The following is a 144179-nucleotide window of genomic DNA, read 5'->3' as shown; positions in this document are numbered from 1 at the left end:
ATTATAGTGAGGGTGCTGGTTACCTAGTTCATTTTATAAGATGAGTAGAATAACGAATTATTATGCATTCTTGGAGTAAAATCTGTCAGTGCACTTAAAACTATAAAAATGCTCACTCTATTTTAAAATTGAAGATAATTATAGATTATAGATTATATTATCTAATTACAGATTTCACATCAATTGAAAGAAATAATACAGAGCGATTCCACGTACCCTGTTCCTAGTTTTCACCAGTGTAACATCTTGCAAAACTATAGTGTAACATCACAACGTAGACAGTGACACTGATGCAATCCACTGATCTCATTCAGCTGTCCCCAGTCTTACCTGTGTTCATTTGTGTATGTATGTATATTCAGTTCCATACAATTTACTCACATGTATAGGTTCACATATCTACCACCACAGTGGAGATACAGAACAGTTCCATCATAACAAGAATTCCTCATACTGCCCTTTTACAATCACACCGTCTTCCTTCCCTTGTCCCTAACTCCTGCATTTACAACATTGTATCATTTGAAGAACATTACATAAAATATCACATAGGATGTAACATCTGAAGGTTAGATTTTTTTCTAACTCAGAATAATTCCTTAAAGGTCCATCCAAGCTACTGCATGTATCAATGGTTTTCTTATTTTTATTGCTGAATAACAATTTTTTGTGTATATGTACTACAGGTTAACCGTTCACCAGCTGAACACATCTGGGCTACTTCTAGTTTGGGGCTATTATGAATAAGGCCACAATAAACATTCACATGCAGGTGCTTCTGTGAACACAGTTTTAATTTCTCTGGGATAAACACCAGAGAGTACAATTTGGGGTTCGTATGGCAATTTCACATTTAGTTTTATAAGAAACCGCCAAACTGTTTTCAAGAATGGCTATATGATCTTACCTGCCCATCAACAAAGTATTAGTAATCCAGTGTCTCTGCATCCTTGCCAGCATTTGGTAAATTCACTGCTTATATTGTCACTACTCTGTATGTAGTGATACCTCATTATGGTTTTAATTTGCATTTCCCTTATGACTCGTAATGTTAAACATCCTTTCATGTGCTTATTTTCCATCTGCATACCGTCTTCATTGAAAAGTCTATTTGTGTCTTTTGAACATTTTCTAATTTGAGTGTTTGTTTTAACTATTGAGTTTTGAGTGTTCTTTATATATTCTAGATACTAGTCCTCTGCTGGATAAGTGGTTTGCAAATATCTCTACCCAGTTTATTGTTTGTCTTTCATCTTCTTCACCTAGACTTTCACAGAGGAAACATTTTTAACTCTGATGAAGTCCAGTTTATCAATTTTTTCTTTCATAGTTTGTGTTTTTGGTGTCAAGTCTAAGGACTCTTAGCCTAGCTCTAGATGCCGAAGTGGTTTTTTTTTTCTAAAGGTTTTATAGTTTTATGTTTTAATTTGAAGTTCATAATCAAGTTTGAGTTAATTTTTATATAAGGTGTGAGGTTTAGTTTGAGTTTCATTTTCTTGCCTATAGATGTTCCCTCTCTCCAGCTCCATTTGTTGAAAAGGCTACTGTTCCTTCTTTGAATTGCTTTTAATCCTTTGTAAAATATATGGAACAATTCATGAATTTGCATGTGATCCTTACGCAGTGGCCATGTTAATCTTCTCTGTATCATTCCAGACTTTTTTATATGTGCTACCTGAGTGAGTAGCTCATACACTGTAAGAACTGCTACAAGATGGAAACCTCAGCCTGTATGAATAAAGAGCCCCAGAAATGGCAGATATGCAGGTTAAATATAAAATACATTTTTCTCATTTGTTAATTTCTTGAAACAACATTTGGTGATGGGAAGAAAGATCCTAACACTGTACTGTGGAGTTTCAGTCCATGTAGATGTGTAATGCATGTCAACAGTAGCAGGAAGGATGGGGCAGGGTGAATACTGGACATATACTAACTACTAAAACCAACTAAGAGGTTTAGACATAAAAAATAAAGGATGAAAAGTGAAATACTTAAAGTTTTCAGTTAGTCTAAGAGTAGAAAAAAAGGAACAATAAGAAAACAGAAAACCAATATAAGAGTAGACTTGAACCCAACAATATCAATAATAATACCAAATACTATCAACGATAGACTAAAACATTAAGATCAGAGTATATGCTGTCTACAAGAAACACTCTTTAAAAATAAAAATGCAGACATGTTAATGTAAAATGATGAAAGAAAGGTGTATAAACAATAAGAATGAGAAAGGTGATGCAGCTATGTCATAATCATACAAAGATGATTTCAAGGGAGAAATATTCCAAAGATTAAAAAGAAATATCTCCTACTTTCAAAGGGTCAATTCATAAAGAAGATATCCTGAGTGAATGTGCACAAAATACATGAAGCAAAAATAGACACACTGGTGAGAGAAGCAGACAAATTTGGAATTATAACTGAAGACTTCTCTCTCCAGTAGTAGATAGAACAGGTAGACCTAAAACAGGAAAAGGAATTTTTGAAAATTAACAACCAATTTAACCTAACTGAGCTGCATAAAACAGTACTCCAACAATAAAATGCACACGGAAAATGCACCAAAACAGACCACCTGTTTAGAGATTAAAGAAGACAATATCATACATTGAAATGCAGAATATATGTGTATATGTGTAATCTAACTATAATAGAATTAAATTATTAGAATTAAAAAAAATTAACAAAATATTTTTAAGCTACAGTGTTTAGAAATTAAATCAAATCTTCTAAATATGTCATAGATCAAAGAAGAAATCACAATGTAAATTATAAAACATTTTAAGTGAGATAATAATAAAACAATGTTTTTAAAAATGTGTGGGATACAGCTAAAGCAGCACTTGAGGTAATTTTATAGCATTAATTGATTATATTAGAAAGGTGAAAAGGTTTAAAATCAAAGATTTAATTTCCAATTGAAAAGTCTAGAAAAAGAACGAATTAAAGTGAAAGTCAATAGTGGTAAGAAAATAATAACGATATGAAGGGAAATCAGTAAAATAGATCATGTCCTTGAAATGATACATAAAACTCTAAACTCCCAGAAAAAAACTGATCAATGAAAAAATACAAACACAAATTATTAATATCAGAAATAAAAGAGGTGGCAATATCACAGATCCTACAGACATTAAAGGATAATACACAGATATTATGCTAATAAATTTGAAGATTTGGATCAAGTGGAAAAATTATTCGAAATGCACAATTATCCAAGATCATCCAAGAAAAGTAAAAATATAATTAGTTCTATATCTGTTAAAGAAATTATATTCACCATTAAAAACCTTCCCACCCACACACAAAAAAAGATGCAAAATCAGATGGCTTTACTAGTATGTTCTCTCAAATATTTACAGAGTAAGTAATACTGAATTCTCACAAACTCTTTCAAAAGTAGAGGAGGGAAGGAATATTTCTTATATTATAAAATCAACATGATCCTCATATCAAAATCAGAGAAGGACATTGTAAGAAAAGAACAGTATAGACAAATATCCCTCATTAACATAAATGATTAAATCCTATACAAAGTAATTAGGAAATTCAATCCAACAATATGTAAAAATAAAATACACCTCAAACAAGTGAGATTATCCCCAAAATGCAGGGCTGGTTTAACATCTGAAAACCGATTGTAATTCACCACATTAAACAATAAGTAGAACTGTCATATGATCAGCCTAACAGATTCAAAGCAAAAACCTCTGATAAAATTCAACATCACCCCTTTTCAACAAAATAGAAATAGTAGTAAACTTCTTCAGTCTGAAACACAGTTCTAGGTTCTATCAAAAAACATACAGCTAAAAACTTACTTAATGGTGAACAACTCATATATTTCCAAATAAGATTAGGAAGAAGGCAAGGATATCTGCGCTTGTTATGCTAGAAATCCTAGCCGATCCAATAAGGCAAAGGAAAAAGGAAAAGGCATGACCATTGGGAAAGAGGTAGTAACAGTATCCATATTCACAGATGACGTTATGGAGATAATCCTAAGGAAATTACCCCTCAAAATACTACTTGAACTAGTAAGTGAATTTGGTAGTGTCACAATATACAAGGTGAATATACAAAATACAATTGTATTGCTACATATTAGCAATAAAAATGTATTATATAATTTAAAAATTGCACTCAAAAGACATATAATGCTTGAGATAAATTTATCAAAAGATTTGCAAGAAATCTACCCTAAAACTACCTATATATAACCAATGTCAGAAATTTTTTTAAATCTAAAAAAAGCAAGTACTATACCTACTTTTTGACCTGAAGTTCTAAATACTTTCGAGATGTTGATTCTTCCCAAATTGATCTTTACATTCAATTTCATACCAAACAAAACCCAAGAAGCCAAATTAAAGAGCTCATTCTGCAAATTATTTTTAAAAATTCTTCTAATGGAGCCAAAGCAATTTTAAGTAAGAAAAACAAGTCTTTAAAGCCTTGTTATGAGGTAATAATAAAACTGTGTTTTTTTTTTTTTTGTAAGAAAAGGCAAAAGGATCAATGGAACAGAATAAAGAGTCTTGAAATAGATTCACATCTATAATAAATAGATATTTGACAAAGGCAGCAAGGTATTCCAACAGGGTAATAATAGTCTTTTCAACCAAAAGTTTTGAAACATATCAGTATCTGTATGAGAAAAAAGATGACCTTTGACTCCTACTCACACCATTGACAATAATTCAGTGTAAACTGTAGACAAAACCTAAAGCTAAAACTATGAAGTTCCTATTAGAAAAGATAGGAGAATAACTTCATGATCTCAGGGCAGGCAAAGATTTCTTACTGAAAAGCCAAAAGCATCAAATATAAAATAAAAGAAATAAACATAACTCCATTAAAATTGAAAACTTCTGCTCATCAATAGATACTGATAAATTAATGAGTATGCAAGCTAAAGACAAGGAGAAATGTGGCAAATGATTTGTATTTAGAATATACAAAAAAAAAAAAATCCTACAATGCAATAATAAGACCCCAGTACTATTGGGCAAAAGACTTGAACATACATTTCACAAAGAAAGATATATGAATAGCCAGTGTGCACCAAAGGGCTCAACATTATTCATCATCAGGGATGTGCAAACTAAAACCCTAATGAGATACCACTTCAAACTTTTCAGTGGTTGAAATTAAAAAAGAATGACCACATCAAACCTTGCCAAGGATGCGGAGCACCTGAAACTCTTAGACACTGATAATGGTAAAGTGGTAAAGCTACTTTGGAAACTAGTTTGGCAATTTCTTATAAAATTACACATATACCTACCTTATGACCCAAAATTCCACTCCTTGCTATTTATCTAAGAGAAATTAAAATATATATCCACAAAAAGACTTGCATAAGAATGTTAATAGCAGCAAAAAAAGGAGAGAGAGAGAAGAGAAGAGAAAGAAAAGAAGAAAAGAGAGAAAAAGAGAGAGAGAGAAAGAAAAAGAACAAGGGAGGAAGGAAACCAAATGTCCACCAACAATAGAACAGAGAAGTGAATTGTGGTACTGTCATACAGTGGTATACTCTCAGCAATAAAATAAATTATTAACACATGCAACAATATGGAAGAATCTCAAAAAGCATTTTTTTCCCAAGAAAAAGAATCCATCCTGTGTAATTCTACTTATATAAAACAGATCAATGAATCTCTGGTGACAGAAATCAGAACTATAGTTGTCTCTAAAGAGAGGCAGCAAGAATTTACTGGGTAGGGTCCTGAAGGAACTCTCTGGAGTGTGTGAATGCTCTATATTTTCATATGGATGTGGATATGCACATTTTAAAAAACAGATCAAACTTCACATTTAAGATCTAAGCATTTCACTCTATGTGAATAATAAAATTTTAAAAATCTTAACTGATAATCTTCTCTTTTTTGCAAACTCTCGCTCATTAGTGGCAATCCTCAGAATGAAGCCCGCCTCAAGACCCCACAATCTCATTTTGCATCAGCTAACCTGCCGAAAGAATGAAATGGTAAACTCCAGGCTAATACAGCTTCACGTGCATTTTTTTTCCTCCAGCTGTATTCTCCAGCACCTGCAGCAATGCACCATATAAAAAGAACAGATAAGAAAACAAGATGGAATCTCACCCAAATTTATTACTGAAGATAGTTCCCAGGTGAATGGCAGTACCACTTCTCTGTCACAGGCGGGCAGATACAGCAGTTCAAATACCTCTTTCTGAATAGTTTAGAGACTTCTCTGGTTTGAAAGTTTATTAAGTTTTCATCAAATTTTTATTTTGTTCTGTCTGTAAGTGCTAGCTGGTTCATACACTTGAAACGGCAAATGCTAATATTGTTCAATATATTTGGTCAGCAAAAGTTCCTCCTGTCTTTCCCCTAAGCCCAGTCAAAATCCTCTTTGGCGTCTCAAACTCCATGGCCCCCCTGGGCAGAGAAATCTCTAAGCAGAGAGTTATAAATGTCTCAGGAAACTCACTACCCTCAGGTCTGAGGTTACACAGTTCCCTAGACCCCATCCATCTTCCTGACTATGAAAACAAATGAAAAGTTCTTGGACTGAAAGGGAGCTGGAAAGTCATATTTGAGTTTGGATCAGTAACATCAAGTTTCTCTTCGAAACAAGTTCTCCAGTCATGCTAATCGATGATTTTAAAAGACTGGAGAAGTCCATTTCTAAACTGTTAAGCAAGAAAAGTAAAATGCAACCAATGATGCTCTGCTTGTGTTGGAACTTCAGTGAAAATGTCATCCCTTAGTGTCAAAGGACAACATGTAGGTTGCACACAACAATCTATCTCAGACCCAGAAGTGGCACTACTCCCAAAATCTAGAATGAGCTGAATGCAAATTATTGATTTCCTGGTAAAACCAATCTGAACAGATAATGATAAGAAGAAATTATTGTATTCTCTCAAGTAAGTCCTTTGTGTATTTACAGCCGTGATTTGTCTCCTGAGGATCTGTTAGCCTTCATCAATCCTTGCTACTTTGAAGTGAATTAAGGTCCAACACATGGGAGTTTGCTAACGGAGAGAATTCCAGAGATTGACAAACATACTTGTAACTGCCTCCTTCCCAAACTCATCCCAAATCCAGCTGCTTATCGGATTGAGTTGGGGAGATTAGGTCCCTCTAGACAGGTGATGTCATGATGTCACAGGATGCAGAAGATCCAGTTACCTGTCCCAATTCAACCACTGTGCAACCCTGAGTAAGCCCATCACGCTCATTCTCCCTCATTCTCCTTGTCTAACGATCTTTGGTTGGTGAATCTAGGATTATAGAGTCACTTTGGGTGAAGGCTCATAAAACTATAGACCAACCAAGAGAACTCACCTTGACGTTGCCCCATCAAACTCTCAAACACACCTGTAAGTGTTTCCATCTTCTTCCCTTCCCCCCTGTTAGAGTCAATGGCTTTCCTCATACCTAAGATTAATGGCTTCACCTGTGCTTGGGATCCCAGCCCCATCTTCCAGGAACTGGTTCTTAACCATGGCTGCACAAGAAGCACCTGGTGAGCTTTCATTTTTAAAAAATACACCCCAGCCTCACTCCAAAAGGGAGGTTTGGAAGGATCAGGGTAATAGCTGAGGCATGAGCATTTTTTCAAAGCCCTCCAGAATATCAATTTAAAGGCATAACCAGAGTTGAGAAATTCTGACCTAGAGAAGACTGTTACTCATTATTGCCTCTGCAGGTGCTGGTTCCTGCCTATTGAGTGTTTAGACACAATTAAGTCTCCCACTACAGAAGACCCTCCCTCAGCTCCCCCCACCCCCAGCTATCTCCCAACTCTCTCCTCATGATATATTAATGTTTTTCTCATGAATTAGACTTGCTAAAATAAAACTTTAAGAACCTTATATTGGACTGTAACTTTCTTATACTGCCTTTGATTTTTAGTATCCGGGTTATTTTGGTCTTTAGAATGAGATCGGGAGAATTCTCTTCCATTCTCTGCAGGAGTTTGTGTAGACTTGGTATTATTTCTTCCTTAAATGCTTGGCAGAGCTCACAGGTGAAACTGGATGGCTGGGAGTTTTCTTGGTGGGAAGGTTAACTAAAAATTCAGTTTTCTCTAATAGATATAAGGCTATTCAAAGACACCATAAAAGAGTGAGGAGATAAGCCATAGACTGGCAAAGATCTTTGCAGCACATCCAGTCAACAAATAATTATATCCGGGATATGTAATTATTTTTTTAAAAAATCAAAGAGAGGAAATCAAAATTATAAACTAGCCATTCACAAAAATGACCCATAAAATAAGAAAAAGAGGCTCTACCTCTTATTAATCAGGGAAATGCAATTTTAAACTATAATGATCCACCAATTTCCTCCCCATAAACAGGAAGGTATTGGGAAGTCTGACAATGTCAAGTGTTGGCAGGAAATAGAGTGACAGGAATCACCATCTGCTGCTAGAGAGCATATAATTTAATACAACCACTCTGCAAAACAATGAAATTTGAAAACTTGCATACCCCATAACCCAACAATCCTACTCCTAGGTTTTTAGCCAAGCAAAACTTTTAGATACATATAAAATAAAAAGACTATATATAATAATATATATCTGAATCACCTTGTATACTTGAAACTAACACAACATTGTAAATCAACTATACTTCAATAAATATATATATAGAAGTATTGCTTATAATAGCAAAAAAAAAATGCTTATAGGCTCATCAAAGGAGAATGACTGTTCATGGAATACTATGAGGCAGTGAAAATGAATGAATTGTAGAAGCAGACACCACTGTAGAGGAACCTGACAAACATGATGGAGAACAGAAACAAGGTACAGAAAATTTCAGCCAGTGTGATATCAATTTCACACTACTGTACTGACTTAGAGACGCATACATGCGATCATGGTTTCCACAAAAGGAAATGTGAAATAAGAACTTAAGTACAGACAGTTTACTGGGAGCTGATTCTGGCAAACACCAGGAGGAGAGAGGGGAAAGTAAGAAGGAAGGAAAGGCAGCCAATTAGGGGTGCAGTATTAAGCTAGCTACCATCACAGGTAACTGCAGCTTAATCCTGCAGAGAAACTCATGCCCCAGGATGTCTCAGCAAGTGCGGCGGGGGAGTTGGAGTATTTATACACCAACTCCTCTCCTTCTTTGTCTGAGGGCTGCTGGGAAGAGGCATTAATTCCCCAGTAGTTCTGGCCAGCCACAATGGGGACAGAGTAGACTCTGATGGCCAACGTCTGAGGCAAAACATAAAATGCTACTGCTGGAGACTGGGAGTTAATCCCAACTGCACAGAAATGGGAAGGGTAAGGGGATGTGGGCAGAGTGTTGACAACGGCTGCTGTACATAACGGACCAGAGTGTAAACCCAGCAGAGGAATGAGAATGCCACTTCAGCTGTAGAGGTTCCTCTTGAGAGATGAGAAGAGGGTTTTAGGAGGAGAGACACAAATATACCGATTTCTTAAGCCAGTTGGTGGGTACCTTCAGGAGACAGCGGGCACACTGGACTGGGTAAATTGAGGGACCATGCACAAAGGTGTGGTCTGGGTGCTGGGAGACTGTAGGGTCCTCAGGGGTTTTCCCACCAGCTGGGCTAAAGAGACAAGGGCAGGGGAGCAGTTCCAGAAACCTGAACCCAGGAAGAACCTGACTGTCACGCAGAAACCAGAGGCATAAACACACCCTCACTCATTGCTTCCTCCATTCTCTGAACCCAACAGGAAGCCAGAAGGAGGCCCAGAGGAGTGAGTCTCAGGGCACAGGTCAGGTGGAGGAGGGCAGAGAGTTGACCTGCAGGCAGAGAGGTGTTGAGCACGGTTGATGTGGGTTGTATTTTTTTTTTTTTTCGTATTTTTGAGTGCCTTCAATACTGCTGAATGCATCTTGAAAAATACAGCTTTCATGTGTCACCAAAACCTAATATGGCCACCTGGTCTGCATCCTGCTCCAGGTTTACAGTCTCAGCTAGTGCGGGCTCCCTCACTCTCTCTTTTGTCACCACTGGGCTCCTTTGTGGTCTGAGGCATCTTCCGTCCTCTCCTGCCTCAGGGTTTTGATGCATGCTGTTCCTCTGGCATGAAATACTTTCTCGCCCCATCTTTGCTCAGCCCACCCTTAAACCTCAGTCTCCAGTTTCAACGTCTCACTCCAAAGATGCCTTCCCCATTACCCTTGACCCCTGAGGTCCATCTGGTGGATACACCCGTGTGTGTGTTTCCTTCCTAATTATACTTTCATAGTTTATGAAATCACCAAAACTGGCACCAAATACCCAATGGCCAAGATCTGGGGAAATAGAGACAAAATGAGAAACTTGGTTTTGTTCATCACACAGCACCTGCCACCTCAATGGAGACTGACACAATGTTCAAACCTCAGTCAGGGAGAGAAAATGGCAAAGATTTTGGAAACCCTAGTATTAAACTATCTTGTCCTGGTTTCTCACCTCATGACTGCAGCATGTCCCATCTAGAATCCATGCCTAACATCACTGCCTCAAAGGCCAGCTGGAGCTTGGAGGGTCTCACGTTACCAAAGCAAAGCCCAATTCTCAGGGAACCTGGGTGGCCATCCGAGCATGGAGTCGCATGGCTTTGGGAGTCCAGAAGAAACGAGTTGGGGTACAGACAAAAAAGCACAACCGCCAACCCAGAATGTGAACACCTAGTCTTTGGTGGTGTTCTGCCTGGCGGAGGTGATGTGTGAGAATGCAGGAGACAAACACTGGTCATCCTTAACAGCAACTGTGTTTGACTGTTAGGTACCCCTATGGCTAATATTAAGTTTCTGAATATCAAGTCGGTCCTCTGCAATTTTAATGTATGAATATATTTCAGTAACTCAGAGCCGACCGTCCCCTCTGAGGGGGCCAGACCTACCTCCACATACCCAAGTCAGGTGCCTGCCCGCAGCAAGGAGTCTGTGGAATGGACACAGCGTCCAGGCAGAGAAATGAAACCCATCTCAGGTCAGTAAAAAAGAACATTCAAATGAGAGGACTGAGGACATGATATAACAGCTTAAATGGAGAAAACAGAGGCGCAGGGGGTTGAGGGAAGGAGGTGAGAGGGAGCCAGGGGCCCTGTAGGGAACCAGAGCCCAGCACACCCTATCCTGGCATCCTGGGAGCCAAAAGAGCTTTGGGGCTGAGGAGATGGAGGACCCAGGGCTGAGTGATGCTCTGGCAGAATCTCTGGACTCCTCAGGCCACCAGCATCTTCCTCTGCCAGGAACACAACATGATGGGCATTGAGCCTTGGAGTCACAGGGCCAGGGCAGCCACAGGAAGAGACCACTGGCTTATAAAATGGAGATTCTCCTTAAAAGTTACAAATCAATACCTATTCTTTGTATGAAACACCCATTGGTCCACTGAAACTGAGCTACGATGGGCCCTGGAGATGTCCTCCTGGACCCTCCTAAGACTGCCTTGACTGCCACCACCCAGACCCCACAGCAAACATTTTATAATGTTGTCTGGCAGCTTACACGTTACTTTTATTCATAGTCAAGGATTGCCCCAAACAAACCTAGGCAGGGGATATGATGGCTGTGACAACCAGGGGACGTGTGTGTGTCTCAGGAGAGCTAAGGAGGTGGTGACTCCAGAGAACTTCGGGTATCTCGAGAGTTGGGTCAGGTTGGTTCACCTTTGAGTTTCTGATGCTTTGATAACCAGGGAAGGCCACGTGGTGATTAAGGGACAGAGTAGGCTTTACACCCAGGGGCTCTGCTCCCATCCCTCCTACACCTTCTGCTGCAGCAGACCCCCCTGTGTGGGTGTAGCCTCTGGGGGATACCCCGCCCCGACCTTGCCATCCAATTCTGCTACCATGGAGACACCCCCCCCCCCCAACAGCCCCTGCTCCATGCTCCCAGGAGATGTCTTCGCCAGGTGCTCCCCTGGAGAGCCCTGTGCTGGCCACACCTTTCCAGACAGAGAGCAATTCCTCTCTGAGACAGGCAGGGAACGTAATGAATGAACAAGACCTTAAGGAAAAAAGAGAGCAAACCATATTTTTCTTTCTTTCGAGATAAAAATAATATGCCTGCACGTCAGAATCTCCCATGACAGAGCTAATGTCCAGGAGCAAAATGAGAAAATAGCAAACCTCCTCTTGCTAATGTGAACGTACCAACAGGCCCCTGTGACAATCGAGGAGCCATGGAAATCCCTCCCACGTGCAGCCTTCTGAGAGTTCCAGGAAAATGCTTTCTTTTGCTTCATTTTACCCTCTCTTCGTTAAGTACGGCCAGAAAATATCTGTAAAAAATTAACCTAAAGCTTAATGGTTTATGTAAGAATGCCTTAATAAAAATATGTTGGCAAGGTTATTGGACTGTGCAATTAAACCCCTCCCACTCAATACTTTTCAGTCTAATTTCTGGCTAAAGCTTATTCAGCAAACCAAAATGCCAATGCGTTCCTTCCATTTCCACTTCTTTGAACCCGCTCATTTATGAATGAGAAAGGATGTTCTTTGTGTGATTAGCTACACGTAACCCCTTGTTGACAAAGTAGTTTTAAATCCTGAAATCCCGAGACGCCCCAAGATCCACCAAATATCTGAAGAATGACTTTGATTTTTTTTTTCTGCAAGCTGTGTTTGATTTACATCAATTAGGGCCTCCACATAAGGTATCACATAACAGGAAGGCTAATAACCCAGAAATAACCTCATTAAAAGAGACAGCATATCGGTCTAAACAGAATGAACTCTAAGCAGAAAAATTAGTGACCTGGAAAGTAGCAGAAAGAGGTAATAGCAATACCAAGAAAAAATATATTCCCGTTAGCAAGTCAAAGGAGAAAGTGCCAACAGTAAAGTAAAAATACAATAGGAGCAGAAGAAGAACATTTTTTTTAATGTTTTTAATCTGTTCAAATCCTGGAACATGCAATTTATATTCCCCTAGTCAAAAATTGTCTCTGAAATTAGAAATGTACTTCTCATAGCCTCAAACGTGAGACACCATGCTCAGCCTGTGCCTGTGTTAGATGGACTGACTGCACCTCTGAGGCCCGGTGGGTTCTGGGGCTCTGAGTTTTCCCACCACCGTGAACAGTTCTGCAAGTCAGCAAGCCTCTCTTGGACCATTTCCCACCCGATCTCAGTTCACGCGAGGTCTTTTTATCACACCGAGCTCTGTTCTGTGGCACAGACCATCAGGGAAACAAAGCTCCCCCTCTGCCTCTCCAGATTGATTCCAGAGTGCCCTCCCCTGGGTTCCCACACTTATGGGAATTTTATAAATACAAAGTTTGCCAAGGAAATGACTGTTTCCAAGAAGACTCACACATGTGGTTTGGCTAATTTAAAAAAACAAGAAGAAGAAAAGAAAGAAAGTGGTTACATCAGACATAGATCTTTTCCAAGGACAAGAAGACAAACTGAATGGCAGAAAGTATTTGTAAATGATACGACCGATAAAGAATTCATATCCAACATATATGCATGGCTCATACAACTCAACATTAAAAAAAAAAAAAACCTGATTAAAAATTGGGCAGAGGAACTGAACAGACATTTTTCCAAAGAGGAAGTGCAGATGGCCAACAGGCATGAGGAAAGATGCTCAACATCACTAATCATCAAGGAAACACAAATCAAAACCACCATGAGGTACCACCTCACACCTGTCAGAATGGCGACCATCAAAAAGAACACAAACAACAAATGCTGGCTGAGATGTGGAGAAAAGGGAACCCTCGTACACTGTTGGTGGGACTGTAAGATGGTGCCGCCACTGTAGAAAACCGTATGTGGAGGTTTCTCAAAAAACTAAAATAGAACAACCGTATGACCCAGCAATTCCACTCCTGGGTATACATCTGAAAAAAAAAACCCAAAACACTAATTCACAAAGAAGCATGCACCCCTGTGTTCACAGTAGCATTATTTACCAATGCCAAGACATAGAAGCAACCTGAGTGTCTCTCAAGAAATAAATGGAGATATATATATATATATATATATATATATATATATATATATATATATATATACACACACACACACACATATATATATAAAATGAAATACACTGCTCAGCCATAAAAAAGCCAAAATTTTGCCATCTGCAGCAACATAGACAGACTTGGAGGGCATTATGCTCAGTGAAATAAGTCAGGGGAAGACAGATATCGGATGATATCACTTAAATGTGGAATCCAAAAAATTCAACAAACTAATGACCATAACAAAAAAGCAGCAGACTCACAGATACAGAGAACAAACTAATGGTGACCAGTGGTGGTGGGGGGGGGGCAAAATAGGGGTAGAGGATTAAGACATAAAAAACTATTAGGTATAAAATAAGCTATAAGTGTATATTATACAATGCGGGAAAAATAGCCAATATTTTATAACCTTTAAAGTTGTGAATGTCTATATTGCACAGATATAACTTATATAATGTTGTATAGCAAATGTACTCCAATTTAAAAAAAAAAAAAAAGATGAAAGAAGGGAAAAAAAGAAGAAGACATGGAAGAAGGAACATATCCATGCTGTCCTTGAACTCCTGGGGTCTGGAGGGTCTGGCTTTCCACGGGAGATCCCACAAGACCACATTCAGGTGGTGCCCAGTTCTTCAGTTAGTACATTGATGTCTACACAAAGAAACATAACTCAGCTTCTAAACTGATACATGATGATATATGGCAGATTAAGACTGGGGTTGTAATTGAGTCAGTGGGACCAGCCTGATGGTCTCTTACTGGAAGTTTCCATTAGCCATTCCTGGGCAGGTAAAGCCAGCAGACAGGAATCTCTTCTCCTGGAACCCTTGGCTTTGAATCAACAACTCAGCAGCAAGAATCATAGCACCTTAAGTCTTTCCTCAGCCCAAGAAGAGAAAGAGGAAGACGGCCATGAAGAGTGGGAATCAGAGGCCCAGGAGACCCAGGGTTAGAGGGCTGAGGCCTCGTCCCCAAACCACCCCCGCTGGGGCCACCAGGGCTTCAGGGCCTCGGGACCAAGCAAGGGCTTCCCCTGCTCATGTGGTTTGTGTCATTCGTCTCCTGTGCCACCCTGCTCCAGCGCTTCAGTTCATCAGGGTTCAGAGCCCTGGGCTCTCAGTCTCGGGCTGAGGTGTGCAGGACTGATGAGGAAAAGACAAGAGCAGCGGACTCGCTGAGGAGGTCTGGTGGGACGTCTGGTATACACTGCACCCAACCTTCCTGCTCCAATCTGGCCCCCCAACGAAATCACACACACAGATGGGCACGTGACTATGGGACACATGGCCTGGACCACTAGGTCAACACACTGCTCCTCGCTTCCAGCCCAGACTCCCCTTCCTTTCCCAATGAACCCTCCGATCTGGTCTGTCCTCCTCTCCCCACACCACGCAAGCTCATCCCCACCTTCTCGCTTTTGTCCTCAAGTCTGTCCCTTCCTGGCCCCACTACCTCCACCCAGAGCCCTTCTTCCTCCCCTCCTATCCTCCTGGACACAGCCTCAGGGACCAGCTCCCTTCCCTCCCTGGTGGCTCCCTGTCATTTCCAGCATCACCTCCCAGCCTAGCTCCAGAATTTCCTGAGCCCTTCTCCCCTCCCCTCCCTCATTTTTTTCTGGTTTTGTCCCTTAACTACTCTCAAACAGTAACTAAAGCAAATCCTGCTTCTCTAGGACACGGGCTACAGACTTGGGTCCTCGCATGGCCGGTCGGGGAGTTCAGTGCAGGGGGTTGGGTGAGGACACCGGTCAGTGGAGGGACTAAAATGGGCAGCTGTTGCTACACTGTTAGGTGGGACCAGTGCTGCCAAATGTTCCCTTTGATTAAAAAAAAATGAAAGCCAGAAATTAAGATTTTTGTGTGAAATCTCCTGGGGTTGGCAACCTACCCAACACGCAGTTTTAAGCATGAGTTGGCCAACTAGAATCCACTGGTGGCCAAAGCAACCCCTGGCCGATAGGCTGTGTGCTCCCTCCAAGACAATGGAGGGCAGTTCCCTGCGGGCAGCAGGTGCCCACCTCTCCTACAGCGCATATGCTGGGGTAGGAAGATGTCACAGGCTGGGGAGAACCTGGGGCCATCCTCCTCCTCATCTCCCAGGAGGAGACAAGGCTTCCTCCTCACGCTCCCTCTCCCCACCCCTGCCCTGCTGCGGGTGGGGACGTCTTAGCTTTCCTCCCCATCATTAAGGCAAAGAAAACAACCATAAAGTGTTTCATTCGACTCCATGAGGATTGCCAGAAGAGCTAAGAGCTTTTTAAGCAGATTCCTTCCAAGCCATTTGGGCCCCTTCTATAAATAAAGCTCTGGACAATTTCGGAAAAGCATATTTATTTATCTGATAGATCATAACGGCTCCTTCGGTGCCTTTAGCCCTGTGGTGTGATCCTCAAGCACTCAGCTCCCTTCCACTTAGTTAGGCCTCTTTCTGGGCAGCAAAAATGGTGTTAACCCCTTGGACCAGCAGGCGCCTGACGAGATGGGGTCCTCCCCGCGGTGGGCCTCCCTCCCATCTGAGCCATTAACACGAAGGCGGCAGCAGATGCCAAGGGGAAATTATTAATAAGCAATGGCTGGATGACTCCAAGCCAGCAAAAACATTTCTAAAGTGGCCAACAGCTAAAGGAAAGGGGCGGAAAAAGGGAGGAGGAGACTGCTGGGGTTTTCTCAAAAAGGCAGGAAGGAAAAAAAAAAAGGAAAAGGAAAGAAAAACAAGACAGACAGAGACAAGTGATTACAAAGGCAAACAGTTCTTCCCCTCTTGGGTTTCCCTGCCTTGATTTCTGGCCCAGGCATTCCAGCTTTTGTCGGTTCAAACTGTCTGGAGGAAGGCGCTCTCAGCCTTAACACGACTGATATTTGGGGGGCTGGAAAATCTTCATTGTCAGGGGCTGTCCTGTGGGTTGGAGGATGCTCTGCAGCCTCCCTGGCCTCCGCCCAAGAGATGCAGGGAGCAGCCCCCTCTCCTGGTGTGAGAACCAACACGTCTGCAGGCGTTGAGAAACACCCTGCGGGGAACAGAATCGCCCCTGGTTGAGAACCACTGGATTAGACATAGAGACGAACTTGAGACTCAGAGCAGAAGAAAGTGGGAGATCAAGAGCCTTGGAGAGAGCCCACTTGGGTTCAAGTCCCAGCTCCACCACTTCTAGGGTGACCTCGGTCAAATTATTTCCCACCTGGGTCTCAGTTTTCTCCTCTATAAAGTAGGATGAAGCTTACCCTGCCGGCCACATAAGGTTTTGTCAGAGTTAAAATATTATTCATATCACGTCCCTAGGACAAAGTTTGCCACGCAATAAGAAGTCAAATTACTACCTATCATTACTGTAATATTTACTATCAGCAGATGCAAAATGGTCCCGGGCACAACTTAACACGCATTTTCCAATCCCTGTAACCGGCTGTCCTCCACCACCGGAAGCCTTTGCTGTGTGGAGGCTGATTCATAAGAAGAGCCCCCCGCCCAATAAAAAGTTATATTCCCTGAAGTCCTGCCACAGGCCTTTAGACTACCTGTATCGGTTAGGGTTGGCCTGAAGCGACTGGAAGGCACTCTTAAATGGAAGAGGAATGTCCTAGAACGCAGTAGGGCAGCTCCAGGCTCCAGAATCGAAAAGGCAGGCTGGGAAGCCAGGCTCCGCAGAGGGCAGAACTGAGGCAAATCGGAGGGCTTGGAGGGGAGGGTAGAGCTCAGTGGTAGAGCGTATGCGTGCTTAGCATACACGAGTTCCTGGGTTCAATCCCCAGTACTTCTGTTAAAAAAAAAAAAAAATCTGGAGGCTTTGTATCGGGGGTTAATCCATGCTTCTGTCCAAGCATGGCCCCTGGAAATAATCTGTGCCAGTCTTTCTGTCTCTGTTCTTGCCTTACTTGCTCAAGATTCCAAGACCCAAGAGAGAGAACGTGACTGGCTAGGCTGGGGCCACACGCTCACCCCTGGCCCAGGGTAGGATGGCAGGGCACTTTGATTGACAGGCCTACTAAAAGCTGTGCACAATGGGGCAAGGGGAAAGAGTCCTTTTCTAAAAGGAAATTGGAGTATCATGACCCCCCAAAAAGTTACAAGGACACTGGGGGCTGAATGGGCAAAATCAACAAAGGCTCACCGTATGCCGTACCCCAGAATGTACCCATCTGCCCTTTGCTGGGGCCAGAGCCGCATGTTCCTTTAGCACAGAAAGCCGAAATACCCACACCGGCTCAGGACTCACTTTGTACTTCATCACGGCCTCCCAAGTAAGGCCCCGTCCTTTAGACGGGTCTGACAGCCCAACAAAAGGAGAGGGCCACAGTCAGAGAAGGTGCTGGGCGATGAAGCCTTCATTCCCTCCTGGCTGAGAAGGCTGGGGCACGTGGTTCTCTGGACAGCAGCCCTGCCCAGCATCCTTCCATCCTCCATGCTCTGAGGCCTGTGCCCCTGGGATATCTATCCTCTTTGGTCCACACTTCCTCACGTCACCCCAGGAGGACGAAATCCGGCCTCTCCCCTCAGCCTGCCCCAGCCCTACACCATCCTCGCACACGTGTTTGATTCCCACCTGCAAACATAAGGATTCACTTGATACAACTGTACCTGGACGTAAGTCCCTGGAGCTAACTCATCCAAAGTCTCCTTTATCAAATAAGCCCATGGAGAAGCATGGGTGTGAACACAGCCTCCGTGGCGTTGAAGCTGACTGCGGGGCCAAGGGAGAGGGAGGCCTGACAGATTCAGAGCTATCGATTTGTCAAGACCGGAGAGGCATCCTTTCTGCTGAGGTTACCATTTACGCCGGAAGATGCTCCTGGCACTAAAGCATGGCATGAAAGCCTCCCTTAGATGGCAGGATAAGGGAAATGTTAGACGCGCAGACAGAGCAACTTGGCACCCGAGATTTATTAATATTTTAAATGTGGAAGGCAGGCGTGCCAGGGCTGACTCATTGCTCGTGGAGGAAGCATCCAGGTAAACAAATTCCCAACATCATTAAAAACAAAAGCCTCACCTCTGCTTCTTGTTCCTCCATCAGATAACGGTGAGGAGCTAATTACCCAGATAGAAGCAGGATGAAAGGGCTTCACTGAGTATCAGCGGTTTCTCCGTCATAACATCTCCAGGGACAAAATTTAAATCATCATTTTATTAATGACACACAGAGGACGGGATCAATTTTTCCATAGACTCAGAACTTGGCAATGAAGAGATCCGACAGAAAAGTTGAAGGAAGAAAGAAAAAAGAAAAAAAGTAAACCAGGGACATGCTGTTCTCTACACAGAGCTTTTCTACTCAAATGAATCTGAAAGAGAAATAAACATAAAATAAACAAAAAAATCAGAGGTCATTTTGTGGGCAAATTCCAGCTCCAGGATTCCCTGTGATTTGTTCAAAGGAAACCGATCCCTTCCCCAAGCCCCCTGCAGAGCTGGTGTGTCCTGCCTGTACCCAGCGCATCACTCAGTCCGGGTGATGAGAACAAAAGTCACCGAAGGGCTGCTGCTTCCATCCCCTCCAGTCACTTGAGCCTCACGATGAATCCTGAAGAGATCAGTCATGACAACCGAAAGAAGAAAAAAATCCATCAAAACTTCACTAACGTCAACCCAAAAAAGTGAAAATTCAGGCACAAAATCAGTCAGTTTAAGAAACAGTTTGCCTTGCTTTTTTCAAACTGGGTTTTGTTTTTGTTTTTTGTTTTATCTGACTAGCAGAACCATTTAAGATCCTCGAGGGCCTTCGAAGACCATCTCCTGCCAGACTGTCAGCTGAAAAAAGATGCCTTATTAAGGATAATATGTTAAAGAGAACATCTGACACTGTATTTCATAATTAGACTTCCCGTTTCAGACATGCATTCCAATTGCATGTTGTAGGTGTGCCTGGAACGTAGGCTTGAGGTCACTGAACCCCCAAGTGTTTCTCTCCCCAGATCTCTCTCTGAGGACAGTCCTATCTGCTGGGAAGGGGGAAGGCCTCTTCCGGGAAGATCCCCGCCTCCCCCTTCCCCTCTTGTTCCCCCTTTCTACTCTGAGCTCTCCCTGGCACGCCCCGCACTGGGGACAGGCATCTATTATCTCTCTCTTCATCATCCACGCCGGTGGACTCCTGCTCCCCCCGCCAGGCTCAAGCTCTGTGCCCTGGGGCTCTGAGGTCTTCACCCCATCCAACACCTGGCCCAGGACGGCTGCGTTCCGGGGACATGGCAGGTGAATGAATTAAGCTACCGAGTGGGAGCATCTCCCCGGGCAGGGGAGACAAGTCACAGGAAAAGTTATTTCCAGTCATCACAGGCCGGCCAGCGGATGGCGCACTGTGTGACACCTCCAAGCTGGGAGAGCCCCTCTGTCTCAGCATGTGACTGGTCACTGTAAATTCCCCTGGAGACTTTTCCTACTAGCTCAGGTGCTATCATCCCCCAGGGTCCTCCTCATTCGGGCCTGGGTGCGGAGAGGAGCAGAAAACCAGCTCCAACACAGAGGGAGAGAATGGCAATCAGGGAAGGCTTCACGGAGGAGGGGGCAGAGCTTGTCTGCGCTGTGCTCCCAGGGCCTGGGTGCCCACGTCCACAAGATCTGCACACTTTTACAGAGTGTGTGCCCACCTTCCACCACGCAAATGCACCTCCTGGGCCACCTGCGCCTGACAGTCAGCATGCACCCCAGCAACATTATGATAGAGGTGCAAAGAGCAGCTTGAAAAGCAAGTCCACCCTGACTTGGCATTCTCTCCAGAGAGCCAGTCCTTTTGTAGATTGCACTTGCCTGCCTTTGGTGAGGAATCCCCTCCCGAGGTCCCCAGAACCCTTGCCCCACCCTGTAGTCGGACAGCCAGCCCGCTTCATTCACGGATGTGACCTGAGAGGCCCTGGAAGGCACCTGCATTCGCTACCCTTGGAAAACGTGAAGAAAGCCATAGGATACAGAAGTGACAGGTAGGATTCTGATAAGGAGAAAAGACAGAAGCAGTGCAGACGGCAGGAAAGCAAGCATGAAAGGATGAATGTAGGGGTGTTCTCTGGGGTGAGGACTCAGCCGTGGCCAGCAGAAGGGAAAGAACTGTACGAGTGAGAAGGTGAGAGTCTGATTACAAACAGAGGCTGGATGGGATCTGCTCTCTGGGGCCAGGACAGTGGAAATCTCACCTTGGCCCCGAACCATCATTCTCAATCCATCTTGGCAATTTTTGTCATAGCTGCATACCATCTGTTCTAAAATTTACTTTTGAAAAAAAGTTGCCTCACTGAAAAAAAAAATCCACCCTCATTCTAAGCAACAAACCCTATCAAATTCTTGATTTTCATGTGCTAGTTCCAAGTCTTCTGATACGCGTTAAAATAAAAATAATCCCCCCAAAGTCTGTCTGTTACCACCTCAAAGTATTTAGCCCACTGACCTGGGGATCCAGGTTCTACATTGGGCATCACTCCTTACTTGTTCTTTTGTCAAAAAGCAAGACCGGGACAAAGGCTTTCGCTTGAACGAAGCCACATTTGGGGGGATGTAAGTCAGCATCCATGAATCTGGGTGTCTTTTCTCAGCTCTCCAAGTCTGAGACTTAGAATCCTTTTGGACTTTTCGTGACATAGTCCCACTGAGTCCCAAACTGTGTTCATTCTTCTGACCCATTCTCCCATCTCCCCTCAACTTTTTCCAACCCCTCCCTGCTGACCACGATGAGTGGGATGGGCCAGTATCCCCTGCAGCTCAACCTGGCAACAATTGAACCCATTCTGAGAAGACCGTGGAGCCCAGCTGCGGGGCTCAGGAGCTGGCCCCACTGCTTCACTCCTGTGTGACTGCCTGGCTTCTGCACACGCCCTATTTTCATCATCTGCAAAATGGGGGTGATAATACTATCTGCCCGATCAGGCCAAGTAAATGAGTTAATGCATGTAAACACTTAGAATAGTGCCTGGAACATAAAAATCCTCAGTGTGTGTGTGTGCTATCATTATAGTTACTGTTCATCACTGTATCCCACGAAATAGGTCTCTTTCTCAAACATCCCATTCTTCAAAGGTCTCAAACTCAATCCCCGCCCTCCTGGTCTTCTGCCCAGCTCTGCTGTCTCTTCCTCAGAGGCAGCCACTGGACCCACCATCTTTTTTCCATCATGCTGCCACCCCTGGACCAGTCTCTATTCCCTTCATTCCCAGGTCCCAGCGTCAGCCTCCAGCAGACCTCATCTCTTACCTCCATCCATCTAATTGGCCTCGATCCACTTTCTGGTCCTCTGCTCTGGAAAAAGCCAATATCTCCCTATTTTCTGGCCACTCAAGAACAAGCTTTCTGAAAGACTTCCAAGTCCAGCCAGATTCGGCCTCACACAGTCCTGTCACCTATCTCTTAATGTCCTCAAATGCATTATCTTCCTGGGACAGATCTTTCCACCACTCCCCAAACGGGTATGCTCAGACCACCTCTGTACATTTCCCATTGCTCTCCCCCTCCCTGCCCAAAAGCCCCCTCCATAGTTACATGACCAAGTCCCCCTCTTCAAGTAGCACATCTAACTCCCACTGCTGCCCTTATGGCCCAGGGAGTTGGCACTTACTCTCCAAGCCCTGCTGTCTGAGATTACTGGGAAAAGACCCAGCGAAGCGAATCACAGTCTGCGGGAGCTCACAGTGATTGGTCCAAGTGAATCAGGTGAGCCAATCAGAATCTTTCTGGAGGCCACAGTGATTGGTCCAAGTGATCAGCTGAACCAATCAGAATCAACCTTGAGGAGTTTCTAACTGGAGCTGGTGGGGAAAGCTTCTTTCCACTGGGAAGGCAAGCTCAGAACTACCTGGGGAGGGAGGCCGGTGCCAGACTTGAGAGGAGGCTGACACTCAGGAAAATGGGTAGGGGATATTCAGACAGAAAGTCCTGAGAGTTTTGAGCCTCTGGTTCCAGTTGCCCCTACCCTCTCCATAATTCAACATGACAACAACTCCAGAATCCTGCCAATCAATAACCACCCCGACTTTTTTTTTTTTAAGCTATCCAGAGTTGGTTTATATTTTTGGAAAGTAAAGAAAGCTTACAGGCTATGCTCCACAGTCCAGTCTTAACGTGTGTGTAGTTTTTGCTTTTACTTGTGCACATAGAGGAGTCATTTCTCTCCATAAGGGAAAAAAATCATGTCTCTTGCTTCCCTCACCTCTGTCTCAGCACTAAACACAATCTTGAGCACAAAGTGATACTCACTAAACACTCAGGCCCAAAGAATATGTTCCAATGGGCTTGTCGGTCCAGCAGCAAACAAGAAAATTCTAGATCGTCTAGAGCTATTCCTAGTCACAAACGTGCAAGAATTGAGTCACAGAGAATTATGGTTTTCTCAGTAAAGGTTGCTTAAAACAAAAGCCCATTTATCTGCCTCCAGAAGACATTTAATCAATTTACATGAGGGATTTCAAAATTAGTCAGACTGTAATGAACTATGAAATACTGATTAATGCATTTTTGCAATGTTTGATTAGAAACTTAACGTGTATGCTAGCGCATTTTTACCATTACAACATTTATATGTTTAAATTTTGTCTCTCACAATTGCCGGCATAGATATTCTGAAATGCAGAGCCAAAGTGTGTTTCTGGTGAACAATGTGTAAACAATCCTTCTACCAGTAAGTGTTTCTTGATGCTAAAGAAGAATTTCACTTGTGGAGAGTGGAGGGAAGTAGCCCATGGGGTATATTCAGTATGGAACTGGTTACTAACTATTAAATTATTTGGGCATTCTCCAGAAACCACTAGGAAAGGAAGCAGCCCATCTCCCTACCCGGCCCTCTCCTAACAACCAGGCAGTCTCCAAAAGACAAAACAATCGCAATTTTATGAAGGCAGAAGGGGACAGAATTTTCTAGTTCTTTTGGCTGGAATTTGAATTTAGCTCCAGCGGCCAAAATGTTTACGAGGTGCCTCCCCAGGCCAAGGGAATTAGCTGACTGTTCATCGGAAAGTTTCAAAACTCGCCTTAGAACTTATACGGGTCACGGTTTTAACCTTCCAAGGATGCCTCCAAAGACTTTTGTGTCCATATATTTCATCCTGAAGGCAAGTCTCTTTTCTGTTAACTAGAATGTCCTTTCTCCTGGCAGGGTCAACTGACCCAAAAGATGGGGTGAAGCAGGAGTCATGGAAAGGAAACTATGTTGACCTGCAAGAATCCACTCAATGAGAGTATGATCTTTCTCGTTTCAGTTACTTAAAACACATCCCACTTGTACACTGGCAGAAGACATCTAAACAGGTGAACTGATAAACACACACACATTTAAAAAGTGTTAAAAATTAGCTACTGGGTGGGGGCAGAAAGCGTGCTTGGCATGCATGAGGCCCTGGGTTCAATCCCCAGTGTCTCTGTTAAGAAAAAAACAATTTTTTTTTTAATTTAAAAAAAGTTAGCTGCACCAGAAGTTGGAGATGGATTCCCACAGTAGGTTTCTAAGAGTACAAACATGTCAAGTGTGGCTCCAGCCATGAGATGATCTGACAGATACCCTTTGAAAGGTATGCCAGTGGAAGTTTCATCGCCACAGAGCCTGCTGACTCCAGAACAGAAATGTACACACGCATTTACAAGGAGGAGAGGAAGAGGTCACGTGTGTGAGTGCGCACGTGTGTGAGCGCGCACGTGAGTGAGCACAGGGAAAGGACCATGCCTCATGATTATCACAAGTGCAAGCAATTATCTCACGTTTAGATTTTCAGCTTCCCTTAGAATTTTAAAAATCATTATTTTGCAGGCTCGCCATTATTCTGATTCATTAGCAAGGCATACTTATTAGGATCTTAAAATAACCAGGATGCTGGACATGTAAAAACATGTTTCTTGCTGTCATGACAACTAAATAACAACAATAATGCTCACATCCGAGTGACTACAGGGAACCAAGTTATTGTGCCTGAATATAGATAAGTTAATTATGGAATCATCAAAAGAACAACGGCTCTGTCAATGCGAAGATGATTCTAAAATAATCAATACTGACAATCTTGTTTGGTAATTGGCTATTTGTTTCCAATATGGGATCTACGTTTGATCTGCATGGAAATGCAGCAGGCTCTTTCGCCAGTAAAAGAAAGGGGGAAAAAAAAAAAGAAAGAAAAAAGAAAATCTTTCAGTTTAGGGTTGGTGGTTGTCAGTAGCAACAAATAATGGAAAATTGCCATCTGGCTTCTTTTTTTTTAAATGAGATTTGAATAATCAATTTAATAATGGATAGAGCACTTGCTTACAGAAATAATCCATTGTCATCGCTGGGAAAGGAAAAAAAAAAAAACTTCGGCGCAGAAGACAAAGCTCTGCAGTAGGATGATAAGGTAAAGCAAATAAACATCTACGTACATGCCACAATTTTTATTTTCACTGCTGACTTTACATAAACTAGAGGATAACTCTTCTTTCTAGACGCTTAGCTTTTCACATTCAGGGTTTAATCATCAGGACAAAAATCTACAGAGCAATTGGCTTGCCATAGGCATTCAACTCTACCACTGGTTCGCAGAGAAAGACACACACACACACACAAATAGTAGATTTTTTTTAAACACCTTTTTTCCTCCATCATCATGTGACATAGAGTGGGAGAGGCCTGATTTCAGTAGAACAGAGGAAATCAGAATGCATCTGGTGGAGGGGAGGGAATAGCTCAATGGTAAGAGTGTGTGCTTAGCATGCAAAGAGGTCCTGGGGTTCAAGCCCCCCTACCTCCATTTAAGAAGAAAAAAAAAGGAATTTCCAGAATGCATCTGGCTATGTGTATGTGTATGTGTATATGTATGTGTGTGTGTGTGTGTTTCCTCTACTGTACCAGAGGAAAAGGCTATTTAGAAAAAGAGAAGAGGGTGACACCAAGATTCAAGGTGACTCCTTCATTTATATGATAAAAATGAAAGCAGCAGGGAAAGGTCTCCTTACCCATGTGAAGCAGAAATGATGACACTGGAAGATGGGACCTGTGTCATGTCGTTATACGCTTTTTTAAAAAAAAATGAAATCTACACGTACTGAATCCCATTGGCCTCAAATGATCCTTGAATCGTTCACTAGAAAATTCACCACGTGGTTTGAAGGAGAAATAAAGGATGAATTCCAGGCCCTGTCACGTTTTGGAAAGCGGAGTTCAGGCTCCAAACAGCAGCGTCCAGGGTCTACTGAGCACCTGACTAGAAGGCCGGGGCTTCTCATCACCTGCCTTGCTTGAGAACTTGAGGGAAGTGGGATTGCCCTGCTAAGTCCCCACCGTTGGCTGTCCTTTCCATGGAACTCGTGATCTATTCCAGAAAGTTCGCTTTCATCCTGCACTGATTCTTGTCCTTGGACTTTATCATTCTATACTATCTCTCTGCGGTTCAGAAAGTTTGTCTCTTTTCTTACAAAAGTCTCATCACGGTTCACCTCTGCCCCTCCTCCGGATCAATCTACTTCTTATTTACTCCCCTGGGACCCCCGATGACCCAGCCCCTCCCTGCGTCAGGGTCCCACTAACTCCCTTCATTCATCAGGGAAGTTATAACTGGCTTACTCTCATCCGGGAGACCCCCTCCGGGACCCCAGCTTGCACGAAACTTACTGGTGCTTCCTTAACCTGAAGCATCCCCCACCCCATTTCTGCCTCAAGTCCCACCTTGGGCCACAAAGCGTTTTGAAACGTCTCAGATCTGACTCAAGCCCTCTGCATATCTATGCCCTACACCACCATCCAGACCCTCCTTCCAGCTGAGTCATGTCAATCTCCCAGCCAGATCCCCACAGCAACCACACACATTGCCCGTGTGCTTCTCAAGACTCTCATCCTCCTTCCTGGAAAGAGCAAAGACAGCAGGCTTTATGTCTTTCACCTTCCCACAGCGACCTGTCACCTGGCCTCTGTCCAGGTGTTCCATCTCTACCTGGATTTCCACTGTAAAGTGGACGACTTGGGAAAATTCCAAACACATTATGTATGTTCACTTCATCACTGATAGTCAGTCCGAGCAGAAGCTGCCATCCTAAAGGAAGAGGCGTTTTCCACCTTCCTTTTCTAGATCTCTTCCCCTTCTGCTCCATCCCCTTTCTCACTCCTCCTCGTCTCCAAATGTCCCCTCACCCAGCCGCGTCAATCTCCTCCTTCCCACTGGTTCCTTCTCCTGTCTCCTGACATGCTCCGATTAATCCCGTCTTGAAAAGGAGTAAAAATTCCCTCTACTCAGCATCCTAGATGCCCAGTGACCCACTGGGTACTCGGGACAGGGGTCCAAGAGAGATACCGCCAGTTCACATGCCTCGCAGAACCTGAGAGCTCAGAGCGCAGGTGTCCTAGTCCGCTAGCGCTGCTGCAGCAAAACGCACAAATTGAGTAGCATAGACAACAGTTTTTCTCACAGTTCTGGAATCTGCAAGTTCAAGATCAAGGTGTCAGCAGTTGGGGTCTCTCCTGAGGCTTCTCTCCTTGGTTTGCAAATGACCATCTTCTCCCTCTGTCCTCACGTGGTCTTGATTTCCTCCTTTTAAAAGGACACCAATCATATAGGATTAGGGCCCAAGCTAATGGCCTCATTTTAACTTAATTACCTCTTTAAAGCCCTTTCTCCAAATACAGCCCATTCTGAGACACTGGGGAGTTAGGACTTCAACATATGAATTTGGGGAGTCACAGCTCAGCTCATACTCACAGGTGAGATCGTCCAAATGGTGTGAACCCAGGGAGGAAAGGAAAGCAGGTGCTGGGGAGCTCAGGCAGTCTGGGAAGGGACGAGAAGGAAACTGGGTCCCAAAGCCAAGACTGGAGGGGTTCAAGCAGGGGAGGCTGATCCCTAGAGACCAGTGCTGTGGAACAGACAAGATGAGTGCGAGCGGAGAGGAAGTCCTGAGACCCAGCCACCAGCCTGGCCCAGGTGCCCTTGCAAAACGGAGTCAGCAGCACTGGGCACTCAGGCTGCCTGTGGTCGCAGCAGCTAAGAGGAGGTAGGAAAGCAGATGTCAAGGGCACAGAGAAGAGTCCTGAGTGATGGAAAGGAGAGAGGCCAATGGAGAGGGCCAGGCTGAGAGTACTGGGAGTTGGGACAAGGAAGGATCACTGCTCCAGAAGAAACAAAATGAAAAACCAAACTAATGGTATTTATTCAATTCGTATACACTGTGTCTAAAAACCCAAAACATCAGTATAGAGAAAAGCAATTAGAAGTTCAAACCAGGTTGATTATAATGATCACCATGGAAATAATTATGATTTATTTGTTTATCAGAGATTCAATGAACACATTGTAGTTATCATTTCATGAAAGTACCATCTTCACCTGGATTTCTGGGGTGACGTCGAAGACAGGACTACCCCAAACACATTTTTACATCCGCGTCATCACTAATGGATTCGGTTTAAGACACAGCTTCCACTTAACTAAGTGACTGAGGAGGACAATGGAAATATGAGCAGGTGTCTGCACTTGGAAGTGTGCTCCTGGTTCTCCCCAAATTCAAAGCGCTAGCTCTGTGCCACCTTCCCTGCGCCATGAGCATGCGGTGCTTCTGAATCACTGACATTCTTGGTGGGCCCCCCGGGGGACTGTTAATCCTGGTAGCCACATCTGCAAACGGATTCAGGCTTGTAACATGTGAACTGGCTTGCTCAGTATTTGAACTGGGACACAGTTGCTAACAGGTCCAACAAATTAAGTCATCTTTCATAAGATGAGGACTCCCACAAGCATAAAATATTGGCCGTTGCCTACAAAGGCCATGTTCTGATGTTCTGTTCACATCAGGCAAGAAAGCCCTGATTATAGGCGTAGGCTTTCATGAATGTTATACATCCTTTCTATATTTAAGTTGGGATCCTCTCTGCCTCAGAGCCTCCAGCTTATAGAAGCTGCCTGTACCATGGTCGACCCATCAACCCCACCCTAATGAATGGGTTGACAGGGCTTTGCTAGAGGTCAGGTCTGGACACGAATCTTATTTGGTGGTTTTCCATAAGGGCATGGTCGACTTTCAAGCCTTGGCTCCATCTACCTCTTTTGAAAAATCTAAACTCTGCTCTACATGAAGCAGGAAAGGCATTCCCTGAGGATGGAGCGGTGACCAGCACCTCTTCTCAACAAGACCACGTTCGGGATTATGCAGGGAAGGAAGGCACAAGCATGCTGCGATTCGGTAAGGAGAGGGCGACTGACTCAAGATGAGGTGATAAAGATCAATTGCCATGGCTCGGAGTTATGACACCAACAAAGTTACAATGACATTAGCACAAAGAGAGAGACACAAATCCATTACACAGATACAATCAAATATTCAAAAAAGCCTGGCATGCTCATTACTTACTCATGCTAATACAAGTATATTAAGAAATCTAAACAGTGTTAGCGCTCAATCACTCACAAACCAAATGAGGTTTTGCATTTATCAGACCCCAGTCATCAGGGCCCAGTCTAGCTGTACAAAGGTGGTAATGTGACATAACTGGAGATATTTATATCAGCCTACATGGACTGAGAGATACACTAGGATTTATTAAACTGAGTAATGCCGTCACATTCAGCAGAGCAATAAAAGAAATAACTGTGCAGAAGTCATTTCCCCAGACAATAAGATTTACCTTGGCAATCTCTTAAAGATGTTGTATCTGTTTGGAAAGGGTCGCTGGCAGCATTTCCGACCTTAATAAACTATTTACAGATTAATTTTTTTCAACAAAGGATGGGGTGCCCAAAAGTAGGTTCCATCCTTGCGAGCCAGACTCCCTGCCTTTCTTTTCCTGACAACTCTAAGCACAGCCAAGCGGATTATTCCATTTTCTCAGGGACTGCTGTCTTTTACTAGGTGACGTGGCCCCTGTTTCCAACAGAGAGAAATCCCGTTCAGGGCACTGAGGGACAACCCCCGTAGTGCTCAAGCACATGGATTTGGGGGAGCCCGAGAGGACATTTAATAAGATCCTTGAGTTTTACAGGGAGGAGCGCAGCATGAAACACAACAGAATATTCTCGAGTATGGCTCGAGCTTCAAGGTGAGAGTTTTATCACATGTTTTGATCTCCTCCTTCTAGAAGATTTCTGCCATCCTGGCTTCCAAGATCATCCTCTCTCCCTCCATCTTCTCTGCCTCCCTTGGTGGCTCCTGCTTCCCAAGTCCTTAACGTGGGTGTCACCTACATTTCTACTCTTAACTCACACTCCTTCTCTTCACTCTCCTTAGCTGATCTCATCCACGCCCACAGCTTCCAGGGCACCTACACTCTGGTAATTCTCAAAATTACATCTCCGGCCCAAACCTCTCACTGGAATCTCGGAGCCTCTTAGCTGAGTGTTCACCAGAGCTCACCACCAGGCAGCGGGGCAGCCAGCAGCCCACAGAGTTTTCTTTTGATTCTCCTCCACCTAACCGGCAGCGGATCACCTGTGAAATATCTCCATCCCCTCCATCTGTCCTCCAGGGAAATGACCTACAGCAGGTCCTCAGCCATTTTCTCAACCATTGCTACAATCCCATCCATCTCTCCTGCCCACGGGATGGTCTTTCTGAAACATATCTTGGATCTTGTCACTGCCCCTACCAAAATGGCTGTGAATGGCCTACAGAGTAAAGTCCAAACATTTTCCCAGGGTGCACACAGATCTCTGTGCTCCTGGGAAGCACATGCCCTTGCTGACATTCAGGCATTTGCAGGAAGCCTGTGCTATGGCTGCACTATAGGACACACCATCCCCCAGAGTGGTCCGTGTGCTCACATCCTTCTTGCTTGCCCCTGTGTCCAATGCCTGGACAGCCTTCTTTCTCCCTCTTTCACTGTCTAGCTCAAAAGCATCTCTTGGGGGAACAGCCTGAATCAGCCACCCCTCTACCTGGGCCCTCCTTCTGATGCCCTTGGTGAGATTTTTATGTGACTCGTGCTGGATCCACGACAACTCATGGATGCTGCATGCCTGGCCCGGGCACTGTGCCCCTCTCATCCTGGCAGTCAGGCCAGGCCTGGCCTCATTCCTGGCCCACTGCAGATGCGGCCCTACTCATTGCAAAAATGTCTCCTTCTCCTCTGTCTCTCTTCAATGTTTGATGGCCAGAATTGGGCTCAGAATTGGTTGTGCCTGGTGCCAGGCAGAAGGAAGGACTCTTTCCCAATACTCCAGGTCATAATCAATTCAGGTCATCCGAAGAGCTATATGGTACTGGGCTAATCACCCCAAAGGCACATTAAGAGGACACCCTGCTGCTCCTTCTGGCAGTTCAGAGTCTCACTGGACAGTCCTCAGAAGTGATTTCAAGGGCCATAAAAGTGAGCATGTGCCAGCATGGTCCAGTGGAGGCCACCTGCTGGAGTAAAGGTTTGGGAGCTGTGGGTCAGACTCCACTCTACCATGTGTGTGTCCGTGATCTCTGGCTTCAGTGTCCTCACCCAAGTGTCTTCCAGGTGAGAACACTGGCACTGACCCCATAGCTGTTGTTAGAGAGCCCCCCATGGGCTGGGATACTATCTCCCCCGCTCGCTGGAGTATCCCCAGTGTCTGTCACTTTCTGGGCACTCGGCATATATTTAGGAAGGAAGGAATCAGAGAATGGAGAACCCTATAACATGAAAACAAAAAAATCTTTAGGGAGAAATGACACCTAAGGTGACCCTTAAAAAATTTTGAAATATAATGTGAGTTTTGTTGTTGTGTTTTTCTTTTGGGAGGGTGGGTACTTAGGTTTATTTATTTTGATGGAGGTACTGGTGATTGAACCCAGGACCTTGTGCATGCTAGGCATGCACTCTACCACTGAGCTACACCCTCCCTCTTAATGTGAGTTTTGTATTTTTGCTTCCATGCTCAAAGAAATCAACACTTTTTCCATGTTATAGTGCATATGCTGACTACAGTCTATAATAACTCAAAGTCTTCCCCTCCATCTCTTCATCCTGGACAGGGGACAATCCTTTTACATTCCCAAGGGGGCAGCTTGCACTTTTCTCTATTAAAGGCCACGCCACATCTCCTTCCCAAACACATTCACCAGGCTTCTTCTACACCCCACACCCCTGTCTGAAGGAGTGCACTCCTCTGCCTGTGGGAAGCAGCTCTGGTGGCCCTGAGTCTGGGCTGGCATCAGCTGATTCAGACAAGAGGAGGTAAAGGGAAGGATGGCTTAGAGACTCTCATCAATGAGAACAGGAGGAAGTCACAAACTAGATACCAACAGAATAATGTTTGCTTGAGCTCTTTCTGGGCCCATGACTTTCTACCAGCTCATTCCCAAGTATTTAGTGAACGTCAGGGACCCACACAGAAAGGACCACTGTTTGAGGAACTCATAATGTTTGTGAGCAGGATATCTATCAACCAAGCATTCCACTTAAAATAAAGAAAACTGTAAAGCCTGGTTCACATGTTACCTCCTTAGGGAACCTCTTCTTTGCACCTCATTGCAAAGGGAAACTTTAGACCAGCCCAGGCTGAATTTTGTCAACTTCTGAATCCAAGGACAGGATCAATGTGGTTCCCCACTAACAGCACACAGGCCCTGCGACCCACTCCCCAACAGACAGGAAAGGCTCTGTTTTTTGTACAATTCTTAGAAGAATTTCCCCTTTGAAGCCTTACCTGTTCTTTTCAGCATCATCAAACCTTTACAAAATTAGATGCCGTTTCCCAGTGTCTTATATTTCACCAGGTAACCCGAAATTGACAGTTTATTTGAGCATCTTCCCAACTATAGAAATTAAAGTGAAACTTGTTTTTAAACTAAGCTCACTCTTTTGATTTACTTTTTTTTTAAACACAGTACCTCTTTGACAGAAAGGGGTAGAAAGCTTATTTAAAGAAATGATGGCTGAGAACTGCCCAAACCTGTGGAAAGATTTAGACATCCAAGTTCACAAAGCGAATAGCTTTCCTCAAAATCTCAAACCAAAATGTGTCTTCTCTGAGACACATCATAGTAAAAACTGTCTAAAACCAAAGACAAAGAATTTCTAAAGCATCAAGAGAAAAAAAAATAAAAAGATCTCATACAAAGGAGCCCCCATGAGGTTATCAGTAGATTCCTCACCAGACACCTTGGAGACCCGGAGAGCATGTGTTGATACATTCAAACTGCCGAAAGAGAGAAATGGCCAACCAAGAAAATTCTGCCCAGCAAAACTGCCCTTCAGAAATGACGATGAGATACAGATGTCTCTGATAAACAGAAACTGGGTGAACTCACCACCACTAAACATGCCTTACAAGAAAGGCTGAAAGGAGTTCTTCAAGCTGAAATCAAAGGACGCTAATTAGTAACATGAAAACATATGAAAATATGTAACACACTGAGAAGAGTGAGTGCACAATCAGAATTCAAAACTCTCTAATACTGTGATACGGTGGCCCGTTACCTACCTCGCACTGCTATAAAGGTTAGAAAGTGTTGAAGACAGTTGTCACTACAAAAATGTGTTGATGGATACACAATAGAAAGCGATATAAATTGTGAGATGAAAGGATGGGTCAACATACGTAAATCGATTAATGTTATATACCACACATTTATAGAATAAAAGAAAAATGAGATAATCAGATGCAGAAAAAAGCATTTGACAACCAGCATCTTTCTTGATAAAAACATTCAACACATTAGCTATAGAAGAAACATATCTTGACACAGTGAGGCCACATATGGCAAAGCCAAATCACACACTCAGTGGTGAAAGCATAAAGCTTTTCCTCTAAGATCAGAAATAATAATAATCCACTCTCACCACTCCTATTCAGCATGGTACTGGAAGTCCTAGCCATAGCAATGAGGCAAGAAAAAGGAAGAGACACCCAAATTGGAAAGGAAAAAGTAAAATTGTCTTTATTTGCAGATAATATGATTTTATACAGAAAATCCTAAATACTCCACCAAAAGAACTGTTAGAACTAATAAATTTAGTAAAGTTACAGAATATAATATCAACATACAGAAATCAGTTGTGTTTCTATTTGCTAACAACAAAACATCTGAAAAAGAAACAAAATAATCCCATTCACAATAGAATGAAAAACAATAAAATATTTAGAAATAAATTTAACCAAGGTGGTAAAATTCTATACACTAAAAACTATAAGATGTCGATGAAAAAAAAATTGAAGAAGACACAAACAATAGGAAAGATATCCCATGTTCATTGATCAGAAGAATTAATACTGTTAAAATGTCCACACTATCCAGTCATCTATAGATTCAATGCAATCCTTCTCAAAATTCCAATGGTATTTTTTACAAAAATAGAAAAACCACCCCTCCCCTGAGAACCACCATCTCACCAGGTGGCCAGCCCTTGGTATCCTTGGCATGTACAGTTGACCTGTATGCTCCCCCGTCCCCGATCAGAAGTGCCTTTACCCAGGCAGGATGCCTGTCCAGGCCTCACCAAGAAAGCACTCATTCCCAAATCACTCCACGTTCCCATCTCTTGGGGCAAAATCTCCCAAGTATCCCCACCCCAAAGTGTACTTCACTAGCCAGGCTACTCAAGGCCACATCTGCACTGGCCGGTGCTCCTTGGAGGAGCAAAGCCAGCTCCAGACACACTCAGACAGGGCTTGGCTTGGTGCCATTTGTAAGCAGTGACTGATAAATCCGGAGCTTCAGATCAGATAAAACTTTGATAAATGGTTTCTCAGTGTGCTGGTAGCAATACCTACTCTGAGCCACCTGCTGCAATCAGCTTCGTTTTGTTTAATCAACAGCACAGGCAACAGTGCTTGAAAGCCATCAGGCCAGTGAGAGATGGCAGAGATAGGCCCTGGCTGAACGAAGGGGACCGCAGAACAGAAAAGTACAAAAACTCCCGGCCCTGCTCAGAAATGCCAGCGCCTGGCCCATGCAGCTCACCTTCTCCACCTTGGGTTTGTGAATGGGGACAAAGATAGCATTGTACGGTCCAGACCGTCCCTGAGCCTGTGCACAAATGCTGAGAATCACCCAGAGCCGTCCCTCAGCTGGCCACACCTCACCGGGTTTGGTCCACCTGTATCTGGAGCAAGCGGCAAGCATGGCCGGCTACTCCTCAGAATGAGCCCCATCTGCATCTCCGTCACATTGGTGAAAGCACAACTCTGCCTCCATCTCACCTGCAGCATCATCAGGCCTCCTCTCCTCCACACAGCCCACCCCCCTGCCCCCTCCACCCTGAATCAGAATCTCCCAAATAAAGAAGCTGTGTTGGCCTAGCAGAGAAACAAGCAATTTTTGCCTATTGACAAGGGGGAAAGCATTTAAAAAGCCAAAAAGTTCCCTAAAAAGGCAGGTACATGGTTCAGTCCTGCTCACGTCCCCAGCCACACCAGGCAGCTCCATACACCCAGCACTCGGCTTCAGTGCTTCAGACCCATCCCTGCCCTACCGACCAGTCCCATCAGCCCTCACGGGAATGAAGGCGAGGGTACAGTTTTCCCAGGAGACAGGCGAGCCCCTACTCAACCTGGTCAGGGTACATGGAGGGAGCAAGTCCATACAGATCCACTGCAACTCTACCGGATGTCCTTGGGCTTGGAATCGCTCCGAATCTGTTGCTTCCTCTATAAAATGGAGGGAGAGTGGCCCAGGCTTGAGAGACACCAAAATGTCAAAACCTAGCTGATTTCAAAGCCTCGCTCTGCCACTGAATTGCTGTGCAACTCTGGACAAGTTAATACATTTCTCTGAGCTTGACTCTATCTGTAAAATAGAGGTTTACACCTCAAGGTGTGTTCATGCACTTAGCCATTCAGGAAGCACTTACTCAGCTCTCACTGAGCTGCAGGGAATGTTCTAGGTGCTGGTGACAGTGGTGAGCAAATGTCTGAGCTCTGTAGGGTGAAGTGGCAGGCAGGTGCTAAGCAAACAATGGCCGTTACTACGCTTACTGTTACTAATGAGTTTGGCCACGAGAAGCAACTGCAAGGAAAGCATGCTGGTGTATTTTAGAAATACAAAGCTCTCTGCAGACATCAGCTCATGTTATTTCTTCTATGGGTCAAACTCAAAGAGAAGGCCAACTGGTGACCCTCGCCCTCTCTCAGAAGTCCAAGATAGATGCCACCCATTCCTGCCATGTGTCCTGTCTGCGCACACACAGCATCCCTCCAACCTTTCTCTCCCGCCAAGTCCCAAGGTGCCTCCTTGGCCTTGCAATCCTCTGCCTGCTGCAGCTTTACACGTAAATGCCAAGACTTGAAATTACACCTGTTTGTATGTGTGTGTGTATGTGTAGATCGGGGAGAGATGATGGAGAGATACGGACCCATGACCGCCTGACTACAGGAGAGGCTCTTCACGGAGGGCCCCAGCAGGGCGGGTGCTCTATGAAACTAAACTGAACCAATCCTGCCCACAGAAGAGGCCACAGAGAGAAGGAAAAAGGAGGAAGGGGAGGCTCATTTGGTGCCGCTGGTTTTAGCCCCAGCAGGTCACTGAGCTCTACTGATCAAACCCTGGGTGGAAAGGACCACAGCAAAATCAAGGTTGGACCACAGCAACAGTGAATGGCTCAGAGGTCAAGTCACTTAAGCGGGTGGCTTTCTCTCTGGGGAGAAGCGCCTTGTTTACGGGCCTCACATCACGCAGGACAAATGGCTGGGACCAGAAAGGCAGGCATGGGCGAGAGAGAAGGAGCCTGTGTTCCTGCAGAAGGTCAGAGGTCAGTCCATGCCAGGTCCTGGGGCAACGCCAAGGCTCTGCTGGCTCCTGCTGGGGTGACCAGCGAGGCACTGTGGTGCACCCTCCTGTCCCAGCACCATGGATGTCGGGCCCCCCCACCAGTGCCCTTCCAGTGCCCACAAACTAAGCCCACAGCAGACACACCTGGGAGACTCCCAGGGACCGCTGCCTCCCCTGAAGGTGGCGGAGGGAACCTAACCCCACCCCACCCCCCATCACCAAGGTAAAAGCAGGATGGGAACCCAAAGACCCACTTTTGTACTTAATTTCCACTGATTAAAAAAATATGCAAATGGCAAAGATGTTGACGCGATGAAGCCATTACGGTCTATTGTGCAATTATTTCTTTGATAGTTCATGACGGCTCAATTGGAGACATAATGGACTATTATGCAATGACATCTTTGCTGGGGTTTTTTTTTTTTTTTTTTTGCTTGTTTTCCTCTTTTCCCTAATTTTCCATCCTTCATCTTTCCTCCTTAAAAAAAAAAAGGAGAGAATTTTTCATTTGCAGATCATTGACTTTTTAATGTCAGATTATTTACTCAATAGTCGATAACGATGCCTTTGGATTCATTATGGGCTATCGTGTAAATAGCTAATTGCATTAATTACAGCCTTTTTACAAATGTTTAGTTTGCAGCTCATCACATCCATGGACTGTGTAATTGCTGCTAGCGGGGCTGATGGGCGGGCACAAGCCCTGGGTGTCTGCTTGGTGACAGGGAGACGTCTGTTGCTTTTGTTCCGACCTGACCAAGTTATAATCACTAACCAACCGCGTCTGGGTGTGCGCGTGTGCACGTGTGCGCACATTTGTGTGTGTGCAGAGCGGAGCTGAGGGTGTATGCATTTGTGGATTATCTCACTTCACATTTATAAAGAGGAGGAGTGCTCATTCTTACACAGCTGAAAATTTTTGCTCTGAAAAACAGAATGCTAGTTTATAAAAGACTTTTCCCATTTGTCCATGACTTGGAAATACCAACACGCCAAGACACCATGTGTTCCACGAGGCATTTTCCTTTTCACAGGGTGTAGGCAGTCACGTTGAAAATGGACTCAGACCCCAAGTGTGTACAGAACAAATCTCCCAGGAACTGGGCGGCGGACTCGTGAGACCCCTTGTCTCCCTGTAAACAGGGCTTAGTGTTTGCAAACTGAAATTCCTATGGGCACAGAGTCTTTTTGGAAGCCATCTTCGTATCTTCCCAGTGCCGTACTTTGCACGTGCCTTTGAGGTAACCTGGGATATAAGACGGTGGGGAGGTCCGGAGTCAGCTGGAATTCATAGGTAGCTTCTGGGATCAAAGCGGCAATTCCCTGCTCTTGATGTTCCTTCCTCTCCAGGCTCCCTTAGCTACCTGGTCTCTGAGCCTCAGACCCTCTGGGGCCCCTCCCTTCATTGTCCCCTATGGTTCTCATTTTTTCCTTCTCTTCCTCTACCTCAGGACCACTTCATTGCCTTCACTGCTTGGGCTAGATGGTCCCTGGCCAAGCCGTCAGCCTAGATGGATTGCTTTGCATGTCAGGGGTTCAGCAGTACATTCAGAAGTGGGTGGGGGGAGTCCTGGTCACTCTTGAAAGATAATTCATGACATCTACTAGTGATCAGATTGAACTGGTACCATGAGTAGGGAGACAAAAAAGTGATGCTCGGCCCCAAACCAGCAGGGCCATCCTCCACAGCGAAAGCTAGCCCCACGGTCTGCGGAGCACCAGGCTCCCCTGCAAATGAACCTCCAGCAAAATGTCCATCCAGTCATCACCCTGGCCACCGCAGAGCCTACAAAAGAACCACCACCAGTCTTTACACCACTGAATCCCAAGAGAGCATCCATGAATCAAACAAACACTAGCTCCCGCCCATTGTAATATACACCTTCCAAAATCTCATTTAACTGCACATCACTAAAAGGAGTTCAAAGTTAATGAACTTCATAAACATACCAAAGAAAAATTATTACCTTTCCTGCATTTTTTAATTAAAAAGCTGGTATTGAGATTCATACGAAAAGTCAACTTCTGGTTTAGGTAGTAAAGGTCAATGGTGATTCCTTCTGAGCCTACATCCACTTGTCTTGGTAAGACCTTCCTTCCAACTTGTGAACAAGAACGTTCCAGTGTCCACAGACACACAACCCTCTTGTGGAGTCTGCTGTGCACCTGAGCAGGAAAATGCGTGCAGATGTTAAAAAGTACTTCCAAACAGTCGAAACTAAAAGCTTTGGGAGTTTATCCTCCAAATAACTAGAAAATCTCATTGCCTAGAGACCTTATCCCTCAAGCATTTTAGGAGCAAAGCTTTTTCAGGGATGTAAGAAAAATGCCTCAGCTGTTCTCTAATGGGAGGCATGTGGCCCCTGCGTGGCCAGTGCAGAAGTGGTCCCTTCTGCTCGTCTGGTGGGGACAAGGTGCTGGAAGTCTTTGGGACTTTGTAGGTCCAGCTCTTGGACCGTGAATGAGTTGGCTGGGGGAAATATCACATAAATGCCTCCTGCTATCCGCATGCATACCCCCCACCTCCAGAATGTTTCCTCTTCTAGCTGATCAGATATGAGTGGTCAGTAATAATTCAAAAATACTTTTAAGGGCAAAAGAAAAAAAACATATCCCTGCCTGGAAGACAAAAGAGAAAATATATAAGGGGTTCATTTAGATGAAATTATAAGGGGTTCATTTAGAGATCATGACATTTAACACTGAACTGAGAAAAGAATCTGAAGCCACAACATAATAAAGTGAATTACACATTTATACGGTCCTTTTTTTTAATATAGGGGATAAATGACACCTCTCTCCTACCTGGCAACTTTAAGTGCTCAAATCTATTCAGAAGGTTCCACTAAAATTTGGAGATTCAAAGAAAAGAGAGAGACAGAGAGAGCTTGCTAACTAGAAAGTTCACTGCCCTTCTGAGTCTCTGTTGCAATTATAAGAAACCAGGGTCAAGGCAGTGTGAGTTTAAACAGTGATCAATCGAGGACATGCTCTGGGGCTTCATGGAACCAAGTCCAGAAATGGTCTGGGCATTAGGACCCTCCGCCTCCCATCACTACTCCCTCTGCTCCATGCTTCCCTCTCCCTCTCGCTGCCAAGGTGGGCCCCCAGGCTGCCAAACATGCCCACATGTCCATGGCTGGAGAGAGACAAACTTGGCCCGCTGCATCCCAAATTCCCAAAATTCCACTGTCAAGTACCCATCACCGGACCTATTAGCGTGACGATCGGTTAGAATCAGAGCTGATCACCAGGGTCATGTAACTGGAGCGCAAGGGAAAAAATGGAGTAAATTCTTAAGCAAGAGGGAAGAGTGGGACGAGCAAAGAAAACAGTATTCTCTACATGCAGGCAGGGCTTCCGCTGGTAGTTATGGTCACCATTTTTCCATTATCCATCACCGGGGAGAGTTGGTGAGCAGCAACAGGGACCAACTAAACCATGGTTCCAGACAATCGTCAAGCCTTCGCCAAGCCCTTGCAACAGGGACCAGCAGGAGAGGAAGGTAAAACATGGCCCCTGACCTCTGGAGCTTGGAGTCTCTGGGTAGAGAAAGATATTCTCACCCAGCATTGCCGGGGGCCGGGATGGATTTAAATGGCAAGCATTGGATGTCAGTTGGTGGTAACAGCCAAGTAACTGAGCCTGGTCAGAAGGCGGGAAGTCAGCAGGTGGGAAAGGGATTTGTACACACAGCTTTCAGAGCAGGGGCCGTGGGGCAGTCAGAGGGAAGAGGTGGGGGTAGCTTCTGCCTGCAGGTCACCTGCAGTTTACGATGCAGCCAGTGGGTCCACCTCCCAAGGCTGATGCCACACTTGCCTGAAATCATTGATTAAAGGTTAGACAAGAACCCACTGTCTAGCACAGGGAACTATATTCAATATCTTGTAATAACCTATAATGGAAAAGAACCTGAAAAAGAATGTATGTACGTGTATATGTATAACTGAATCACTTTGTTGCACACCTGAAACTAACACAACATTGCAAGTCAACTGTATTTCAATTAAAACAGGGTAAAGGTACTGTCCCAACAGAAATCTTCCTGCGAGTGTGTTTCTGTTTCCCCTGAGACCTAGAAGAAGTCCTTGCATCACTTCCCAGGGAGATGGTTCGGTCTGGACTTGGCATTTGAGAAGGCTCAGAGAAGCAAACATTCTTGGCCAAGATCATAACTTGGGGACTCCTGCGGTTTCAAACCATCACCCCTGCAATCCGCAGATTTGCCCCGGGTGCAAATCACCAGCCCAGCACCGGGAAATTGAGGAGGCTGCTCTGTGAGAATCATCCTTCACCTTGCACACACCTGCCAGGTGTGCCGGGAGACACCCGTGGGTCTCACTTGAAGAAAAACCACAATTGGTCAATCAGTAGCAAGTAGGGGAGGGGCTCATGTTACGGAGGACGATTCCTACCATTAATAATTCACTTCAGAGTCCCATGCAGCTTTTTAAACAAGAACCAATCACCAGAAGTTTGTTTCTCATGCAAAGTTTGAGGAATATGCAAAACACACCATCTAGTTAGAGTATTTAGCATTCTAGGAAGATTGGAGCTGGAAGGGATTGTAGACATATTCTAGCCCAATGATTTTCCAACTCAAGTGTGCAGATTTATCACGTGTGACACTTGTCAAAAAGACCCCATGTGCCTTCTCAGACATCCCACTTCCACAAGCTGGAGCAGACCCCATAAGCATGGCGCTGGAGGTCACACTTGGAGAAACACCATGCCCGCAACTTTGGAAACAGAAGCTCTGAAGCTTCGGTGACTCCCAGTGCCACACACAGGCTGGGCAGAGCCAGGACTAGAACCAAGGGCTCTGACACCCAAAACCTGCCTATAGCTCAGTGACTGTTTTTCTCTACTGCCTAGATGATTAATGACTTCAACAACCAGAATATTTTATCTCTAATTCTGATAAGCTACAATTATTTCCCAGAGGGTGGGACAAATAGAATATAAGGCAGTAGATAAGGATGTTTTATAAATCAGAAGAGAAGCCTCCAGTCTCATATTAATCCACACAACTTTGCTCTCAAGACAATCGCATTTACTTGTTTGGGTTTTTTGGGGGTTTTTTGTTTGTTTGTTTGTTTGTTTGTTTGTTTGTTTGTTTGTTTTGGCTTTGAGACAGGAGACTGAAAGCAAATGATACAGAAGAAAATCAAATGAAAGGCCCAAGTTCTTCTCCAAAATAAGAACACCAAGTAAACTTTCAATGCAGATGATCCTGGAACAATTTAACAGCTAAGTGATCCATGCTTTTCCTTAACACATCCTCCTTGAGAGAGGGTGCAGGGGGCGGGGAGAGAGAAAGAAGAAAGCAGCTAAGAAATCTTTGGACTCAGTGCCATTTCTTTTTCTTTTACTTAATTTTGCAGGTATCTCAGCATGATCTGAATAAATTATGCTGACAATACCATAATATAAATGATAAATCATCAACACAGCTTTAGTGATATATTGCATGAAACGTAAATAATCACCAGGACTGCTAATTGGCTGGCTTCTTGGGAACAAAGCTGCAGCCGCGTGACTCCCCCAGTCCGGGCTCAGTCATTAAGCATTTCTGCTGGTAAGCTGTTTCTGCCGGTCTGGAAAGGAAAGCCCAGCCTGGAAGACAAACCTTTGTGTGGAAGTTCTTTTGGCCCAAGAGTGAGACCGTGGCAAGTGGCAGGCGATGTTTCATTGTCCCTCTGGAGTGCCGGTGGGCTGGGACCTCCCCCTGCTTCCACTGAGAAAGTGCATCTCCCAGAAGAAGGAACAAGACTTCACAAGGAAAACCCCTTCACGTCAGTCAAGTGGCCGAATCTTTCCCAAAAAACTCTTCTGACTCATTTTGATTCCTCTTTTTTTTCTCTTGCTTTGATAACGATTTGATTACAACTTCATTTGACCAGAAACATAAGCTGTTTCTATGTGCTTCTTAGTTTGAAAATACCTTGTTAGCATTCATCATATGTTGATGCAGCTTAAAAACATATTTTCTTTCATTTGCCCAAACAAATCCTTCTGTTTTCTGACGGGGTTGGGATTCTTATCTGCAGTTTTCCTGCTGTGTCAAACGATGTCTTGGGAAAAATAAATAACCTGGTGTCCAGTGGGCACAGTCACTTGTTCCACTAAGAATGCCAGATGTGGGTCTGGCTCCTGGGGAGACACAGAGTGAATGCTATGTAGAGTCCCGACACCCAGGGTCTTCCCTTCTAGTGGGGGCAGGCAGAGACTGAGACTTGAGATCATGTTGCATAAAACACCGTGCAGGACAGTGGGACAGAGAGTGACAGGTATGACAGGTGGTGAGAGGAAGCCGCCATGAGGAGGTGACATTTGATCTGACCTAGGGGACCAGAAGGAGCCAGCAGGCCAAGATCTAGGGAAAGGATGTTCAGGCCAGAAGGGACAATATATACAAAGGTCCTGAGGCTGAAGTAGCCTGTTGAATGTAAGGGAGGAAAAAAGAGGAGATCAGGGAGGCAGTGGGTAGAGACTCATGGATCTCCACTTCTAAGCTCCCACTTCACATGAAACCTACTAGCAGCAGGGCTGTGACCCTGAGCCACCACCAGCACAGCTCCCACAGCCTGCATCTCCTAGCTTCTTGTGCTTGAGTTTGGAATTTATTCCCTCCTCGAATCTGCCGGCTTCCTAATTAGGACCACTCTGCTTAGAGTCTGGCCGGCCCACCGCCGATGTGATCCAGCTCCAGGTGGGTCCTGGATGCCCCCACAGAGACTGGGTCTGGAGGGTGGTTTCAGTGCTCACCGTCACTTTGGGATCCAGGCACTGAGGAATTACCCTTCCCCAACGCCAAAGAAAAAACAAAATCAGGAGCAGGTATGCTGCTCCTAACCACACACGTGCCCTGGCCTGCAGCCCCTGTTCATCTGCTGGACAATCCTGGCAACTCATTATCTCTAGGGATATGGGAATGCAACAGATGAAGTCCTGCCCCCTAGAAGTGGGGCCATCAAAGTACTCCCTGGAATGCTCCCTGGAGTGGCTTACAGTGGAGAGCAAGCTCCTGAAAACAAGCTCTCAAGAGTAAGGAAACATCCCTAAACACAGCTCCTTCAGATGGGCTGGCCACCTTGGTTCCTTCCAAGGCTTAACTTGGACATTGGACGGCAGCCCATGGAGCCAAGCAGCTGCCGGAGAAGGGTGGATTTTACTGTCAAAAACTATCAACACAGGGACTGTGGCCAAACCGAAGGGCTGCAGGATTGAGCCACTCTCTTCTTGCTGCTGTCATTTCTTGTCACCCACCCCACCATCGTCAAAACCGCACACGAAGCATTCCGTCCACAGAGAGCTTCAATTGAGGCCTGGGACAGAGTGAGTTCAGGAGACAAGAGGTCCCCATCACAGACATGAGGGTTCATCAGGGATAGACAGTGATAAAGCAGATAAGCTTGTTAAGGCAGGCAAAAAGCCAAAAAGCAAAGTTACAAAGTAGCTGCATTAAATGCAAGCAGAAGGATCAGACTCTAGTGGAGACAAGTAGGGGAAAGAGGACCTTCTGAGAGTTGAGAACGATTCTTCCATTTGGATCCCAAAGACTTCCTTATCCAATGGAGAGGCACATCCATTGGATTAGAAGACAAAAGATGATCGTTCTTTTATTTAATTTTGATGTTTAAAATGTAGGCAAAGGAGCCAAGAATATACAAGAGAAAAAGGACAGTCCCTTCAATAAATGGTGCTGGGAAAACCAGATGGCCACCCATCAAAGAATGAAATTTGACTACTGTCTTACCCCATACACAAAAAGTAACTCAAATAGATTAAAAACTTGAATGTAAAATGTGAAACCATAAACTCCCAAAAGAAAACATAGGCAGTAACTTTCTTGACATCGTTCTCGGTGATTTTTTTTTTTTTTTTGAGCTGACACCAAAAGCAAAGTCAACAAAAACAAAAATAAACAAACTCAAGAGCTTCTGTAAAGGACACCATCAAAAGAATGAACATACAGCCTACTGATGGGAGAAGACACTTGAAAATTATATATCTGATAAGGGATTAATACCCAAAATACATAAAGAATTCATACAGCTCAATAGCAAAAAACCCCAAACAATCCAATGTAAAAAAATGAAATCTTGCCATTTGCAACAACATGGATAGATCTAGAGGAGATTAAGTGAAGTAAGTCAGACAGAGAAAAACAAATTCCACATGATCTCACTTATACAGAGAACTTAAAAAACGAAACAAAAACAAACAAATAAAACACAATGAAAGGAGACTCAGAGACACAGAGAACAAATAGGTGGTTGCCTGAGGGGCAGGGTTCGGGGTGGGCAAAATAGGTGAAGGGGATTAAGAGGTACAAATCTTCAGTTATAAAATAGATAAGCCACAGGGATGTTATGTACAGCAAAAGGAATACAGTCAGTAATATTGTCATAACTTTGTATGGGGACAGATGGTTACTAGACTTATCATGGTGATCATTTCATAACATGCAAATCACTATGTAGTACTAACATAAAATGGTATGTCAACTATATTTAAATTTTTAAAAAATGGTCAGAAGGTCTGAATAGACATTTTTCCAAAGAAGACATACAGATGGTCAACAAGTCCATGAAAAAATGCTGAACATCACTAATCATCAGGAAAATGCCAATCAAAACCACAATGAGATATCACCTCACATCTGTTAGAATGGCTGTTATCAGTGTTGGTCAAATGGGAACCCTTGTGTACCGTTGGTGGGAATGTAAATTGGTACAGCCTTTATGGAAAACAATATGGAGGTTCCTCAAAAAATTAAAAATAGAACTGCCATATGATCCAGCAATTCCATTTCGGGGTATTTATCCAAAACAAAAACAAACAAACAAACAAAAAAACACTGACTCAAAAAGATATATGCATCCCCATGTTCATTGCCAACATATGGAAACAACCTAAGTATTTACTAATAGATGAACAGAAAAAGAAAATGTGCTGTATGTATATGTGTGTGTGTGCATATATACAATGGAATATTATTTGGTCATAAAAGTAATAAAATCTTACCATTTATGACAATATGGATGGACTTTGAGGGTATTATGCTAACTGAAATAAGCCAGGGAAAGAAAGATGAATAATGTATGATCTCATTTATCAAGTGGAATCTAAAACAAAAAAAAAGCAAGCTTATAGATACAGAGAACAGACTGGTGATCGCCAGAGGCAAGGGTTGGTTGGTGAGCCAAATGGGTAAATGGGGTGAAAAGTATAAGCTTTCACTTATGAAATTAAAAAGCCATAGAGGTGTAATGTACAGCATGGTGACTACAGTTAATAATACTGTGTTGCATATTTGAAAGTTACTAAGACAGTAAATCTTAAAAGTTCTCATTATAAGAAAAAAAATGTTTTTAACTCTATATAGTAACAGATGTTACTAGACTTTTTGTGGTGATCATTGCCTAATACACATAAATTTCAAATCATTATGTTGTACACCCAAAACTAACATGTTATATGTCAATTATACCTCGATAAAAAATATAGACCAGACTTCCAGTTCAGGAGCAAGAATGCATAGACTCACTTTTCCCTACTCTCACCCTTTAAATACAACTGAATGCCATGGAAATAATTCAACAGACAATGATAAAAGAGCTCCCAAAGCTGGAAAGGAGAGGGTAGAATGGCCAAGAATCTCAGAACTTGAATGATGACATAGTGAGTTGCCCCAGTTTTCTTTCCATCTCCCATATACCCCTAGACTAGGTTTCAGAGAAGCCTGCAACCTGGAACTGCCTATAGGCACACATATATGTATACACACACACACACACACAAACACACACACACACACACACACAAAGCCAAAAAAACTGGGAAAGGGGAAGCTCAACAAAAACCTGGTGGGAAATCCCAACCATGCTTCACAGCCTGGGCCGCAAAGAACAGTCTGATCTGTAGGCAGGAGTGGCAGCAGCAAAGCCCAGCTGTCCCAACCCTTGCTTTATAACTAGGGTCCACAAGGATAGTCTGATTTGTCCTCAGTGTCAACAGAGAAGTTCCAGAATACTCCTTCCACTTCATAAATATGCATTATTGGAGCAGCAAAGCCCTATATCTCCCCAGGGGAATAAGGAGATCCAGGCCCACTAACTTCCACCTCTCCTCTCAGCAGCACCTAGCATCAGGTATCCCAAGAAAGCACCTTCTGTCCCCACAGATGACACCTGCAGAGATTGGGAGAACCATTGTACCAGAAGAATGAAACAGATCAGAGCAGCTTTGCAACAGCTCAGAAAACTAAACTGTCCTTGGAACCTAAGCCCATAAAAGTAGGCCAGATTGCACACTAACCTAAACAGATGCTAAAATAGAAGATGTAAATAGGACCAAGAGTCCCCTAACATAACAGTCAAAATGTATAAGATACAGTCTAAATCCACTCCTCATACCAGGAATCAGGGAAACCATAATTTAAATGAAGAAAAATAATCAACTGATGTCAATACCAAGATGAATGAGATGTCGAATTTATCTGAAGAGGATTTTAGAGTGACCATCATAAAGACACTTCAATAATTGATTGCAGTTCTCATGAAACAAGTGAAAACATCAAAAATGTAATCAAAGAAATAGAATTTATAAAAAAAAAAAAAAAAGAACGAAAAGGAAAGTATAGAACTAAAAACTACAATGACAAAAGTACAAAATACACTGAAGGGCTCAATGGGAAGTTGAAGATGACACAGAAGAAGCAATGAACTTGAAGACAAATCAATAGAATTTATTCAAATAGAACAACAGAGAAAAATTAACCGAGCTTCAGGGATCTGAGGGAAAATAACAAAAGACCTAACATTCCCACTGTCAGAGTTTCAGAAAGAAAAGGGAACAATAGTGGAACTGAAAAACTATTCAAAGAAATAATAGCTAAAAACATCCCAAATTTGGTGGAAAAAAACTAACTTGCAGATTCATGAAGCTGAGCAAATCCCAAATACAGATAAATCCAAAGAAATCCATACCAAGATGCGTAATAATCAAAATACTGAAAACAAAAGACAACAAAAATAACCCTAAAAGAGGCAAAGGAAAATGCTACATTACCAGTAAAGAAACCCCAATGTGAATGACAGTGGATTTCTCATCTAAAACTGTAGAGGCCAGAAGGAAGCAGCACAATATTTTTCAACTGCTGGAAGAAAAGAACTGTCAACCTTGAAGCCTATATCTGGCAAGACTACCCTTCACAGATGAAGGAGAAATAAAGATATATTTGGACAAATGAAAACTAAGAGAATTTGTTGCAAGCACACCTACCCTTTGAGAATGGCTAAAGAAAGCTTTCCAAACAGAAATAAAATGAAAGTAGAAAAAGGCTGGGACCTTCAAAAAGGAAAGGAAAACTGTAGAATGGGCAAAAATAGAAGTAAACATAATAGGTTCTTCTTTGCCTCATGAGTTTCTTTATGTCTGAAGCATAAGTTGTAATGCCACCTGATGTGTTACTCACTGTATATAGAGGGATTACTTTAAGCAATTACATTTTAAAAGTGAGGAGGGTAAAGGAATGCTTCACTTGAAATGGTAAAACTTTATGTATATGGTAAGATTTAGAGTAACCATTATGAAAATTATACAGAATGATATATTCAATAACATTATAAAATTTTTTAAATGGAACTTTAAAAATGCTCAATTAATGCATGGGAAAGTAACAAAAAAGAAACAGAGTACAGAGAAACAAAGGGGAAGATATAAATAATAAAATAGCATACTCAAATCTTAATATATCAATAATAAAAGTAAATGTAAACTACTAAAATATAAATGGTCTAAATACAACAGTTAAAAAATAGGTATTAGCAGAGTAAATAAAATCCCAAATATATACTGTCTACAAGAAACTCACTTCAAACATAATGACATAATGACTAGATAGGTTGAATGTAACAGCCTGGAGAAAGACTGAAGAAAAGGTACACCACAGAATCATGAATACAAAAAAAGAAAGGAAGAAAAAGAAAGACAGAGAGGAGGCAGGGAGAGAGAGAAGTAAAGCAAGGAAAGAAAAGGAAGAAGGGAGGGAAGGAGGGAGCAAGGAAGGAAGAAAGAAAATGTGGCTACATTAATATCAGATAACTAATACACTAATAACATAGATAAGCACAAATAAAATTATTTAGGACAAAGAGGGACATAACACAATGATAAATGAATCAATTCATTGGAAGATCTAGCAATCCTACATGTGCATGCACCAAATAACAGAGCATCAAAATACACGAAACTAAAACTGATAGAGCTGAAAGAAGAAATATATAAGCCCACAATTATATTTAGGACTTCAGTACCCCACTGTCAACAATTAGAACTACAGGACAGTAAATTAGCAAGGATACAGAAGAACTGATCAGCTGACATAATCTAAATGACACTTATAGAACATTCCCCCCATCCAGAAAAACAGCAGAATACATGTTCCTTTCACATATTCTTTGTTATCAAGATAAACCATACTGTGTATCATAAAACAAGCCTCAACATATGTAAAAGAATTGAAGGCATACAGATTATGTTCTCTGACCATAAAGGAATCAAACTATAAGAACAGAAAGACAATGGAAAAACTCAAAATATTTGGAAATTAAACAACACACACACTTCTAAATAACCCATGAGTCAAAGAGGAAGTCTCATTGAACATAACAAATGCATAGAATATAATGAAAATAATAGTAGACAATATCAAAATTTGTGAGAAGAAGCTAAAGTGATGCTGTGAGGGAAATCTGTATTATTAAATGCTTACATTAGAAAAAAATCTCAAATTAATAATCCAAATTCCTACATCAAGAAACCAGAAAAATAAGAACAAAATAAACATAAAGCAAGCAGAAGGAAGGAATTAAAGAAAAAAGTAGAAATCGATAAAATGAATACAAGAAAAGAGGAATGAAACCAAAAGCTGGTTCTTTAAAAAAAATCAATTGAATTAATAAACCTTTAGCCAGGTTAAACAAGGGGAAAAGGAGAGAAGATAAAAAAATACCAATATCAGAAGTGAATAGGGCTCATCACAACTGATCCATAGACAGTAAAAGAACAATTAAGAAATACTGTGAATCAATCTATGACAATAAATTTGATAACTTAGATGAAAGGGACCACTTCTTTCAAAGACATAAATTACCAAAACTCATGCATAGAGAAATATATATTATGGCTAGGCTTATGAGGAATAAAGAAATTGTATCAACGATTGACAACCTTCAGAAAAAAAGAAAAACTCAGGCCCAGATGGGTTCATTGGTGAATTCTACCAAACATTTAAGGTAGAAATTCAAAATTCATTAAATTATACATCTGAAATATGTGTAGTTTACTGTACAGGGATTATACCACAATAAAGGTGTTTTTAAAAAAGAAATTATACCTATTTTCTCCTAGAAAAGAGCAGCAGAAAGAATACTTCCTAATTCATTCTATTAGGTCAGCATAACATCTGACCTAATATAGCATACAGTCACAATAAAAACTTTTCAGCTAACCAGGAACTTTCTCAGTGTGATAAAGAACATCTACAAAAAACAGCTAACATCACACTTAAAGGTAAGAAACTAGATGCTTTTCCCTTGATTGGGAAGTCCTATCTAGTGCAGAAAGAAATAAAAAGGAAATAAAACGTGTAAGATTGAAAAGGAATAAATAAAACTGTGTTTGTTCACTAATGACATGATTATCTATGCAGGAAATTCCAAAGAATTGACAAAAACAAAAAAAAAAAAACTCCTGGAACTAACAAGTGGGTTCAGAATTTCACACAGGATACAAAGTTAATACACAAAAGTCAACTGCTTCCTTATATACTGGCAATAAATAACTGGAATTTGAATTTTTTTAATGCCATTTGCAATAAGCATCCAAAAGATGAAATACTTAGGCATAAATTTAGTAAAGTATGTTTGGGATCTATATGTATAAAATCACAAAGTTGATGAAAGAAATCAAAGAAGATCTAAATAAATGGAAGAACATTTTATGTTCACGAATTGGAAGATTCAATACTGTTAAAAGTTCTTCCCAACTTGATTCAGTGTAATCCCAATCAAAATTGCAGGAAGCCATTTTGTAGATACAGACAAACTGATTCTACAGTTTGTACAGAAAGGCAAAATGCCTACAATAGACAACAGGCTACTGAATAATAACAAAGTCAGAAAACTCGTGTTACCTGATTTCAAGACTTAGTAGGAAGCTACAGAAATCAAGACAGCATGGTTTTGGTGAAGGAATAGATACATCAATCAATGAAATGGACTAGAAGGACCAGAAATAGATCCACACAAATATAGCGGATAGACCTTTGCTCAAAAAAAAAAAAAAGGCAAAAACAATTCAATGGACAAAAAAATGTTTTTTTCAACAAATGGTGCTGAACCAATTGGATGCTCATATACCAGAAAGTAGGGGTGGGGGAGAATCTAAACACACACCTTAGAATTTTCACTAAAATTAACCAAAATGGAACACAGGCCAAAATGAAAAATGAAAAACTGTAAAACTTCTAGAAGAAAACATTGGCGAAAACCTAGTTTACCTTGAATTTGGCAATGAGTGATTAAATACAACACCAAAAGCATGATCCAAAAATGGGGGAAAAAATGATAAGTTGGACTTTATTCCAATTTAAAATTTCTGCTCTGTAAAAGACACTGTTAAGAGAATAGAAAGATGAGCCATAGGCTGGGAGAAAATATTTGCAAAGCACATACCTGAAAAAGGAATTGTATCTAAACCATACAAAGATTTCTTGAACCCCAACAATAAGAAAACAAACAACTCAATTTTAAAATGGACAAAAGATCTGAACAGATGACTCACAAAAGAAGATATACTGGTGACAAGTACATTAAGTAATGTCCAACATCATTTATCATTAGGGAATTGCAAATTAAAGCAAAAACAAGGTATCTCTTATTAGGGTACCTATTAAAATAAGTATAACTAAAAAAGAACATAAAACAAAATAACTGACAACACCAAAAGCTGATGAAGATGTGCAGCAACAGAAATTCTCATTCATTGCTAGTGGGAATGCAAAATGGTACAGCTGCTTTGGAAAATAGTTTAGCAGTTTCAAACAAAGCAAAGCCTCGTCTTACCATATAATCCAGCAATTGTACTCCTAGGTATCTATCCAACTTATTTGAAAATCTATATGCACACAAGAGCCTGCACATGAATGTTTATAGTGGCTTTATTTATAATCACCAAAAACTCAAAGCAACCAAGATGTCATTCAATTGATGAATGGGTAAACAATTTGTGGTACATTCATATAGTGGAAAATAGATATAAGTAATGACTGAATAAATAAATCAATGGAGAGAAAAGACAAACTTCTTGTGCAGAGGAATTCCAAATAATTTACATAAATACTCTACCCTTACGGAAAGAGAACATAATTCCCCAACCCCTAAATGCAGACGCTGCATAGTGACCTCCTTCCAACAAGTACAGTATTATGGTGGAAAAATCTGATTCACTACCTCCATCAGGTGATGAAGTTCACCATCAACAGTGATAACTCATGTTGGTATTAAGTAGCCTTGACTCGATGTGATTAAAAAAATGGCACTTTACCTCTGTGGCCTTTTTTCCCCAAACCCAATCTAGTCATGATAAAACCTATCTGGTCTAATCATGATATAAATGTAAGACAAATTCTAATACTGTGTTTAAAAGGATTAAAGAAGACAATTTAGGTCACACAAATTTTAACACTCCATGAATACAAAGTCTCCAGGGGTCTAGAGAACTGCAAAATGGGGCAGAGGGCACGAAGTGTTTATAGGATAAAGGATGAGGAATAAGGAAGAGGAAAAGAGAAAATTAATAAAGAACAAAGAAGTAAGTACAGATGCCAGAGTTGGCTTGGCATTTCGGAACTGGCTGGCCAAGCAGAACATTTCTGGTCAAGCAGAACATTTACAGGGACATGAAAGCTATCTAAGTTTGGGTTTGCCAACTTGGCACATTAGTTTTAAAATAACTATGGTTAGCATGTTCAGGGAAACAGACAAAATGAAGTTTTCCTAGAGAACTTTAAAACAGATTTTTATAAGAATTATAAATTTTTATTAAATTTCCTATAAAGTTATTTTATTTAAAATATATTTTTAAAGAATAAAATGTAAATTTGAGATCTAAAAAACTTAGTAACTGATACCAAAGACTCAAAAGAAGTATTTAGTAGCAAATTGAAGATAGCTAAATAGAGAATAAGTGAACCTGGGGAGTAGAACAGTAAACAATAAGCAAAAGAGAAGCACATAGAGAAAAATGTATGAAAAATACAGCATAAAATGTAAGGGACATATAGAGTATAGTGAAAATGTTTAATATACCTATATTTGAATACAATGAAGGGAGAAGAATGGGTAAGGTACAAGAGCAATATTTGAAGAGATAATGGCCAAGAATAATTTGAGAAAATAATTTGCCAAGATAACAGCAACAGCTCATAAAAAGATATCCAGGCAAGATTCAAGAAACTCCGCAAATCTTAGGCTTCATAGATACAAAGAAAATTACACCTCATAACTAACCAAAAAAAAGTCTTAGAAGCATCCAGAAAAGAAAAAGAAATATTACCTTAAAAGGAGCGATAGTAAGACTGACAGCTAACTCTATAGAAAATGATCGTCACAGGAAAAAAATGGAAATGTCCAAAAATAATTATCAACCTAGAATTATATAACCACTGAAAATATCTTTAAAAGTGAAAGTAGCATTCATTTATGACCATGATGGAGGAACAAGAATTGACTTTACTCTCCTACTTTAAAAAAATTTTTAATAGAAAAATTGTATAAAATGATGGATTTCAGACACCAGACCATTGACAGCATAAGACACTAACCCCAAAGTGAATAAAAGCAAATGAGGTGATCCCTACAACCACTTGAGGTTACTTCCTAGAGAGCTGGGGACTCAGCCTATGGTGCAACAAGGAAGGAGAATCCAAACAGAACCCAGTGAGCCCTCCAAGTTAAGAAGACAAAATTTTGAGTTTCAGAAAGTCAAGGAAGCCAGAATTCACAGGGAAAAATTCAGGAGAAAAGACTTCTTTACAGAGAGAGATTTTGAGATCAATTCTTCAATTCAATACTGATCAGTACATTTTTGTGAGGAAATTACCCCAAACTTGGATAAAACCACCAGAAAAGAGCAGGTGCAAAGATTGTCAAAGGTCACATATGGCTAGAAACAATTCACGTCACAATAGAGTAGAGAAGCTTCATAACACAGAGGACACTGGGTTGAGTATTCAGTAGAGTATTGCCTCAATACTGTGGCAACCGTAGCCTCAGATAAAAAGCTACTCCTTCCTTGTCTTGCAAAGTTTAAATACAAGGATATTAAAACAGTTACTATAAATATATTCCATAAGTTCAATAAAGGAAAAGAATGAATGAGTATGGTAAGTAGAGACATGGAAGACATTTTATTAAAGACCCAAACTGAACATTTAAATTGGAAAATACAATGTGTGAGATGAAAAATATACAATGTGATTAAGAGCAGGTTAGACTAAAGAAGAAAAATAAGTGCACTATCCAAAATGAAGCACAGAGAATAAAAAGACTGAAGAAATAAACATTGTTATGTAGGAAAACTTTAAGTGGACTAATATTGTAGTCCTAGAAGGAGGGAAGACAATACATTGTGGTGTATATAACATACATAGGAGTCAAATATACTATGACAATAGCAAAAGGGCCAAGAGAGGGAGAAATGGAAATGGTTGCAAGGTTCTTTACCATATGAAAAATGGTATAATATTACTGAAGGCAGACTGTGATGAGTGACAGATATATACTGTACACCCTAAAGCAGCCACTAAAAGAAAACAATGAAGAGCAATAGCTAATGTGTCAAGAAAGGAGATGAAATGTAACCGTAATACGTATTCTATTACTCTAAATTAAGGAAGAAAAAGGGAGGAAAGGTAATAAAGAACAGATGGGATTAACAGAAAACAATAAACAACGTGGTAAGTTTACACAAAATTGTATTAATAATCACATTACTCATAAATGGTCTAAACACCCAATTAGAAGGCAGAGATTGTCAAAGGGGATTTAAAAAATAAAACAACAGCCAACTATATTCTGTCTCAAAGAATCCTGCCCTAAATTTAAAGACACAGATGGGTTAAAAATTAAACAATAGCCAAGGAAAATTAGAAAATATTTTGAACTGAACAAAATGAAAAAGACAGCATAATGAAATTTGGGGGATACAACTAAAACAATGCTTAGAGGGAAATTTACAGCATTAAATGTTTGTACAGAATATAAAGAAATGTCTGAAATTGATAACCTAAGCCTCCACTCTAAGGAACTAGAAAAAGAAGAATAAATAAAACCCAAGTCAAGTAGAAGAAAAGAAATAAGTTCAAAAATCACTAAAATTAAAAATAAGACAATATGAGAAAATTAATTGAACCAAACCTGGTTCTTTGAAAATATCAATAAATCATAAACTTCTCACTAGATGTACTAAGAAAAAGAAGAGAGACATACCTATACCAGGAATGAAAGGTGACATCACTACAGACCCTGCAGAAATTAAAAGAGTAATCTGAGAATTACCTATGACTTAATCCACAGGGAGCTTGTGAATAATTTAGATTGCTAGGCCCTACCCCAATCACAGTGTTTCAGAATCTCATATTGATACAGGAGGGGAATATGCTAAGGTTTTGCCTTTTCTGCAGACATTCCTGATGTAAAATGGAGCCCAAGGTTCCCTATTTTAGAATAGGGTCAGCCAGGCTCCAAGCTTTATGACTAGGCGAAAAAAAAAAGGGGGGGGGGGACATTGTGTTCCACTAACTTCTGTGAGGAGTCTCAGTCTATACACTTTGGAAATAATTTGCCAGGCACTTTGTAAGAGGCAACTGATGTAAGGAACAGTGACACCCTCACACACCAAGATTCCCTCCACTTTTTCTTTATGTGGCACATATGTTGAGGGTTAAGGTCAACTAGGTGGAACCTTCCCATGTGCATATCTCCAAAAAGTAAAAGACGCACATCATCTGCAAATACCACAATGTTAGATTCCCATAATAACTGTCCATAGGACCTTTCTGAAGTTCAGCCTGATTTCTAGATTTTTAGGTGAAACACCAATTCTTTTCTTGCCTACCTAGAAAACATCTGAACTCAAGAATTTAGAACAATATTATGACAGGGATAAATATAAATTTGTTTGATATCTTTTAAGCAAATCATTCACAAACCTATTTGACTCTTGTAAGTGACCAATGATTCTCAAAACTCAGAAAACAATGACACACTAGTGAATGACACCACCATCACGGCAGCCAGAGATTGAGATTGACCTATTTATTGTGCAAAGAAGGATACACTCTGGTCATAACCAACTCCCCAAACCCCAGGGCTTCCCACCCGCCCAGACAGCCCAGAATACTGGCAGGCTACAGCCTATTACATACTGTTTAAATAAAGATTTGCAAGGAAAATAAATTCACGGCAACATTCATTATTGATCATTCTCAAAACTGTCTGGAGAATTCCCCCAGAGGGCTTAAGAAAGAAATTAAACATTGTTTTCCTGAGTTGTTTCCTGCTGTTTTTCCACTTCATTGGTTTTTCTCCCATAATTATGTGCATTCCTATAGCCACATAATGTTTGAGTATTGCTGAATTATTTCATACAACTTCTGGATCATATGTCAACAATTTGGGTGTGAATAACTATGATGATGTTACAGTAACAATCACCATGATAAGAAGATACACTTGGTGTTGTTTTTTTTTTTTTTTACCAGTATCTCTTAACTCTTTAATTTCTTTTACTCTAGCCTAGATCTGCTCCATTAAAATCTTCAAATAACCAACTCCAAATCTACGTCTCATTTCTCAACTCATTTCACTACCGCTGACCACTGCCTCTTATTTAAAGCTCTTTCCCCTTCTCTTTTCCCTATTGTTGCTCTCTTCTAGTTCTTTTCCTGTTTCTCTGACCTCATAAGCCCTTGTCCCCATTTTCAAGGGTTCTGAAAGTTTGGCATTTCTCAAAATTACAATCAGAGTTTTCTTATCTCATTCCAAACACTCTCCCAAGCCTCTCACCTCCTCTCATGGTTTAAAATGTCATCATCAATCTACCTATCTAGAAATTAGATCTTTGACACAGGATTCAAGGTGTTATGTCCCCATATCCCAGTTTATTTTTTCCAGATTTCCCACTACCCTCTCACATACCCTGTGTTCCAGACCAATTAATCTACTCACTTCAGCCAACATCCTAGATGCTTTCCTGTATCGATAGCTTTGACTTCCTAGTCCTTCTGCCTAAAGTGCTTCAACAGATAATATCCAACAATATATTTAAAATGAAAAATGATCCATTATCAAGTCTGTATTATTTAAGGAAAGTAAGGATGGTTCAACATTAGAAAATAAAATATTAATATAATTTAGAATATCAAATGTGACAAACAAGACATATAATAGTGTTTATAGTGGAGGGAAAGACATTTGATAAAATTTGACAGCCATTTCTGATTTTTTTAAATGCACAGAATACTAAAAATAAAATGCTAACTCCTTTATATGACTCAAAAAAAAAAAAAAAGTTTCTCAAACCAATCATCACCCATTATACCTAGTAATAAAACATTTGAATCATTCCTTTAAGGAGAAAATCTTTACCAGAATGTCTATTATCACCACCATTATTTAACATTTTTTTCTGAAAGTCCTATCCAAAGCAATAAGATAAGAAAAAAATAGAAATTTAGGAAATTTAGGAAAGGAAAATGGAAAAGGGTCATTATTTACATATTTTATGTGTGTACCTAAAAAAGAAAACTATTTGTACTAATAATAGACTTTAGAGAGGTGGTCAAGTAATACACATTTAAAAATTAAGCACCTTCCTGAAGTAAAGCAATGATCAGTTAGAAAATATAACCAATATCATATCTCAAAAGAGCATGGTTATTTAGGGTCAAAAGAAAATTTCAACATAAACATGACATAAATATATATATACATTTGTGTGTATCACGCCTATATCCTTAGATTATAAAAAGTATTCATAACATGATTATTTCTCTATTTATTTAAATTATTATGATGATTCTCTTTAATTCAAAAATGCAACAAACAGTCAAGGAGATTCACAAATACTTTTACAATCAGGTAGTCCATTCTGCTGAGAACAGTTATTAAGCAGTGAAACTTACCAGCTTTAAGTTGGATGTCTGATGCAAAACAAATGAATTATATACTTTACAAGAGTGTATTTATGATATACTACTTATATGTTAATTAAAAATTTTAAAAATAAAGAAAAATGTGATGCCTCTGAAGAGATGACTAATCATCCTCACTCATATGTGGGCCTTGAATGTATCTGTGCAGAAACACAAACACAGACACTCATAGTTACAAATCTATGAACCAAAACAACACGGCTTCAAGCTTATTCCTGAAAATAGTGAGCCCTCCAACTCCCATAGACCTCCCCATGGTACCTGATGGAATTCCAGATCACTTTACCACTTCTCATGCATTTTCATCACACATGACCACATGCCATGCTCATTCGAATGCAAAAGTACACATAGAATTGCTAATTTTTCTCCTGGTGGTGCATTATTTATGCCTCTCTTGTCCCATTTTGCAGACAAGGACACAAAGGCTCTGAGAAGGTAAGGGATGTATCCAAGTTCACAGAAATAGCAGTGTCCAGACTTAGGGCTGTGAACTCAGGTCTCTAGATTGCAAGCCAAGATGCCTAGGACCCAGAGTTGGAACTCCTGACTTCTGTCCCACAGTAAGACCAGCCTGAAAAGTCTCCTTCGTGCCCCCTGGCTCCAGGACCTGGGCTCCTCACCCCCCGAGGAGGAGTACCAGTTACTTTGATGGAGGGAAGGACTGTGCTAGGTGCATTATGCACTTTCCAGCTATGTTTACTAAAGATGCTCCGAGGATGAAAATTAACTGGGAAGCATCCCCACCCCTCCAAAGGCGCACTGAACCAGAGCCCTAAAAGCAAGAAGGGGAACCTGGATTCTGAAGACCTGCGCAGGCACTTCTGACAAGACAAGCCTGAAAAACACTGCATTGCTTTCTCTGAGCCTGACAGTCACACTGTTAGCATTATCTCTGTGGAACCCATGGTTTTAAAATTTCATGGAAATCTATATGACAGAGAAACTTAGCAAAACAATCTTGAGCATGAATTCAATTTCCAGTGATTATCTGTAGGGACCATGGGGTCCTGAGACATGACCTTATTAATAAGCAAATGGCAACAGGGTAACTTTGGAGGTACATCTAATTAATGCAGATTTAAAATAATAACCAGTGTTGGCCAGGGCTTAGGAAATGGTTATTCCGAAAGGAGAAAAAAATTTCACACAAACTTTCTGCTGTGACTCCATCACTTTTCATCTAGGAATGTAGCCTTAGGAATAATTACACGTGTGTGCAGAAATGAATTTTCAAGCCCCTCTAATGCTACAGTGTTTATAGTAGCTGAAAGCTACACACAGTCCAGGTGTCTGACAGCAGAGGATGGGCCAGCTAAACTACTGGGGGAATTAATAAAAGAAAACACGTGTAACTATTTTTTTTTAAATGTGAATCTGTGTTCAGAGACTTGGGAAAATATACTTACTGTAAAATTAAATGAAGAAAACAGGTTGCAAACAATATATGAATGAGCCCTTTTTGCTTTAAATAATAATTACATATATAAAATATTGCACATATATACACACACACACACACAAATATAATGTTATTCCTGGAAACAAAGATTGCAATGAATGAATACTGAATTCCTAATAGTGGTAATAGTGGTTACCTTTGGTTCTCTTTTCTTTCTCTCATTCTTTCTTTTTTCTCTTCTTTGCTTTGCTTTTCTTTTTGGCTGGTGTGTATTTTCTAATGTTTCCAGGATTACTTTCTTGTATTTATAACCTACATGCATGTATATCATGTGAGCTTCCCAGAACCTGCCACCGCTCTCGGGAAGGACCACGCTGACCAGCAAGCAGGCACGGCTGGAAAGCAAAGAGGCAGAGTATCACTGGGAGCGCTGGCCTGGGATGCTCCTGGTCTCCTCCCCAGCTTCCTGCTGGGAGAGAGGCGAGGCTGGCTCAGGCCCCGACGGTGACGCCGATGACGGCGACAGGGAGGTGTGCGAAGCAGGGCGCAAGCTGTGCCAGCTCTTGCTAATCCTCTGCAGTATGGTTCGCTGCTAATTTGTCATGGCACATATTTGCCTTATGTCTAATTAGCATCAAATTGCAAACTGCTATTTGCTAACAATTTGTTGCATCAATCTGCTTGAAAATCTATAGTTTAGAATTGGATTGCAACTCACCCTGTCTATCAAAATTCTCGTTCACACATACACAAAATAACTTCCCCTTCCCGCCAAAAACGTCGCAATGTTTGCAGTGGCACAAAAGGAGAGCGATGTAATTTTTTTTCTTTCTTCTTTTTTTCAAAGGAAGAAGAACCATGGGGTGTTTCATTTTGAATGACCTGGCTTTGATTGCCCATGGCTTGGGAAGAGGGCTGGGACAGTGCTCACACTCAGAGACAGTGCTGGTCCAGGCCTTTCTTCCAGACTCTTCAAGAAATTCAAGGCACAAAAAGGACCAGAAGCCCAGGACCTGTGTCCCAGAAATAGGACCCTCAGGTCAAGTGCACAAAGACAAACCCGAGTTCTCTCAAGCTTATGCCTCCAATCAGCCCTGCTGAGAGATGCAGTCTCGCCCCACCATCTGCCCATCTAACTTTAGCAGCCACCCAAGGAAGTCGGGGTTCATAGTTTCCTTATATACAAATGGTGAAACTGAGACTGAGCGCATAAATGTCATATGTGGGCCAAGTGGCAGAGCAGGAATTCAAAGCTGTCTGCTGACATTTCACAGCCTCGTTGACCATCTCAACAGCAAAAATAGGTTGTAGGAATAATAATGATGATGCTAAAAACTATGAAATGAAGTAGGAATGAAAATCTAATGAAACTAAAAAGGAAACAATATCTAATAATTGCATTTCATTTGATAGTTTGGCCCCACGGAGTCAAAACATCTAGTTGGATGTTGGACATTTTGGTTTGTAACACGCACGAGGTACAGGCTGGGGACCTGCAGACTCTCGCTGCCTCCTCGTGGTCTCAAAAGCCACCTCTAGTGGTCCAACTAGAACAGAGAACTGGGACAACCTCGCTGGCAGGAGGGACAATTCCTGTGGAATCCAAGTAGAGTCAAAAGTGATGTTGGGATGGGGGGTCCCCTCTTCCCTGTCCTCTGGGGGGAGGAGAGTAGGAGGCCCATTACAGGGACGCCACAGCCACACCATGGACCACAGGTGTGGTAGCTGGGACCTTACCAGCCCAGGAAGCAATTTGCTAGAAAGTCTCCACCAGCTAGAACCCCTAACCTCACAAGTGGCTCAGAGGCACGAGGCTCTCAAGGTATGAATCTCCAGTTCCCTTTAGCATCCTTGAAGAACGGTCTTGCTTTCGAAAAAAAAAAAAAAAAACTCCCCGCTGAACAGTATGGGGGCTCCTTAAAAAAAACAATAGAACAGCCATGGCATCCAAGAAATCCCACTTCTGGGTAGATGAAAACAGGATCTCGGAGAGGTAGTTCCCCACCACCAACCCCATGTGTACTGCAGCATTATTCACAATAGCCCAGAGAGGGGAGCAAATTAAGTGTCCATCAACAGGTGAGTGTGTGTGTGTGTGTGTGTGTGTGTGTATCATATAATATTATTGAGCCCTGAGAAAAGGAAATCTTGTCTTTGCAACAGCATGGATGAATCTTGAGGGCATTATGCTAAGTGAAATAAGCCAGACAGAGAAAGAGAAATCCTGTCTCTGATCTCACTTATATATGGAATCCAAAAAAGCTGAACTCAAAGAAACAGAGGAGAGTGGTGGTTACCAGGGCCTGGGGGGTGGCGGGTGGAGGAAATGGAGAGATGTTGGCCAAAGGGTACAAACTTCAGGTGTATGATTAACAAGTTCTGGGGAATCTCAGGTGCAGCTTAATGATTATTAAAACTAATAATATTGTATTATATACTTGAAAGTTACTAAGAAAGTAGATTTTAAATGTTCTTGTCCCCCAAAAAAGAAGACAATTATGTGATGTGATGAAGGTGTTAGCTAATGCTATGGTGGTAATCATTTTACACTGTATACATGGATGAAATTAACATATTCTACACCCAAAACTTACACAATATAATACGTGAATTGTATCTCAACAAAGCAAGGGGGGAGTCTGTATGCTGACATTTTGTATAATAATCAGTTACGACTCTCAATAATCATAGTTAATATTACAATAATAAATAGTGAGTTACTACTCTAAATGATCAGTTATTATTACAATAATCTCTACTTTTGTAGCTTCTCCTTTGAATTTCCTGGGGAGGGAGATAAAAGATTATATAAGCGGATCTTCAAAGAAGGAGCTAGAGAAATCCCAAGGGTCCCTGGACAACTGACGGAACAGCTCTCTCCACATCCACGAACCCCACAAACAGTCAGGAGTAATTAGTTTGATGTGCAGGACTGACTCCTAAGTCATGCTCCAGGCGCCATGACCTGTGATAGGTGCTGGGACAGGAGGGAAGCAGGAAGTCCCAAACCATGTCAGAGCAAAAGGATGCAGAGGCACAAGGAAAGTGGTACCCCGGGCAACGAGGCAAGTTGCTGGTGAACTGGTGAATGTACATCAGTCTGCCTCTGAGAAGGCTTCCTGGAGGAAAGGGTGCCTGATGGCAACAGGGAGAACACAGAGCAGGGATGGAGGGCCCTTCCTGGCAGAAAGAGGAGCAGGTACAGAGATCCTGAGATGACGGGGTAGCTGGAGCTTCTCAGGGACTTGGAGCAGCTCTGAGTGGCAGCTACTGGAAGGCCACAGGCAAGCCCAGAGCCCCTGGGCTCCCCCTCTGCCTTTTGAAAGGGCCCCTTCCAGAAAGCAGAGTCTTGGGATGCCTGCAGATAAAGTCCTTTTCCATTCTTCCTCAAGAATATATTTGCAGCCATCTCTCCGCTGAGCTCCTTGAAGGAGCTGGCAAAGGGGAGGAAGATTCTGAGCTGATCCGTGCAGACACAGGGAGCAAGGAGCTTTCTTCACTTGTGCTCGTGGAACAACTCTTTCACATAACGAGGCATTAAGTGAGTGTTTGCCCCACGCCGGGATTCAAATACAAAGGGTGCTGCCAGCTACTGAACGGATGCACATTGGTCTGGTCTGTATTTGGACTGCAAGAAGGCCAGACGCCACAGAGACCTGCAAATGACCCAAGTGCACCTGTGGGAAGAAAGCGCAAAGGAGCCCATGAGAACACACAACCCCCAAACGATCCCCTCTGGGAGGGAGAAGAACGTGCCCTCGGAAGAGCTGGGCTTGGGGGCTGTGTTCACGTCCACTCAAGTAAGCCTTCAACCTCCCCCACGGCGTACAGGCGGACAAGGAGACCTAGCGCTGTCGGGACCTTCAAGATCCAGAAGAACAGGCGGGGAACTTGGGGTCATTGAGGTAGGAAGGAGGACAGTTCAGAGGCCAGCGACAGTGGTCTTGCCCAGGAAACAGAGGCCACCCTCTTTCCACCTGCCGCATAATGTCTATACCACAAGCCCTTCTTAGCACAGCAGAGGAGCGGCCCCAGCCATCCTCCAAGACACGGCCCCACTGGTAAGGATGGCATCCAGGAAGACAAAGCCACTCTGTTCTTCCATCAAAGCCTAAATAATCTTTGGATTTGGTTTAAGTCACATGTCCAAAAAGTGCACAACTTAGAAGCCCGTAAGGTCTTTCAGTCCCCGTACTGGTTGATGGAAGCTACTGTGGTGCCCCCACCCCCTCAGTGCCCCACTTCCTGGGTGGGGGGATCGCTTTCCGTACCTTGCATTCTGCTTCCTAACAGAAGTTGGGAGCAAGAGCAGGTGTGTTCATTCCACCGACGGTCCTTAGAAGTCTTGTGGCGTTGGTGGAAGGGACAAGCTCCATGGTGGACAAGCAGTTACCTGCCCCCTGCCCCAGAATCCCCTGCCATGTCGGCCTGCGTGGGGGCCAGCCCAGGATCTCTGCCCTCCCACTCTGCATCTCCCTCCTGCCTGCACAGCATGCTGACCTTTAACCTCTCCAGGAGCTCAGACATCGCTGGGACTTGCACACAGCTGCTGTCAAAATGTCGGGCTGCTAACTATAAACTTTATTTTGATGTCTTGCTTTTCGGGAATAATTATCCGGTGCCTAAAATGTTAGCCTATTTACTGCTCGTGCAAAAAGATGACAATACAATCAATGTTGCACAATTCCCCAAAGTCCATCAAAGTCTTTTGCAATGTTAATGGACTGGTGGGTCTAAGAGGTGTGAGCTCATGCCGGCCTGAGTGGATGCCCGGCTCCAGCAAGGGGACGTTCGGCCTTTCTCTTATCAGTCTGCTAACCCCCGTCTGCTAACCCCCGTCTGCCAAATTCATTCATTCTAAAGAGTTTGCTTAGTCCCTGGGCTGAGCGAATGGGTGGAATAGGGGGAAGAAGGGTGAGGGCAGACTGACAGGTACATAAAATCACAAACCCTGTGAGCTGGCCAGCACTTAGAGGCACTGACAGGTCCAACTCCATCTTCTCCAGACAGGGACACAGGTCCAGAGAGGGAAAATGGTCCACCTGGGGCCCCACAGCTAATAAGTTACGAAGCCAGACCCAAAACCGTAGCTTGAGGTCCTTGGTTGAAAATTCTATCCAGCGCTCTGCTGTTGCAGTGGAATGAGGTTTCTCCCCCACTTTTGGTATCCCCTCTTAGAACAGAGGTCTCTAGAGCAGAGCAACACCTGCAGCCAGGAGGGCAGGATGTCCTGGGCTGTGACTCATCCAAGTGCCAGCAAGGCCTGAGTGTTCAGAGAGGTTTGGGGAAGGCTCTATAAAAATTTCTGTCCTGGGTAGTCAGTGTATGACTGAGAAGGTCCTGAGAACTCTCACAATAAGCATCAAGTTCACTTTGCTTGCCTGGCATTTCTAGGATGTCTGTGAGCCAGGATTTGGGTGGGAAGAGAGGTGCGGAGTGTTGGTAGGGGAATTCACTGCAGCAAACGCTGCCTTCATTCTGCTCACCGGGTGGCACGCGGGGATGCGGATGGCCAAGGAGAGGCAGGAATTGGGGTGGGAAAAGCTTGATGGAACAGAGCCAGGGCAAAGGCACAGGAGAGCGGTGCAAACAGACTGCACTGTGCTGCTGCAGTCACCGTGTGGGCCCAGGGTGGCCGGGGCTGTCTTACTGTCGCATGTGGTGGGGAGCAAGGGCAGGCTGGACGGAAACCAAGAGCAGAGTACAGAGAAAGCCTTAAAGAGATGTGGAAAAAAGCTGCAGGAGAGTGGCCCTGCAGTCTGTCCAGTGTAAGTTCGTTTCTGACAGACAGAACGTCAAGGACAGCGAAAAGCAAGGATGAGACCCACAGGGACAGTTGGAAAGGTCAGGCCCCGTCGCTGCACTGCTACTCCGGCCAGTCTGAGCCGTCCCCTCAGGGCCAGCTCTGTGGTGTCTCTGTGCACGCAGAGATCTGAACCGGCCCTGGGGCTCCGTGGGGTGGCTCTGTGCAAATGCACTGCACATGATCTGGGTGCTAAATTCCTGCCCAGAGGCCAGTCCCCTGGGAAGAGGGACACTCGTGGGAACTGGTAATTCTGCATCTAAGAAATAATTGTCGAAACCCTTCCTTTTGTTTTCTGTCCCCAAAATGAATGTATATGGATGTGAATGCCCCCCTGGCCCCCCATGCTAGGGGCTGTCCCAGGTTCTGGATGGAAAGCAACGTCACACAGCTTGCTGAAATCTGTCACGATGCCTGCCCCCTCGATCGTCTTCTGTTTTACTCAGAAAAACTCGATTGAATCAGGGAGGCATGACTCCCTGTTAGAGGAATCATGATTCCCCGTTAGAGGAATCATCTTCCTTGCCTCTGTGCATTAGATTTGTTGAGGTGCTTGCTCATTCTGCTGTTGACCAATCACCCCCTGCTGCCTCGTCCCATGTCACCAGCAGGGTCGTGAAACTCACTGGGCTCTGGAAAGTCATTAGGGTCCTTCGGTCCCGTGGCCACGTGGGGACCTGCTGTCCCTCTAAACCCGACGTGCCACCGTTTCCCACTTGAATTTCTTCAAAGCTCCCGGGTCAGAATAAGCTGATCCCAATGACCTGTTGTAGACCCCCCACCCCGTGAACACGATCCCCCTCCTCCTACGCAGCCAGCCACGTGGGAACTAGTCCCTCCCACCTGCCCTCCTTCCATTTAATTAGGTGAACGCGGCTCTTTGGGAAAAGCAAAGACGGAGCCCACAGGACCGACAGGAAGACGTGGAGGACCTGAGTTAGACTGTGAGAACTGAGTCCAAGAGCTTAGGAGGAGAGATGAGATGGGAAAAGTAGAAAAGAGAAGGAGGGAAATACATATTCAGGACACAGAGAGAGCCTTCCCGTGGCTCCCGCAGTGGGTCCCCAATCCAGGCATCCATCACCAGGTGTGGCACGGAGGTCCTCTAACCCCCTTACCTATGACCAGCGGCAGCATTTTTTCAGCGATTCCACAGGAGTCAAAAACCCAACAAAGCGCATCGCGGGCGCTGTAAAGGGAGCATGCTGCTCCTGTCTGTGACCACTGTATGCAAAGCTTGGCATTAGTCACAGCCAGGCCGGCTGTGACAGGCCTGAAGTGAGGGAGATTAATGCGAGGCTGGGGCACTTTATTATTGTCATTCTGTTCTTTCAGACTCTGCCTCTGACTTTCAATTTTGCTCCAGAATTAATTGTCTGCTCCCTGCAGTATGACTGATGGAGAAGGATACGCGTAGCCCAGGCACCTGGCTCCGGCCTTGACAGTCTGAGACCCCGTGCAGGATGTATTGTGTGCGGTCAGAGCCGGGGACAGACGGGCATCTCTCAGGGGATCAGCCTACGCCACACCTGCCTTCAGTCACACGTGACCGAAGAGCATCCTTGGCAAAGACTCACCTTTGCTGGTGGAGTTCCTCCCAACGTAGCCTCCTAGGAAGGACCCTCCCTGGAACCCGGAGCTCAGTGGGTTGGTGGAGTCCTCCCCAGCCCTCAGCTCTGTGATTTTCCTTCTTTCTCTGGCTCTGGCAGTAAATTAGGAGCGCAGCCTCCCTGGTCCCAGCCCTCCCAGATGTAAGTGTTTTTGTGAGAATGTTCTATACAGCATCTCTGACAGCAGGAGATTCAAGGCTGGTGCCCTTTTCTGGCTGGAGTTGAATATTTAGCCCCCTCCTCTTTACGCACCTCGGCCTCATCTTCCCCATCTCGAAAATAACCTTATATATTTTTTTTAAATTTTCAACTTGAAAGTCTCCCTTCGTAATCGACTCCTGAAAGAAATCTCCAAAAACGGAGCAATGTTTTCTGCTTTAGAAGGGGCTGAGTGTCCCAGAAATGGTTGCTAAATAGATAAATGAATATATGAATTGCCTGCAAGGATAAATGAATGGATGAACGAATAAGTGGGATTGTTTTTATAAAGAAAGCCTTCCTAGTCACCTGCCAAGGCCAGTTCAGACGTTGTTCACTGTGGTAGACCTCAGCCAGCCACACTCCCCTTGCAGCTGCATTCATGCAAATTTGGGTATAATTCTTTTTGTCTTTGCTTTGCAAATGGAACCCCACTTTCGATGTTTAAGAACTTCTGGAGGGGAGGGAAGAAAGTCTTTGTGGAAAACATTTACAACCTTAACTCCCATGCTCTGGCCTAAATTGTTTTTCAGCGTAAGGTTCAGATGTTGCGGTTTCAAAGCTCGAGGTGCCCAGCCCTCCCCAAGCCAAGCCCCATGACAGGGCCATCTCACATTTCCAGGGCACCTCTTCCGCTAACCTGGATGAGATTAACACCTGGAAAAACCAACCAGTCATGGGAAGGGCACGTGTCGAGGAGCCGAGAACCATCTTCAAGTCTGGTTTCCTGTAGAACTTCTCGGGAGTTCCTTCTCAATACGCCGCCTGACTGTAACCTGCCATAAATTCTAACAGCTTTAACTCATCTGGTAGTTTCATACGATTACGGTATTATGTTAAAGGGTACAGAAATATATAATGTGCTCAACTGTCTCTACAGTTGATACCAGAGGGAAAATTACCACCACTCAGTGAAGAAGATCCCAGCTCATTACATTAATGATTTATCACAATGGGAAAATGTGAAAAGTAACTAGTTGCTTTTATGAAAAGAGGCAGCTTTTCCCACTGGCAACTCCTGCAGGCTCTCGCGGAAGAGTTTGGAAGGGGCTCCGGACGGCCACGCTCTCCCACCCCCTTCCCAATGCCCCCTCTGAAGCCGTCAGGAGAAGGTGTGCAGGCGAACGCTGGAATATCCTTCAAACTTGACATTAAGTATTCAAATGTTACTTAAGCAAAGTGTGAGCAATTAAATTAATCAATCTTCCCAGCCATGTACAGAACAGATGTTCAATAAATCCTCTTTGCTTACAGTGAGGGGGGGAGAGTCCACTTTTAACTGTCCTTCAGAGATGACACCGTTCAGGCGTCCTCTGCCGGCCTCCTGGGCCACTGTCAGGCGCTTCTGCTGCGCTTTCCTTTATTATAAATAACAAGAGGCACCTGGCCTACCTGTGCTACCTGGGAGCCTCAAGTTTAATGATCCTTCCGACGCCAGGCTCCGCTCTCTCCTGATCCCGGGGAATGGGACTGATGGGAACGGCCACAGAGTGACGGCTGGCAGTGACGGATGACTCCTGGCCGATGTGTGCTGCTGACACGCGGTGAAGAGGGGCCGGTGTTGCAGAAAGGGCAGGAGAAAACTATTTGCTTGACTTTCAGAGTGTCTCCAGAAAACAAACGAGCAAATGAGCCCAAACCACCCAGACTCCCAACAAGGGTGCAAACTCCAGCTTTGCTGCAGGAGGACCGGCTTGGGCTCAGTTCCAGGCAAAGGGGCAGCATGGATCAAAAGCCGTGGGTTGGGTGAGGACACTGGCGCTAGGGAACAAGAGCCTCGTCCTCTTTGCATGGACGGTTCACCCTCGAGTTGCCCGGGGACACAGAGGGAGCCGCTCAGTAAGCAATTCCCCTCCTGCCCACAGATGATCCTGCAGGTCTCTGTGTCCCCTGGTCACATCACCCAGGCCCTGAAATAACCCTGTTGGCCTCCGCTCTGCTGCACAGGGAACCGACTTCTAATTCAACAAAATACCTCAATCCCCCAAAGTGCCAGTTTGCCAAAGGTAGCAAGACTTGACCTGTCCCCTGTGGCTTCTCTGGCTACATCTGATGCCTTGAAGGGGGCAGGGGGCGGAGATCCCAGAGCACGGACAGACCCTGGTGCCGCAACACCACCTCCAGATCGGGACACACCCCAGGCTGAAGTTTCCGACGACCAGCCCTGCAACCCACCAGGCCACTGACATTCAGAAGTGGCGGTTACAGTCCCTGCCCTCCAGATATATAACTTCAACCTTTTGAAGGCTGCCTTTCCATATATGGACTTTATCCACATTTTAATGAGGCTTTAAAATCTCCAAGATTAAGCTGGTATTTTATGTAGAACTGCCTGCTTTTTATGATATCCTGACATGTTGTACAACATTTGGCGACTATATTGATCCTTATAAATTCAGCATCTATATATATTCATGAAAAGTACCTTTTCTCCCCATTCGGGCCACGAGATGATCCAGACACACATTTCCCTGAGTGGAGACAATAAAACTGCAATTGTCGTGGTTTGGGAGCGTACACAATGTCTCAGTGTTTTCAAATTAAACCCCTTTTACCATCTGCTTGAAAACTCCTCGGCGAGGAAATGACAGCGCCTTTCCAGGTATCTGATGGTGGAGATGCCCCTGTTTCTCCTTCAGGGGAGCCTGCGATAAATCCTGAGGGGCTCCGCGGGGGGTGTCCGCCCACCTGGGACATTATACATCTTCATGCCCTCGTGTTTGCCCGGCCACAGGGACCAGCCTCCCCGTGTTGCTTTGTGCCTTCCCTGCTTTTAATCTGAAACAAATGATTACAGGAGGCAGAGAAAGCATTATCACCTTGGCGAAGCATCAGGAGTATAAAAAAAAAAAAAAAAGAAAGAAAAAGAAGAAGAAGGAGAAGAAGAAGAAAGGGACTATGGGCAAATTCATCTTCGGCTGCTACAATCAATCTCTCACCTAAAGAAATACACAATAACTAGGCGGGAAAGAGCCAAGATTTATGACTTCGAAACATCTACACTGACCAGCATACACCTAGTCTTCCTGGCTCCCTCCCTACCCGAATGGCTCTCTCTAACAGTTACAATGATAAACTGTCTCTCCCTACTGTTTTACAAGTACATTAGCTTTATTTAATGAGATCTCAGAGTAATTTAACAGATGTATATAGGACATAAGACTAGGAAAACTCTTGCTACTTGGATTCTTTTGCCAAGGTATTCCAGGACAGCCGGTCTGGGCAGCGGGGTGGGGGTAGCTTTATACTCTTTGAAGAAGTATGATTCGGATTTTCAGAAGGCTTTTAAAAAATGATTTTAATAGAAATATTCTATTATAATCAGCGAGGAGAGAGCCACTTGTATGTTCGCGAGCATTCAGCCCATCAAAAGCCAGGATAAACGGGCTTTCTGAAATCACGGGGACTCGCTTACATATTGAATTGTCAGGAAGAATGTCACTGTCGGAAATTAATAAATTTGTAAAAAAGTCTCCCATTCACCCACCTCCCAGAAGGAGTTAGAAGATACGTGGGTAGGAGGGCAGGGAGAGACGGTAGGACGGAAGGAGGGAGAGGAAAACTTGTCAAGAGGGAGGCAAGGCTCCTGTTTCTCCCTCAATGTCACACTCCCCTGGGGCGGGGGTGGGGGAGGGGAGCAAGGCTAGGGGTCAGACCCTGGCGTGTCTGCCGGGACCTGTGCTGCCTGGCCGGCTCCTTTTTCCTTCCCTGACACTCCTTACCACTCAGTTCCCCGGCAGCTGTAATGGAGAAATGACAATGGTATTAACTTTTTAAAAATTGCTTTAATAAACTGCCAATTAATAAGTGGGAAGAGGAAGTCAGGGGAAATTACCTGGTCATGCTTAAAATAAAATTAAAGGGCGAGGGGGGCTTTTTCCGCCTCGTTTCTCCAAAAGCACAAGCACAGGGCTCTCACACGCCAAGTTGCAATCTTCTGAACCCAACCCCTCCTGAGACGAAATCTACACTGCCTGGCACCACATATTCACCTGTGAGAGAATTTACTCGGTTTCAAAGTGGAAGATTATCCTAGGGTGGGTAAACGATTCTAACAAAATACATTCAAAAAAAAAAAAAAAACCCAGAAAAACAAAAAAAAACAACTCGAAATTCCCCTCCGTGGTGATACCAGTTCTAATTGTGTCTGACTTTTTTTTCCAAGCAACTAAGAGTTGCTTTTGGTTGAAACGGTTCTTTCTTTTTCAAATCCTTTATTTGTAGCAGCCTCCCAATGATATTTACAATTCTGCAAAAGCGTTCCGTATCCCCCTCCTCTGAGGCTGGAACAGTAAGTAGATGGAATCCCTGAGAGAGCTTTTCTGTGGCTGAAAACACAACGCGGGACAGCAGGTGAGGGGCAGATTAAAGCATGTGCGGAACGTGCATTGGCTCAAGGTAAACATATATAATGGCATTCTAGAAAATATAGACTATTTTATATGGTGCTAATGGCCCCTTATGAATAAGTTAGGAACTCCAAGGCAGTCTTTTTAAAGTATAACATTCACAGTGAGCACAGAATCTCAGGCAAATGAAAGGTGATGAAATTAGCGGTGACCATCGGAAATTGTAACAAGAAATCGCAAGGCACCGGCTCACTCTGGGGGTGAGGGGCTCGGAAAGGAAGGGGGAGAGGGAGAGACAACGGAGGGACAAGGGGAGGGGCAGAGCACACCGGTCGGGGCAAGAACGAGTCTGCTGCATGAAATTTCATTTCTTGAGAGCTATACATCAAGTTGTATTTGTTTAATGAGGTTGGCATCGGAAAGATGTATAGAACATGTCAGACACCCAGTACCAATGCGTAGTGCGGGAAAGATACCATCTCCGACTCTGACCACTCACTTAGTCTTCCAGCCGGCTCCTCTATCTGGTGGTTCTTTGGGGAATAATAAATGAGAGGGCAGAAGGGAACAAGGAGCCAAATAATGAAAACACACACACACACACACACAGAAGAAAAATCATAACATGGGAGAGCCGAGGGGCGCCAGATTTACTGACCTCATGGCTACGGAACCAAGAGAAAGTTATCAAGGAAGAAACTTTTACTAAGCGGTAGGATCTTAAATAACAAGGAGCCCTGTGAAATTTACAGCACTTTTAAGATATGCAAATTGAATGCAAGGTATAGACATAAGGGTAATTAATTGTAAATCTAAGAATAATGTTTCTTTGTCAGGCTGTCTCCATGTTGTGGAATACATTCTAATGTGCCTTAAGTTGGAATATTTTTTAAAGGCTGGTCTAATTAGAAGATGTTCAGAATTTCAAAATACTACTTATTCTTATCATTTAATTTAGTGGCTCTAAGATTTAATAACAGAATTTACTGATTGCATGAAAATATTTTAATCTTTCAAGGTTAAAGCACTTGTTTCCAGGTCCAGGGAGTCGGGATCAGCGAGTAGAGAGAACGTTCTCAGGAGGACCACCTTTGGCAGGTGCGGCCAGAGTCACCATGTGGCCTCTCTCCATCCCTTGGTGTGCACTTCCGGCTCTTGGAGTGATTTCCTTATGATGCTGGGAACAACGTGACTGATTTGCATGCTTAATGTTCCACTCTCTCCTTCTACCTGCTGATGAAAACCTCTCATGTTTTGTTACTGAAAGTGGTGGGTGGATTCTGTGTATAGCGAAACCCCTAAGTGCAAAGACAGGGAGAAAAGTTTTCAGATGGGGGATCTGACGCTGGCTCTCACCAAGAAAGCCATTCATCAAGATGCACTTGGAAAGAAGTGGGAAGGAGGGGTTGGTGACGGGCTTTAGTGGAGCGAAGGAGGAGTGAGGGTCAGAGGGAAGGCGGCTCCATCCTCTGTCCACCCCCAAATGTCCAGCTCAGACAAGGGACCACTGAAGGGATGAGGCACTGGCTGCCTCTTCCTCTGAAGCTGAAAACAAACGAACTGTCTGGAATCCTATCTCCCATTCCTCAGAAAAGGTTTGACCAAGAGTGAGCATGCAACGGCAGGAGGTCTGGGAGAGGGGAATGCAGGTGCAGGACTGGCCCAAGGAGAGTGCTGTGAAAAGTGCACCCCTCGCCAGTGCTGGGGACGCGAGTGCACGGGTCCAGGCCAGCACTCTCTTTCTGAGCATCACCACTTGGCTGGGTGTACCTCTTGCTGCCCTGACAACGCCATGACAACCTCGCGCACCCTGGGGTTTCATCCGGCCCCAGGACACTCAACACCAGCTCTGGGCTGATGACTCCTGGATCGAAACCTCCAGCCCAGAAGCTCCCACTGTGTACAGCTTCCAGCTCCAATGATATCTATTCTTAATGACCGATGTGTATTTCTAACCTACTGTGTCCCAAACGGAGCTCCTCTGCCTGGAACGCTCTGCTCCCACCCTACAGAAGAACCCTCAGGCTTCGGGTCACCACTCAGATGTCACTTTCTCTGATCACTCTATTTTATGGAGGGCACCTCCCTCCTTTCTCTGTTTCATAGTCCCTTAATTAAGAGAAACATGCACACTTTGTGTTCATTTCAATTAGTGGTTTATCTTATGTTGTCTCTGTGATCCAGTAAGAGAAGCTGGGAGGCAGCGGGGAGGACAGAGGTGCTCTCTGCCATGCCCGCTGCTCAGCCTGCTGCCTCCAGCCTTTTGTTTGCCAAGAGTGGATATCTCAATGGATAATTGGTAAACAAAGTGATTTGGGTACCAGCTCAGAAAGCGATGTGGTCCATGCCTCCCCCTGGGGCCTCACAACAGTCCTGCAGCCAATCCCATGTCCCTGTGTGCAGAAGGAGCATCCCGGCGTTTTGCGGCCACCTCTGGGCATCTCACGGAGAAAAGAGCTGGACCAGAGCACTGGGAGACGAGAAGGGACTGCGCAAAATCAGTCTTCCGAGGCTTGGGTTAAGGGCCAGAGAATGTTGACCTTGGAAGAAAAAGATGGCTGAACGGAATCATGGCAATTATTTGAAAGATAACACAGAGGGAGAGGGATTTAAACTGCTGTGTGGAGCTGCAGAGAGACACTCAGGGCATGGGGGCGGAGAGGCAGTGCAGACGGCAGAAGGAGCCAGGCCCCAGAGCAAGACAGCTGTGGGTGGCCTCCATCCCAGCCCCCCACCTGCTGCTTTGTGGGACCCTGAGCAATTACTCCAGTTTGCTGTGACTCAGCTCAATCCCCTGCTGAGAGGACACAGGGAAGTGTTTGTGACGCACCTAGCTGCTGGATGTTGAAGACAGAGTTTCAGGAAAACAAACATCCCCCAAGCTTTCCTTCTATTTGTGGGAAATAGTGAGGTTCCATTGAGATTAACTGCAGAATAACTTGGCTGTTAATTCTTCACCAGCTCACACCGGAACTCTAGTCTCTTGTAAAGGTGACTGCCAGGCTCTCCTGAGTGTGTCTGCGATTCACCAAGGGACTCTATGCCCTGTCCTGAAGAATCATCAGCCTGACCCTGCTGGCCCCAGTCACTGAGAGTCCACTCAGCCCTGGGCCTCAATTCCAATAAAAGGAAGACATTCCAGACATTTTCATTCCAGTTACTGTAGTTCTCAACAGTCACGCTGTAGGAACAGCTCTTATAAGGCCAGGAATCAAATTTTCCCTCCTCCTGCTCCCCCAAAAAACACCATTAAGGAATAAATATGCACAGTACCCATATGTGACAAAGGACTTGATTCCATGAGAGGTAAAGAATTCCTACAAATTAATAATAAAAAAAACCATAAAACTTAGGTTCAAAATGGGCAAAATTCTTGAATGGGTACCTCACAAAAAAAGATACAAGGAGAGATGATACACACAGGACTAGAGGTTTGACAGTGAAATGCGACTTAAAACCACAATGAGATGTCATCGTGGCTAAAATTGAAAAGACAGACAACCCCAAGTGCAGACAAGGATGTGGGGACACTAGACTTCTCAGGCACTGCCGGTGGGAACGTAAAATGGAACACTTTGGAAAAGGGCTACAAAGGTAAACAAACACTTAAAATTTGACCCAGCAAATTCCACTCCTATTTATTGAAATTGTTTACAAAAAGACTTGCCCACAAACGTCCGTAGTAGCATCACTCCTATCAGAGCCCCAAACTGGAAACCACCCAATGTCCACCAGCTGAGGAGTGGGTAATGTGTAGTTTCATAGTGACACTATAAGATAGTAGTCAGAAATTTAAAACATTTTTAAACTACTGATATAGCCAACAACATGGAGAATCTCAAAAATACTATGTATGATTCTTTTTATAGGAAGTCCTACTGCCAGGAAAAGGAAGCTATGATGACAAACATCGTGTGAGTGGTTGCCTCAGGGAAGGGTGTGGAGGCTGGCTTACAGCAGGGTTGGACAGAACTTCCCAGGGGGCAGAAATAGTCAAAAATCTAGCAAGGGGGGGAGGGGTGGCTACCTGAACGTGTATCTCGGTCAAAAGTCATCAAGCTGTGCACTTAAAATCTTTGCATTTTATTGTATGTAAACTAATTTTAACAAAGTTGATTGTACAAAGAAAAAACCAAATTTCTCTCCAAGCTTTAGATTATGCTTAGCTGGAAAGGAGTGGGCCCACGGTGTTGAGGGCTCATGGAGTTACCTCCTTCAGACCAAGCACCTGGCCCTTTCTCCCCTGGGGACATCCAGGCCACCAAGCAGTCAGGTCTACTTTGGTCCTGTCTGTTACTCAAGCCCCAAGAAAGTCAGTTGATGCAAACAGAGAGGAGAGAGGGGAGGAACCTGGGTCCCTCTCTCAGTGCTGATTCCTCCCCTTCTACTGCCTGTGGGGAGAGGCAGGGCACGGTACCTGTGACCCTGTCACTTCATCCCAGGAGCCCGGATACCTCAGTACATCCCTAAAACTTGCCTTCACAATGAAGCAGCCGTTTCATTCCTTACCACAGAGGGCGCTCTCGAGGAACTGCCAGGAGAAAGAAGCACTGTACCCCCACCGTCTGGGGCCCTGACAGCTTCCCACGTGCCATCAGCAGAGCCCGCAGAAGCTAAGAGCACTGACTCAGTGGTCAGACAGGCCTGGCTGCAAATCCTGGCTCCATTCCCTTATTAGCTGTGTGACCTTGAGCAAGTTCCTTCACCTCTCTGTGCCTCAGTTATCTCAGCTCCACCAGGAGGCCAGTTAAAGGGCCTGCCTCCCAGGGTCAGTGCTAGAAGTAAATGAAACAGCAGAAATAAAGGGCTTAGAACTTCACTAACTTGGTAAGAGTCTCATTCGACTCATAAAAGTTAGCCATCATTATTCTATGAAAATGAGAATTGAGAACACGGAGATTCAGAGGGAAAGAGAGGGAGAGGAGGAGTAAGAAATACACAGAAACTGAATTAGAGGAAAAGGCCGAGGCGAGAGTGAAATGAAGGCATGAGAGAAAGAGGTCGAAACGGAAGAAGAATGAACCCAAATTACACTGTTCTGCCCACAGCTTGCACGCGCGCTCCCCGCAGTCGGCCGAGCATAATTCGGACTTGGTTATTTAAAGGGCTCTGGGATAATACAGTGGGAAGACAGGTCTGCACTGTAACTCACACAATTTATCACACGGGGAAGAGCCACTAATCTTTTTAGGAAACAAGGTATTCAGAGTTATTTAAGGCTAATACTTATGCATCACCACACATCGTGAGCACAGCCCAGTCTCCATCCTCACGCGGCCAAGATCCGGGAAGGTCTTTAGCAGCAACGTTCCATATTTTAAGCCCCTTATAGGAGTCTCGCCCAGTAGCCTGAACCGGCTCTGTTATTAACTGCACCTGCGCACCAGATAGATTCATGCACGCCGCTAATTAAAAGAGCAGATTTTCCTGAGGTGGGTGAAGGCTGAGCGGCAGTGGATGGATACAACCTTGTGTGAATTTCTTCCAGGCCAAAGCTGCAGGGTTGCTCTGCAAAGCGTAATCAATTATTCAAACTCAGAACCGCCAGGACATGCATAAATAGAGCCCCGGCACAGTCCAGCTGGTCCACTTCAAAAATCTACACTTCCCAAGGTGCTGAGAACCGTGGAGTGGATGCAGGGGTCTGGGAGACCCCCCAGCAATGACTAGAAAGATCCCTGGCCCTGCCCATCCCACCAAGGACTTGATCTTATCCACATCTGGCCAGATGGTTGGGTACAAACTGTCGACACAGTTTTCTGTGTGGTCACCTTCCAGCCACCGCCCAGGGGTCTCCATGCCCCCTCGGAGGCCCTTCCCTTGTCTCTCTCCCTCTTCTCTTTCTACCTCTCATCCCTGAGGGACTCAGCTGTGTTTCCTCTTTGGGAACGAAGACCTCTACACGTGCAGAAGCCAGAGCTGTGCAGACACGAATCCCCCAGGTGGGTTCATAGGCGCAACGGGAAGCAAGGCACTCATGCTTCCACCTTGGATCCTGGGTACGTGGGTTCTTTTTATAGTATATGAGGACAAAATGTCGAACAAACATCTTTAAGTCAAAATGTATTTCTCATCCTCATAAATTATCACCTCTGAGCCTTAGCTGTGCTTTGTACAGGCCATTCCAACTCTTTGCTAGGCTAGCAGTTTCTGGAGACAGTACATGACCTGACCAGTGGACCCGATCAGCGTGGGCCCAGTCCCACACTTCCTTTGCTGTAGAGTAGGTCTCTTAGTCCAATGTGCAGTTACATGGAATCCTATTCCAATGGGATAGGATCAAGCACACAGCAAGCCCTCCGATAGTGGCTGAGGCACTGTGGGTAGGAAGGGCAAACCCTACTTGGAATATGCGTCTATTCCTGCCTGAAAGAATCACTGGTCCTTTTAGAGGGGAAGGGTCTCAATGTAATCAACCTGCCAACAAGGATCCAGGTGGTCTTCTTGAGACATGGTGCCATATGAGGGACTCATCACTGGTCCCTGTTGCTGGCATGTTGGACACTGCAGCAGCAGTAACAAGACTGGCCTTGGTAAGTAGGACCCCATGCTCTTGGGCCATGCATGGCCGCCATATATATCATCATGGCTGCTCGGCTCACATTCCCTCATGCCAGCACTGGAACGGTTGATGACAAAGGGTGGCTGATGTCACCTGATTGAGCTGGTTTGTCTACATGACCATTAAGTACATCTAGCGTGATAAAAGCTTTCCTTTGGCATCAACACACGATACAAAGATCTTCATACTTTGTGCCCACTCCCCTTGACTCTACCCTGGACCTCTCATTCCCAATCATTCACTCTTGCTACTTCCAGGCTCCGACTAGCCAGCCAAAACAGTCATCACCTGGCCCATGAGACCATGTATATTCCACCCTTGGGAGACAACTCTTTCCACACAAAGTGGGTGACCAGCACTGCCTGAAGTTCTGCCTTTTGCGAAGTTGTTTCCTCGCCACTCTTTCCAGGCCATCCCTGAGAGGGGTTGTAGTGTGGCTGCCATCTGTTTACAGGCTATATCCTTGTGCAGAGCCAGCCTTTCCATGAGGCAGTCTCAGGTTTTTAATCCTCCATCAGCTGGTCACAAGGGATCCCCTACACAGCCAGAGGAGCACCTTGAGGGATAGGTGCTGATACAACAGCAGAGGATGCTCTGTGGGTCTGGACTAACTGCTCATGCTAACTACTTATGCCCCCTGGTCCTGTTTGGACTTGACCCCCATGCACCATTTCCACTTTATGATGGTTTCTTTCTGGGCGTGAATAGCCTTGTGGGTTGGTGAGTCTGACGATGAGCTCACAATGGGCAGCTCTGGCCACGTGGTCATCAGGGCCCCATGGTCAGGTGCCTCATCTCTACCTGGGCCCACAGCACAATCAGGAGTAGTTTCTCAAATGGTATATAATTCTCCTGGGCAGATGGCCTGGCCTTGACCCAGAACCTTAGGGGATACTTGTGACTCTCTCACTGGAGCTTCTCATAAAGTCCACATGGCATGCCTTCCGAGCACTGGAATTCACCTCTAATACTATCAGGTCTTCTGGGTTTTATAGCCCAAAGGGCAGGTCTTCTTGCAATGGAACCAGGACTTCTTGTAGAATCCTTTCTTGTTCTAGGCTACATTCAAACCTGACAGTCTTTCAAGCCACTGGTATATGGTCAGAGCAGTAGTCCCAGCTAGATTTTGCTGCCTACTAAACCCAAGAAGCCTACCAGACATTGTGCTTTATTCATCATGGGAGATGCAAGATGTGATCATTTCTCCTTTACTTTGGATAGACTGCTGTGACATCACCCTGACCACTGAAATTGTTACCGATGTGGCAGTCTCCCAAATCGTCCTAGGGTTTATCTTTTAACCTCTGCAACACATACGTCTTGCCAAGGCCACCAACGTGCTAGATATGTCTTGCTCATTTGGTCCAATTCTCTTGTTCTCGATACAATGTATCAATGCGATATACTGCTTCATCTCCTGCCCAACGCAGGGCAGATTACTTTGGACCATATTATGACCCAGGGCAGAAAAGAGAGCATCTCCCTGGGGATAAACTATGAATTATAATGTTGTCTGTTCCCTGTCTATGCAAACTCTTTTAGACCATTTCCAATAGGGATTTAAAAAAAAAAAAGAAAAGAACACATTTGCCAAATCAGTGTTGCAAACCATCAACTTGAGGCCTCATTAATCTGCTTTAGCAAAACTCTGCCTCTGGCATGGCAGTTGTGAACAAGGTCACTCCATGGCGGAGTTCGTGGTCATCACTGTCATTTTCCAGGATTCATCTGGCTTTCCCGAAGGCCATACTGGTGAATAGATGGAGATATGGCATAGACCACCACCCCTGCAACATTCTCTAGATCTTTTAAGAGTGGACCTTATTTTTACCACCTCCTTCTCTCTAGAATCATACTGATTTCCCCACTAGGATTGCTCGTACCATAGAGTCCGAGGGCCTACTATGGGAACTGTGCCAAATACCAAGTATGTCTGTTCTGATTACACACCCAGGTATCAGGCAACTAACCCCTGAGAGCGTGGTCTTTGACCAGGACTCCATTCATTACCTAGCCTCAGGGAACCCCACTCAGATCGAAGAGCCACGATAATACATTAAGCCTCCAAACAGATTTCCGTGCCCAACACTCCTTGAAATGTTTGGCGATTTCCTTTCTCCCAGGACATAATTACCCCAGTAACTGACCAACGTTCTCCTTGGGGAAGGACCGGGGACTTGTAACCATGGACATCTGCAGGGTCTGTCCTCCTGGGTGTTTCATCTTTTCTTCAGTCCAAGGGTTCCAGGTCCGAAAAATAGCTCAGGTCCAAAACCTGGGCCTGCTATGCTGTCATTTTATTGGAGTAACTGCCTTCAACCTCTTGACCCATCATTGTTGATTTCAAAAGAAATCAAGGAAAACTGAGAATCTCACTGTTGAGCAGTGGCCATGCTGGCTGCTCCTAGGAGACAGATCCGTCTCTACATCCCTCTGTGGGGCAGGCCAACCTGGCTGCCCCACCATCGAGGCTGCTCATTAAAATGATTGCATCTACCTGCCTGACTTCTGGTGGCTGAACAGGGCCATCTGGCCTCCTTGTTTTGAGGGATCCTCTCATCCCCATTGCTGTCATGAGCCTGGTTCTGTGATGGCTGGAGAGTAAAGTCAGCCCTGGCCCACAGAGACCGGCCACCACTGAGCTTTTCAGTGGTGCTGGGGACTTCCCACTGACACCTTCCTGGTGGTCTTGAAACCCTGAGTGCCTGCTGGGTCTTCCTGTGGAACATGACCCCCTGGAGGGTTTATCAGCCTTTCAGGGTCCATGCATTCAACATCCCTACTCCTCTGACTTTTTCATCATTTCTATCCCAACTTTCCATGAAAACCATGGTATTTCAACCTCACTTTTTCCATCTCCCAGGATCTTTGTCTAGGAGAGGCATTCTGGCATACCTGAGAGTGGTCCAATACTGAAAGAACTCTCCCTTATCAGACCTACTAATCTGGCTCCCGGCACCTTCCTCAGAATCCAAGCCCTCTCCTCCAATCCCTGTGGCACCTGCTGCCAAGGCTGGAGGCATCCTGTCCCTTTCCTTCCTTCATCAAGCCAAGCACATCCCCGCTGAGTCACCTGTGCCAACACCCACAGGGGTGACGAGCAAGGACCAGAGCAGAACCAGCTCACCTGCATCTCCTGCTCTCTGGCCCCGATGACTGTGCCCTGATTCCCTGACTCTAAGCGTCTGGCATGCCTCTGCTGGTTTGGGAGGCATCAGTGGTAAAATATTGACACTCAAATACTAGTTAATTCTTTACCATTCTGTCTTCCCCACAAGTGTTATAAAAGCTGCTCCTGGGTATCTCTGAGGACACAGCTGAACCCATTCAAGGAGCTCTCAAACCGTAGCTCAGAATACTGTTTTTAACGCATTCTTCTGCTCCCAGCTGCATCTCCAGTCAAGCCATCCTTCCTCTGAGGGAGATGCCTTTGTCTCCAAAGAACCACTCTAGTGCCCAGGCAGGAGGGAAGCAGTATTGTGTTGAGGAGAGAAGGGTTGTGGGGAATGCTGTCACGCATAAAGTGAACCGAAGTCATAGAAATAAAAACGCACCGAAGTCTGTTCACTCCACACACTCTGCTGAGCAGGTACTCTGTGCAGGCACCGTGCTAGGCATGGGGGAAGCAGGAGCGCCATGGGAGGGCGCGGTCGGGGCCAGCGCGGTGGTCAGGTCACATCATCAGAGCCTGAATCGTGGAAACAATGAGCTGAACGGCATCTGACCCTGAGCCGTGGTGATTTCATCAGTGAAATGGAGAGAAGCAACCTCAGGGGGCTGTTGTGAGAAGGCATTATTAGACTACAACCACCAAGAAACTCTCCAAGTAGTCAAAAGCTTTCTGTAGGCTGAAGCTGGCTGCTCAGAGAAAGCCCCAGCTGTGCTTCTAGATAAATATCCAGCAGCAAAAGTAAGGCTTTGAACAATTAAGGAATATCCAAGGTAAAAAGGAATCCAGGACCCATCAAAGGACAAACGGAAGAAGCCTACCCTTGCCAGGAACAAAGCGGGAAGGCTTTATGGCTGAGGAGCCTTAATGGATGATCAGTGTTTCTTTTTTAAAAATATTTTTATTTGTATATAATTTGTATAAAGGTTACTTTCCAGTCACAGTTATTGCAAAATATTGGCTATATTCTCCGTGTTGTACAAGACATCCTTGAACCTACCTTACACCCCACAGTCTGTACCTCCCACGCCCCACCCCATGCTGCCCCTCCCCCTTACTAGGGACCACTAGTTTGTTCTCTGTATCTGTGAGTCTGCTTTTTTTTGTTATAATCACTAGTTTGTTGTATTTTTTTAGACTCCACATATACGTGATCTCAGCCAGTGTTTATCTTTCTCCCCCTGACTCATGTCACTTAGCATAATGTCCTCCAAGTCCATCCATGTTGCTGCAAATGGCAAAATTTCATTCTTTTGCATGGCTGAGTAGTATTCCATTGTGTGTGTATATATGTATACACACACACACACACACACACACACACATATCTCCTTTATCCATTTAAGGATGACCCGTATTTCTATATTGTAGGAATAGGACACAGTGTTGTAGGGAGGGCAGGGGCTAGGCTGGGGCAGGTTCATGGACACTGTAAAGTTTGGAAGTTAGACTGTAGAACAGTCTTTCCCAAATTTCTGTCATTGATATGCTATCCCATTACCTTTGCCAAATCCATGTGCTCCCTATAATATTACCAACTCAATAGTTTCCTTCAAAATGTTACGTTTTACTCACTTTTACTCACAGCCTTATCATAAGCAATAATGGGTGCCGATGCACATGTCCACACTGCTAGATAATCACTTTCCTAAGGTGCACGAAAATGTATTTCTAACTACACAGACTATTCACCTGTGTCCCACCTAAAAATCCGTTGTGCATGGCCATGGTGGATGGGGCCACGTGATGGGTTTCGTGGAGGATGGCAGAGTTAGAATGGCCTCTTCTCGGGTAGTCCATCCATGATACCAGCTAGGAAGCTGTATCAGTTGTCCAGGTGTCACCCTAACCTGGGGACAGAGGAGTGAGGATGGAGGGGGAGAAGGTGGACTCAAGGATCAATATGGCTGCAGGACGGATACTGAGAGCCAGATGCCCAGCAGGATGTGGGGGCCCAGGGAGAAAAAGGGGCCCAAGAGTATGGCAGAGTTTTCAAACCCAGATGCTAGAACCCCTCGAAACTCAGAAACCTCTTTCCGTTTTCCTGGATTAACTGAAAAGCTGAACTGAACATAACTTAATGCTTAACCTGAAATTAACATAAATTCTGGGTCACTTCTTTGGGAAAACAGGAGTAAATTAATAGGGTAATTTACGTATAAAGGTTTAAAAATATCGGAGAGAAAATGGCTTTTAAGACACCAAGTGTTTTAACTCATCAGAGATTCACTTAAGGACATCGCCTTGTTCAGAAACCATTTGTGAAATGTATTAAGATATTGCAAATAAATAGCCAAAGAGCAGGACAAACAAGTTACAGAAAAAAGGAGGTCCAACCGGCCAAGAAAATATGAAGAAATACTAAGACTTAGAGAAAAATGATGTCAAACAACAGTGTGTTACTGTTGTTAACCATCAAATGAGTAACTTTCATGACTGTGTTAGTCATGAGAGCCTTCATCAGGTTTTTCCAGCCCTTTCTCCTGCTAGGACACACAGGAGAAACTTCCTGACTCCACGTGAGTGGGGCCATGTGACTACTTTGGGCCAATTAAGTTATGAGCAGAAGGGACATTGGTCACTTCTGGACCAGATCACTGAGTGGGAGCTGCCCAGAGCTCTCTTTCCATCTGTAACAGTGACCAAGCCACATTCCAGATGGTGACAACTCAATCAGTTGTCCCAGAGTGAGGACACCTGGAGCAGAACCCAGCTGACACGGACGGACACAGAGCACGAGCAAGAAGTAAACTTGGACTGTCACAAGTCATTAAGGCTTGGGGATTGTTAATAACCCTACCAATGGATTCAAGGATAGTAGTCAGTGCTGGCAAGGGGAAGATCTAACAGAAACAGAATGTAAATTCCTCTAACTCATTTAAAAAGCAATTAGCCCCTGTGACTCAATATTTCCACTACAGGAGTATATCCAAAAATAAAAACAAAAATATAATACGGAGAAAAGCTTTATAGTCAAAGTATAGACTAATGGCCAAAAGTATGGGTTTTGTCAAACTGACATGCGTTTCAATTCTGGCTTTGCCTCTTGCCAGCTGCGTAATCTTGGGTGATTTATTTAACCGTCTGAACCTTTGTTTCTTGATCTGTTTGATGGGGGAGTTAATATTTCTTTACCTCACAGGATTACTCAAGAATAAATTATATACTGTATCTACAAACTTTAACAAGAAATCAAGTATACAGTAAGGAACACACATTTGGGCCCACACATTGGTGCATACAGGGGGCGGGGGGACCCACGTGCACACATGCATGCACACACATACACACACACACACACACACACACACACACGTTATTTTGTTCATTACATTAGGGAAAAAATGGATACAATCAAGTAACAAAAAAAGGAACAATAAAGGATACTAAGCTCACAAAATGGATATGATACAATCATAAGAAAATGTTTGTGACAATATTAATTCTAAAAGCATAAGACAAAATTGATTACATACTATAATCACAATTATGGATAAATAATGAATAGCAAAAATCATGAAAGGACATAGATCAAGACCATAACAAGTTTTGTTTGGAAAGTGAAATTATTGGTGATTTTTTTTTTTTTTACTAAAGTAAAGCCTTTTATAGCAGAAGATCGCCTGTGACCTCTCCAGTGCCCCCTCACTTGGGAAGTCGAGGTCCAGGGAAGACGCTGGACAAGCAGGTCAGGGCACAGCATAAAGCACAAAGAGGTCACCCGCTACCCAGGTTCAGAGAAAAGAGACAGCCCAAATGCTGCCCCAAGAAAGGCACTTGGCTGGCAGCCGCCAGCTCCCCAAGGTCAGGACCAGCGTGTCAGGAGCCCGCAGAGCCCTCTCCCTGACAGCTGCCCCAGCAGCAGCTGGCTTCCCCCCATGATGGATGGGAATTACAGCCATTTTCAAGAGACTAACAGAAGGCAGGCCATGTCCTGATAAGCTATAACAACAGTAGTAAAGTTCTAAGGAGACCGAAGGGTCCCCACCACCACGCACTTCCCTCAGCCGTGGCTGCGGTAATTATGACAGTGACAGCTGGGCAGCCCAGGGACATGACTGGAATAGGCCAAGGCGTGGGCATATGGCGCTGCTGGTGGGCAAGGCTGGCCCGGCCCCTCCCTCCCCGGCTGCCCGAGTTCAGCCCACATCCTCAGGCAGGGCAGTCAGGAGGCTGTGAAAGAGACCACCGGAGCACTGAGGGTGCAGGCGCAGGGGCTGGAGGGCTGGGACCCGCCCCGGCTTCACGGTGTCCCCGGGCCAGACACACCATTGGAGCTTCACGATTGCCAGCTCAGTCTGAAACAGCAGTGACCCAGAACGCCTGCTGGTGCGTTCTGACTCCCAGGCCCTCCACCCTGAGTCCGCACTAACAGGCGGGGCTCTAGTCATCCTCCCTCCAGGGACCTGATCGCTAGGCTCCTCCTCTTGGGAAAACGACCCAGGATCACCTGCTCTCAGACCCAATTAATCAATCATCTCTCCTCTCCTGCAACCTCCCCTTGAATGCACATCAATTTGAGGCCACTCCTAGCACCACTTCCACAGGTCTGTCTCCCCTATAAGCTTCTTGCAAAGAGAGGATGAATTGTCCTCATTTTAAGTTCAATCATTTGTTCAATCATTCATTCAGTAAACTGAGTACCACCTATAACAGGCTGTGAACCATACTAGGTAGCATCCAAGATGGACACGCCATCCCAGGGCTGAGTGGACTAACAGAAAGAGACAACCACATGAGAAATTACAAAGCAAAACCCTGGGTTTAGGCCATGGGCAGAGTGTTATAACATGGTAGGGGACCAATCAAGTCTTAAGAAATCAAGGAAGGCTTCCAGAAGGAAGTGTAAGCAGGCATGAAGGAAGTTACAAGTTAACTGTCTGGGGCACGGGGGAGATGGTAGAGGAAGAATTAGAGAGCAGGAGAGATAAGCCTGGAAGAATAATGAGGCGCTGTGTGGGACTTTTATCTTAGCGGGGAAGTCACTGAAGACTTTAAGCTGGAGAACAAAGCACAGCAGGACTGGAGCCTGGACTCAAGGGCCGAGTATACATAGCCAGGCTTAGCAGAGAGCTGGCACATAACAGTTGCTCTGTTTGTTGACCTAAATTAAGGGAGGTAGAAGCAAAATGAGCAGTTGCCCTGGTGGCACCTTCCAGGGTTTTCTCACCCTGTTATCCAAAACACACGTGTTCAACCTCACAGGCACCTATCTTGGGCCCTACCTCTACAGACAGCTTTCAAAGAGAATCCATTTCCTCCAAACGTCTCCCAGCACCTTCCTTGCCCTCTGCAGTAACAACACCGTGTGTAGCGAGGGATGTGTTGGGCTCCATGCCTCCCATCCAGGAGCAGATCACAGCGACGGCAGGGAAGATGGGTCTGCCAGCTGTGGAGGCTAGCACAAATGCTGAATCCCAGTGAAGACTCCTGCAGATTTGGGGAGCTGGACCAGATGCTCCCCACAGAGCTTTCTAGCTCAGTCTGTGAGTCTATTTAATTCCTGACCTATTGGCTAAGCATTTAGGGTGCTGTCGCTCAAGCCCTGTGTTTATACAGCTACACGCCTCTGTGCCTATTGACACAATGCCAATAAGGAGGGATGCCCTGGGCTCCTCCACCACCAAGCACATCACGTGTCCCGGATTGATTAAGCTTCCTGACCCTCTTCAGCACCTGGCAGCTGCATGGCTCCAGCCACTCCGCCCAGTGAGCCTCACCTCTGTTAATTAAGGACAGCCGTAGGGAGTAGATTACACAGCCAAGTGCTAAATACTTGCCCCAAATCTCAGCCCCCAAATTCCCAGAAGTCTTCTAAAAATTGAAAGGTAATATATACTAGTGGGGTTTTTGTCTTCCCGCTTACAAAATTATTACCTATTCATTATAGAAAACGTTGAAACACACACACAAGAAAGAAAATCAAAATCACCCATTATCCCTCCATTTAAATATAAACACTGGTGACTTTTAAATGCACATGCAGCTCTCCCCTGGGTATATATACACCTACTTTAACTGTAAAATCCATTTCACCCAACGTGCTGGGACTGAGTTCATGCCAGTAAATCGTTTCCCGCAACGTCACTGTTAATCACCACATAATTTCCTACCACATAGATATCCTGTACTTTAACCAATCTTCTCTTGTACCCAACTTTATGGTAACTATTATAATCAATACTGTAAGGGACATCCTGGAAGTAAATCCTTGAAAAGGATTTCATTAGAATGAGCATATGGATGAGAACAACTTAACAAAAGGAATGTTCTTTTTCAATACTTTGGTGATGCATCGCAAAATCACGCTTTAGGAATATACTCATTAATTCTTCTACCAACAGAATAATTCTTACCCCTACACCACCATTCCGTATGCCAACAGTTAGTGCTAACATTTGAAACAAACATCATAATTACCTCCATCATCATTATCTCCACCACCTTCATCATCATCATCATCATCACCACGAATTAAAGTTGTCTGAAATGTTCTACGTTTCTGGCACTGAGCTAAATGTGTTACATATATCATTTATTTTTAATGGTAACGCCTTAATCTAGCGAGGCTGAATCGCTTCTCAGCCTTTTGGGTAAGATTAAGCATAGTGAGGTTGAACTTTTTTCCTTACATTCATCAGCCACTGCGATCCTTCACTATAAAATTTCCCGCTAATTTTCTTTGCACATTTTCTCCTACATGTTTGTCATTTAATTATTGACTTGTAAATTCTCTTATATAATAATGATACTAAATGCTTTTGTTGCAAAAATGTTTTCCCCCAGTTTCCAGTCTAATATTTAGTTTTGTTTATGATCATTTTGACATAGAGAATTTTGTCATTTTGTAGTAGTCAAATCCATCAGTCTTTTATGGACTAAGCCTTTATATATACTCTTAGAAAGTACTTGCACACTATGACATCAAATATTTATGTATTTTTCTTAAAATCGTTCTATGGTTTCAGCTTTCACATTTAAATATTTTATCAATCTTAAGTTTTGCATGTTGTGGTGCAAAAAAAAAAAAAAAGTTCACATGGTCAGCAAATTGACCCAATTTGACTTACTGAATTCTTCATCTTTTCCCCACTGATTTGAAATGTCACATTCATCTTACATGAAATTCATATTTACATGGGCCTGCTTCTGCTCTTCGTACTGTTTCATTGATTTATGTGTCTATTCCTACAATTAAAGCAGACGGTTTGAATATACAGTGGCGCCCCCTTATCCACGGTTTTGCTTTCCACAGTTTCATTTACCTGTGGTCAACTGCGGTCTGAAAATATTAAATGAAAAATTCCAAAAGTGAATAATTCATAAGTTTTCAGTTGCATGCTGTTCTGAGTAGCGTGATGAAATCTCGTGCGCTCCTTCTCCATCCTGCCCAGGATGTGAATCATCCATTTGTCCAGCCTGTCCCACCCAACGGTCACTTGGTCGCCATCTCCATTACCAGATCAATGGTCTTGGCATCATCATGCTTGTGTTCAAGTAACTCCTATTTTACTTAATAATAGTCCTCCTGCACAAGAGTGGTGATGCAATTTGGATACTCCAAAGAGAAGCCTTAAAGTACTTCCTTTAGGCTAAAAGGTGGAAGTTCTCAACTAAAAAAGGAAAGAAAAAAAAAGTATGCTCAGGTTCCTAAGACCTACGGTAAGAACAAATCTAGCCACAAAATTGTGAAGGAGGAAGAAGAAATCCATGCTAGTTTTGCTGCTACACCTCAAACTGCAAAAGTTACAGCCACAGTGTGTGATAAGTGCTTAGTGAAGGTGGAAAAGATATTAAATTTGTATCAGATATTTTGAGAGAGAAAGAGTCCATATTCGCATAACTCAAGACAGTGTATTGTTATAATTGTTCTATTTTATTAGGTATTGTTAGGAATCTTGCTGTGCCTAACTTGTAAATTAAATTTTGTCATAGGCATCTATGTACAGGGAAAAAACATACTGTATTTATGGTTTGGTACTATTCATCATCTCAGGCATCCACTAGGGGTTGGAACATATCCTGGCAGGTAAGTGGGAACAACTGCGAACAACCGTATACAAAGTTACAAGTACATCCCTGCATTCTGCTTACTCAGTTTCCCAAGCCCCTCCTTGACCTTCTATTTTTTTCAAAGTTCCAGATGAATTTCGTAATACTTGTATAAAGCATTATCCTCTCCAAAGTCCCGCTGGTGTTTGGATTTGGATTCCACTAAATTTCTAGACACTATAGTGATAATTGATAACTTTGTATGTCTTTTGAGTTTTAATTCAATAACATGGCACAATTTTCCATTTTCAGCCCTCATTCTTTTTTCATCACATTTCTACACATTTCTTATGAATTTTCTCCTAGACATTTATGTTTGTGTTGCTTTTGTGAATGGTGTTTTTTAACACCATTATGTCACTGGTATACAGAATTTTACTTATGTGTTTACTTTGAGCAAATTTTATTTCTGGGTTCACAATTTTTCAGTTTATTACCTTGGGTTCTCCAGCTACGTAATTCTATCATGCATAAATGACAACAGCTATGTCATCTACTTTCAGAGAGTCTCCCCTCTTATTTTTTATTCTTGTTTTAGTCTATTGGCCATAGTTTAAAGAACTGTGTTAATTATGGCAGGGATTGTGAGAATTCTTATTTAAATAGATAATAGCCTCTGTTTTTCATTCTAAAATGTGATCCAGTTGTTTGAGAAGTGAAACCACCTTTCTTGATAAAGAAGGCTTAATTTCTATTATACTAATAGATATTAAGTTTTGGATGTTGTTTCTTGAGAATGGGTGTTAAATTTTATTATAAATCATCTCAATAGATGTATGTAAATTTTCTCTTGTATATTAACATATTTAAATACTTTAATTATCTCTGAATCAATTAATGGAAAAAATTTAGTCAGAGAATATTATTCTTTTATTCTATTGTCAGGTTTTTTCATATTTTATTTAATATTTTCATATTATGTTCAAGAGTATTATCTTTTTTGAACTATCTTTGCCCACTTACATTATCAGAGTTACCATGGCCTCTTAAAATAAATTGGGCAGTGTTTTTAAGGGTTACTATGCTCTAAAACTGTTTATAAAAAATACACTTCTGATAAAAACATCTTGTGTTTGCTCTTTTTTGGAAGTAAAATGTTGATCATTTTTAATCATTTGTATTTTATTTATTTTTGCAAGCATTGTATAGTTTTGTGTTGTAATAAAGCTTTTTTAAAAAGCAACCAATTCACATATACATTTGCTAACTTATTTATTGTAAAAATAGCATTTTTTAAAGATTTGATTACTCTTCTCTTTCTCATAATTTGTTTTATATATTTGACGGGGAATTTTCTCCTCCTTTTTCTTGCTAAGTATATTAGAAATTCACCTATAGTTTTAAAGAAGCAGGAATTAGACTTATTTATTAATTCCATTCACTTATTTTTGCTCTCAAAAATTTATCTTACTTTAACATTCAAAACAAAGAATAAGTAATATAGCAATATTGACATGTAGTCTATTTCTATTCTTTGCCTATTTTTCTAAGAATATGTATTTGTAAATATAAGCTTTTACATATATTACATACATATATATTACATACGTGTGCATGTATTACGTAATATGATGTGTAATATTGTATGTGTGTATGCACATATATATCATATATGTAAAAGCTTTTAAATTAGATATATTAAATATTGATTTTATATATATATACATATTAATGTTTACTCTATTAAGGCTTTTACCTTTATTATACCCTTTCTCCTCCTTTGGTGCTCTAAATTTGCAGTTTCTTGCATTTAATATTTATTTTATTTACATTTACCCTTTTAGATTTAATAATTTAAGTATATACACTGTGAATTTTCCTAAGTTCAGCTTTAATAGCATCCCATGAGTTTTGCCTCCTAGTGATCTCTGTCATTATTTTATGTTCTATTTACCGTAATTGTGATTCATATTTACAAAAAGATTAAACCATCAAAAGTTACATCACCATCTTCTCTTTTAATTATTTAATTGTATTTTCTCTAAATATAAGTGGTGAATAATTTTGTAAGTAAATTTAAAATAGAAAATATTCACAACTAAAGCAGCAGATTATAACATACTGATGCTTTTAAACACATAAAAAATTACAATTTCTCTACAGCAAATGACACCACAAACTATTTCTAAAGTGACAAATTATGAAGATTTTGCAACATACAACAAAGAGTTTTCTCATATCAATCAATGATAAAAAGTAATTAACACAATTTAGAGAAATAAGCACAGAATATAAACAGACTACCAGTAAATATTACTAATGCTGTTTTTTACTGAAGTATAGTTGACGTACAATATTATATATTACAGCTGTACAATATAGAGATGCACAATTTTAAAGGTTATACTCCATTTATAGTTACTACAAAACATTGGCTATATTCTCTGTGTTGTAAAATATATCCTCGTAGCTTATTTTATACATAATAGTTTGTACCTCTTAATCTCCTACCCCTATGTTGCCCCTCTCCCCCTTCCCTCTTCCCCACTGGTAGCCACTAGTTTGTTCTCTATATCTGCAGTCTGTTTCTCTTTTGTTATATTCACTAACTTGCTTTATTTTTTAGATTTCACATATAAGTGATATCATATAGTATTTGTCTTTCTCTGCTTGACGTATAATACCCTCCAAGTCCATCCATGTTATTGCAAATGGCAAGATTTCATTCTTTTTATGGCTGAGTAGTATTCCATTGTATATATATCTCACATCTTCTTTATCCATTCATCTGTTGATAGACACTTAGGTTCCTTCTATACCTTAGCAATTGTAAATAATGCAGCTACGAACACTGGGGCGCACATATCTTTTTTAATAAAATGACCATACTACCCATGACAATCTATATATTCAAAGCAACCCCTATCAAAATACCAGTGGCATTTTTCACAGAACTAGAATAATTTTAAAATTTGTATGGAAACACAAAAGACCCTGAATAGCCAAAACAATGTTAAGAAAAAAGAATGAAGCTGGAGGAATCACACTCCCTGACTTCAGGCTATACTAAAAAGCTACAGTCATCAAAACAGTATGGTACTTGCACAAAAACAGACACATAGTTGAGTGGAACAGAAAAAAGCACCCAAAAATGAACCCATGTACTTATGGTCAAATTAATCTACAACAAAGGAGGCAAGAATATACTATGGAGAAAAGATAATCTCTTCACTAAGCAGTTTTTAAACCACTGGACAGCTAGAAGTAAAAGAATAAAATTAGAACATTCTCTAGCACCATATATTAAAATAAACTCAAAATTGATTAAAGACTAAATGTAGGACAGGAAACTATAAAATTCCTAGAGGAAAACATAGGCAGAACACTTTGACATAAATCATAGCAAACTTTTTTTGGTTCTGTCTCTTAGGCAAAGGAAATAAAAACAAAAATAAACAGACAGGACCTAACTAAACCTAAAAGCTTTTGCACAGCAAAGGAAATCATTAACAAAATGAAAATACATCCTACTGAGTGGAAAAAAATTGCAAACGATACGACCAATAAGGGGTTAATATCCAAAATATATAAACAGCTCACACAACTCAACATCAAAAAACAAACAAACCAATTAAAACATGGGCAGAAGCCCTGAATAGACATTTTTCCAAAGAGGATATATGCAAATGGCCAATAGGCACATGAAAAATGCACAACATCGCTAATCATCAAGGAAATGCAAAACAAAAGCACAATGAGATATCACCTCACACCCGTCAGAATGTCAGTCATCAAAAAGACCACAAATAACAAATGTTGATGAGGATGTGGAGAAAAGGGTACACTTGCACACTGTTGGTGAGAGTGTAGATTGGTGCAGCTACTGTAGAAAATAATATGAAGGCTTCTCAAAAAAATAAAAATAGTACTACCATATGGCCCAGCAGTTCCACTGCTGGATATATGTCTGGAGGAAAAAAAACTAATCCTCTGCTTCCAAACGTTTAATTAATCAAGGCAAACAAAAGAAAGGAGGGACTGAGACTACTCAATGCAACTTGCTTATGCCCTTGGCCCATTTTTGTATTAGTGTTATCTTTTCCTTATTGATTAAAAATATTTATGTAGTAATTTTATTAAAGCATTATTGCATATTATGGAATTTTTTCTTGATTTGTCATGTATGTTTTAACTTTAGTGCAATTTGCTGTATATTTCTAAAAATTTAGATAGTCAAATCAGTCATATCCACAGAAAACATTTATGAACTTCCTCCCCCAAGTTCTAGCTCAGTACAGTTTTCATTCGATTATTTTAGCCAAACAGACACTGAAACCCCAATGACTTCTTGGAAATTCTATTTATTAATACATGTTGAACTAACATGGTGCAGCACGTAAGTTTTTTTAATACAACTCATGGCAATTTCTCTACAATTTTTTACTTAGAATTTTTAACTCAACTTTGCAATCTCTGCAATATGTTGTTATTACGCACGTGTCACCAATTTTTACCTTAAAATAATACATAGAAGTGTTCATGAAAAGTACATGCCTTCTGAGGACAGGCTTCTTAAAATTCTGTTACTGCCTCCTTAAACTGTATTTAAATTCAAAGAGCTCTACGTTGGCTTTTCAAGGGCTCGATCATTGGATTCATGAAGTGCCATACCTGAGAAATATGATATTGCCAATTGTACTTAAAAGGAAATATGTGGATAAATAAAATGGGTTAATATATTCACATTTTTAGGTCTGCTGAGATGACACAAAATATTTTACATGAGCTACAGCTAATACACCAAGATTTTTGTACACTCAGTTCATTAAAAAATTTAGACCTCATATTCAAATTCACTGGTCTCACTTTCTTTGTATTTACAGAATGACTACCACACCATTTTGATATTTGTCGTTTAACAATATGTCAATGTAATACAGTTACCTCCCTCCCCTCTGACCCCCATTTGTCTTCATTGAAAATTTGGGTTTTATCCTTCCACTTCTATTTTTCCAGATAAAATTTAAATTATTTTGTCAATTTCTAAAAGCAAGTAAGGAGGGGAGAGATGGGGATGGAAGGAATTACATCAGAATCTTGGCTGGCATTGTTTTAATGCTGGAAGTAATTTAGGGGAACTGCCTTAGTGTGGGCATCCCCATCATTCATGGACTTCCCCTGGTTTTCTTTGTGATCTCCATCAGTATCTGACATTTCGTTATACACTCGTTGGTTCTTATAGGCTGTGGTCCATTTCCCCAGCTGAAATACATGCTCCGTGAAGGCAGGGACTCTCTCTTGCTCATCACTGTAATTTCAGTGCCAGCCATGAGGTATGGACTCAACAAAATTTCTTAATCAGGTGCTTGATGCTCATAGTTTTTGAGTTAATTCTCTTCAGTTTTTCAAGAATGTAAACATATCATCTGTAAATAGTGAAGTATACACCTCTGTCTTTTCAACGTTCATCTCATGGCACTTTCCTATCTAATTACATCACCTAACAATTTCATAATTATACCAAATAACAGCAACAATTGAACGCACACTTATCACGTTACTATCAAGAACTTTTTTAGCGTCTCACCTGGTACTGCCTGTCATTTGAGATAGACGTATTGGTTAATCGTGTTAACAAATTTGTTAATCTATTTTACTGAGAAAATTCATGAGTAGCATTCTAAATTTTGTTAAATGTTAAATAATAGTAGTGATAGAAAGGACCCTTGTTTCTCATTTTGTTGTAAATGTTTTGATTGTTTTTCCATTAAGCGCAATGTCAGCTATTGTTTTTGACATATATATTTATTTTCACTCTGTTAACGAGATTACTCTTTATTGCATAGATGTTCCCTGAAGGTTGAAAAGAAACAGGTATGGGGAGTGGGTATAGATCAGTGGTAGAATGTGTGCTTAGCATGCACGAGGTCCTGGGTTCAATCCCCAGTCCCTCCATTTAAAAAAAAAGAAAGAAAGAAAGGAATAAAAAGAAAGGGGAGTGCTTGGGCCTACAACTATTTGAGGTGTTTCTTTACCAAAGTTTCTAATTCATATCACAATTACTTGTCTATTTAGCTTTTCTTTTTTATCAAGGTTAATCTCCATATCTCTGTAAAATTATCCATTTCATCTATGTTGTCATCAAGTTTTTATATCAGAATTTTACAAAGAGGTCCAAGTCTTTCAATTCTCTGTGTTTGTAGTTCTTTTCCTTTCTCTTTCTTAACACTGTGCTTTAAGTTGTTGGGGTTTCGTTTTGTTTTGTTTTGTTTCTTATTTATGCTTTCTAAAAGTTTAGCTATTTTACTATATTTTAGCCCAGCTCTTAGTCAATGGTTTTTCTGGTTCCTAATACATCAAATTTCAAGCTTTTATTATTATTAATGTTATTTTCTGTTTTGCTTGGGTTTAATTGGTTGTTTTTTAATCAACTCTTTGAGTTGAATCCTTAATTCACTTATTTTCCTTTTTGTATTGTTGGATTCTTAAACAGTAAAGAATATGAATGTTTTTCTCAGTACAGGACTGAGAGGAAGATATTTTGTAAATTGCAGCTTTGATTTTATCTTCAGCCCAAGGGTTTTGTTTTGTTTTGCTTTGTTTCTGAAAACAAGTACTATTGTTTGACATTCCAAATGGTTAGGTCGAGAGGGCATTTTTTCTATTGCTATCTGATACTATTTTTTAAATGGTCAAAGAATGTAACTTGTAGTATATCTACTTTTTAAAATACGCTGACATTTTGATGGCCTCATTTGTGTTTAGTGAGAAGAGAATGGGCTCTCCTGCAGAGGTCAAGGTGTTGGTGTGGATTTCAAAGACTGAACACCTCTTTGGTTTGCTTGGTGGGTCAAGGGCTAAGAAATACGCATTAGGCTCCATCATTACAGTTGTGTTTTTCTTCATTTCCCCCTATTCCTTTGTGTAATTTAGTGCTTTGTAAGTTTGTGCATAACCATCCATGACAGTTAATCATTTGTTTTGAACTGTGACTTACAGCACTCCAGGCCCCGCTATACTCCTTTTCTAAACCTTTTTTAAAAATGATGACTTCATTGTTTTAGAGCAGTTTTAGGTCACAGCAAAACTGAGAAGATACAGAGATTCCCCATATATCCCCCATGCATTATCAATATCCCCCACCCAAGTGGTACATTTGTTACAGCTGAAAAACCCACACTGACACAAAATAATCCCCCAAACCCCATAGTTTACATTATGGTTCACTCTATGAGGTACATTCTGTGGGTTTGGACAAATGTATAATGACGTGCAGCCATTATTATAGTATCACACAGAGTATTTTCACTGCCCTAAAATACCTCTGTAATCTTCTATTCATCCCTCTTCTCCCCAACTCCTGGCAGTCACTGATCTTTTTATTCTCTCCATAGTTTGCATTCTCCAGGATGTCATGTATTTGGAATAATGCAGTATGTAGCCTTTTAAAACCGGCTTCAGCACAGGGAAATATATACAAGATCTTATGGTAGCTCACAGAGAAAACAATGTGAAAATGAATATATGTACGTTCACGTATAACTGAAAAATTGTGCTCTACACTGGAATTTGACACAACATTGTAAAATGATTACAAATCAATAAAAAATGTTAAAAAAAAAATTGGCTTCTTTCACTTAGTAATATGGCTTTAAATTCCCTCTGTATCTTTTCATGGCTTGATAGCTCAGTCCTTTTTGGCACTGAATAATACTCCATTGTTGGCATGTACCAGAGTTAACCCATTCACCTACTGAAGGTCATCCTGGTTGTTTCCAAGGATTAGCAATTATGAATAAAGCTGCTAGAAACATCTATGTGCAGGTTATTGTGTGCACATAAGTCTTCAGCTCCCTTGGGTAAATACCAAGGAGTGCTATTGCTGGATTATATGGTAGGAGTATGTTCAGTTTTGTAAGAAACCAATAATTGTCTTCCAGAGTGGCTATACCATTCTTTTTGCATTTCCGTAAGCAATAAATGAGAGTTCCTGTTGCTCCATATTCTCACTGGCACTGGGTGTGGTCAGAGTTCCAGATTTGCACTATTCTAATAGATGTGTCTCAATTAGTTTTAAAATCTTTATGTATTTATAAATAGTACTATGCCTTTTGTACGGTACTATTTATGGCAGACATCTTAGAAATATTAGGTCAGTTAATCCCTCCAACAACCTATAAGGTATATTATTATCCCCATTATACAAATAAGGGTCTGAGGCACAGAGAGATTGAATAACATGTCCTAAGCCACACAGAAAGGAAATCCAGAAGCACTCTTCAACCCAGGTTCCAGAGTCTCTTTTTTTTATTAATATTTTTTAATTGAGATATAATTCACATAACATAAAATTTGCCACTTTAAAGTATACAATTCAGTGAGTTTTCATATATTCACAGCGTTGTACACCTATCACCACTATCTAATTCCAGAGCATTTCCATTGCTTCATAAAGAAACCCTGTACCCAAGAGCAGTAAGTCTTAACCCCCACGGGCACAATGCCCCCCTTGTCAATCTCTATGAACTTGCCCATCCTGGACATTCTATATAAATGGAATCATACAATATGTGTCCAACTTCTTTCACTTAGCATGTTTTTAAGTTTCATCCATGCCATAGCATCAGTACTTCATTCCTTTTTATGGCTGAATAATATTTCATTGTATGGATGTATCATATATTTTTTATCCATTATCAGTTGATGGGCATTTGGGTTATTTCTATTGTAGAGGTATTATGAATAATATTTTTATGAATACCTGTCTTTATGTGAACTGATGTTTTCAATTCTCTTGGATATATACTTTGGAGTAAAATTGCTGTGTTATACGGTAAGTCTGTGTTTAAACTTCTGAGGAATTACCCAACCGTTTTCCATAACAGTTGCAATATTTTATATTTCCACTAGCAATATATGAGACAGAATCTGTGTTCCTAAGGGTTAGGCTTTATTATGAATCAGTATTAAACATGAATTTAACTCATTCAGATATCATCCTTATTCTCCTCCTCCTATTTTTTCATTGTATTATTATTGGTGTTTTGATTGGTTACCTTTGGAAATTTAAATAATTTACTAAAACTTCTACTTCTGTTTCATCAATGTTTGATGGTGTGTGTTGAGTATACACTTTGTAAACTCAAGATTTCATGACCTAAGTCTTCTTTCTACATCTTTCTCCCCTCTCCACTCATGTACACACCTCCACAACCCACCTTCAGTTAGCTACTTTGTTAACTACACATTGTCAAGGAAGGTGATATTTAGACTTTCATCCTGAAATCAATCAAGCCTTCCATACTTTGTCATTAGGCTGACCTTAAAACCAGAAAACCATTCATCAGTATTATTGGTATGCAACTATACAGTGCTGGTCACAGAATATGCTAGAATTCTGTTTCTGTCTCAGAAAATCAATGTCATGACTCCTGGGTCATTCAGAGGAGAATATGCCTAGCATTAAGATCAAGTGAAGTCTTATTAATTTTCCTCAGTTGTTTAAATAATGGAGCAATTTAGTTCACATCACATACATGACATTGTTACAAAGTTCCATTGATCTGTTTTTGTGCCAATACCATGCTGTTTTGATTACTGAAGCTTTGTAGTATTTTCTTAAGTCTGGGAGGGTTATGCCTCTAATATCACTTATATGTGGCATATAAAAATAATACAAACAGAAACAGACTCACAGACATAGAAAACAAACTTGTGGTTACCAAAGGGAAAAAGGGGGAACAAATTAGGAGAATGGGATTAACAGATACACACCACTATACATAAAATAGCTAAGCAACAAGTATTTACTGTATAACATACAAAACTATGTTCAATATCTTATAATAACCTATATTGGAAAATACATATATATACATATATAACTGAATAACTTTGTTGTAGACTTGAAACAAATACAATATTATAAATAAAATATATTTTAGATTTTTAAAAATCCAAAGAAAAATTTTTGCTTCAAAGGGCACCATTAAGAAAATGAAAAGGCAAAGCACAGATGGAAAAAATTTTTCTCAAAACAGAATCTGAGAAAGGACTTGTATCCAAAATATATAAAGAACCTATACAATGCAATAAAAAATAAAAGATGAGCAAAAGATTTAGATATTTCACAAAAGGAGATGTACAGATATGAGTATGTGAAAAGATGCTCAGTGTTACTCATCTTTAGGCAAATGGCAACTAAAACCACAGTGAGATGCCATTAAACACCTATTTATTAGAATGACTTAAAAATACCAAGTGCTGCCAAGAATGTAAAGCAGCTGGAATCCTCATGCATTACTGATGGAGATACAAAATGGTACAGCCACTTTGGAAAACAGTCTGGCACTTTTGCTTAAAGTTAAACATACACTTACTATATGATGCAACTATTCCACTCCTAGGTATTTACTCAAGAGAAATAAAAACATTAATTCACACAAATGTCCAGAGAAGCACTATTCTTAATATTCAAAAGTTGGAAATAACCCAAATGACCCCATCTGGTGAGCAGATAAGCACATTATGCTATATTCATACAATGGACTACTATACAGCAATGAAAAGGAATGCACTATTCCTACACTAAACAATATGGATGAATGTCATAAACATTACGCTAAAGGAAAGAAGCCACAAAGACTGCATGTTGTATGATTCCATACCCATGAAATTCTAGCAAAGAAAAAGGAGTTTGGGGGAAGGGGTGGTGGCAAATGGACAGGAGATAGTTTCTGGAGTGACAGAAAAGTTCTGAACCATGATTCTGTGTACATAAAACTTGTCAGTTATAAGAGTAAGTATGGAAACTTTGATTATATGTAAATTTATTTCAGTAAAGCTAATTTTCTGAAAGGGTGTCTAGCTGATAAACTTTCTTAAGCCCTTAAACGAAACTCCACTTTCAAGTAATGGTTCCACAGAGTATGCAATTTCAAGTCAAATTGTTTCTTCTCTTCCAAACACTGGAAGCATTATTTCTAGAATCCAGTGCTGCTTAGGAAAACGCAAATAATGGTCTGATTCTCTTATGAGGTGATATTTTCCTTTTTCTTTAAATTTTATGATGATGATATTAACAAACCATTACTGTGAGCTTACAGTCTTCCAAGTCTTGCTCTACATACAATATTCCCGGTGCCTTGGAATTTCTCAGTGATAAATCCAGTTGTGATGTCTTTTTCATTAGTATTCTGAGAACTCAGAGAACTGTTTCAATATAAAGACTGCTCTCCTTTGGGGGGAAATTTCTTCTATTGTTTCCTTTTCAATTTTTTTCTATCTTAGCATCTTGTGTTCTTTGCTATTAGTCCTTCCAATAATAGGGATTAGACCTTTGAGGACTGATTCTTTATTTCTCCTACCTCTTATACTTTCTTCTCTTTCCAGAACTTTTATTGCTTCTTTTGTTTTAGCGATCATGTTTTTAATCTCTAAGACATTTCTTGTTTTCTGAGTGATACTTTTCCCTAAACTACTGTTCTTGTTCTTTGAATGTAACATCTTGAATGTCGCTAATGTTGCTGAATGTGCTTTTAGAATATATTTTTGTCCTGCTTTTAATCTTGGTCTTCCTCTTTTATCTGCTACACACACACCCCCCCCCCACACACACACCTGGTTGTCTTCATATATTAGGATGGGGTAGTTGGATAAATTTCCTTGGGTGTTGGATTAGCAAGAAAAATTCCTTCTTTCCTCACTGATGAGAGAGTTCTGACTTGGAGTTCTTTGAGACAGGAAATGGCAGGGCAATTTGAGAGCCTGGCTTTGGATTAGGGGAGGAAGATGTCGGAGAGAAGACCCTAATACCTACCAAGATCAGAAGAGTTTAGTTAATTCCAGACATTATTATTCAAAGAAGACATAGCATATCCCAGATCGTACATCCCTTTTATTTGTTGGTTGGTTGGTTGGTTGCTATAACGTCACCCTTCAACCCTCCCCCAGAAATAAATTCCGGTGACCTGAACTCAATTCATCATGTAGAAGTCATGCTATGAGCCAGTATCCCTGTGCTGTGCACTGACCTCTAACTAACCTACCTGCTTCTCCCTCCACTGTCCTCTAGCTGACAGTCTACACCGAGCCAGGAATCTCTAAGGCCACCTAGCCCCCACCTCTTCAGCAGCCCCTTTGTTGCATCTTCTCGTCTTTCTCGTTCTCCAATTTTGTCATCCACAAGCCTACTCCTGTCCGATCCTGATCATTCAGAATGTGTTTTCCTCCTGGTTGAAGACCTGTTCCCTGCTCCCTTTAATTCTTCTTTTATAGGAGTTTTTGGTTTGTTTTTCTTTTTTTCTTTTTCTTTTTCTTTTTTTTTTTTTTTTTTGGTTGTTGTTGTTCTTCTATCTGATCATCACCACAGGATCTCAGACAGCACAGAGCATGAACAACTATGTCCTTCCTCTTCACCCTTCATCTTTTGCCCATCGGGAACCACTCCTGCTAATGGAATCCATTGCCATAGCCCTGTATTACATCACTATGATGAAACATTCTTACAAATACTATGATCATTTTAAAGACACTATGACCATTTGTGTATTTTTCACAAGTTCTACATATTCATCAAGTAAATCAAGAATAATTTAATAACAAAGATGAATTATGTAATAAATTTTTTATATCCTTATTTAATATGCTTCTTGATTTGTCCAAGTCTGGACAGTTTCTTTAAATCTTTGACTATAATTTTAGTTTCATAATAACAACCTTAGAACTGCTTTATATATTTAGATGCTGTTATTTGGGGCATAAAAGTTCATGACTACTCAAGCTTAACAATAAAGTGAACCTCTTAACAAGGTGAGATAAATATATTCTATTCAATTATTTTATCTTACATTTTACTTCTTCTGGTTCTAATACTGTCTATGCAGCTTTCTTTTGGTTTATATATTCATAATATATCCTTGCTAATCCATTTATTCTTATGCTTTCTCCACCAATTTAGTGTTTCTCCTAAGCAGGAAAAAAACTTCAATTTCAGTTCATTTTTTTGACCTGTGAAAGAGTTTAATCCCATTTATCCTTTCAACAAATATTTATTGAGCAACTACTGTGCATGAGGTCTAATATTCAGAGGTGAAAAGAACAAACATGGTTCCAGCTATTATAAACTCTTTTGCATCTTATTTTCTTTAACTATTTAGATGTATAGCCGATTTGCTTTCTTGTTTATTCTACAAGTCTTAACCTTCAAATTAAAAGAGGAAAAATAAAAAAGGTTCAATATTCATTCATTGTTTTAAAAAAAAATACTCTTAGCAAACAAGAAATAGATCTTTTTTAATCCAGTGAAGAATACTGACTGAAAAACATGCCTCCAAATGGTGAAAGGTTGAAAGCTTCTCCTCTAAGATCAGGAACAAGACAGAGGTGTTCACTCTCACCCTACCCACTCAACGTAGTACTGGAGGTTCTAGCCAGAGATGTTAGGCAAGAAAAAATAAGTAAAAGGCATTCAAATCAGAAAGGAAAAGTAAAATTGCTTCTATTTGCAGATGATATGATCTTATATGTAGAAAATTCTAGACTCCAAAACTATTAAAATTAATCAACAAATTTAGTAAAGTTACAGGATATAAAAAACATAAAAATGAGTTGAATTTCTATACACTATCTAAAAAAAGAAATAAAGAAAAAATACCATTTCCAATAGCACCAAAAATTTTAAAAATTGAGAGATAAATTTAACCAAGGAGGTGAAAAATCTGTACATTGAAAATTACAAGACATTGATGAAGGAAACAAATAAATGGAAAGATAGCCCATGTTCATCGACTGGAAGAATAAATATTGTTAAAATATCTATACTACCCAAAGCCATCTATAGATTCAATGCAATCTCTATTAAAGTTCAAATGGCATTTTTCACAAAATATTTTAACAATCCTAATATTTGTGTGGAACTACAGAAGAACTGAAAAAGCCAAAGCAATTCAAAAGAACAAAGCTAGAAGCATCGCAATTCCTGATTTCAAACTTTACTACAAAGCTGTAGTGATCAAAACAGTATGGTACTTGGGGGGGGGGGAGACAGACACATAGACCAATGGAACAGAATCAAGAGCCCACAAATAAACCCTTGCATATACAGCCAACTAGTATCTGACAAGGGAGCCAAAAAGATGGAATGGGAAAAGATAGCCTCTTCAATAAATGATATTGGGAAAGCTGATTAACCAGATGCAAAAGAATGAAATTAGATCCCTATCTTACACCATATGCAAAAATTAATTTGACATGGATTAAAGACTTAAATATAATACCTAAAACTGGAAAACTACTAGAATAAAACATCAGGGAAAAGTTCCCTGAAATTGGTCTTAGCAATGATTTTTTTGGACGTGACACCAGAACCACAAGCAACACAAGTGCAAATAAACAAGTGGGACTTAATCTAAAAAGCTTCTGCACCACCACAAAAGAGTCAACAAAATGAACAGGCAACATGCAGAATGGGAGAAAAATGTCTGCAAAGCACCTAGCCAAGAAGGGGTTAATATAAAAAATATATAAGGAACTCATACAACTCAATAGCAGCAACAACAAAAGCAAACAATCCAACTAAAAAATCGGCAGAGGACTTGAAAATACATTTTTCCAAAGAAGATTTACAAATGGCTAAGAGGTACATGAAAAGATGCTCAACATCACTAGGCATCAGGGAACTGTAAATCAAAACCACACTGAGATATCATCTCATACCTTCTAGAAAGACTATTATTAAAAGGACAAGAGGCAAGTGTTGGTGAGGCTGGGGAGAAAAGGGAATTTTTGTACACTACTGATGGCAATGTAAAATGGTACAGCCACTATGGAAAATAGTTCGGAGGTTCCTCAAAATATGAGAAATAGAATTATCGTATGATCCAGCAATCTCACATCTAGGTATATATCCGAAGGAACTGAAATCACTATCACAAAGAGATATATGTATCCCCATATTCACTGAAGCATTACACACAACAGCCAAGACATGGAAACAACCTGAGTGCCCTTGACAGGATGAATGAATAAAGGAAATGTATATATACGTGGAGATGGACGTGTTAACTAACTTCATTGTGGTAACCATTTTGCAGTAACTTACATATGTTGTATGTCTCTTATATTTCAATAAATCTGAAATAAAATACATAGATACAAACAGGCCTATAGCAAATGTATACTTGATGATTAAAACTTTTCTCCTTGAGATCAGAAATGAAACAAGGATGTCCAATTTTACCACTTTCACCAAACATCTTACTGCAGGTTCCAACAAGCGCAATAAAGCAAGAAAAATAAACAGAAGCTATTCAGATTACAAAAGGAAAAAATACCATTATTTTCTGATGGCATGATTGTGTACAAAGAAAATCCAAAATAATCTAAAGACAATTAGAATTAATAGAGAATTTAGCAAAGGTGCTGGAGACTAGGAAATAAACAAATGTCAATTTTATTTCTGTACACTAGCAACAAACATATATAAAATAATTTTTAATCATTAACATTTATATTAGCACCAAAGAGTGACAATTACCAAGAAACAAATCTAAAAGAATTTATACAAGTCTTCTACACTGAAAACTATAAAATGTTATTGAGAGAAACTAACAAAGATCTAAATAAATGGAAGGCTTGATTTGTAAAATCACATTATCTTCCCAAATTGTTCTATAAATCTGCTATAATCCCAATCAAAATCCAAACATGATTCTGTGTATGTGTATAATTTTACAAGCTGATTCTTTATTTTTATGGAATTTCAAATAGTCAAGGCTATTTAAAGGAAGAAAAACAAAGCTGAAGGACTCACACTACCAAGTGTGAAGACTTATTATAAAGCTATAATAAAGAAGACTGTGTGATACTGATGCAAGAAAAGACCAAAAAATTCAATGGAATAAAATAGTCTAGAAACTACGCAATGTTTAGTCATTAATTTATGAAAAGTTGACTCTGCAGTGCAGTCTTTTCAATAAATGATGCTGAGTCAATTGACTATTCATATGAGAAAAAGTACACCCTAACTGTTATCTTACACCACACACAAAAATCAATCCCCCATGCACTGCAGCTCTAAATGTAAAATGTTAAATAAAACTTAAAGAAGAAAATATCTTAGAGATCTATGAAGTATACAAAGATTCTTAAATAGGACAGCAAAAAAAGAGAATAAAAAGGCCAACCACAGCATTGTAAAGACAAACACACACACACACACACACACACACACACACACACACAATTTCCAGAAATATTCTCTTATTAAAATATGTACATAGAACTCCTACAAATTAATAAGCAAAGATTTTTTAAATAGAAAAATAGGTCAAAGAAATGAACAGATACTTCACAAAAGAAACTCTCAAAATGTTCATAGCAATGTTCACAGCAGCACTATTTACAGTAGCCAAGACATGGAAGCAACCTAAGTGTCCATCAACAGATGACTGGATAAAGAATATGTGGCAGGCATACACACACACACACACACACACACACACACACACATACAAACACACAGCGGGATATTGCTCAGCCAAAAAAAAAAAGACAAGAAATAATGCCATCTGTAGCAACATGGATGGACCTAGAGATTATCATATTGAGTGAAGTCAGACAAAGACAAATATCATATAATCTCACTTATATGTGAAATCTAAAAATAAATGATACAAATTCTACTTACAAACCAAAAACAGATTCACAGACATAGAAAACAAACTATGGTTACCAAAGGGGAAAGGGCAGGGAGGGATAAGTTAGGGGTTGGAGCTTAACAGACACACACACTATATATAAAATAAACAACAAGGACCTACTGTAGAGCACAGGGAACTATATTCAACTTCTTGTAATAACATATAATGGAGAAGAATCTAAAAAGAAAAACAATTTATATGTATGTAGGTGTATAACTGAATCCCTGTGCTGTACACCTGAAACCAACGTTGTAAATCAACTACACTTCAATAAAAAAAAATGTTTAAATGGCCAGTAAACACATGAAAATGTGTCAAGCTAGTTATCAAGGAAATATAAACTGAAACTACAATCAATGCTCTAGCCATCAGAATGGCTAAAATGAAAAGACAGGAAATACCAATGGACACAGAACAACTGGAACTCCCGTGCACTTCTCTTGGTGGTGTACAAACCATTTGGAACACTGGCAGCATTTACTAAACCTGAGCATGCGTGGATCTTTGACCCAGATTCCCACTCCTAAGTCCATACTTACCCAACACCCCCATATTTTTAACAAAAACCACATATTATAATATGCAAGATAGTGCCATTCATATTAGTCAAAAACTGGAAACTCCATAAATGCCATCAATGGTAAAATTGATCAGTAAATTGTGATGCAGTCACATACTAGAATGCTACACAGTAAAGAAAATCAGTGATCTATAACCACACTTTCTGAGTAAGTCTCAGAAACATAATTTTGAGAGATAGAAGCGAAAAGTAAGACTGCATACTATATGATTCAGTTTATGTAAGTAAAAGTCCAGATCTTGATAACCCTTGAGGGTGTGACAGTAACTGGAAGGGAGCAGGAGGTACCCTCTGGAGTCTAGCCATGGTCTTCATATTGATCTTGGTGGTTGCGACAGCGAATTTTCGGTTTGTGAAAATTCACTAAGCTGAACATACAACAATTTTCTGCATATATGTTACACTTCAATGAAGTTAAACAAACAACAACAAAAAAAGAGAACTTACCCACTTTTATTTTTTTATAATTATTGGTAGCTCTTTGTAAAATGAGAATATCAATATTGTTTCCCTGCAATCTTTCTAGTTTTATTAATACAATTAGAAATATTTAGTTCCAACCTACTATTGCAGTTTTCAGTAATTGTTAAATCATTTTGTTTTGAGTATTATTTTGCATTTTGTTTTAGAGCTATAGCCAGAATCTTCCACAATGACATAGACTTAATAAAATGTTTAACTGGACTACAATTCATGGGTTTTGATTCACATGTCATTTGACTTTCATTTTGAGAGACTCATATGGAAAGAATAACCTCTTCATGATTTTTATCATGTCTGATCTTGGTCTTTCTTCCATCACCTCATTTAACACTTGATTTTCTGATTATTGTTTGTTTTGTTTTTCATCTTTAATTTGTGGACCCAGTTTTGTTTACTCTTTTTAAAACAATTAGTGTTATGGAAGTAAACATCTTATTCTTACACCCACTTGGTTGGACTGAAATTTTGAGAATTTATTTTTAATTTACTTTAGTCAAGCAACATTGAAAATAATACAATGTGTATACTATGTCCCATGTAAAATGATTAATTCTGTGTACTCTTTCTTTATGCCATCTTGTCTTCAAATTTTAGTTGATATAATTTGGAACTTAAATATTCCCATTAAATAATTTATTTTCTCCTTTGTCATGTTTTAAACAATTAATATGAATGAATGCTGTTTCCTTTGTAGGGCTTTGTACCATTTGTTTCACACCACATTTTCCCATCTCTTGAGTTCTTTATTATTTATATGCCCTTCATTCATCTGGAGTAGTTTTCTGATGTAAGATAGACTTTCAATAAGATATACTTTCTTTGTTATAGATGAAAAGTTGTTATATGTAAGCCTTATGATAACCACAAAGCAAAAACCTATAATAAATACACAGAAGATGAATATAAGGATACCACTAAAGAGAGTCATCAAACAGCAAACGAAGAAAGTAACAACAAGGAGTTACAAAAATAGTCAGAAAACAGTTATCAAAATGGTAATAAGCATATACCCATAAATAATTACTTTAAATGTATATGGAATAAATTCTCTATCTAAAGGCCTAAGCATATACCCATAAATAATTACTTTAAATGTATATGGAATAAATTCTCTATTTAAAGGCAGAGAGGCTGAATGAATTTAATGGGGAAAAAAAAGAAACAAGATTCATCTACCTACTGCCTACAAAAGACTCACTTTAGATGTAAGGGCACACACAATAAACGTGAAGATATTCCATGCAGCTGATAACCAAAAGAAAGCTGGAGTAACTGTACTTATATCAGACAAAATAGATTTTTTTAAAAAGTCTGTTTTAAAAGACAAAAAAGGGCATTACATAATAAAATGGTCAATACAACAAGAGTATATAATATTCGTAAACACTTATGCACCCAACATAGGAGCACCTAAATATATAAAGCAAATATTAACAGGCCTAAAGACAGACATAGACAGCAATACCCCATAATAGTAGGGGACTTTAATACCCCACTTTCACCAATGGATAAATCATCCAGACAGAAAATCAGTAAGAAAACATTGGCCTTAAACAACATGTTAGGTCAGATGAACTTAACAGATATTTGCAGAACATTTCATCCAAAAGCAACAGATTCACATTCTTTTCAAGTGCACGTGGAACATTTTCCAAGACAGATCATATGTTAGGCCACAAAACAAGTCTTAGTAAATTTAAGAGGGCTGAAATCATATCAACCATCCTTTCCAACCATGGGATAAAATTAATTACACAAAGAAAACTGGAAATTTTGCAAACATGGAGATTAAACAATATGCTAGAAAACAACAAATGGGTCAAAGACAAAATCATAAGAGAAATTTTAAAAATACCTGAGACAAACAAAAATGGAAATTTAACATAACTAAATTCATGGGATGCAGCAAAAGCAGTTCTAAGAGGGAAGTTCACAGCACCTCAAGAATCAAGAAAAGTCTCAACTAAATGACCTAACTTTATACATCAAGAAACTAGGGAAAAAAGAATGGAACAAAACCCCACGTTTGTAGAAGGAAGAAAGTAACAAAGATTAGAAACCAAGATAAATGAAATAGAGACTGAAAAAAGGTCACTGAAAGTGCTTATTCTTTTAAAAGATAAACAAAATTGACAAACCTTTAGCTAGACTCATCAAGGGAAAAAAAGACAACTCAAAATTAGAAATGAAATAGATGTTACAACTGATATCACAAAAATACAAAGGGTCATAAGAGACTACTATGAACAATTATACACTAACAAACTGGACAACCTAGAAGAAATGGATAAATTCCTAGAAATACACAATGAACCAAGACTGAATCATGATGAAATAGAAAATTGGAACAGACTGATTACTAGTAAGGAGATTGAATTAGTAATTTTAAAAAAAAAAAAAAAAAAACCTCCCTACAAACAAAAGTCCAGGACCAAATGGCTTCACTAGTGAATTCTCAAACTCTTCAAAAAATAGAAAAGAGAACTCTTTCGAACTCATTTTATGAGGCTAGCATTACCTTGATTAAAAAAACAACAAACAAGGAATCCACAAAAAAGAAAATTATAGGCCAATATCCCTGATGAACATAGATGGAAGAAATCCTCAACAAATTATTAACAAGCCAAATTCAACAGTACATTAAAAGGATCGTGCACTATGATCAAGTGGAATTTCATTCAGGGATGCAAGGATTGTTCAACACCCATAAATCAGTCAAGTTGAGTGTTTTTTTAAATGACGGGCACATGGGTGGTGTACATTCTAAGTACTTTCATATTTCAAAATCTGCGAGATCGCCTCAGGAAGAATAGGTTGAGAGTTTGCAGAATTGCATTTTCACAAAAGCAGTATAGGTACAGTGTAGAAAATTAGAAAATATAGATAAGTAAAAGAAAATAAAATCAACATTTTTCCACTGTTAACACCCTAGGCTACATCTTCCCCTGATCTTTTTCTGTACACATACATGTATACATATGTTTATCAAAGTAAAATCAACCTGCACACATTGTCTTGTAACATGCTTTTATTCCATAAATAAATGTCCACCTTTCCACAGCATTAAATTATAATGTCATCTAGTGCCCAGACTGTACTCAAATTTCCCTAATTGTCCTTTATAGATGGATCGCCCCAACTAGACGCAATCCAGTAGGCAAAAGGGACCAGTGGTTGAATGGATTCGAACAAGTGCCCTCTCTTCTGGATTTGTCTGCTCACCTCCTTATGAACAATTACTGAAGCACAGTCTTTCTCCAAATCTCTGTAAACATTTCTCCTGTGCTCCTGTCACTTGGTGGTAACCAAATAAAACTCAGAGAGCAACTTCACTTGCCACCTGCCTTCCTACTGCTTCCTAACTTATCTCATCTAATCTTGAAATTTAAAAATGTCATGAGGTGCTGCTATGTCTCCAGCACTGTATTCATAATTATGACTGGTACTCAGTGAATGCTTTCATCTAAAAGGTAAATTTTTTATTGAGCTCAAAGACTGTTTCTTTTCTTCTCTTCTCTTTTTTCATTTTTTCTTTTTTTTTTTTTTTAACTTCTGTGCCATTTCCTGCTGGAATTGCTAGCAATGTGTGATTTGACTCACCTGGACTTATCTCCTGAATTTGTCTCCTTTTGGTCCTCTCATTTTTCAGCTCTTTATTCCTTTCATAAGAAACTGTCTTCTCACTCATGGATCTGGGAGTACAGACTAGGATGGGATTCTCAGTCTCAGCACACTACCAGAAGCACAGGTATTACCAACCCCACCTAGCGTTCACTGAGTTCTTCCCCGGGCCAGGCTCTGTTCTATGTGCTCAACAAGGATCACCTCAATGGATCTTCACTCAAACCTATCAGGTTGGGACTATGATGAACTCCATTTTACAGATGACAAGACTGAGATACCAAGTAGGTAAGTAACTTGCCCAACCACATGGATAATCAGTGGTCAGGCTGGAATCCAATTCCAGTCTTCTTCTCCTTCTCCTTTCTGCACTGCTAGGAAACTGGACTGACCCCACGCATCCCGTGGCATTCCCTCCCTTGGTGGGATCCTGCTAAACTCCTTCCAGGTACGCAGCTCATTTGCATGCAGCCATCCGTGGACAGGTCCTCCCCTTGGTCTGGTGCTTTTAGCTCTATATTTCATAGAAATCTTCCCAAAACATTGTAATGGGCCTGGCCACCTTTCCTGGTTTCCAGTGTGAACACAGATTTTCCCCTATATTTACATTCCTTTGGCTGTTTCAAGGGAAACCTCATGCTAAATGCTCATTTGGAGGTTTTTGTTTGTTTGTTTGTGATCTTCCTTATCAAAAGGGGAGTTCCAGTTATTTCATCTCCCAGACCCAAAACCTTCTGGGACTGCCCCACTCAGTATGAACAACATGAAACCCTTCCTGAGGAATGAGTCCTTCTCCAAACAAGCTCAGACTGACTTTCCAATCACAGTACCTACCACTCTTGATCCTCTTCATTTTTGGAAGAAATTGACCGTGTCTGCACTCTCCCTGCCCTGGACCCGCACCTTGGCAACACAGTGCCTTCTTCAAGTGGGATGCCGTGCTTTCTCTCATCCCATCCCCGCTCCTTCCTCAGATGTCCCACAGGCATTCTGCCTCATCACCTCCCCAGTGGCCCCCTCTCAATCAGGTGAGCAGCAACAGATGGCATGCTCCAGTAAAGATTCTCCAGGGGGCAGGGGCAGGGTATCTACAAAGGGGCAAATTATAACACGAGAAGTGCCTGCAGGAGTACCTCAAGCGATGGTGTAGGAACCAGTCTGGGCCTTAAGGGATGACAGAAGGAAAGGTTCCCGGGGCCTGGAAAGAGGACCCCACATTGTTTGGAGAATAGCAGAGACCTTCAGGCAAGGGAGAAACCACAGAGGGAAGGGCTCAGCAGATGAAACACTCTGACCTCAGATTCCCCTCCAATCTCCTACCCAGGATCCCTCTGTCAGAACCCAACAGAATCCAGATGACCTGGGACCCCTTGAAATAATGCAAACACACCCACCTCCTGAGGCTGAGAATAGAGGGGAAGAGTGAATGTGACGGGTGTACAAAGGTCAGGTGCAGACCCTCTGCCTCCCACCATCTACAGTGTCTCTCCTCACCTGCCAGCTCATGGAGGTAGGTACCATCACTCTGCATCTCTGCACCTGTGTCTGATGGCGGCAGGTGCACAGCTTGGGCTCAGTCAACTTGTGTCAAGTGAGGAAGCAATGGGGACACAACCCACCCATTTGGTTTGGCTGGTTATCCCAGAAGTGGGAAAGGTTAGCCTAGGTCATCTTCACCCTCCTTTTAATGACCAAGAGCATCGATCAAGGGATTCGGGTGGGCAGCCCATGGACAGATGCTTTCCAACCTGTGCACGGTCCTCTCAGCTATTAAACCCTGAGGCTGGCATCATCTGAGCAGGATGGCCAGCCCAGATTCCAGCATCCTTACCATGCACCAGCGAACACCAGCAACCAGCAACTGACTTGGGTTATTCTCTTATTCATTCATTGACTCCTATGTTCATTCATTTGTTAAGCATTCATTAAGCACCTACTGTGTACAGCAAGGGTTTCAAGCCTATGTACCCATAGGGGCCAGACAGAGTTAAGCAAATGCAGCAGCCCTTGGTAGAAGGAAACAGAGAGCAGGTTCCCCTCTAAAGAGGGTAGGTTCCACCTGTTGTCCCTGATGACTGCTCTGCAGAAATGCAGGCCCAATACTGCTGTCTCATCCTCTTTTTTTTTTTTCTTTTCCCAAAGAAACAGATTTCCAGCTTGATCTGAAGTCTTTTTCAATGTGAGCAGCTCAGCTCATTCCATTTAACAAATGTGTTTGTTTTCTGATTGTTTCCCTGTGGGGCACCAGTTTGTACCCTCTGATGTTCAGGGAACTGGAGACCAGATACCATGATACATGGAAAGACCCTATACCTCACCAGTAACTCTAAGACAAAGTTGGGGAAAACAGTGCCTAAAGAGAGGTAGAGAGAACACATCATGGGAAAACATTCTTCACTCTGCTGATGAGAAGTCTCCCCTGATCAACCCACAGTTGCAGACTTGGCCCAACTGTGTCCCGACTTGGAAACCTGACTTTGGAAACACAACACGTGAGACTCTGTGATTTTGACTCGAATGGCATGAAGATGGGACAGCCACATTCTCTCCCAGGACCAAAAAACCCCTCTCGACTTAGGGTGAAAGAAAATCGTTGTTTATTTACGCTTCATTCTTCTTAATTTCCAATATTCTTTTAGACTTACTGCCAAGTCCAAATGAAAAGGTATTCTGATGTAATAACTGCAGACTTTGATCTGAACTCACCAAAGCCGTTGTGAAGAATTTCAGAGCCGAACCACTTGAGTAACAAGTCATCAAATCAACGTGAGCCTCGATGTTTTTTTAAACTTTACCAAGAAGCCGGTCTCGAGAGTGAAAATGAGCTTTTCCCCAGAAGTAAACACTTGTCACAAACACTTAAAATGACATTTTCTATAACATTCCTTTTTTCCTTCCGAGGAGCATGGATTTCACACCTGGGAGCAAATGCATTACTGTCACTGCCCTTTGAGTGACTAACTGATCATGGCCTTGCCTTCACACAGATAACCTTGGGACTGACTGCTTGATCTTGCTTCTCCAGGTCTGTAACACGTCTTGCACGTTTCCTGGGGCGACACCCGAAATGCCTGCCGCCCTAAACTCCCTGCTGGCCTGGGATGGTTGTGTAACTTCTCACACCCACTGGACCACTTTGCAGATTGAAAGGGACATTGTTACACCAGGAAAACAGCATTAGCCTTGGCTGGCCCGGGCCAGTTGTGGTGTATGGTCTTCCTACCTAAAGAAAAGTGGGACCATCACCAGTGTGCTGTCTTTCTGCCAAGCTGGTGGAGACCTCTTCGCTCAGGGTCACTATGCAGGAAAAAGGGAATGATTAGTCCTGGGTGGGCTGGCAGTGGCCTCGGGTACCCCCCACTCCAGGGAGACCAGGGTAATTGCAGAGTCACAGAGACTGGCCCTGGGATCCCAATACGCAGGAAGGACCCTCTTCAAGACTCCCTGACATTCCTCTCTCGGCCAGTTTCCCTACACAGTGACCTGAAACCCACTTGTGCAGCAATATTTATGGTCTCGGTCTTTCTGTCTCAGTTCTCTTTCTCTCACTTGCTAGTGTGCGTGCTTTTTGACATTAACACGATGGAATTATAGACTGTATCTAGTCTTTCTAGAAGTTTCCATGTTAACTAATGATCTGGGCAAGGAGATGGCTGGAAAATTCTTAATCAGCAAAGAAAATGACAGCCCACCATATGGGCCACGCTCCTGAGGCCCCAGGCTAGGAATGCCTGGCCCCATTTGCATATCTCCTTTTGGTTCTCAGCATCAACAACGTTCAGATATGCATAAGATAGTAATACTATTATTCACATCATAACAGATGCTAAGAATATTGGCTATCATGCACCAAGCACCATTCTGGACAAGCATCATCCTTATAACACTCTCTAATCCTTATCGTCCTATAAAGAAGACATATTTATCTCTTCCCTACAGATGAGGACACAGAGAGGTTAACTGTCTTACTCAAGGTCACACAGCTGGGCTCAGCAATGGTGCTGACCTCCCCCAGAATCTGCCAAAAGGTGATAAATTCCAAGCCATATCTTTGCCTTAAAAAATAAGTTTGTGTCTCAAGCAGTCTTGCAAATCACTGCTACTAATGGTGAAAGTTTGTGTTAGGAGACTAGAAAATAGGATTATGTCATTCTCTGTCTCCGAACACTAGGGAACAATGGTGGCAAAAATGAGTGTACCTGAAAGACAACAGAATGTTTATTCTGCCATCCCATGAGTGGTCTCTTACAGATGTCCCATTTATTCACCAAGCCATTGCTGGCTACTTCATACATGTAAAAATAGAAGTATAGCACAGGAAGCTACATCTTTAGCACATTTGCATTGCGATAATAGTGAGAACTGCGTCCCCTGCATGTCCCCTGCACTCTGAAGGCAGGTGCCCTGCTCAGCCCCTCTGCTGACACTGTGTGCCTGCGGGCTAGCCACATTTGGGTCACAGCTGATGAGCCCCCAGAAAGGAACAGTTCCCCAGGCACCAGCAGCTGGAAAGAATCAATGCCTGCAGGAAGACCCTGGATGAGAATTCTTAGCAGGATCCTCCAATTTCTCTCTTTCCTTTCTTTTCCTCCTCTCGGAACAAGGGATCCTACAGGATGGGTGTTTATGGGCGATGCTTTCTACCCAATGTGCTCCAGCAGCTTAGAAATGGACACAGTGGCTTGAAAGATCAGTGACAATAACCACAGGGCCGAATCGAGCAATCCCTGGCGTGAGTCCACACGGGTGTTCCATCCTTCCGTTCTGAGCACAAAGGGTGCTTAAAACTTTAATGAATTGAACTCTATGAGTAAGGGATGTTAATCATTTTAATTACCCAGCAGCCTGAAATCAGATATAACAGTCCAATAATGTATCTTTAAACGAATCCAACCCTGCCCCTATATAAAAAAAAAATCCCTTCCAAACCCATTCTAATAATTTCTATTTATCTTTCCTGACGTTAACTGTTATCCAGCCCAGCCGGCCAACAGACAGCCTTCCCCCTCACGTTCGGTTTAAATGCAGTGCCGTCTAGTTTTTCGATATCATTAGCGTCCCCCTGGTGGGCAGAGAGCAAGGCAGTGGCACCGGTCACACTTCACTGCTTTATCTCATATGACAAAGAGGGATGATGTGTTTCAATCCAGGCCAGCCTGGCAGAGGGGAAGGTGGCCGCGGAGAACTCCCCCTGCTGCCGAGAAACACCAAAGGGCCCCTCCATGTGACTCGCTAACAGCATGAAGGGGCAGACAAATAGATTTTCCTCTATACTTATAACCAGCATCATTTTTCCTTGCAGGGCGTTCAGTGCAGGTAGCTGTTTTATATGAAATGAACAATCTTTATAGACGTACCAGAGCCATAACAAGCCTGATTTTCAGCGAAGCTGGGGTATATAACTCTTACCGAATTGTCAGGCTACTTGCTCAACAAATCAAGCCTAACTTATGATGTTTGCAGCGTAATTTTTATTCCTGTTTGACTAGCCAACTACCCGGTGGTAATAGGATGTTAGGAAAGGGCAGTGGCGATGTTTGTGCCGGCCGTGATTGATAGGCCGCCGCGGCGTTTTTCATTTATATCTCCCGATTCCAAATCAGTTAAGTTTAGGAAAAATGAAACAAAGTGGCAAGAAAAATGTTTGCAGATTGCAGACCGGCGCTCCCTCCGATCTGAGTTCAGCCCACATCTGCCGGGATTGTCTGGAAACATTAAGATATCTAAATGGAAATCAATACTATATGTGCCAGGCATTTACTACCAGGAACAAGCATCGAGAGACTTGAGCTAATCAGACTCCAGCTTGTGCCTCCGCCTTAGACTCAACCCCAGGGGTGTCCTAATTGCCCAGACTAATCATAGAAGAGTTAAATTTATAACCAGGAAAGACATCTTGTTTTTCTTACCAGTCATCTTTTAGGAGCGGGAAGGTTCACCTGTGAGGTGGGTGCCAGATGTACAGGCGGGAGCCCCCGTGCCCGGGGAGGACGGCTCCTCACCTGTCAGAGGCGGGGGAAGACGGATTTACCGGCCGCCGTAAAACCAGTCGGCCTCACTTAAGCTCCGGGTGGGAGAGACCTCCGCCAGCTCACAGACGAACTGCTGATCCCCTCACTGACAGCCTCTCCGCTTAACCCCGTGCTCTGGAACATGAAAGGAGAGGGCTCCCGCAGCCACAGGCTCCCTGCACGCTTTGATCCCCACCCCAGTTTTTGGTTTTTTGGGTTTTTTTTTTTTTTTTTTTTTTTTTGTATTCTAAGGAAATAGCTCAGAAAAGCAAATAGCACAAGGGATGTTCCAGATCTATGCATCTGTTTTTCCCTGAACCTTAGTCTCGGCTTTTGTCCCTGGGAACCTCCAGAGGAGTTAATATCACTCGGCGACATGCATCTCCCTAATATACTGTGCAAACAAGTCACCGACATTATTCACACTCTAACTAACTACAAAGTCACACAATAGCTATTGGACGAGCCCACACCATACTGCTGAAAAAACCGTAATGTATCAGGGGACTGGATTCCTAATATTTGCATTCTAGATGCCAACTGTGAGCATATTTTGTACTATTTTCAATAAATTACACCAAAATATGCAAAATGTTTATAAGGCTCCATCTTCTATTTTTGGCTCCGGTATATTTGCAACTTAATAGTCCTACAGAGATTTGTTTGTCTCCTCTGGAGAAAAAGGAAAGTGGAAAAATACAAAAAAAAAAAAAAAAGAGAGAGAGAGAGAAAGAGGGAGAAGAAAAAAGAGATGAAGATGCTTTGTTCACGCAACAAGTCGAGTTCGGCAAGTTTTTTTGTAAAAGAGCAGAGCCAGCTGTCCCTCAGGACCTTCTTCAACAAGAAATTTAATAACATCATTTGGATTCTTTGTGCCCTGGATTTCAGATGTATTTTTAATGCGTGTGTCTTAAAACAAAACAACCATTGTCAGATGCTGTATTCTCTTCTCACCAGTTTAAATGGTTTCCTAGACAGCACAATTCTGGGAGCTTCATGAGGGTTGTGATCAATGAAAGCCTGTGCCTTGCACCCCGTGGCTTCCCAAGGATGCCCATCCCTCAGTTCTCCGCCCAGGAACCGTGTCTCTGGTCTTCGTGATGTGACTGCTGACAGCCTCTCGCCTTTGGTGCCATCATCACTGCTTTACTGCGCACACAACTGGGTGCAAGGACACAGCTTTCTTGTCTCCAACCCAGTGAGAGAGGCCTCCCTGACCACCTCATGCCTGTGTAGCATTAGGGCTGATGCACTGGAGCAGAAGCTGGGATGCAGGAGCTGAAAATAAATCCGGGTTGGAGAGGGCAACAGCTTCCAGCTGCTGGAATATAAAACCAAGCCTGAAACTTTTCAGTCAAGTTTCTCTGTTGGAAAAGCGAAGGAAGAAAGGAAGGAAGGGAGGAGGGGAGGGAGGCAGGAAGGCAGGAGGGGAGGGAGGAAGGAAGGAAGGAAAAGAATATCTAATATTCCTAGGAATTGGGACTCAGGCCCTGTTCTCTAACTGGATCAGCCTTTCCTAGTACGACTGAAGTTGCAGACAAATTCATTACTTAGCCAAAAATAACAAAGTCAGAGGAAGAGATATTTCAATGAACAAATCCTTGTTCTTTGCCAGCCTCCACCTAAATAAATGGGAAGAATGTATCATGCCTTTGTACTCACAGTAGGCCCTCAAAATGTATTTGTAGGTTGAACAAGCCACCATGGACACACAGATGGCTGAACAAGGAAGACAGTTCAGTTGAACAGACTCCAGAAGAAGTCAAGCAACATCCTTCAAATGCAGAGGCCCAGGAGGAAGTGATGCCCAGAACACACTGGGCTGCAGGCCGGCAGGCTCACCTCCCATAGCGCTGTGCTGCTCAGCCCCAGCTTCATCTGCTTGGTGGACAAAGGCCAACGGCTCCGACCCCTGAGCCGAACGACACCACACGCACTCATCAGCTGGCAGAGTGTGTTAGAAGAGGAGGCTTGATGGGCCCAAGCCCAACTCCTGACACAGGAGCAGCAAAAGACAAGGGGGTTGGAGAGCCCCCGCCAATCCCAGCGTAGTAGAACGCCGCCTGCTGACGCCTGACCCCGTGCCAGGCACCACTCATTTCATCCTCACCAGCGCCCCATGACGACGGTTCCACGGTTGTTCCTCAGGGGACTCAAGTGATGTGGCTGGGATCCCAGAGCTGAGAGCAGACAGCAGGATCCCTAGTGCTCTGTTGCTGCAGGGGGTGTCTGGGGGCCCAGGGATGAAGGCCATCACAAGGAGGTAACACAACAGAGGGTGAACCCAGGATGCGAATCAGACCACATCTATAGAATGACAATAATAATAATAATATTACTATAATAAATCCATGCTAAAAAAAACAGTTTTCAAATGGATGCCCAGCCAGAGGAGTACTTCATTCAGTGAGCTTCACGAAGAGGGGGCTCAAAGGTCAGTAAGCTAGAATGGTTACAAGATAAAACATTCGGGGGCGTGTTCAGCAGTGTGATTCCCTGGGCTCTGGCCCCCAGACGGACAATGGGGAAAGTCACTACATTCAGTTATCAAGGCTTCGGTTTCATTTCTCCAACATTTGAAAGCCTGTGATCTCACTGTCGTCTCACGATTGAAAACCCAGAAGGGCAGGCCCTCCCAGAGCCTGCTGCCCGTGGCCTGGTCCTCCACGTGGAGCAGCTGTACCCCAGAAGCACCATCACTGGGCCCAGCAGAGCGGAACCTCTTCGGCCCCACTTTCCACAAGTAACGTAGAGAGCATCTCTATGTCCTGTGGCTGCAGAGGGAAGGGGCAAGAGAGCAGGGGAAAGAGAGGGAGTGTTCCTCCTGTGGACTGAGTCAGGAGGAGGACATGGCTTGTTTAATCCCAATAAATCAGAGTGTCCCCGGGAGGTAGAAGCAACAGGGGACAGCAGGCTAGCCAAGCTGCACGTTGACCCAAGGCAGAGCTTGCAGAGAAATGATGTCCTCTTCAGCAGGCTCCTGGAGAGATGGTCTGCATTTCTTCTGACAAATTAGAAGTGCCCTGAATGCAACCATTCCTCAGAAAATAGGCCTGATTTAGCAGCGCACGAGCTGCCATTATCTGGCTGCATAAAAAGACCATTTAAGCGGGGCAGCCTCCAGAACGCTGGCCCGCTGGAGGCAGCATTTCTGAAAAATTACCATCACCACCACCACCCCGCCCCCGACTGCCACCTAAGCCAGGCACTACCCAAGGGAGAGGCCTCATTTACAACCTAGGAGAGCGAGCAGGCTTTAATCAAAGGAAAGGCATCGTTTGTCTTTGGTCTCTGCGAGAGTTTCCCACACCCCCGCGGTCCCCAGCCCCTCACCTCACCTGGTCTCAGATGGCCAAGCCAATTCGGGAGCTGCAGTGTGGGCATCACCGGCCCCCTTCCATCCCGTTCTTGCCCTGTTAGGGCCGCCAGGGCCCTCACCATCCTCGCTGCATATCAGAGCAATCAGGGACCAGATCTGGTGACAACGATGCCCCACAGCTGAAACTACCCATTGGCACAAAGTCGTCATGTTTGAAAACTTTGCGTGCCAAGATTACAACGTGTCATTACGTACCCCAGAGATGCACTACCTTTTTAAAAAGTATCTCTAATGAGATCTACAAATCTTGGCTGAAGACAGCTGACTTTATTGTGTTTGTAAAGAGGAAAATGTTTTAAATAGGTTAGGGCTCCCGGGACGGATAGCCCCACGGTGAGGGTAAGGTCATTGGGAAATGTTAATAAAAGTTTTCATAAGATATGACTGCACTCAAAGAGTAATGTTTGGATGTAAAAGTAACTATAAAAGTATAATTTCTACCAGGGTACACGCACAGTTTTTTCTGCATCAAGATATTTGCCCAATTCCTCACTGAGCAGGGGTTACAGCTTTTCCAGCTGTTTTGACGGCCACAATGGGATTCAATCCTTATTAGTCAGAGCTGCAGCCGCCTTTCCCAGCCTTGGCCAGTTACGTTGGAAACCGTCCCATGAAGCAAAGTCTTGCACAGCCAATACGCCAGCTCTCAACCTAGGGGTGACTCAGCCTGCCACGGGCAAGGCTCCCCTCACACCCTGGGAGAGAGACGTGAACAAGGAGGGGCACCCTGGGGGCACAACCACCGGGCTCAGGGGTTCTTGGGCTAGTCCAGGGAAACATGCCAAATGGGGAATATTCAGGTATTTCCTATTCAATGAGCTCGTTGGTTTTTAAAGTTAACCAGCCCAAAGACAATGTCTCCGAAGCATTTTTCTAGGTGATGGGAAAACTAATGAGATGAATTCGTCCTCCCTGTTTGCCAGATCCCATTGACTCAAATCAACCTTGATGTCTCTCATAGGGCACGTGGGACATGTGGGGGCTTCAGGGCTCAAGGCTGGGAACCAAACTCCCTGCAGACACTCAGTGAAGAAGGTAAGGGAAAACGAAGAAGTATTGGGATCTGGTCCAGCAATCCCACTCCCAGGCATATATCTGCAGGAAACTCTAATTCAAAAAGATACAAGCACCCCAATGTTCATAGCAGCACTATTTACAACAGCCATGACATGGAGGCAATCTAAATGTCCATCAACAGACGACTAGATAAAGAAAATGTGGTGTATATATATATATCAATCGTACATACACACATACACAAAATGGAATACTACTCAGCCATAAAAAGAATGAAATCATGTCATTTGCAACAATATGGATGGACCTGGAGATCACCATTCTAAGTGAAGTAAGCCAGAAAGAGAAAGAAAAATACCATATGATATCACTCATATGTAGAATCTTTTAAAAAAAAAAAAAGGACACAAATGAACTTACTGACAAAAACAAAAACAGATTCACAGACATAGAAAACAAACTTATGGTTACCAGGGCGGGGTTAGGGGGGGATAACTGGGAGTTTGGGATTTGCAGATACTAACTACTATATATAAAATAGATAAACAACAAGGTCCTACTGTATAGCACAGGGAACTCTATTCAATACCTTGTAATAGCCTATAATGAAAAAGAATATGAAAAATACATATACACACACACACATAACTGAATCACTATGCTGTACACCAGAACACAACATTGTAAACTGACTATACTTCAATTAAAAAAAGGAAAAGAAGAAGACTGAGATCTGGGATCACAGACTGGGACAAGGAGCCAAAACCACCAGAGTCTTACCTGCACAACACATTGGCCATGTCACCATCGGCAAGAGGTCTCCCTTCTCAGCACTACCCAGAATCTAGGGTAAGGCTACCTACAGCACATCACTGTCAGGACCGCACAGGACATACTCCAGCCCTCTCCAGCCCCTCCCAGCCTCCCACACGGCCACGGAATGTTCATCCGGGACCCGGGACATCTGCTCCTTACCTGTCCTTCCCGATCTACTGTTTATGATGGATACATCAGACCCTGAGCTCTTCAGGACTTTGTTATCCACAGAGCCTGGCTCTGGCCAAGCAAAATCTTTTGCCATGAGTTTTAGAACCTATTTTGAACGTTTGGAAAGTATGACTTCGCTTGTCCTTTGGTGTTGCCCTGGCAACCTTTCCCAGAAACAGGGTCGTAGGATGCCTGAGTTTGAGGGAGGGCTGGCGGGGGCCGGGGGAACAGGAAAGGAAAGGAAGGGTGGAAATAAACATGGTTAAGGTCTCAGAATTCTACTCCACGATTCTCCCTCATTCTGGATGGGATGCCACCGACTTGATTCACCCCTCGATTCAACGCTTCACCTTCCCAGAGGGGCTTTCCTGATCATGGGATACAGAACAGCCCCATCAGTCTCTACCCTTCCTCTTACTCTGCTTTATTTTTCATCTTAGCACTCATTTCTCTGAGATGTTACAACAGGGACTTATTTGTTTATCATTTCTTGCCCCACCCCCAGCATTAGAATGGAAACTCCATGCGGGAAAGGACTTTGGCTTGTCCACTGCGGGTTCTCAGCCCCTAGAACAATACCTGGCACATGGCAGTGGTTCAATTAATATTTGGGAATGAATGGGCCGTGTGAACAGGACACCGTCAATTCTCAGGCTCTCACGAGTCTGAGAGGCTATTCAAAGCTGGTGCTTGTCACCAGAGGCCACCTCCTGCATCCTGAGTCTGGTGGGAAGAATCCAAACTCAGAACCTACTTGCAAGCACAGCCTGGTTTGTGGCACGGCCCTGTCATGCACCAATGCACCAGTGCAGGCAACCAGCCCAAAGTCCTGTGGAGGCAGCTTTGGGCTCTGTTCATTCTATCAAATTTCCAGATTGGAGCCTGATTTGAAAACCAAACAAAGCAGCCCAAAGGGATGTTGAAGGGAATGGGAAACGGAGCTTCCTCGGGGCAAACGCCTCGGATCAGCAGTGAGCTCACAATGTCCGGATGTTGAATCAGAGGCTGAACGCGCATCTCTGAGGAATGCTTCAGAAGGAATTCCAAAACGAGTGGGAGGTCAGAGATTAGAATCAGAGATTCCTCATGACTTTTCAATGTCATGGTCGCTTGTGGACAGAATAACGGCCCCTAAAAACGTCCATCCCGGAAGCCCAGAACCTAGGAATACTCTACCTTACATGGGCAAAGGGACTCAGCAGATGTATTAGGGACACAAATCCTTGAGATGGGGAGATTATCCTGGATTATCCAGGTGGGCCCAAACTAACCACAGGATTTCTTGGGGGGGAAACCTTTCCTGGCTTTGATCAGAGAGAAAGGCATGAAGACAAAAGAAGTGTCAGAGAGACGCAACTCTGCTGACTTTGAAGATGAGGGCCTTGAGCAAGGCATGAGGGCAGCCTGCAGAAGCTGGAAAGGTGCAGGAAATGAATTCTTTCCTAGAGCCTCCAAAAGGAACGCCTTGATTTCAGTCCAGTGAGACCTGGGTTGGACTTTTGACCAACAGAACTGCAGTGTTGTAAATTTTGTGTTAAACCACGGAGTTTTAGGTAATTTGGGGTAATTTGGTATAGCAGCAACAGAAAACTAGTACATGGTCTTAGGATTTCTTACCCAAGTCAAAAAAAACTTGATCAGAAAGCCCTGAGTTCCAAGGTTATTCCCCTTTTGACCTCCAGCATGAAATAAATGAGTTCAACGAGATAGGTCCCTATGCTAAACTGAGCAAAGAAACTGAAGATAGCATAGAGAACATGCCAAGCTTAGAACCAACACTCCAACCCAAGAGCGACCAGCAGTTAGTCCATTTAAATCCTAGAAAGCATTTTCTACTACACAGAAATAAAAATATTCAGAACCAGAGGGTGAACTCTTTCTCCCCTGTTGAGATTGGAGAGATTTGGGTGACTCCCCTGAGCTCCCAGCTCACACCATCACATATGTCATTAGAACCAGAAGGTGGAAACATCTCCAAGGTGGGGACTAGGCTGGAGAAATAAGATCATTAGTTTCTCTGCAGGAAGCTGACCTAATGTTTCTTGTCTCCGGATAAGGGGAAAAGTCTTACTACAGAGTGAAAGGAAGACAATACTGGAAAAATCAGCCAATTTCCTGGCCACATTTGTATGTGAGATTTATCTCAACTCCCACCCAAGAGGTTTCAACCTGTGCATTTTGGAACCACAGCAAATATTCAAACATGCTGAATTGAAAAAGGAGTAACTTACCTCGTGATTCGGTCTAACTGAATACCATATCCTTATTCTATTTAATACCATTCATAGGTCCCACACATTGGGAAACCCCAGGCCACTTCATCAAACTCTGCAGCCTCCTCAGACTGAGACCCAAATCAGACCCAGCCCCTCCGCATCCACACCTCCAATTTCTCTCTGTGTTCACTCTGCCTGCTCCCCAGCAAGCTGCCCCGAGCGTGCACGAGTGGATCCAGGTGAAAAATGAAATCCTGGTCCAGACCCAGCACTGACTGAGGTCCACCTGATGGTAATCTCCAAGTGCCCAGAACGCCTAATTGGAATGGACACCCTTGGCAGTTGGTTAAATCTCTAAATTGGTTCTTGGGACCTTCGGATAAGAACCACCATGGTACAGAAGGCCAAAGGGAAGCCTCTGAAACTGTTTATGAATCAGTCAACGTGGTCAATATGTCTATGATAAAAAGGTGGTGGCCTCTGTCATATTTCACTGAATTCACCAGACTGACTGCCACAAAAATCAGGCAGACCCTGAAGGATGGCTGCAGACAATCTTGGTGAGATAAATGCACTCCAGAGGGTAGGAGATACACCCTAAGAAAATTCAGAGACCCACCAAATCAATGAAGATTGTAGGGGCCCAATGGCCAAAGACATACCAGAACATCCCATCCAAATTGAAGGACAAATTACTGCCTCTCACATTTCTCACAAATGAAAAACACTGTCAGTTTGCCTCCACCCCAGGGTTCCAGAGGCAGTTATTCCACATTTCGGAATACAGCTCCAATCCATTTGCTGAGCAACAGGAAAGTCTTCTGACTTTGAGAGGGGCCCAGATCAGGAAAGGGCTCTGTGGTGAGTCCAGGATCCAGGATCCATGAGCTGGAAGACGGAGTGTTATTAGAGGTAGCTGAGGTGGGAAAAGACTATGCAGAGTTTAAGTGGGAAGGAATTACAGGTGTGAAAACCACCAGTCCCACCGCCAACAACTCACGGTATACACCTGGGCCCAGGTACAGACAAACTGCCTGCCTGAGGAATATCAAATTACCATGCAGTCAGAGCTGCCCGTCGTGAACTGGGTTTTGTTAGACCCACAGTCATAAGATTGGGTAGACCCAGCAGCATTCCATTGTAAGATGGGTGAATCTCATCCAGGATTGGCATACGTAGGGCCACAGGGCCCAGGTGAGTTGCACGAGCCGGTAGCCCAGGCCCTGGGTCGTCCACCACTGCTGCATCAGCATCGCTCCCTCAGCGAACACCTGTGGTACCACAGGTACGCTTAGGACCAGCGGATGAAGAAGGAAAAAGGCTGAGCTCAGTTTTCAGGTCAGTTCATGAACATAAGCTTCAAACAGACTGCAGCTACAATACAACCCCACACAGTGATGGAGAATCTTCCCAATAGTAGTAAACCTGGTAATTCACTCTGCACAGAAAAGAAGTGTCGTGACATAAGATATGTAGAGAATCGTGGGCGGTGGCAAATGGCTTGGCTGGTTGTTCAAGAGTCTGGAAACAGGATCATTGGAAGACTACAAAGAGTTCTGGGAAAGAAGCACATAAATGGATCTACGGGAAGGCACAAACCAAGACGATCTTTGTATCACAGGACAATGTCCACCAGGAAGCACGGGAGAAGCACTAAGTAAGTAGAATGAACGACTCAGCCACGTGATGTCAGCCAGCTTCTGTCACTGGCCATTGTGCTGGGACAACAGCCTCATGAATAGAGTTAGAGACATGGTAGCCCAAAGATGATGTATGGCTCCAGTATGAAGGGGTCCTCTTCTCTAAGACTAACCTAGCTGCTACCACTGCCAAATGTCCAACATGCCAGCAATGGAGACCAGCGTTGAGTCCCTGACATGACACCATACCACAAGAAGGCTAACCATCGACTTGGGGGCAGCTTGATTTCATTGAATGCCTTCCACCCTGGAAAAGGCAGTAATTCAACTTGTCTATAATTGAGACATATTCTGGATAAGAATTTGCCTTTCCTGCCTGAGTTCGACTTTAGCTAGCCCTCCTATCCAAGGATTTGCACCAAAATTGGATTTCACATGCTGTTGTATCAAGGGACCCACTGTATATCACAGAAGGTGTGACAGTGGGAATCTGACCATGAGATCCACTGGTTCTGTCACCTCCCACACCACCAAGGAAGCTTTCAGCTTGATGGAGCAATAGAATGACCCTTGGAAGGTTCAGCCCAGGCACCAACTTGGAGGCAATATCCTGAAAGAACAGGATATCCTTTTCCAGGACTCAGTACACACGCGAAAGCAATGAAACTTACATGATTCTGTGTCCTGATAGGTAGAGCACATTGGGTCAGGCACCAGATGTGGAAGCAAGAGTGGCCCCACTCACCATCCTTCCCAGGGGATGGTGCTTGCTGGGGACCTGGGGAATTTGGGGCTTGCTAGTTCTATGGATCTAGAGGTGCCAATACCCAGACCAAGAACTCTCCCAGCAGGAGACCTGGCAAGAGTCCCATTACATTTTTAGCTCCAGCTGTCACTTATTCATTTGGAGTTCCTATGCCAAAATTTAACAAAAAAAAAAAAAAAAAGAAGAAGAAGAAGAAGAAAGAAAGAAAGGAGAGATAGGGCTGTTGTTATATAATGGAGGCAGCTAGCTGATCTACTGAAGCATCTCTTGTCACCAGTGCCCTATCTTGAAATCAGATGGATGACTGCAGCAGCCATGACTGGAAAAGGGCATGGTGACCAGAGGGCCATTCCCTTTAGAGATGAGGGTCTGATTATTGCAACAGATGAGTCACTCAGATCAACAGAAGTGCTAGCCAAGGATAAGAATTATAGCCAGTAGAGGACAGAGAGGATGGGTAACAGATGTGGCCAAAGACCAGCTTCAGTGATGGGGACTATAGCTTTTCTCCCCTTATAAGACTCCCCTGGGGGGGAAAAAAAAAAAAGACCAACCAGGATCCTGAAAGAGCTGCTCACAAAACGTATCATACGAAACGAGGAGATCTGTGCTGTGCAAGGGCTGGACTGTACAGGGCTGTGTGCGCTACTCATCCTAGCTCCTGAGAGCACTGGTAATTTGGAAACTGTCCTCAGCTGAAGAGAGTAGCCTTGTCCAAGATCAGACCCCCTCCCCAGGGGAAGCCCAACCCAGTAGCTGGTTGATGAGATGGGGTAGGGGTACCAGACCCCAACCTCTTGCCTCAATGTGGGCCATTTCTGCAGAGCAATTCCAGCCACAGAATGCTCCATAAGATTTGCTGAGGCCTCTGATGCAACTTCCTGTGGTTTAACTTCCTCCTCTGCCCAATCGGGAACTCCAGACTCTGTACAGGTGTTACCCCTAAAAGCATTTCCCCAATGAAGGTTCTACACACAGATCTCTGAACCTTAGAATCTGTTTCCTGGGAAACTTGGCTTATAATAAATGCTTCTTTCAAAAGACAGATTTGTTTGTGTTACCACATGTACACACACATGCTTAAAATCTTCTCACTTCCTATTCCTCTGAGGGCAAAGACCAAATGTCTTACCCTGGCCCATAACATCCTGTTTGGTCCGACAGCCACCAATCCATTTCTGCAGGTCCTCTGCCCACACTTCTCCCTTTCGATTTCTCTGTTCCAGCTGCACTGGCCTTCCTTGCATTCCTTAGGTATGACACGTGATTTCTCCTGCCCCAGTGCCTTTGCACATGTTGATTCCTCTGCACAGAAAGGTCTTCTGTTCTATCCGTTCTTCAACCCTCAGACCAACGTCTTCTTCAGAGAGACCCATGATCTTCCCCAAACTTGATCAGATCATTCTGTCGTACATGCTCATAGCACAAGGCACTCTTTCTTTATAACACTTATGAGTTTGAATTATACATTTGGTCATTGTTTAACTAATGTTTATTTTGCTCACCATTACAGCTCCAGCACCTATCACAAAGCCTAACTCATAACTGACAATAAACATTTGTTAAATTAAGATGCTAATTCCTCCTTAAACTAGATTCAAATCCCTCAATACATAAATACCATCTTTTTTGCTGCAGTGTTATTTCTTGTGGGTATTTTCTTCATCCAGTGACTTAAGAGACTGTCGCAGGACCCAGTACACAGTAAGCACCTGGGCCACAATACCTGCATTTACACCTTAAGTGGTTAATGCGTGTGGTTTTTTTTGTGTGTGTGTGTGTGTTTTTTTTCTTTCCTGTTAGACTGTGAGCTCGTTGAGAGAAGGAGTTCCCTCTTGTCTGAACTTCAAGTGAGGAGCCTGGCGAATGTTTATTGAAGAAAATCCTCAGGAAGTGTGAATGTAAACATCTGGCTATTTTGAAATGTGGAGATGCTTCGGTTTTTATTTCTTCCAGACAGTCTGTATCACACAGGCACACACACTGCTAACATAGGATGTTAGAGGTCAGAGGCTGCTGATCAGTTCATAATCACTCCTCCTGCTCTACGCTGAGGACTAAAGGAAGCCTAACTCTGAGGGAGATGCACCCCTGGTGATCACCTCTCTGCCAAATTAAATGTTCCAGAAAGGTCTCAGGTCCTACGGACACTGCTGCGTCCCTGCAACAGAGCCCACACACCCAAATGCTTCCTGGGCTGAGCTGAATGGGTGGGGGAGTGTCCCACCAAACCAGGCAGTGGGGACCCACCCCAGCCAGACACCATCCTGTCAGATATGGGTTCGGTCTCGTTGGATATTCTGAGTTTTCAAAAGAATCCTGAACTGGGTTTGTATTGAACTCTCGCAATTTTATATGTGTCCTCAATTTTTTTAAAGAAGAAGAAAACAAAAAAAGATATTGCGCTATCCAAACAAAATGTGCCCATATAAGGGCCAAGTTCATGGGCTTCAGGAGGCTTCAGGTTGTAAGTCAGCGTACAAAGCTTCTGCAAACTCACCCGCAGACCAGGCGGGGCCCCAGGAAGGTCCGTGACTCAGTTTTCCCATCTGGCAAATGAGTCAATTGGACCTGATGCTCCAATTCTCACATCCTGGGTGTCCTTCTGAATCCTGCGGACTACCCAACAACTCTCTCACCTCAAAACAAGTCATTTCCATTTACAATTTGAAGCCAGCAACCAGAAAGGAATTTTGCCAGAATTTCCATTTCTTTCAAGAGCTAATTCCCAAGGAATGGGGGGAAAACAGGCACCACGCTCTCTTTCAGATCTCATTACATTTATTCAGCTTCATTACTAATTCTTTGTTCATGTGCTGTTCACCCTGGGATCTGCATTTCTGTCTAGTTGCTGCAAGTCAGGGAACCCACCTGAACTCAGGAAGCCTCATCATCTCCCCTGATGCTGATGGGTTTCAAAGTGACAGTCGTTATGTTCAGACAAGCTTCCTGAGCAAAGGGCTTCTCTAAAGAGCGTGCTGTCCAAGGATGAGGCAGCAGCCTAAGGCATTCCGAAGGGGAGCCTGGCATGTGCCCCCACCATCACAAAAGTCCCTGGTTCCCTGCACGACCTGTAAACGCTGGGAGGAGGCCTGGCCTTTAGAAGCCCTGCACGAAGAGGAAGTATCTGACCGCTGCCTGAGTCGTCCTATGCCTGCCCTGGGTTAGAAGCTGCTGTTTTCCTGTGGAGACGTCCAGCCCCTGCTGTAGATCTTAATACCCAATCTCCAGCACACAGGGCCACGCCAGCCCCGGCCAGCTCCGCCTGGTAGCCGGCAAAGCCCAGCCCCGGGGTCAGGGAACCTCATCTCCAGTTACTTTATGCGGATTCAAGAAACAGGTCCCCAAAGAAGCAAAGGAGGAAAACTACAGGAAACGTGCACACATTCACCATGAAATACCCACCCGAAGGACAAACTCGGTAATCCCACCAATGATGTTCCAAACCCGTGATGGCTAGCAGCCGACACATACCCGCAGACCTCAATCCATTTTTATTGTATTCAGGCTGCAGTGTTGTATTTCCTGCCTCCCCTTAGCACCACACATACAGTGTACTTGAAAACAAAAATCTATAATATTGATCCCGCAATGTCACCACAATTATTCTTTTGAAACAGCCATTGAAAACAAATTACATCTGCACTGCCTTTTCATCCGCCCGCTGTGAGTGAGCAATGCTCACCGTGGCCTCCAGCACCCTGGCGTTAGCACTGTGTCACCGCCGACAGGACAGCCCGGGGAAAAGCAGATGGGGGAGGGGGTGGCGAGGATGGCAACCAGATCAAAGGGTCGCTTTAGGAAGGCACAGGGGTCTGCCTGGCCCGGTGTCAGCATCCGGGAAAGGTCTGGACCCAGCATGGCTGCGAGCTCGGTGAATCTGAGAAATTCTGAGTCTGTAGACAGGTTTGCTGTCGGGGGCCGGGGACTCCTCCCAGCTCAGTACACCAAATGCTGGTGTTGGGCTGATTCAGCTGACAAAGACTTAGCCACAGCTTCATTTTCGGATACTCAGTTTAAAATCTAATGACAACAAGTATTATCTGAAGCAACGTGGGCTTCACCTCATGGCACGTAATTCTGTTGACCGACTGAAGCATCTATAACAGAGCAGTGGTGTTTTAAAGCAGGAATGCTGCCCACAGTCCCAGCTCTCTACAGTCCAAATTTCAACAGACACCAAGATGACCTTCCCGAAGAAGGTTAGTTGTCCTCTTTCCCAGCCAGCTGCACCCCAGAAGATCCAGAGGTAGCAGACACCCCAAGCTCATTCACCATCCCACCACAGAGCTGAGGCCTGGTACATAGGTGGGGTCCCAGCCCCCAGCAAGATCGTGAACCCCCTTATAATCCACCAGTCAGCTGCCCTGGGAACATCAGCTGTTGGGGGCCTGCCTGTTTGTTTTCAATTGTCAGACTTAGAAAAATTCTCCCTGCACGGTAATTAAATTCCATGCCACCGAGCGGTGGGCAAAGGGAAATTCTTTTGTTAAGGTTTGACCACACAAGTCACAGTGGTGGCTCTTGCAGGCGGGAAGTGATAACTTTGGAGCATTAAAAAAACCAATAGCCTTGTTGACATGGACATGGGAACCTAACCCCTGAAGCCTCCTGGTATGACGCATTGATTTTCCTGTCTGTGTACAGTTCTAAAGCCATCCATTCTGCATGGTCAGGACTCAAAGGGCCAGAGAGAGGAAAAAAATCTGTTCTCTCTGCTGTACCTCCAGGCAAAGTTGAAAAATAAATTCTCCGTTTTGAGAGATGATTTGTTCAAGCCATGTTTAAGAGAATATGATTGCATTAAAAGGGGGGGGAAAATATTTGGTTTCCCTGACCCTCCAGAACCTGCAGCCACTGACCCTCATGCAAAATCCTGACACCACAGACATGGCCTAGCAGGGGACAGAAGCAAGGGTGGGGGGTGGAGGACCTCAGGAATTGGGAAGCTTATTTATTATTCTCCAGATGATATCACGGTGCTGCCCGAAAATTGCTCAAATAATCCTGCCCATCCACCTGTCACTCCTCGGATCCCTCTGCCACTGTTATTTTGCAAGAGCCACTGTTCCTTCTTGTTGGATGGCTCCTTGTGACATTGCTATGCTCCTGCCTGCTCTCAGATCCTCTTTTCCAAAGGAGTGACAGGCCAGGCTGACTCACTCTTCAGGGTTTGCCTGAGAGTCATTCAGGGCATGACACCTCACCCTGTCCCTGACCCACTGTTCCTAACCGCAATGGGAGCATAAGGCTCCCCAGCCAGCCTCCCAGCACCTCCTCCCATGCTCCTGGGTACCTTGGGGTCCTCATTCAAAAATGCCTCCATGCCACCAAAATCCCTCCCCGTCCTTGGCTGTGACAAGGAGAGACCCTGGGTGACAGAGAAAGAGGCCAGGCTTTGGGAAAATGCGCTGAGACACTACAGGGGATTCCGTGTGCCTCCGGTCTCACGTGTTCAGGACTTTCAGAGTGTTTAGCTGTTTGAGTTCCAAATAAAGAAAAGAGTCGGTGCTGGTCAGAAGGTAGAGCTCACAGAATGGAAGACTAGTGTCTGAGCTGCAAATTTGCAGGGCCGTTCCGCAAAGCATTACATACATCATTCCCTGGTGCAGAGGAATATTGAGCTATTTCAGGGAAGCCAAAAAGGAAAGACCAAAATCAGGCAATTTTCCTGACCTAGACAGAACTACGGACGGAATACAGAAATAGAAAATGCTGGAGTGAATGTTCTTACAAGGTTTGTCTGCATAAACACAGATGCCACATATCCCAAGCGTATACAATGTGAACCCCATAGCAGACTGCATGCATGCACACCGCTGAAAGTCATAAACCCAGTCACACAAAACCTTCCCACCAGACGATTCCGTCTTGCTAGACCTATAGACGTATTCTTAAATTAGGTTGGTGTGAATGCGTTTGTATATTTATTATTAAAATACTTACTGTTCTGCCTTTTGAAGTCGATGGACAAATGATTTAGGAGCGGAAATAGACTAGAAACAAAATTAATGCAAATAATGTGTTGATTTTTTTTTTTAGCTTGATTAGCCAAGCCAATGGAAAATTCTAGAAAACGTATACAATTATTTTAACTGTCACAGGCTGGCAATTGTAATTGACATGATTTGTACGAGATGCAGTGTAATAACTGAATATATTAAAAAAAAATCTCATGCCTTGATTACCAGGAGAACATTACTAGTGCCACAATATTATTAACAACACAATTATCGTGGCATCCCTAGGATACGCTCTTAGCACTTCAATGCATTAGTGAACCTTTGCTAACGAAGAAAAAATTAAAGTACAGCAAATTTCAAAGCACCAGTTGTACCCAATATCATTAAAAATTTATAAAACTTCCCCTGAACATGACAAGTGTTTGGTTTAAATGAAGATCAGCCACAAGGAGAAAGCAGAAATCTTGTTACTCTTTGTCTCCTTCCCTACCCTATCTCTCTGCCTCTCTCTTTCTCCCAGACCTCCCCCAGCCGGCACCACCTCAATCCAGCTGAAATATGTAACCATTACAGAGTGACAGCTTGACACACAATGACCCGTCAGAACATTCATCTCGCAATGTTTTATTTTAGTGAGGAGCCAAACTGCAGAAAAAATAAGCAAGTTGTTTCAAGGCTTGGAAGGAGATCAAACATTTCTGGCATCCCCACTTACCAGACCTTTGATTTACAATGGACTTGTCAGAGCCCGATTAGACAGTGTGTGCTTAAAACCCAACAGAGGCTCCTCAACCGCCCCAGCCCACCGCCATGTCCCCCACGGAGAGCATCCCTTTGTTCCCGGAACCAGCAAGCCGGGCTGAAGCACAGAACTTTGCACCCTTGCAGAAGGGCCAGGCAGCATGTAAAAGGCAATCCGGCTCCAATTAAATCGCTTTTGCCAAGGTGAAAAGAGAGAAGGAGGGAGAGGGGGAAATGGCAAGAGAGGATGCATGCTGAGTTCCTCCCGCCAGTCTCTTTACCTCTTCCTTCCAAGTCAAAAGTTACCATCTTCCTCCCAGGAAAAAAAAAAAAAAAGAGATACCCAGCGATTGCTACCACCAGTGAGCTTTCTCAACCTTATTCAAATGGAAACGCTCAGCTTAAAAAAAAAAAAAATGAGTCAGACCAAAAGTGCAGGTGTTTAAAATATGTTCATGGTATTACGATTTTTGCTAGTAATTACAACTATGAAAATGGCTGGAAATATATTGTTTCAATTTGTATGGAGAACAATTGCAGAGAGAGAGAGGGCAGCATGATCTGTGCCTGGCATTGGAATGTGTAATTCCTTAACCCTATATGGTGGCACAAGGCTCGCTGGAGCAAATTATGAATACATGTGTTGGGAGAGCTTGAGTAGTAAATTTGGGTTTTGTGCATCCGTAACAATGCAATCTGACATGTGTGATTTATGGAATATTAAGTTAATACAGTATTATGAAATTAGCTTAATGTACTAAAGCTGTAATTTTAAAGTGAAAAACAATGCGACCAGACATAAACAAAATCAACATTAGCATTTTGTGAAAGCCGAAACCGATTCACTCAAAATGTGTCTGCAGAGTCACAGATTTACCTCGCCCAGACAGGCCCAAGGCTCAGGAAAGTTGCAGACCCCAGGACAACAATCTAATCAATCGGCCAAGCTGTTCGCTCACACCCAGATCTGGAGAACCCAGACCCAGGCACGCACCAGAGAGCCAAACCGCCCCCCATCCCCTGGGGAAGTCACCGCAAATTATCCACAGGTCTTCAGAACCAGAGGATCCCCAGACCAAGGTCAGAGGGCCTCTTCATACTGCACCACCAGTGAACTTCACCCTGTAATACCCTTGAAATAAAATCTGGAGAGAGATGGCTGGAATGCCAGGCGTAATCCTGAAAACTTGGGGGCTCAGACCCAGGAATAAATGAGACTCTGAGGCCAAGGAAATCTTGTTGGTTCATAAGAGCAAATCTAGCTGCGAGGTCCTTTGGCTCCTTAGAGGGGCAGCCTACCAGCGCGGCGACTTGTGACAGGACAAGGAACCAGAGACGTTTGGGTTCTGTCAGGCTAAGCCATCCCCCGGCCAGCCCAAGACACCGAAGAGCAGGTGGTGGTGACTTGGGGGAGTGTTGTCTCCCCGGGAGGCTTCCTAGCTGAATGGACGGACCGGGGCCAGAGGAAGGTTCCGGCCGTCCTCCACCCTCCCCCATTAACAACGTCTCACCTTCTCGGGGCCGAGGCTCGGCAGGGACTGAGCAGCGGGAACTGGGATCGAGGATCAGTGACTCTAAACCAGACGGACGTCTGAAACGCCATGTTCTGAAATGAAGGGGAGATGAAAACCCCTTAGAAAATACCGCCATGGCTTGCTTTGCTTTCGGGTGTGATTACTGACAACTGCGGGAGCATAAAGGAATGTCTGGGACCAGGACATGGCCCTTTGGGCCATCTTGCTTCCCTGACCCAAGCGGGCCACCCATGGGTGAGCAACAGGGCGGTAACCCAGACTCAAATCTGAGTCCCAAAATTTGGGATTAAATATGGACCTAAACGTCCTCCAGGGTCATGGAGGAACCAACGCGTGGCATTCTGACGAGCGTCAAAGCTATTTGACAAAGGACAGGGTTCCAAGGACCGCGCCCAGATCCACGTACCACAGGAGGCTGCTTCCTGTTAACTTCGGCGCGGACCGCCCCGGGGGAAGCCGACCCCGCAGCGCACGGAGCCCGCGGTGCGCAGGCGCGGGCCCCACGTGCTCGTGACACGCGGAGCAGAGAGTAAACGTGTGTTCGCTTTTTTCACGGCACTTTCGTTTTAAGATGCCCTGTTCGTGGCTCAGTGTGGTAATCGGGATTATTTCATTTATCTCACGTGTCACCGTGTCTTCATATACTCGCAGTAAAAATAAAAGCATTCTCCTTAAGAAGAAATGGAAAGTCTATGTCAAAGTTAGAGACGAAACAGTCGCTGAGTCCACACTGGAGAAAATCAATGCGCGAATCTCGCGGAGAGAGTCTGTGCCTCCCCCCCGTCTGGCAAAGGCGTCTGGCTGTTTTCTGTCGGTTTGCCGGCTTTTATTTTTAAGATGCCCTGCATTTATTACGGGAGCCAGAGAACCAAGAGCCGAAAGCCAATACTAATGTTTTAATTCTATCCAGTATGTTTCAATGCTCATTTTGCATTTTGCATTAGGAACCCAGCCTCAGTCGATACCTCCCAGCACCAGTGCCGCAGTCGGGCACAGGGGTTTCACCTAAGCTGACAAATGCCTGTGCTTCACAGCACGAGGATAAACGGGCTCGGGGAAGGGACCCGGCTCACCGCTGTTTCCCTCTGCAAAGAGCAAATACATTGTCTAGTCACCACGTGCTTATAGAAAGAAACAGACCACCATACACATGACTCCTAATGTGAGTGCCTTTTGAGGGAGCCACCTTTCTTACTCCAAAATTATGAATATCCAGAAATAATTGCCCACAAGAAAACAAGGTGCTATATCCCAGTGTCAGAGCCAAGCCAAGTAGACCTGAAGTCTACTGGCTCCCCATCTCCATCCGTCCTCACTCCCCTCCTCGGGGCTAGCGGTGCCTCTCCCCACTCTGCGGAGAGGAATGGCAGTGTGGGCAACTTGCTTGATCCTGAAAGGTAAACATGTTACAAATTTTAAAAATTTAAAACAAGTGTATCTCTGCTTCCAGCTCAAATGGTTATTTTTGGTCACCTCCTTCAACCCACAAATGCCCATTATCTTAACCTTTATTTTTTTCTGCATTGTAAATCAAAAGATTTTAACTGGAAAAAAAGAAGAGGGGAGTGGTAACAAACGCTGATGTGAAGGGTCACAGTGAAAGGTTTTCTAAATTCAAAGTCCAACAACTTCAAAAAAGAAAATTACACAATGAAAATTATACACAATGCACAGAGCATATGTGTGTGTCCACGTGTGTATAAAACAGATGGGCTTCCTAAATTCTTTCCATTCTAATAAAACTTCCAAAATAAAATCAGAGTATACGCCTTGATCTCTAAAAAGCAGTGTTTAATGAGCTTTTTCAAGATGGGTCCTCTGCTTCCTGCTTCGGTCACACAGCATCAGGATGGCTCCCACTAATCCTTCTGGAAGAGTTAATAATGCAGCCCCAGAGCTGACAGTTGTATGAAAGAAAATTCTTTCTTAGATCTGTCCCTCAATTGCAGTAACAGGAGCATCCTGGTTTACCTCTTCCACAAACAGCATAGCAACATCTGTGACTCAGACAGGAGAGGCAATGGAAAGAAAAATGCCCTAGAACAGGCTAAATGTCCCCAGACCTGACTGTCAGCCCTTTCTAGCCAGCAGGTGCACGGACCCCCATTCTTGCCCCACTTCTCCAATTATGTATAAACAAATTAACTTCCTGGGCCGGTTCCCTCTGAATTACTCCTTGGTCTCTGAGTGGTTTTCCATCAGGACGAACCTTTTCTTTTGCCTTATGCACCAGCAAACATACTGATACAATTTAAAGGTCATGTTCTTTTCAAACTGACAGAGCCCTCCAAAGTTTTGACGAGGGGCCCTCCAAGCCTCACACCCTACAGGCGGAAAGGAATTAAGTAAAGCAGCCCTTGCTGGAAGCTCAATCATGTGAGCTGATTAGAAAATGCATCCGCAGAGAGGGGGGCCTTGGCAAGGTGACGGCAGCTCATCTCGAAGGAGATGTCACACCGCCAGGCAGAGAGCCCCCGACGCCGGGGTGGGGGGACTACTCGAGGGTCAATGAAGATATAATTACCTTCCCCTGAGAAGCCTCTTCTTTTCCAAATCCCCAATGAACGCCGCTTAATTAGCCTCACCTTTTTATTCACAGACAGTCAAACTTTACCCCAAACCCCAAGACTGAATTAACAGGGAGTCATCTCTTAGACTCCAAAGGACATTTACTTGGTAACTGAAGAACCGCTGAGCACATGGATTCTGCATAAATGCGCATTGCACGGAGACACTGATATGTTTATTTGCAGTTGTGTTTGTGTTATCAGGGGATAGGCAGTTCATTTTTTTTCCCCTTTTTTATCTGTCTCTGTGACAAAAAGGGAATGATTGAAACAGCACTGAGCTGTCAATCACGCCAGCAGATGCGCTCTGGGAATCTGATTAAGGCCCTGAATCTTCTTCTGGTATTATTATTGTTTGTTGTTGTTATTGTTTGACTTTTTTGCCTTACTTTGTTCTTCGATCCAAACCCACTAAGGTTCTCTGAGATGTGACAGTGCTTGAGGGACAGTGTGAGAGGTTCCTAATTCTCTCTGGCTAATGTTGTGTCCCCATGACAATGTCATCTGTCCCAGGGAAGGGGGACCACCCCCCCCCCCAGCAGCAGCCTCCTGGCCACAGCCCTTCCTCCTGGCCTCTCCCTCCTGCCCACCCCTTCTGATTCATCTAAGGGTCTCTCTCTTCAAAAGGGGCTGACTCTCTGGGCCTCCAGAACTCATCTTTAGGGAAAAAAATTGTCCCACCTCCAAACACTTATCCACCAAGAACTGCCATGAATTTGGCTCAAAAAAAAAAATTGTTTTGTTGTGATTGCACACATATCCTGAAAGGCAGCCCGGAGCTTGTTAAATTTTTATTGGAATGCCTTTCCTTTGAAGCTTCTCTCCTAGTTTAATTGACTGCTGAGCATAAGTCCACAGCCTCGGTTGCCCCTGTCATGGAAGGCTGGGGCTGTCATCCTGGAATTCAGTCATCAAATAGATTTTCCCTGTCACTCTTCTTCCCTTGACTTCACACTACACGTCTCTCCAAAATAAAGTGTCCTCTTCCCTCTCTCTGCCGCAGACACAAGCTGCCCTAACCCTTGACCATTTCCTCCAGCCGATCACACCCCTCTTTTCAGACCTGCCTTCCCAGTCTCCTTCTCGGTGATGCCCCCCCCCAATGGCTGGTATGTACCATGATTATGCATCAGCCCTGCCACATGCAGAGAAGACTTCCTGGAGCAGGTGGCCATTGAATTCAGATTCAGGATTAAGGCATATAGAGCATTGCAATCATCCTGGGAAGCTTGTTCAGAAATCATTAAAAAAAAAAAAAAAAAAAAAAGCACTGAAGTTCTCATGAAGACCACACACTTGGTGTTCTCAAAACTTGACACTCACAATATTTCCTATCATACCTTTGCAAGTCTTATGGGGCGGGGGATGGGGGAGAGAGTGGCCTGTTTAATGTGAATCAAATAGTCAGTCAACAACTACTGATCAACCTGTATTGCCGCACACTCCGGCAATTGGCTGGAGGTGCTACATAAGATACTGCCCTGCTCTCAAGGTACTGTCAGTGTGATCAAGAGACATTAGCCATGTGGTCATTCTGGAAGCACTGCAGGTTAACAGAAACTGATAAGGAGCATGTGAGGATGGAGAGCAAGGGTGATAAAGATTTGGGCCCCCATATTTTCATCTGATCTTTTTTCCTAAATGACCCACATCTGATTGCCCCAGCAGTAACTAACTCTGCAGAACGCAGAAATACACGAGGACCCGCACCATCCAAACTTATCTGTTCCCCCATGAAGAAGGGCTTTACCTTAAAGTGGACGAAGATGTTGCACGGAGTGGACTCCACGTGCCTGCTAAATCCATCTTCCTCCATTTCTAGAGGGAGCTTCAGAATGCACGGCTGCTCACAATTGCAGAAAGGGAATGAATCCAAGCCTTTGAAATAGCTCAGGGCTCTTTCCCTCATTTAAAACTTTTGTTCCTGGAAGAAGTTTAAGGAGGTCTTATAAATGTTTTAAATGCGTCCTTCAAAGGCGAAGGCTGCTCCCTCCTCTGGGGAATTGACCCTTCTGTTCTCTCTGTGGACGTCAGGCTGGTGCTTCATTCTGCCCATGGGTAACGCCGGGCTGATTGCAACCCCCTCACTCCCGTGCCCAGGAAGGGACTCTCTGTCAATGAGGCCAGGGGACACGGGCCTGCTTGCCCCCAGGGGACCTTACGGACCCAGGGGAGAGAGGTGCTGTGGTTTAAACCTTTGACTACACTTCTACTTATTGTCAACAGCTGCCTTTGAAAATACCTTTCATGGTCAGGGGTGGGTATAGCTCAGTGGTAGTGTGTGCTTAGCACGCACAAGGTCCTGGGTTCAATCCCAGCACCTCCATTAAAATAAATAAATAAACTGAATTGCAACTGCTTCCCCTCCCCCCCAAAAAAAGGAAAAAAATTGTTTTAATACTTTTCGTGAAATGTATGTGTAATGTATGTCTACTTAGCTGTTCTCATGACAGACACACCCGCTGTGCTACAGCAGAACTGAAGGTAAGCTTTTGAGGAAAAACCTTCTCAGTTGGGTCTATAAGAAACAGTGAAATGAACAGCAGACCATTGTATTTCAGTCTGGTCGTGTGTCTGACAATGGCAGCCCTGGTCCGTCAATGCCTGGTGTGTACAGGGCCTGTTTCAGGCAAGAAGAAAAAACTCACGGGGTGGATTTGGCCTTGAACGTGGCTTCATGGAGTCGGCTACACTGGGGATGCGTCTGGGGGAGACACTTGGCCCTGGGTGGGACACCTGGCACAGCAAAGTGCTGTGGGTGGTCCCTTTCGTCCTGAGAGTCTGAGTGCGCTCCCCAGCGATGCAGCGCCCGGGGCAGCAGGACTGTGCCATCAGAAACCCATCGTTCTCACGCGTTGGGTTCTCACGCGTTGGGTTAAACCCTTCCCATTTCTTAGTGGAATTGGGCATTTTCCTCTCTGGTGCAAAAGCAATAAAACCCCCGCCAGCCAGGGCTGTGTATCCTTCCTGTGCCACTAACAAGACACATTCTTTTTTTTTGTTCACGGCAAGGAGTGTAAGTATCTGTCTTATGTCACCATTTCTGACAAGTGCTTGAGCACAAAAACAGTATCTTGGCACCGAGGAAATGACCGTCACTTAAAAAGATGTAATGCCCAAGGACACCAAAGGGATAAGAATTCATGGGAGACACGCAATAGAAAAGCCAGCCCCTCCCATGTCCCCAAACCGTCCCGACAAAGCGTGTCAGAACTGGCCCACCCTTATCGGACGCCCCCTGTGCATTCTAACCCCTCCTCCCAGAGCTGATGCCTAACAATTCCACACGCCTCACGGGCTGAGGCCACGGCTAACTGATTGGCAAAGCCAGACTGGGTACAACCGTGGTCCTTTCTCCACTTTTTATCATTTTTAAAATTCCATTTTGCTTCTGGATCCCTGAGAAGACTGAATTCTCAGTTCAGAGTATCACTTGTATCAGCTTGTAGTGCCAAAGCCTTCTGCGTCTGAAGCACCTTGGAGACAGAGCGTTTTGATGGGGAAAAAAAAAAAAAATACAACGGCTTTGAATTTCATTACATGACCAACTTCCTTTTTAAAAAATATAACACAGATTCATTTAATCAAATACGGTGTCTATGAACATACGTTATCTGGAAGAGGCACAATAAGAAAAGGTCTGAAAACTATGGCTTATTTATCTATGGGGGCCCCCCACGCTAGAGGGTGATGGTGCCAGCTGGGCTAAAACCTAGCTATGACGATTTGACCATAGTCACTATCAGAACACAAGGAGAGGCAAACCCGCACCTCTAATGAGGGCACAGGCCAACCAGCAACTCCAAAACTTGAAGCAGCAGTCTCTTGAATTGGGGGTGGGGGGAGTCTCACAGCCACTGGGTCCCCCTTTGCTATCCCTCCCTCACCCCTGATGGAGCTCCGGGATGCAGCTCAGTCCCTGAGCCCGCAAAGTGAACACTAATTTGAAAGTCAAAGTCCTTTTTGCAAAAGGACTGACATTCTGAGATAAAGTTCAGACTTAATATACTGAGTCATGGCGATATTGTGTGTTGACAGGATAAGCTGTCTTTAATATTTCTGCTTTAAAAATTACCAACAACTGTTCGAGTTCAGATCAGAACATGTTTTGCTCCGGCTGAGCGGTACCCAAGTTAGATAAATCTCAAGTCTCCTCTTCAGAGACTCCTGATGGGCAGGCAGCATCGTGGAGAGGCGGGGCGGTGTCACCCAGCCTTGCCCATTTATCAGGAGCTCTGGCCCCGCCCAGCCCACCCTCTTCATTCCACTGTGACACGTCACTCTGGAGAAAGGGCCCTCTCCACCGGCAACACATGCTGCACATCTGCATCCCTGGGGAAGCAGGACTTTCATACAGGATCCATGGGGCTAGAACACCTTGCCCCCCAACCTGAAGTCCCAAATCCCTGGGGATATATGCTCCTGCCTTCCTGCTTATATTCCAGGGCCCTGGCTGGTTTGCACACATCCATCTGGACTCAGAGGGAGGGTTTGACCTCCCAGCTGGCCAGCTATGGACCTCTCCCAGTCTGTCCCCACCGGGAGCACAGCACCATCCCCTTCAACCAGCAGGCCAGACTTCCTGCCCAGCATAGGCTGAAACTGAGGTTCCTTTAAATAGGGAGAGACGGGAGAGGGTTCCAGCTGTCCCTTCACTGGGGAGCGTGAGCCAGTGGCCTCAGTGGCAGTCGGGCATCTGTCTTCCTCAAGAGGGAGGGGAAGGAAAACTGCCTGAATGATTCCTCCCAGGAAAGCTAGAAAGGGGCAGAGGAGAACGCAGCTGGGGAAAAACATTCCTGAAAGTCTGCAGACACAAGGACGGGAAAGGGGGCAGGGAGAGGTGTATGTATGTCTGTGTCTTTCAACTAGGCAGCTCAATCTCAGGTTATTTTATTTGACAAATAAAACTAAGCTTCATATTTATGGACTAATGATGTGAGATATTGCTCTTTTATTCGTATCCACTGCTGTTTAAAGACCAACTGTAAATATTCCCGGGATTTTTTGCAACTTTGTGTGGCATCGGTAGGCGGCCCCTAGCACAGCCTTGCAGCTCTGATGATAATGCCCGCTGCCTCAAGGTCAAGGTCAAGGTCACCATTTCACCTGCTTAAGGAAAGTCAGCACCGAGGGAGAAAATCTCTCAAAGGCCACAGCACCGTGTGTTTCAGGAATGACTCAGTGCCAGGCTTTCTGCTGGGCTCGGGGTTTCAAAGCTGGATGGAGCACGCTGGACTCTGGTCCCGATGGTCAGCCATCAACGGGAGTCGGTTGCTGGGGCAGAGAGAGGACGTGTGTGACCATCCCACACCCGGAGCTGAGACAAGTCCCCTGTCCCCGCCCCTGGCCATGGGCTGACGGGCATCCATCCCAAGTGAGGATAGTATGTTAGCTGTTGGTCCAATATGAGTTAAGGACGTATAGTTGCCACCATAACGTGTTCCCTGTCTCTTGACTTCACTGCACCTGCCACCAAAAATAGAAGCAGGAGAAGCAGGCCACCCAGAAAGAAGACAGATCTCTTTGTCTCTCGAGGGAGAAAAGAGCTGTGGGCAGTAGAGGACACGTTAGAGGTGGGCAGGGTCCCCACTGGTCCATGCATTCTGCACAGAGCGTACTGAGCCAGTGGGTAGGAGTGGGCGGAGGAGAAGGCTGACCCGGAAACCAAGCAGAGGCAGAGTGGGTACCAGGGGATGTAAGGTTCTCAGACTTCTCCAGGGACTGAATGTACTGCCTCCCAGCTCTCATCAGGCCCAGACGGTCAGAGCAGGCCATGTGCTGGGGGGGGGGGGGGGGCACTGGGAGAATAAATGCCTCGGGGTGAATCCAAGTGCCCCTCTCCTTGGGATGGAGCTGAGCGTGTCTTCAGTGAGGGCACTAGGGTGAGGAGAGGGAACATCCCAGCCAGCCCCCATCTCGGGGAAGGCACCAGGCAAATGGGAGTGGCTCTCACGGAAACACCACACCATGTGGCCCCACTGTGGGATGTCTCCTAGCTGAGAGATGGCCCAGACCAGCCATCGCTCAAACAGAAACCCCACCTCAGGCCAAGGGCTTGCTCAGAGAGCCGGGGCCTATCAGTGGGGACAAAGAGCTCCACACAGCATCACCCTACAAGAGGCTGCCTCCACTAGCCACTTCTGCTCAAGAACTAATGAATTTTTATCGCCGATGGTGAGAAAGACACACCTCACCATTGGCTGTTCTGGTTCCTGCCATCCTGCTGGGTGGACCTCAAAGATGCTGCGCACACAGCCTGGGATGTTGCTGACGTCCACAGACTTATCCCTTTGCTCGCCGAGCCGTCTTACGCAGCATCTCACTCAAAGCTAAAAATAACTGGTGCAGACGCCTAACTGCTCCCGCAGGTCCCTAGCCCAGGGCCCTTCCAAAGCATGGGAAGGGATGTGGGAAGATTAGCTCCGGCTTTGCCTCCCAGGGCAGAGACTTGTTTCCAAACGAGGCACCTGCTGGCCTGCCGTGCTCCGGGTACTGTGGGACACACAGATGAACACGACCAGCCCGGAGCTCGGCAACAAGGCACGGAAACCATGGCAGTGCTGCAGACAGGGTGCTGTGACCAGTCGGGGACCGGGGAGAGGGAGATGGGTCTTATATGGGCAAGGAGTCATCTCAGATGAATAAGTAAGACTTCAGTAGGCAAAGGAGGAAAGATCTTCCCAGGAAGGCAGTGGCACAAGCTAGAATTGCAGGAACAACAGGAACGTGCACTCATTGGGCCTTCTGAGAAAGGCTGGGCTGAGAATAAGACCCAGACACTAGCTCCAGGGGAAAGACCTGCCTGAGACAGTTCTTCTTGCCTCTTCAACTCATCTCCAACCATGTGCTTCTGTGTTCCCTGAGCGTCCATCACACTGGCTCCTCTCACCCCAGGGCCTTTGCACGTGACTTTTCCCAGAGCCACGAATCTTTTGCATCCCCTTGGTTGCCTCCCTTGAACTTTCACATCTCAAGGCCTAAATAGAGCTGACCAGGTATTTTCTCCAGAGCGCTTCTTGCTTTTTGAAGGTATCTCGTTTGTTGGTTTACTTGTCCATCATCTGCTCCCCCAAAG

At 43.2% G+C, this 144179-nt stretch overlaps 1 long non-coding RNA gene and 1 other non-coding gene across 2 annotated transcripts; both read right to left on the bottom strand.

The window, feature by feature from the left end:
* Positions 1 to 1579: 1579 nt before the first annotated feature.
* LOC123615379 (U6 spliceosomal RNA) lies at positions 1580 to 1688 on the bottom strand. The gene has a single exon (XR_006722956.1). It is a non-coding gene; the product is annotated as a U6 spliceosomal RNA (small nuclear RNA).
* Positions 1689 to 58929: 57241 nt separating this feature from the next.
* LOC123615370 (uncharacterized) lies at positions 58930 to 135065 on the bottom strand. Its single transcript, XR_006722948.2, has 3 exons — positions 134944 to 135065; positions 134514 to 134608; positions 58930 to 59610 (listed from the first exon to the last, which is right to left on the bottom strand). It is a non-coding gene; the product is annotated as an uncharacterized LOC123615370 (long non-coding RNA).
* Positions 135066 to 144179: the final 9114 nt, after the last annotated feature.

The sequence above is a fragment of the Camelus bactrianus genome, chromosome 9 (assembly GCF_048773025.1).
Source record: "Camelus bactrianus isolate YW-2024 breed Bactrian camel chromosome 9, ASM4877302v1, whole genome shotgun sequence".
Lineage (NCBI taxonomy): Eukaryota > Metazoa > Chordata > Mammalia > Artiodactyla > Camelidae > Camelus > Camelus bactrianus.
This window is presented reverse-complemented; position numbering and strand designations above follow the sequence as displayed.